At 39.9% G+C, this 132,524-nt stretch overlaps 2 protein-coding genes across 3 annotated transcripts in view; both read right to left on the reverse strand.

Moving 5' to 3' along the window:
- Nucleotides 1-23,059: 23,059 nt before the first annotated feature.
- On the reverse strand, nt 23,060-121,369 carry LOC130035620 (ABC-type organic anion transporter ABCA8-like). Of its 2 annotated transcripts, XM_056127436.1 has the most exons (39): nt 121,242-121,369; nt 110,374-110,475; nt 107,459-107,663; nt 102,832-102,996; nt 100,947-101,050; nt 99,587-99,813; nt 96,291-96,432; nt 95,485-95,670; nt 94,374-94,521; nt 87,591-87,756; nt 85,139-85,197; nt 83,664-83,774; nt 81,873-82,048; nt 80,856-80,975; nt 80,424-80,562; nt 78,587-78,677; nt 67,459-67,598; nt 62,566-62,685; nt 54,880-55,078; nt 52,126-52,292; nt 49,883-50,016; nt 46,970-47,107; nt 45,283-45,390; nt 42,108-42,281; nt 41,567-41,680; nt 38,408-38,527; nt 37,571-37,630; nt 36,735-36,826; nt 35,872-35,992; nt 35,121-35,238; nt 34,180-34,271; nt 31,581-31,741; nt 30,978-31,053; nt 30,812-30,906; nt 29,592-29,711; nt 29,247-29,387; nt 26,563-26,642; nt 25,168-25,223; nt 23,060-25,051 (listed from the first exon to the last, which is right to left on the reverse strand). In XM_056127436.1, exons 2-39 carry the CDS (start codon nt 110,467-110,469, stop codon nt 24,953-24,955), a joined length of 4,860 nt encoding a protein of 1,619 aa, XP_055983411.1. In that variant the 5' UTR covers nt 110,470-110,475; nt 121,242-121,369; the 3' UTR covers nt 23,060-24,952. The 2 variants fall into 2 exon arrangements, with proteins under 2 accessions (XP_055983411.1, XP_055983412.1); XM_056127437.1 differs by lacking the exons at nt 23,060-25,051; nt 25,168-25,223; nt 26,563-26,642; nt 29,592-29,711 and having other exon boundaries at nt 29,279-29,387.
- A 9,570-nt stretch (nt 121,370-130,939) lies between these two features.
- Nucleotides 130,940-132,524, reverse strand: part of ABCA9 (ATP binding cassette subfamily A member 9) — a 75,889-nt gene continuing 74,304 nt past the window's right edge. Inside the window, exons 37-38 of the mRNA XM_056127435.1 lie at nt 131,694-131,749; nt 130,940-131,546 (exon numbers count right to left, since the gene is read on the reverse strand). Of these exons, the coding sequence (XP_055983410.1) occupies nt 131,448-131,546; nt 131,694-131,749 (155 nt within the window). The 3' untranslated portion in view covers nt 130,940-131,447. The remainder of the gene's footprint in view (nt 131,547-131,693; nt 131,750-132,524) is intronic.

The following is a 132,524-nucleotide window of genomic DNA, read 5'->3' on the forward strand; positions in this document are numbered from 1 at the left end:
AAACTGTCTCTTTCTTTGATGGGCCAAAGCAAGAAGTCTATGGAAACTTGATCTGTATAAGATAAGGCCAGTCTCACTTGTGTGTGATCTGGGGTGAGAATTGATGAATGTCAAGAGAGCTGAAGAAAACAACTTGAATTAGTGAACAGAAAATTCAGTGAGAAGTTTCTGGAGGAATGGATGCCAGGAAGACTCAGTGAAAAGACCTAAAAACTGATTTTAAAGAACACTAACAAGGGGCCAGAGTGATAGCACAGTGGGGAGGGCATTTACCTTGAAAGCAGCCACAGGAGTTCAATCTCCTGATTCGATCTCTGGTATCCTATATGGTTCCCCAAGCACTGCCAGGATAATTTCTGAGTGCAGAGACAGGAGTAACCCCTGAGCACCGCTGGGTGTGACTCAAAAGGAAAAAAAAGACACTGATCATATCCTATGCAAAGTCATTTTTCATTTCACCTTGTTATAACCACAATCCTCCAGCTTCCTGAGTTCCGGTCTCTTTCCTGGGATATATGCTTGAGGCACAAAGATAAGCAAGTCACATTCAGGATCTCTGGGCCTCCTGGACCTCTGTTGAGTTACGTTGGAATTGCACAACTTTAGTGGAGCCAATTGATGTGGATTATTACTGAAAAAAAAATCATTATTTCTGTGTTTGTAAAAACATTAAATTATCAAATAAAGTAGTAGGGGACCCTACCATCAGAGGATGCTGATACCAGGAATATAGGTAACACCTTTCAGAATAGAGCAACTGAAAATGATCATTGATTTTCCTTAAGGCATATTCCAACCAACCTTAGTCATGTGGTCTGGGAATTCTAATATAGAATTGTAGACTACCTTTAATAACCTTCAAATTTTGTTCACATTTCCTGATTGTAGAACACAATTGGCCATATTTTCTGCATAATGAATAAATTCATGAAGGCTAAATTTATTTTATTTGTGTGTGTGTGTTTTAAACCATCACATTAAAAAAATTTTTTTAATGAATCACCGTGAGGAACAGTTACAGACTTACAAACTTTTGTGCTTACGTTCCTGTCATACAATGATTGAGTACCCATCCCTCCACCAGTGCCCATTCTCCACCACCAATGTTCCCAGTATCCCTCCCCCCCATCCCCCCTACTCCCACCCCAGATCTGTGGCAGGGCGTTCCCTTTTACTCTCTCTCTTTCTCTCTTTTATAGGGTGTTGTGGTTTGCAACACAGGTATTAAGTGGCTGTTATGTTTGGTCTATAATCTACTTTCAGCATACATCTTCCATCCCGAGTGTGTCCTTCAAGCATCTTTTACTTGGTGGTCCCTTCTCTGTCTGAGCTGTGAAGGCTAATTTTAAAATAAAAGGGGAAAATTGTTTTGTTCACCTTTCATGTTTAATGTGAATGAATATATATTTGGATTTGAAAGCATCCAGATTGTCAAGTTGTCAAGGAACATAGAGTTAGATATCCTACTTTGCTGCCACACTGAGAAGCAAACTATTAACAGGAGCTCTGACTGCTTCCAGGTTTGCAGCCAATGGTAGAGACTTTTCAACAGCTGCAGAAAGTCAAGGACTTAATATAAAACATTACAAGCACTTAAAGTGCTTTGAGTGTCCATGCTACTAAAGTTTCACATCAACAGGACATGAACAAAATTATGTTCTAATTCTGTACTATGAATCAAAGCAGATGTTAATATCTTTTCAAAGTGGTATAGACCTTGAGTTCAGTGACAAGGCAACAATGCTCTTGGTTGTTTATCAACTTAGTAATTCACTTCTTATAAAATGGAGGCAATATTTAACAGTGATTTTCTAATTCACTGACAGCCAAAGATTTTTGTGCATTTCATTTTCCTTCACCTAAGCAAAGGCTCATTTCAAATCTCAACTATAGCTGGGTTCAAATTTTAACAGAGAACATTCCTTGTGGCTGGCAGTCATTTGCCATGCAACAAAATATCAGATGATGTTAAGCTGGAGATTCAAAAGAGAAAGAATAATGAGAAAAGTAAGTAAAATTGGGATTTGATTTATTGCCTTGTAGTGACTGAGATGATATTGGGACGAATAGGTAAAAATCTAGAGTTAAAACCTAAGAATTAAAGAAATCTGGTAATAAAATTGTCAGTAATTGCCCTGAATATTTTTATCCCTAAGTTATTAGTACCAATGATATACCTGGGTTTAGGGTTTCCCATTCGCAGAGAGACCAGTTCCACATGTGAGAATGCAAAAGCAAAGGATCTTTATTGCTAGCTTGAGCTAGGGTCCAAGTCTCATCCAACACAGTGGAGTCTTGACAAGGACCCCGAGCCCTTATTACAGCAGGTTTTTATATCCTTAATCACATAAGCATAGTTAGCAGGCACTAATGGTTAGGCTTTGTGGGTTTTTCCAGTAACAGGCTACAGAACAGGACAATAGGACATGTCACTTACTGATTAATGTGAGCAGGTAAGGATGGGATGGGGGTCTTTCCAGTAACTAACCACAAACTTTTGGGGAAACAGGAACACTGGTCTTCGGGAAACAGAAACTTAGGCCTACTGCTTAAGTGCAACCGGTCATGGCTTCTTGTTCTGCCACACTTGTTCCAGCCCCTCACTAACATATTTGTTTGACTAGAAAACTTTTAAGTTTATTTTTAAAATTTACTTTGAGAATAATAAAATAGCATTTCATGAGCACGCATGTCATAAAAATCCATACTTTAATTCTATGTTATGGGAAGTTGAACAGAATAGAGGTAAGAGGAAGAAAGGTTCCCAGGGAAAACTGTCAGTGCCTTCTTTGCGTCTATAATTCACAAGACACACATTGTTGCTAACATCTATTGTGCTTTATTGGACGCCTCTTCTTTGCATTCGGCCGAGTTTCCTGAGGGCAGAGAATAAGTTTAATTTACCATTGTTTCCCCAGAATTTGGCATATTTTAGTGGGCCAATGAAAAAATTAATTGTATAACTATGGAACACTACTCAGCTATGAGAAAAGATTAAATTTCGCAATGTGTTGCCACTTGGATGGAACTGGAGGAAGCCATGGGAATTGAAATAAGTTGGAAGAGAAAAGATGAACCCCAGATGATCTTGCTCATGTGCAGACCATAAAGAAACAAAGCAAGGCATTAGAAAATCTCCAGTGGGAAAAAAAACCGTGACATTCAGCCAATAGAACTATGATTTGAAGACCTGAGGTTCCCTGGAGGAAGGAAGGAACCTTGGAATAGTGGTGGATCTTGGAATTCTGGTGGTATTAGCAGTACTGCAAGAATAAAATAATAATAATAATAATATTGGTAGTATTGTAAAAAAGTAAGATAAAAAAAATTAGTTGTATAAAAGAATGATGAGAAAGGTTAAACCACTGAGGAAGTAGAGACAATGATATAGGCGCCCATAAGACCAAGAGAAACATAGAGAAAGAGCCTAGATTTTATAGAATGACATACTTGTAAAAATTCTTTGATATGTTATAAAGAGTTTAAAATTATATTGTGATTTTTCTTCAGAAACTAAGGGTAGTTGATATTTATGTAATATCTACCAGTCAATATGACTTGGTTTGATGTCTTTCCCTATGCCTAGATTATTTAGATTTTCCTAAGACCTAAGATTTTATCTAGTACCTCAGCATCCATCTCAATGTATAGCAGAGAATACACAATAACTGTTCCTTCTCTGTCATTCTGGGCTCCCCATTTTTAAATTTGGAGACGTTTATGAAATGATTTAAGGTCAGGGAGATTTCACAGGGTGAGGGTGCATGTTTTCATACGCAAGACCCCCAATTTTTTTTCTTTTTGAGTCACATGCAGAGATGCTCAGGGTTAACTCTTGGCTCATACACTCAGCAATTACTCCTGGCGGTGTTGGGGGAATCAAACTACGGTCTTCCACGTGCAAGGCAAATGCCCTACCCATTATACTATTGTTCCAGCCCCAAGACCTCAATTTTATCCCCAAGTACTGGCCTTGCCACCAACAGGCTGGAAACAGTCTTCCAGAATTGAGTCAGGAGTAGCCTCTAGGTACTGCAGAGAGTATCACTAAGGCAAACAAACCAACGAGACAAGGAGAGACACAGCTGACTATGTGAGCCATTGAGGATGCCCAAGCCAGTGGTGCTAACAGGCAAGATTTAAGGCACCCACTGAGTTTTTAATTTCAACAACTGAGTCCTTAATTAGGGTTCCCTGAGCTCAGAGCCAGGAGTAAGCCCTGAGCACTGCCAGGTGTGACCCAAATACAAACAAACAAAAAGAAGCCTGACACTCACATATTTTCTTCATTTCACCGAAACCACCTACTTTGTGGATCAGAAATTAGAAACTGGCATTATCATTTACTTTTTTAATGAATTATTTAAAATTTGAGGGTTTTATTTTTATTTTTTTGCTTTTTGGGTCACACTCAGTGATGCACAGGAGTTACTCCCAGTTCATGCGCTCAGGAATTACTCCTGGCGGTGCTCAGGGGACCATATGGGATGCTGGGAATCGAACCTAGGTCAGTTGCGTGCAAGGCAAATGCCTTACCCACTGTGCTATTGCTCCAGCCCTAAAATTTGAGTATTTTATTCTTACAAATTAGCAATAATTTACAAGTGTGTAAGGTCCAGGAATGTTAAGTTGCATGTGAGTAGAGATTTTGTGTTATTTATGCAAATCATTTAAGCATATGTAGTAAATGTATAGTAAATAAATGTATGTTACCTCCAAAAAAAAAAGAGCTAGGATTGGTAACTAGTCAAGTCAATATGTCCAGATCAAGAAACTGTACCAGGAATTGCTTCCTCAGGGAAATCAAGGCTGGCACTTCCCATACAAAGCAAATCAACCCAATCTAAATGAATCAGACTCATCTTAAATGGAAGGAAAGAGAATCAGACTGAAGAGAGAGGAATGAATGACTAAGTTTAATGGTACCAGTGGGGAAAAACTGACTACAAATAAAACTGCTGATGGGGAGAACAGATGTGGCTTCATTGAACTAGTATTAAGTGAGGGGAAAAACTCATAGGAAGATGTATCCAGGACTGGTGTATTAAAAATACAGTTTTAGTGCCAATACCTTCACTTCAGTCATGTCCTTTTTTCTCAAACCATCCTAGTCATGCTGTATGAGTACTACTGGCCCAAATGGCCCAGGGTCTACCTTCCCTCCAACTCATCCTGTCATATGGTACCTCTTTGGGGCTCTACCTTGGCTACGTATGGAGCTTGCTTCACAACCCCCCCCCCCCCTCCACTTACCCCGCCACATTTCCATTACTTGTATTTATTAGTATCTCTGACCTGCATTGGGTTGAGGTGTTTGCCGTTTGCCTACCAAGTGTATTCTTGGTAGCTTGCATCACCCCTCCTCTTCCAGAAACTCTTCATGTTGTCTGATCAGCCAAGTGTCTCTCTCTCTCCTTTTCCCTCCAGTACTAATTCCATACTTGTTTCTCATATTTTTCATGAGATTGGAATGGATTGGAATGGGAGTTAAGGATGTACTCACCTTAAGACAGAATCTTCCATTTAAGAATGAGGTAGTCTACCACTGGAAAACCAAGACTGTACCTATTCCTGTTCTTTCCTCCTCACTCCTGTGAGATTTACTGGTTTCTAGAGCATCTTAGAACAGGCATGATGCTCAATAGACTTTGCCAATCAAATGACAGTTGGGCTTCTGAAGGAAAATAGCTGAAGTTGTATTATCCCTCAGATATTAGCCAAAGTTTTAATGTGAAAAAGGAGTTCCTCAGGCAGGGCTGGAGAGATAGTATAGGGGGTTAGACACTTGCCCTGCCTGGGACCAATCTGGGTTGTATCTCTCATAATGCCTCATATGACTCTCCACACAGCACCACAAGTGACCCCTGGGTACAGAGTCAGGAATTATCAGGACTGAGAGTGAAAGTTGGAATTACTCTGTACTAAAGTATCAAGAGCAAGCAAATGAAAAGAAAGTACTTTTCATTCCACCTTCCAAATGGTGCTCATGAGATCAGAGGGAAGGGAACCCTGTAGGCATCAACCTCCAGCTTGGATAATGGTTCAATGTTAGGACCTTGAGGATATGGTACTACATTGACCCTGTGCTGCTGGGGATTATGCAGGCTACTGTGGGACAACCAGCACTGCACCCAGAGATGCTCAGGGGACCATGTGGTGCTGGAGATGGAACCTGGGTTAGTTACATGCAAGGCATGAGCCTTAACCCCTATACTGTCCCTGTGGTCTACATAATTTACTATACTTTCTTTTTAAAAATTCACAAATCAAAAATCACAAATCATCCTGTTAATCGTCGATTGCCTCGAGCAGGCCCCAGTAACGTCTCTTTCATCCTAGCCTTGAGATTATATTCAAGGCTCTTTAGGAGAATTTAAAAATTATAAACTCTTATTTTTAAGAAAGTCCAAATTATTTGTTGTTCTTTCAGAATTTATCAAGGAAAAATAGTTTCATATATGAACTTACGAAAGCTTATGTTTCACTGAATTGCAATTCAATCACACTCATTTGCTAATGATAAAATGACTGAGTTTCCACTTAGATTAAGTTTTGTGCAAACAGTATTGTGAAGATGTGATCCCATTCATCTCTAATACTAAGCCAAAGCTAGTGAGATTTTAAATTCCCCTCTTGACCTTTCATAGCCTTAACGAATTATCTCAATTATAGATCATTCCGCGTCAAACCAAGTACTCATTATTTGGCTCGGAATGTATAGACACTGAAAGTGGGGCTTGAGACATGCTCCAAATCCCAACGGAAGGAAAATGTTGGAATCCAAGAAAAATGTTTCATGATTCTGGCATGTCTCAGTGTTGTTATTATCACAAGGTTGGAAAATTCCTGAGTCCCCACTGAGGACTAGAACAGCACAACAATACAATCGATATACAAGAAGTTGTTTACACCTCTACCATGCAGAAAGAGCCAACTAATCACTGAACTACTTTATCCATCATGCTGGAAACTATAGATTAATCTGAGGATTTAGTGAACTGATGTGATTTCATTTTTCCCTTATAATATATGTATGCACACACATATATGTTTTGTACATTATGTAGTTTAATGGGATAGGAAGAAAATCTTATGGACAATGTGAAATATTTTCACGGAGGCGCAGGAGGGATGGTACAGGGCTTAAGACACTTGACTGGCAGCAACCCATCCTGATTCAGTCTTTGGCATTATATTTGTTACCTTGAGCACCACCAGGGGTCCCTCCTGAGTAAAGGACCAGGATTAGGGGCTGAACACCACCAGATGTGGCCCTGAAAAGTAAATAAACTTGTATTTAAGGTAGAAAATAATTGAGAAGTTTTGAGAAAAAGTATGCAGGGGATCAAAGATGGATGAGGCACTAGCCTGGCATGTGACTGACCGGTTCCATCCTGGCAACCCTTAGCAACAGGAACACAAGAAAATCCTGTGATGAACTGAATGTTTTCTGTGTTTCATGGAGGGATTTTTCTTCTGTGTCAGACAACACTTAACAGCTGTAGATTTTCCAGATGTTCTCTCTCTGGAGCTTGGTCTTCTCCGACCTCATGTTCCTTCCCTAAGGAGTTATTCATTTGCATTCCCTGAAGACTAACTTGCTCAAAACAAGTCATTCCTCCTCCCACCCCAACCCTTGGGAAATCTTTCTTAACATAATTGAGCTTTTTCAGACACTTCATTATTGAGGGACTAATCAGACAGAAGCCAAGGAAACCAAGCTCTTGTAGCTCATTCAAGGAGAGACTCCAGCTTGAGTTTTTGAATCCAGAGGAAGTAAGCGATGATTGTTGGAGAGAGTAGAGATGGCCTTCATAGTGCCAGTGCTGGGCAGCCCATCAGTGGAGACAATACCAATAACTTAGATGCCATGATATGACTGATGACATCAACCATCTTGCAGTGTGAGAGTTAGCAATAGTTTCCTGTGCCTAGCTTCTGGTTAGTGACCAGTGTTTCTGGAGTTCCCCTGAATCTTTACAATGAAGCCTTGTAAGCCTTACAATAGATGCTCAATTTGACTTCTATTCTTTCAACCACAACATGACCCACAAAACCGTTATCTGAGGTATTGGCTTGTGTCGGGGACCTTTGATGAGTTTCTGGTAGTGGCACAAAGCTATAGATGTCCTTTCTATGGCTCATTATACATCCTAGTTGGCTTGTCTCAGCAGAAAGGGAATAGCAAGGATGTCAAAGATCTTGGTGTGATTTCTTTTCTATGCACTCTTGGTTAAAGGGCATTCAGAGGTCACGAGAAGTTTTGTCTGCTGAGCTTTGCTGGGGCTTGCTTCCATCCGAGAATGCTTCAGATTTAAATACTCCTGTTCTCAAGGGGAATACTTCCATGTCTGCCTCACTCCAGATTCTGTTCTGCCGGGGATCAAACACAATTCTCTGTGTTTCTATTGAAGTAATTTCGCAGTGGTCATCACCATTCTCACTTTACCCATAGCCCCTGCTTCTTAAGTAGTCTGATGTATAAGTGATAGTGTCCTTCATCTCCCACTGTCCCCAAACTACCTGAGAACTTATGTTGTGCTATAGCAGATGGCACAGGGTATCTTAGCCACTTTGCATTTTGGAGGTCAGACAATAAGAACAGAGATAATTCTCTGGACATGTTGAACGAATATGTTTTCCTCCACTGCTGCCTAAGCTGTGTGACATGAGGATTATAACTCTCAAATATCCTTTAGACTCCATGCAGTTGCCAGGGTATCCCGAGTTCCCACTGTGTATTCACGGGTATGAAGACCAGCACTGCACTGTCACTATCCTCCCATTGTTCATCGATTTGCTCGAGCGGGCAGTGTAATGTCTTCATTTTGAGACTTGTTGTTACTGTGTTTGGCATATTGAATATGTCACGGGTAGCTTGCAAGGCATTAAGAGTTTTTTTCTTGATTTTTCTGGGATTTTCTGACTTCTAGCATCTATTATATCTCTAGTTGTTCTGAATTGGTTTCTGCAGCTAGCAGGAGAGTTGTGAGACTTTTCAGTCAACCCCTAAAAGAATTCTTCACCTCCTTCACCAGAAATTCTGCAGGTTCCAGAGCCTGAGATTTGGGAAATGGGTGGGGATGGTTTGGGGTAGGAAAATCACACACTCACTACCGTTCTCAAAGGGACAGGGACACTTTTTCTTCTTCCTTCCTTCCTTCCTTCCTCCCTTCCTCCCTCCCTTCCTTCCTTCCTTCCTTCCTTCCTTCCTTCCTTCCTTCCTTCCTTCCTTCTATCTCTTTCTTTTAAGCAAAATAGATTTTTACTTCAAGATTTTGTTTTATTTTAATAAATTAGTTTATGGTAAGTTACCACATTCAGTATTTCAACACCAATCCCACCTCCATAACACATTCCCACCACCTTTAGTTACCCCCCCACCCTCCCACCGCCCACACACAACAAAACCTGTTATTGGAGTAGAGTATAAAATACCAGGGATTCTGAGATTTTGGATAGGGTGATATAACTTATATCTCTCTTGCGAGATTTATTTGTGAGTCTCTGGATCATGGCTAACTGTTAATGAGTTTAAAATGGCACTGGAGGTGGTTTGAGTGCATGGCCACCAGGCTCCGGGAAAACAGAGATGTGGGTGGAGATCGCCCATTCCCAACTCTGCAGAATCCTGGGGGTTCACAAAAATCCCATATCTGAGGTTTTCAGAGGATTCATTCTCATGCATGAGGGACTTGATTGGACCCTCTGGAGTTCATTGGACATTGGGGGACATTGGGTTCTGAAGGTTTTTGGCTTACCAGGTTCTGTTGAGATGGGCACATTGGACTCACCTGACCTCCTCCAGTTGTCCCTGGAGTGTCATCTGGGGTCATCTCTTGCAAAATAGTTTTAATTGAAAGGCATTTAGAGAGATGTGAGGGAGGAGGGGGAGAAGGGAGAGGGAGAGAGAGGAGAGAAAGAGAAAAGGAAAGAAAGAAGGAGAAAGAGAGGGAGAGGGAGAGAGAGAGGGATAAGGAGAGGGGGGATAGAGAAGGAGAGAGACAGGGAGAAAGGGGGAGAGAGAGGGGGAAGAGAGAGGGGGGAGGAGAGAGAGAGGGAGAGAGAGCGACAGAGAGAGAGGCATTTAAGAAAGAACATGGATTGAAAAAGTCCAGAGAACTTTTTCAAAAGGGAAATCTTCACAAAATATCCTTTGGGATTTTTTTTAACACTTTGTCCAGTTTTAGAATTGTGTTACCTATGAAGGCGAAGTACTAGTTTTATCCCCATCCCACCTTTCAGCTTGTCTTATTGAAGCTTCTCAGCCTGTGAAACAAGACAAATGATTTGGTTTGGGGTCACTCTCAGTGGTGCTCAGGGGTTACATCCAACTCGGTGCTCAGGGGCTGCTCCAGGTGGTGCTGGGCAGGGGCCATGCTGTGCCAGCGACTGACCCTGAACCTCCTGCAGTCTGAACATGTCCTCGGCCTGCTGAGCTCTCTCTAGCACAAGACAAATGAATTTTCATGTGATTTCAAGTTTTCCTGTAATAGTACTCATGCTTTTAACATGATTTTTTAAAACTTTTAGGTCACCATTATGGATTATTTTCCTTACTTCAAAGACAATTTTTCACATTTCCCCTTTTTATGTAGAATGTTCTAGACTGATCTCTCTCTCTCTCTCTCTCTCTCTCTCTCTCTGTCACGCACACACGCACACACCCCTTCTCTTTCACAGAGACCTATTTTTTTGCAGCTGTAATGTTCTCAACTGTTCAATATTGTGAAATTTGGCAGACCAGATCAGTTAATTCTGTTGAGATTTAACTGCAGTCATTTTTAACAATGACAAATTATCGTTTAATTTATCTTTTGAAATCATTTGCAAAAAAAATCATTTGCAGCAATTTGGTATCATTTACAGGGTCTAAAGTTTTTTGTTTTTTATTAAAAGTTTTAAATTTTTTGATTTTTGAACCATACCCAGCAGTGCTCAGAGCTCCATCCTGGATGTGTTCAGGGGATTATATGCTGTTCTGGGGATCAAACAAGGATGCCCATATGTGAAGCAAACTGTTGCTTGGGTCCTACGTGCTTAAGTCTTTCTGTGTTCTTTTTCTCTTCTCACTTGTGGGTTTTTTTTTGGTGGTAATGTTTTTATTTTATTTTTAACCTATATTCAGAGAGTCTGGGTTAACCCATCTCCAGAGTGTCCATTTGACCATATCCACATGATAACCAAGCTCACTGAGGTTTCTCGAGAGTTCAAGATGCCACTCTGTCTAACGTTCATTGATTTAAAGAAGGCCTTTGATTCTGTTGAGACTGAAGTGGTCATTGAAGCCCTAGTCAAACAGGGCATTCAAACTCATGATTCTCCATGAGCTGTATTATGTATTCACTACCAGGATCTCACCATTCTGCAAGGAAGTGACCATCCATGTCAAGAGAGGGGTTCAGCAGGGTGATACCATTTCACCAAAACTCTTCAATGCCACCCTTGAGAACATCATGCGATGAGTGGAATGGGAAGGAATGGAAGTGAAGATAGATGGTCGGCAACTGCACCACCTCCGCTTTGCTGATGACATCATTCTAATAACACCAAACATTAGCCAAGCAGCACAAATGCTGACCGACTTTGACTATGAGTGTGGAAAGGTTGAACTGCAGCTGAATCTCACAAAGACAATGTTTATGAGAAACAGACTCATTTCTGACGTTCCATTCGCTCTCAGAGATGGAACGACCATCTCTGAATGCAACAGTTAAGTGTACCTAGGTTGAGAGTCAACATGACGAATGACCTGGCACTGGAGTTGGACAGGAGGAAGAGAGCTGCTTGGAGTGCCTTCAAGAGCGTCAAAGAAATAGCTAAGAGGAAAAAGAACCTCTGGCTCTGGGCACATCTCTTCAATTCCACTGTTTTTCCTGCATTAACATATGCCTCAGAGACCTGGGCCCTACAAAAACAGGATGAGAACACTATTCGGGTCTCCCAAAGTGGAATCGAAAGAGCTATGCTTGGAGTATTACGCTTCACTCAAGTGAGAGAAAGAATCCAGAGTTCCGATTTCCGTTGATGATCAAGAATCAGGGAAACTGTCTTGTTTGCCACGGCATCGAAAATCAGATGGGCTGGACACATAATGTGATTTGGAGATGACTGCTGGACTAGAGCCATTACCGACTGGATTCCACGGGACATCAAAAGACTGCGTGGCTGCCCATGTACAAGATGGTCAGACTTCTTCATCAAGACACTGAGTTCTTCATGCTCCTGGAGCAAGCGACACCATTGGGCTGCACTAGCATGTGACAGGGACGAATGGAGATGTTGCTGGTGCCCACTCGAGCAAATCTATGAGTAACGGGATGTAAAGTGATCAAGTGATATGTTATCTCAACTCTTTTTATCAATATGAATTGAAAAAATAAATCAATCCTTTTATATATAATAAGCCACCCATTTTATATATATATAGACTCCTTATATAGTTAAGAAAGGGGAACATTTGTTTCATGGACAGTTAAGCTAAGGGAAAATATATGACTAAACACATCAATTTTTTTGCCTAGAAGATTTGGGGCATGTAGTTAAACAATCTAATTTTAAAAAAAAATTTTAAATATAATGTTTAAGATGTAATGTTTTAAATGTTTCGAATATAATGTTGGAGTACTGCTATTTATTCAGCCATTGATTAAGCTGATTAAGCGATTGATTAAGCCATTGATTAAGCTGATTGAATTGGGCATGAACTCCACATTACTTTACTTATTTATTTTTTATTAGTGAAACACCACGAGGTACAGTTGTAGACTTACAAACTTTCATGCTTGGGTTTCAGTTATACAATGATCAAGCACCCATCCCTCCACCAGTGCCCATTTTCCACCACCAATGATCCTAGTATCCCTCCCATCCCCACACCCCATGCCCCCCACCCCACCCCACCTCTGTGGCAGGGCATTCCCTTTTGCTCACTCTTTCCTTCAAGGTCTTGTAGTTTGCAATAGGGGTATTGAGTGGCCATTGTGTTCGGCCTATAGTCTACTTTCAGCACTCATTACTTTATTTTTTTTAAAATTCAGAATGTTAATTCTATTTTATTATTTTATAATGGGCTGGAGCCATAGCACAGCAGGTAGGGCATTTGTCTTGCACACGACTGACCTGACTGACCCAGGTTCGATTCCTCTGCCCCTCTTGGAGAGCCCAGTAAGCTACCAAGAGTATCTCGCCCACATGGCAAAGCCTGGCAAGCACCCGTGATGTATTTGATATGCCAAACACGGTAACAACAAGTCTCACAATGGAGATATTACTGGGCCCGCTCGAGCAAATCGATGAACAATGGGAGGACGGTGCTGAAGTGCTACAGTGTTACAGTGCTTTTATTTTTATTCCCCCTCCACCTTTTTTTGATTCGCCATGAGATACAGTTACAAAGTTTTCATGTTTGAGTTTTGGTCATACAATCTTCAAACACCCATCCCTTCACCAGTACGCATTTTCCACCACCAAAATCCCCAGTATTCCTTCCCCCTCCCCCAACCCTTTCCCTTTCTGTGTGGCAGACAATTTCCCTCATACTCTCTCTCTACTTTGGTTACATTCAATATTTCGACACCAGTCCTACCACCACTCAGACCTGCTGAAAAGGCAATGCCAGACGATTTGTTTTGTATTACTTGTTATGGATAGAATATAACGTCCAGGAAATTCTGTGTGGTTCTCTTCCAGGAGCTTTAGTTTATAGTCTCTGGGTCTTGGCCATTGATGAGATTACATGGCACTGGGGGCAGTTTGTGGGTGTGATTGCCAAGCTACTGGAAAGAATCTATTTTTATTTCTTTTTTATGCCTAAATTTTATTTTATTTTTATAGTTATTCACAATAATTCATTACATTTAATATCCAAACACCAATCCCACCACAATTGCATCTTCCCACCACCATATTTAGAATTTTTCCACCCCAAATCCCAAATTGTGACCCCCAAAGCAGAACAAAACAATTAATTTTGTGTTGCTAGTTATGAATAATTTGCTAAAAAATGGTTTAATAAAGTTTCCTTAGAGCAAAGTGTGTGAAAATTGTTGTATTTCATCCTGGAGCTATTAAGTCCTTATATATAAGAGATTACAAACACGTTTATTAAACCTAATGGAATGTTATGTGCTACTCTTGGTACATCAGTGATTTGGAATATGAGAGGTCATGTGGCTATGCACTCCAGGAATTATAAGGTAAAGGTAAAGGTAAAGGCCCTCCCATTGATCATACAGGTGGAGCGATAGCACAGCGGTAGGGCGTTTGCCTTACAAGCGGCCAACATGGCCGACCCGAGTTCGATTCCTCCACCCCTCTCGGAGAGCCCGGCAAGCTACCGAGAGTATTCGATATGCCAAACACAGTAACAAATTTATAAATAAAAAAGTATTATTTTGGGAGTGGTAATAATCAAAAGTAACTGATTTGTGGTTTTCAGTAGAGAAGAAAGAAAGCAATCACGATTTTCCCTTGAATTGGGATATTTTGTTATAGCACAAAATAATGTCAAATCAGTGTTCTCCTGTTTGACGATGGGTCCCATTTCACTTTTCCTCTCCCACCAAAGCTTACTCCCTCTTTTTTCTCTGTTCTTTGCCAATGCTTTTAATAATCCAAATAGAAAATTTGGATTTTCTAGAAAAAAAAACCCAGATGCTTATTAACCTTTCTGTGCCACAGAACTAAATTTCTTTACAACCCTCCTTATTTGAATATCAGATACACACAGCATAAAATGACAGGAATCTCTATTCACATAGAGATGAGCTATAGCCTTGTGTTTGTTTTGAAGAATCTCTGATATTCCAAATTCTTATTTACTGAAAACAAAGAAGATTATCATTCACAAAGGAATACACAGAGTTCACAGCTGGATGTGTCATTGCTTACACATATGAAACTGTGCCAAACAGCTGCAGTTTGTATTTGGTAACAAATCTAATCAAGGCTCACAATGAATGGCCACAAAACATAACCATGGCCATTATAATAAAAATGGTTCATTGGTCTGGTGTCAGGGCACAGGTCTGAAAACAATTGGTGGCGCTGGAAACTTGTTTTGGTTTCCCATTCCCAAACTCCCTCTCTCCCAATTCTCTAGGTAGTTAAAATAATTAGTGGCTCAAGAGGGAGAGCACATAATTTGATGGCCCTGAGTTATGTCTGCGGTTCTAATTTTGACACTTTGAGTGCCTCCAAATTCTCAGCCATATCAACACCAAAAATAATTATTTTTACAGGGTTTTGTGTGTGTGTTTTGTTTGCTTTTTTGTTTTGGCCTTCTACCAAGTGAAGTGGGAATAGCATTGGGTAATTTCAGGACTCCCTACTGCTCATCCAGCTTTTTACTATTCTCTTTGATGTCTTACTATAACACTACTCATCTTTTAGTACCCAAATTCAAGAAATCCTATCTTTGAAGTTTTCTCTGTCTCTAACTTGACACTAACCAGGATGAGACCAGAGTCAATTACTCTACTTTGTCACTTCTCTCTTTTTATGTAATTACATTTGCATTGCCTTTTTTCTATTCTATTTTCACTACAGACACATTAGAATCACTCTGGGGCTTTACAACTGTGCAGCTGTACATTCAAATTTCAGCTCTGCCAACTGTGACGATAGGTGAGTCAGTCACTTCAACTCAATTGCCTCACCTATAAAGTGATAACATGCATTCTTTTAAGATTGTAACCAGAGTGGCAGCATATATAAGAATCAATGAGTTCTCATCTTTTCCTTTCCTGATAATGTTCAAGTTATTTTGACATCTCTGCTACTGTTACATCCATGCTAGGGAGTAATGAGAACATTGTTATTGAAGAAACATTTTGTCCTCATTGCTTTTCTGATGACAAAGGATCAGCTTCAGTATTCTTAGAACCTGGAAAATACTCTCTCAACCCCCAAACCAAGACTTGAATCACTGAAGCAGAGGTTGAAATATTCTAGAAACTCTAGTTTAGGTCTCTTGTACTTTTGTCTTGTATATGAGGGTAGGAAAAGGAAATTCTGGAACTTATGAAAAGAAGATTCATTTTCCTTCCCTTCTTCAAACTGGGGCTCTTTCCTCATTAGGTAATAATAAAAGTTTTGTTACTCCCTCAGTCTTTCCACAGCTGCAGATTTCTCCTTGTGTGAAAGAGAGAGACAAAGGACATCTCTGGAGGATGTTGTTCCCAACATCTTAAAGTCATTGTATAATTTCTCAGCCCCTCCACATCTCTTGCTCAACATAATATAGTACTTGACCTCTTTTGATCTTGGAAGACTGCATGTTTTGTTTTTTAATTCTGGGAAAAATCTCCTCCCATAGTTCTAATGCAAAAAAGTCTTGGTAAATGTTTTACAAGTAGTGTGGGCTTTGAGAGTAGGAGAGAAACCAACATGGGGGCAGAAAACAGTCATTCAAAGCATGGAAACTGAAAGATGAAGCAGATTGAAATGGGGGAAGGAAACCATGTTTTCCTTTTCCTTTTTTTGATGCTGTACACTTGTTTGAAAAATAAATATATTGAAAACTATTAAACTATAAGAACAAAGTAGTTGTTACTTGAAGGAAAGATTTAGGGGTAAGAAATTATAACATAGTGTAATAGAGGTTAATTGTACAGTGATGGATGGCTCTGAGAATTTCAGGCATACAAAGTAGTATCTACAGATATTGATGTGTGGAATTATACATCCAAAAATCTATAAAAGAATATAAACAACAATGATCTGCTTTGTAACTCTGTAACTCACAGTGACTAAAAAAAATTAACAAAACCAAACAAAAACCAAAATAGCTCTTAACTGTGCACTAATAAATCTGTTCACAACCCCCCCCCAAAATATAAACCACTGTTACTAAAATTAAAAAAGATTGAAACATAATATTCTAGAGAATAAATAAAGTAGAGGTTCATTTCCAGGAATATTATTTCTAGAATCAATTTGCTTTATCAATTTATCAGTTTGATTTTTGGGGGATTATTTTTGCTTGTTTGGGTTTCTAAAGAAATGCTTAGGGCACCCATGGAGCTACTCTTGAAGATCCTTGGCCGATTTGACTGGAAGGATCAATGCTTGAACCCAGTGATGCTGCACTGATTGGCCTTGGGTTGCTGGGAGTCACAAGTGCCACATCTTCTAGTACTCAGGGGCCCAGGCCATGTGGGAGATTGAATTCAGGCTCTAAAAAGATTCAAGGCATACCCTAAGTCTTTGAGCTACTTTTCTGGTCCCTACTTTTATTAAGACAATCTTGGTTTACAGAACTGTCTATATTTAGGGGAAGAATTTCACACCTTTTCAAAATATATGTTACTACACCAAACCTGCCACCAAAGTATCAATATGTCTCCACCACAGTCTATGGGACAGTTTTTCTCTTAGGACACTTCGTCCCTCCTTCTACTCAGCTAATCTCGACTCTTCAGTCAGAGCCCAAGGGAAGATTCAACAACAAGAAACAAACAACCCATCAAAAACTGAGGACAAGAACAGAATGAACACTTCATCAAAGAAGGTATAGAGATGACCAATAAGCCTGTGAAGAAATGCTCCTAATCACTTATTTCTAGAAAAATACAAATCAAAATGATGAGTTCTCACCTACATCTGTGAGAATGGTCTAAATCAATAAGGCCAGGAGCTACAAGCGTGAATGAGGGTGCCGAGAAAAAGAACCCTGCTCATAGTTGGTGGGAATATAAATCTGTTTCAGTCTCCATGGGAAACAGCAGGAAAGCTTTACAAAATATTAAAAATAGATTGACCATATGATCCATCACATCCACTCTAAATATTCACCCAAAGAACAAAAAAAGTCCATCCAATTTCCATTTAATGTTCCCCTTTACTACAGCTTGTATAGTCTCTCCACCATCAGACAATAGGCTAACTAACAGAGGTAGATGACATTTTGGAGAATACAAGCAAAAAGCAAGAGAAGGAAGGACTAAGTATGGATTGACTATAGGACACAGAGTGATTATTCCTGTGAGTCTAAGTGACAATGACAGACAAGGACTGACTTTGTTATAGCTGGTGTGTGATTTTAGCTCCAAGTGTGCTCTTTGGCCTTTGAAAGGTGTAACTTTGCAGCAAGTCATCAAATACTATGTATTCAGGCTTCCTTTTTTTTCTTTTTGGCTATTTGGGTCACACCCAATGATGCACAGGGTTTACTCCTGGCTTTTGTACCCAGGAATTACTCCTGGCGGTGCTCGGGGGACCACATGGGATGCTGGAAATTGAACCTGGGTCAGTCGTGTGCAAGGCAAATGCCCTACCCGCTGTACTATCGCTCTACCCTCTCAGGTTTCCTTTTCTGTTAGATCATGTGAAATCAACACCAGTGGATGGTCCCACAGGAACCCACATGAAAACTTGGGCAGAAATTTTCTTGAAGAAGATCAGGTAAAACTGAAGATCTGGATTCACGGTCATCAGCTCATTTGTTCAAAGACCTGGTTGTCTATGAGTTCAAGGCTCTGTCTATAGACTGGTCCAAGTCTATGGACTAATTAGACTTGACCGTGGATTCTAGGACTGTGCTTGGTACAGCTTCCTACTGACATGCTAAATAACTTGAACTAGCTTGCATTACCTCTGTGGGTTTCAATGGGAAGTCTCCTATTAAACTAAGTATGCCTGTATACTGTATGCAGACACTTCAACCTGGGATCTTTGGGAAATGAAGTGAAAACAGGTCCATTTGCTATGACAGTTGAGAAGGGAGGGGAGAGTACCATGAAAGGCCTATAATAGCCACTCAGCATCTTGTTAATGCTTTTGTCCATTGGAGGTGTCAGGATAAAACCCAGAAGTGGGGACTGACCTATTTTGATTGTGGAGGAAACAAGGTCTGCTCAGAGGTGTGGGAGATCCAAGGTTGAGTTTAGCTCGAGCTTCTCATCCCTGAGTGCTACAGTGCTCGTGCATCTGCTGAGTGGAAGTTGATAGTCATTGAGCTCCCAGAACAGGGTGAATGCACAGATCTCACAAGACCTTGGGCCTGGGAAAGGATTTAAGGAAGGATGCTGAGTTTTCTGGACTGCTAACAATTGGGATTCCAAAGAGGAAAAAAGGATGTGCAAAGAACTGCCAGATGAAACTCAGAGAATTCTCTTCACTAATTTGGAAAGTTTTATTTTTTAACTACATGAACTATACCTCAGGGACCCAGGCCACTCGGGGCAACAAATAGACTTGGCTGCCATCGGGGCCACCTTAGGTGTGCTTGTGGTGGATGAGGATAACATGCAGTACTAGGATCAGCCTCAGGGCTTTGCATATGCTTGCCATGCGTGCTACTACTTGAGCAATTGCTATCTCCCTGGTTTTTAAAACACATGGTTATTTATTTATTATCTTATTTTTTGACCTGCTCCATTTCCGACCTGGGCCGGTTCACCCCTCCTTAGGCAACCTGGTGGTGCTCCGCTGCCGGAGGGTCATCATAGTGATGCCGAACTTAGTGCGGACACCCGATCGGCATAGCACACTATAGCCCAGAACTCCTGGACTCAAGCGATCCTCCGGTCTCAGCCTCCCGAGTAGCTGGGACTACAGGCGCACGCCACCACGCCCGGCTAGAGCCATAGCACAGCGGTAGGGCGTTTGCCTTGCATGCAGCCAACATGGCCGACCCGAGTTCGATTCCTCTGCCCCTCTCGGAGAGCCCGGCAAGCTACTGAGAGTATCTCGCCCGCACGGCAGAGCCTGGCAAGCTCCCCGTGACGTATTCGATATGCCAAACACAGTAACAACAAAGTCTCCAATGGAGATGTTACTGGGCCCGCTCGAGCAAATCGATGATCAACGGGAGGGCCTTTACCTTACCTTTACCTTATTTTTTGAATCACTGTGAGATACAGTTACAAAACTTTCATAATTGAGTTTCAGTCATACAATGATCAAACACCCATCCCTCCACCAGTGCACATTTCCAGTGCCAGAGATAACCCAGATCCGCAAGCAGACCGTGACTTGGAGCAGGTCTATTTAGAGAGGTGGGAGCGATAGCACAGCGGGTAGGGCATTCGCCTTACAAGCGGCCAACATGGCTGACCCGAGTTCGATTCCTCTGCCCCTCTCGGAGAGCCCGGCAAGCTACCGAGAGTATTCGATATGCCAGACACAGTAACAATAAAGTCTCCAATGGAGACGTTACTGGGCCCGCTCGAGCAAATCGACGATCAATGGGAGGGCCTCTCTAATGTCCCTAATATTCTCCTTATTCCCCCCTTCCCCTACCTCTATGGCAGACATTTTCCCCCATACTATCTCTCTATTTTTGGACATTATAGTTTATAGAAGGAAATATTTTTTTTACAGGGCTGGAGCGATAGCACAGCGGGTAGGGCATTCGCCTTACAAGCGGCCAACATGGCTGACCCGAGTTCGATTCCTCCGCCCCTCTCGGAGAGCCCGGCAAGCTACTGAGAGTATTTGATATGCCAGACACAGTAACAACAAAGTCACCAATGGAGACGTTACTGGGCCCGCTCGAGCAAATCGACGATCAACGGGAGGGCCTTTACCTTTACCCTTTACCTTTACAGATACGGAGAGGCTATCATGTTTGGTCCTTTATCTACTTTCAGCACACATCTCCCATCCTGAATGATCCCTCCAACCATCATTGATTTAGTGATTCCTTCTTTATCGCAGCTGTCTTCTCCAGCTCATGAGTGGACCAATCTGACCTGGCCCTTGTCTCTACTGTCCTTGGGTGTTAGTCTGAAAGTATGTTATTTCATATTACACAAATGAGTGCTGTCATTCTATGTCTGTCCCTCTCTTTATGACTCATTTCACTTAGCATGATACTCTTCATGTCCATCCACTTGGACATTTCATAACTTCATCTTTCCTAACAGCTGCATAGTATTCCATTGTGTAGATGTACCAGAGTTTCTTTAATCAGTCGTCTGTTCTCAGGCACTCGGGTTGTTTCCAGATTTGGGCTATTGCAAAACACGTGGTCTATTGTAGATCTTTAAAAAGGAGTTTGTTCTAGGAAATATTTCTACTTGTCACCTTTTAATTACTAAATTATCGTTTGGTGTCTTCTCTCTTTATGATTTGGTTGCACACTGATGGAAGCAGAAAGTAACGTTTTGGTTTTGTTTTGTTTGGGTGGCATACCTGGCAGTGCTCAGGGACAATTCCCAGCTTCACTCCTAGCATCACTCTCAGCAGTGCTCCGAGGGATATGCTGTGCTGAGAATGGTACATAGACCTCCCATACTCAAAGCATGCACTCCATGCTCTGTTGAGCTATTTTCCTGTGTTTTGTTATTTTGTTGTTATTCTAGATCTTATAATAATACACTTAAGAGCTAGTGTGTGGCGGGGGGGGTAGAGCGAAGTACAGTGGGTAGGGCATTTGCCTTGCATGCAGTTGACCCGGGTTCGATCCCCAGCATCCTATATTGTCCTCTGAGCACCACCAGGAGTAATTCCTGAGTAAAAATCCAGGAGTAACCCCTGAGCATCGCTGGATGTGGCCCCAAAGGCAAAATAAATAAATGAATAAATAAATAATTATAAACATAGTTAGTTGGGTGCCAGGGAGATAGCTCAAAGAGTGAATTTCTAAGTAATTCAAAGGAATTAATTTTCAGAGGTGTTGGCTTTTTCTCATAATAATTTGGTTTTAAGCACTTAAAAGAGTGGATTGGTGCATTCAGTCCACAGTGTGCTGCCAGCACAGTTGCTATGAATGGTTGGACGTACAATGTGCTAATGAAAATGTCATGAGCTACAGGGAATCCACTCGCTCTCTCATCACAGAATATCTTTAAACATCAGTTCAACTTTGTTGCAAAATAAGAACCATAGGGGCTAGAGAGATAGCTCAACAGGGAAGGCACTTGCCTTGCACACAATTAATTGACTTTAATCCAATCCCTGGCTTCACATATGAACCACTGAGCACTGCCAAGAGCTATTCCTGAGCACTACTGGGTTTGGTCCAACCCGTACCCTCCTGAAATAAGAACCATGATCTTACTTTGTCAAGTTTCTATAGACATTGGAAGTTAGAATAAATGTGTGAAATATTTATGGCACATATATGTTATATATTCAAAGGTCTAAGAGATTTATATAGTCTATTAATCTGAGACTTTTGGAATTACTTTTGAATTCAGATTCTTTGAGGCTTGGTTGTACACAGTGGTCAATTTTATGTAAAATATTTAATGTAAGTTTTAGACTTAGAATTTTTTTATGCTTCTCAGATATCAAAGACATAGAGAATAAAAATGATTCAAGCTATTAATCCAGTTTCTAGAATTTAGGTCATTAAACTTAAATGGAAAGTTTTCTTTAAGTGAGAAATTTTTACTGATGGATATTATAAGATTAGTATTTTGAAAATTAATAGGACAAAAATTTATGAGTTCAAAAGAAAGGGACATTTTGTAATTTGCAAGTATTAACTTACAGTCCTGTAAATCATATATTTAAAATGCCATGATTAAAAATTCCCCACATAAATAATTTCTATTCATTCCCACCATCAACTGATGATTCCAGAGATTTAAAAATAATACTTATTTCCAAATTATGAAAGAAATCTATAAAAGTCAAGGAAATTAATAATGTGGCAATAATCATAGGAAATTGCAGGACTGAACGTGACACCAGTTTATTTGACTTTTTTTGTATATTAAAATTTTTAAATTGAATCACCGTGAGATATAGTTACAAGGCTTTCAGGTCAGGTTTCAGTCATACAATGTTCTAACATCCATCCCTCCTCCAGTGCACATTTACCACCACCAATATCTTGAGTATCCCTCCTGTCAACCCCTCTCCCCCGCAGCCTGCCTCTATGGCAGGCATTTTTCTTCTTTGTCTATCCCTCCATATCTCCTTCTCTCTCTCTCTCTCTCTCTCTCTCTCTCTCTCTCTCTCTCTTTCTGATTTTGAATCCTTTATATCTACAGAAATGTCTAATTCTTTTTGGACTGCCGTTTAAAAGCTTAGCTTCATGTTTGACTTTCTAACCCAAAGACAAGGACCATCTTCAATGGCAAAAACCACCATTAACCAGAAATAATCACGAGGTACAATACAAATTTATTTAAGAAAAGTAAAAATTTAAATGCAAAATATATCAAATTTCAAAAATAATGTTATTGAAAATACATATTAGAGTTGAGTTTGTTTGATATGGCATTCATTGTAATGACTTTAACATTCACTGCCCAAGTTCTCTTCATGTTATAAAGATAGTGTTATCAAGAATGAAAGGTGTGAATTCTCATAAAAATGTATAAAAGCGATATAACCCTGGAATAATACAAAGCACTTAAGGAAAAACATATAAGTCAAGAGCCCCATATCCAGCAACCCTTTTAATATAGAATAAAATCATGTCACTTTCATAAACAGAAACTGAAACAATTTATTATGAACAGAACTACTCTAAAAAAGTTATTTTTTTCAGATTGAGGCATTGACTCATGAAAGTATATAGAAATATATGTAATATATTTATTTGTCAAAAATCATCAAATTATATACTTGAAACTTTGAATTATACTGTAAAAATTCATGCCAGGTGGTGGGTGGGGAGAAAGTTAAAAGTTCTGGAACACTTGCTTTGCACTGCTAGACACCAACTCCAATCCCAGACACTGATGTCCTTGTCTCCTTACCCCCACCGTCACCCAAAATGCCACCAAGTGTAGCCTTGATAGCCCCAGCACAGCTGACATCCGCATCATCTCTGGACCTTAGTACCATTCAGTATTACTTGGGAGTGGCCCCCAGGCCCCCTGAGATTGTAAGTGGGGAGATCTCCCCCCAATTACATTAAAAAATCCTTCTGCTAAAACCTAACAATGAGTTTTTCTAATTTTTAAAACAAAAAGAAAGGAATAAATGTCTACAGATTACATCAGCAAAAATATTGTTACCTTTAACCTCTATTTAACGTCTAAAGCATATTTGCATTGATCTCATTTTCAGGAATGGTTTTATAGATATTTTCAATGACAATTGTAGATATCACTCTTGGCTGTCTCTCAATGCCCTTGGTAGCATTAGAATAATCATTTTTTCATCCTTTACATTTTGAAGAAATTTGTACTGGTTATAGAATGTTGCACTTTTAATTGATGGTCTCCAAAGAGGCAATTGAGTATAACCAGCCTAATGGTTCTCAAATTTAGCATGCACCAGCCTCACCTGGAGAACTTATTGAATAGATTTTTGGGCTCCACGTATAGAACATAGGATTCAACAGTACTAAGATGAGTCTCTAGAATGGAATACACCAAGTTTGTCAGGTTGAGGGATTTACTCATGATCACAACTACGAGGTCAACCCAAACTTGTACTTACTAAGATTCTTCCTTCCAACATCTTTCTATATAACACAAAAGTTTGCTAGATATGTAAACTTCCCAAAGAAATGAGTTTTAAGCTTATTTTTATGGCTTTCATGGTTATTAACATAAAGACAAGGTGACCTCAAAATTAGAATTAATGTATAGTATACTTGGCAGGAAAGCTTAATACTTAGTGATAGTGCTACTGGTAGATATGTTATCAAATGTTTTCCTATAAGATATCCCAAATATTTCAAGGAAGTACAAGAAAATGCAGCACATTCAGATACTAAATGGTTGGCAAAGCAATACAATTGTAAGAGAGTAAAATATGTGAACTGTTTGGGTCGGGTTGGAAAACAGTGTTTTAAAGTTTTGATTTAAAAGATTTGTTTAGCATACTCAGAGCCCTAAACTCTCTTAGAAAATGAAATGCACTCATTCAGCATCATACAGAGAAAATAGGCTCAGGATGCCCCATGGAGATGGAGGCTTTGAGGAAGGGGCACTCTGTCTACACCTCCTTTCACCTTTCCTTGTCCTTGCCTGTCCTCAACCTCTCCACCCCATAGTCTGTACAGCCACAGACTTCAAAAGGACACAGGTTACAGAGAGTTTCAAAGTTCTTCCTTCGGGAGCAGTTTCCACCTCATGGAGGGGTGAATTTCCTCATCAAGGTCATTCAGTTCCTGCTCCTTGGAAAGCTCCAGGAACACCTGGAAGGGAAGAAATAGAGAGAGGGAGACGTCGCCTGCCTCTGCAGCTCCAAGTGTGCGCAACACAGTAGGAGTTTGCATTTCATGGGGTTGGTCAGTCACTCCAAGGAACTCACCTGCTCCAGGGTGGACTGTGAGAGGCTGTACTCCTCCAAGTCGAAGCTCTGCTTCACTGCATAGGGAAGGATGCACATTAGGGACTCAGGAAGTTTACAGAGGTGACTTAAAAAAAAACCCTCAAAATGGTTTAGCTCATTTGCAATCACTGTTCCCCGGGAGTGATCAGTTCAAACGCTTTCCTTAGGCTTGTGGTGGTAGTGGTAAGGAACGGTTGTGACAAGTTTCTCTGCAGAGGCTTGTTTCAAGGCGAGAACCGCTGAGAAAGCAGCCTTCCCTGCACCCGAAAGGTGTTTTGCACTTTTAGCCCAGGAAGTGGTAGGAGAAAGATACATTTTGGAAAGCAGATAATAGAGATGCTTGAGGAGCAGCTAGTCTCAGGGGCCAAAGAAATCATTGTGGCTTGTCCTAATTAGGTTTAAAATCCTTCTTGTTGACTAAGGAGATTGAGAAGAGGAGTTAGAACCCTGATAATACAGCCCCGTAGTCTGGATATATGACACCAAGCAAGTGTGTACCACCAAGCCAGACTGACCACAGTGACACTCATGGGTCACTCATGGTGCTAAAATAAAAGCAGGAATGCTCCACTCAAAGAATAAACAAGAGAAGAAGAGTCTTCTAGAATAAGGAGACATGATTCTTTTTTTTTTTTCTCTATTTGGGTTATACCCGGCTATGCACAGGAATTACTCCTGGCTCTGCACTCAGGAATTACTTCTGATGGTGCTCAGGGAACTGTATGGGATGCTGGAAATCAAACCCGGGTTGGCTGCGTGTAAGGCAAATGCCCTACCCGCTGTGCTATCACTCCAGTCCCAAGTCTATTCTTTCGGGCAGGTGATAAGCAAGCAAAAGTTTTCCCTGAGCAGTGAAAATGATGAATAGGGGGAGGGAACTCCTATGTGTCCAAGCCAGGAATGCCCGGGTGGTGATCACTTTTAAAATGCTGCAGACACGGGAAAATTTACTGCTTCACCAGGCATAAAGTCAGTTTTTTAAAACTGTATAATCCTTCAAAAGAAAATAATGCTCAAGTTCATATAAAAGTCACTTTAAAATATGTGTGCATTAATGATCCAGGGAAGAAAATATCCTCTTAAATAGATGTATATTAATGAATTTTGACTTAGATTGCACTGAGGTAAATATAGAAAATCCTGGGAGCAAATATGAAAATTACTCCCTATCACCTTCTATATCTTCTCCATCTTCTAGATTTGGAGATCCTGAAATTCAGTTTGAGATTTAAACTTTTGAGTTTAACACATGATGTCACATTCAATTTTTTTTATGTTGCAAAATTATTTGAGGAATTTGCGATGGTAGTTTTTGTTTGTTTTTGTGGGGCAACATCTTATTGTTGTGGGTCAACATAACTTAGTAGCTCTTACCTGTCTCTAATTTGAGGAAAGCTTGGGCCAAAGGCTTTACATCTTCCACGGGCAACTTATAGACCATCAGAGATGAATATCTGGGAGGGCGGAAGGGGAGAACAAGGGTTAACAGCTGGAGTTAGTTTCTTTGAATAATTTCTCTGTTCAGATCCTTGGTGGTAGATATGATTTCCAAGGAGTGAGTGGGGCAAACGACAAGAAGCAAAGATGAAATGCTTAACCCTGTGGCATAGGTAAATTGACTAGAGCTACCTCTGTAGGTTTTGTCAGAAAGAATGAGTTTAATTTAGGCTAAATAGAATGTTCCTCAGATAACTTGATTGAGAAATTTTGGTACATCTACACAATTGATTACAGCCACCAGGAGAAATGAAGTCATGAAATTCACATATAAAAGGACGAACATGGAGAGTATCATGCTGAGTGAAGTGAGTCAGAGGGAGAGGGACAGGCATAGAATGATTGGACTCATTTGTCGGATATAAAAAAAAGCTTAGCATGAGACTAATACCCAAAGACAGTAGAGACAAGGGCCAGGAGGACTGGTCCACAAGTAATGGTTGGGGTAGGGCAACTAGGATAGAGAAGGGACCACTATGATGAAGATAGTTGGAAATGATCACTCTGGACGAGGAGTGCTGAAAGTGGGTAAAGGGACAAATGCGATGACCTCTCAGTACATGCATTGCAAGCCAAGATGCCCTCAGAGGAGAGAGAGAGAGACAGAGAGAGAGAGAGAGAGAGAGAGAGAGACAGAGACAGAGACAGAGACAGAGACAGAGAGACAGAGAGAGAAAAAGTGCCTGCCATAGAGACAGGCTGGGGGGGGGGGGTGGCAGGAGGGAAACTGGGGACATTGGTGCATTGGTGGTGGGAAATGTACACTGGTGAATGGATGGATGATGGAACATTGTATGACTGAAACCCAATCATTAACAACTTTGTAACTGTGTATCTCACAGAGATTCAATTAAAAAAGAGCATTTCTGAAAAAGAGGAAGTTCAGAGAAAAACTTGGGGAAGGGGAGAGTAGGTTTTAGTTTAGTGTCCTGGGATCCTTGGACAGACAAGGAACAAGTACATGAAACATCAAGATTTGCCAAGTCATCTTCTGCCTTATTTTTCTGAGTTGTTTCTTGACTTTATCTTCTGACCATCCATTGACACGAGAGAGTTACTTAAAGTTTCCAGGATGGGTCTCAGAGTTTTCCTACTTCACTGCTCTCTCCTATCCTATAGAAACTGCTTTCCTAATGCCTTTGAGGATACAATTAGGAGACGTGGAAATTCCAGGAACCGTATCCCCAAAATGATCAGCAACAGTCATTTTCAGAAAATAATTTGTTTCAAATAAATCTTTGCCTTCTCACCACTGAACATCAGGAAGGGCTGAAAAGATAGTGCAAAGGATGGAGGTACGTGTTTTGCAAGTAGGTGGGACATTCAGGTTTGTTCTCCATACCACCTGGTCTCCTGAGCACTGCAGGGAGCAGCGCTCGAGCCCAGAGCTTTGAGTAGTTTCTGAGCACTGTCAAGTTGGTCCCACAACCAAAAATAAAATAAAATAACCAAAAGATTTAGATTTTATTTCATGAGATTATTTTATATAGTAAGGGACACTTATTATTCTTTTTTTTTCATTTTTTTTTTTTGCCTTTTGGGTCACACCTGGCGATGCACAGGGGTCACTCCTGGCTCTGCACTCAGGAATTACCCCTGGCAGTGGTTAGGGGACCATATGGGATGCTGGAAATTGAACCCGGGTCGGCTGTATGCAAGGTAAATGCCCTACCTGCTGTGCTATTGCTCCAGACCCATGGGACACTTATTATTCTTATTTGCTCGCTTCCTGTGTCCATAAAATGTTTCCATTCATTCAGGGGCTGCATACTTAGACCAAGTTATAGCATTACTGTGATGTTTGTTCTCCACCAAAGAAATCCGCTTTCTGGTCTTTCAGGCTCTGTTTTCTCCCCTAACTCCAAAATCATCTGTATTTTGCTATAAATTTTGCTTAAAATGACCCTAAAGTAACTATTAATTTTTAATGATAATTTTCACTAGAGTTGTGTTATGACCAGGCTTTATAGAAAATTAGAAATATTAGTAAATCTGAAATAAAATGATTGGCTTGCTTCTTAGTTCCATTTTGCTCTGCTATTTGATCTAACCCAGCACTCTTCATTCATTTTATGCCAACTGGAACCTTTCTTGCATACCAGTCCACATTGTGGCCAAGTTCTAACCAAGGTGGTAGACCAGAAGTTTGCAACCTTTTTCACACCTGTAGACTGGTGATTGAAGACCACTTATATCATCAATTTCCTATTCTTAAGAAATAATGTCACAGCTTAAGACCCTTATAAGGACCAGGGCTCACAATGTTTTCAGAAATCATTTAATTTTTTTCCCATTGAATTAGTGTCTCCTTATTTTGGAAAGTCTCAGTAAAGCCTCAGAATAAAGTAACCCAAGACCAAACTAGTCCTCAGCACACAGAAGGACCTCAACACATGCTACCACCCCTTTTATATCAACCTCCACTTCCTTAACTCATTTCCAGTTCCTTTCTTACTGGTTTCCTTATGGGGTACATATGGACGCTGGTGCACATACATCAATAAAGCAGACAGAAAAAAGCCTACTAGGTGTATCTGATCAAAACCTGCAACTATTTTTACCTTTCCTGCCGAGCAGCTTGGGGGAAAAGCCTCAGAATTTCTTCATGGAGTGTCTCTCCTTGTTCCGGGGTCCTTACCTTCATCTCTAGCAGGTAGTCCTTACCAAATTTGCTTTTCAGGTGTTGGATAGAACCGATACATCTAGAAGCAGGAGGGAGATGAGGTCAGATTGGGAAGGAGAAAAAGACCGAATAAAGATGCTGTTTGAGACTGTATTTCTTTTGAACCTCACTGGTGTCTGGAGGGGCGCTGGTTCTACCTGCTGGCAGGGACACGGCTCTGTCCACAGACAGCTCTTTCAGCTGGGCATTGGTGGGGGCATCATGGGCAGAGTGAGGCACCCACCTTATCCTTCCTGAAACCATGATTGCCACACGGTCACACACAGCCTCGGCCTCAGCCATGTAGTGGGTGGTCAGGAGGGCGCTCCTCTCCGTGTTCCTGATGGTCGCACGGATGGCCTCCCTAAATCGTCAAGGGAAAGCTTCAGGATTGGGATTGGGATTGGGATTGGGATTGAGCAGAAGCCCTGTAGTTTTTTTAGACATGTCAGAGAAGAGACTTCTTTCTTATTTTATTTCATCTTTTTGCTTTTTGGGTCACACCCAGCAATGCTCAGGGATTACTCCTGGCTCTGCACTCAGGAATTACTCCTGAAAGTGCTGGGGGACCATATGGGATGCTGGGAATAGAACTCTGGCTGGCCGTATGCATGGCAAAAGCCCTACCCGCTGTGCTATTAGCCCCTGGAAGAGATTTCTTTTTAACCAGTTGAGTAGGAATACTTAGTAAAGAGAGCAGAAGAGTGAGAATGTCACTGCCAGCAGGTGGGCAGAGGAGGGGCAGCCCAGGGAAGTCCAGAGCTGTGATCTGGTTTTAGGTCAGGGTTGTGGCTGAGGCTGGGGCTGGGGTTAGGGTCAGGGTTAGGGTCTGTATTGACAGAGAAGAGCTGAGCAGTGAGGTGTTTACAAACCATAAAGAAGGGAACCAGGGATGCAGAATTCAACAACCAAGTGCTTCGGATCGTTTAGGTAGAATATAAATTACACATCTGCATAGGGGACAATATCCAGAACTCTCTCTGATCACACCCTGGCAACTTCAGGAGAATTTCCATTCTGCAACAGAGGACTGGCCCCTTTGGAATTGTGGTCAGGGTCTGCTATGCTCCCTTACGCTTCTTGTTGAATTTTTTTCCAACTACAAACAGGGAATGTCAAAGAAACTGATTCACTTCAAGTGTGTGTGTGTGTGTGTGTGTGTGTGTGTGTGTGTGTGTGTGTAAAGTGTCAATTTTAATAATGCTCCTGGCCATGTTCCTTTCCTTTTTCCACATTAAATAACAAGGGTTACTCCTGGCTCTGCACTCAGAAATGACTCCTGGCGGTGCTGGGGGACCATATGGGATGCTGGGAATTGAACCCAGATTGACCACGTGCAAGGCAAATACCCTACCCCGCTGTGCTATCACTCCAGCCACTGTGGAACAATTCTTATAGGAGTCAACCAATTCACAAGTTCTCAGGAGATGTGCCAATTGGCCCTGTCTGGGCATTGCCCCTCACCATATTTGCAGCTGCCCCTCGGGGTCCATGCCTGTGGATGGCTCATCCAGAAGCATGACAGATGGGCTCCCCAGGATGCTCAGCACGAAACACAGCTGAAAGGAGAGGATAAGCATCAAGAACAGGTTTGGGGACTGCACAGAGGAGCCCTGAGCCCCACCCCTACCTTTCTCTTGATTCCCTCTGACAGGTTCTTCACAGGAAGCTTCAACTGATCCTGCAGCTTGAATGCATCCACCAACCTGAAGAACAATGAGGTAGTGAGTAGGGGGACAGGGTTCAGGAATCATGGGACATGCACTGATGAAAATGGGAAAATATCCAGTGGAAACTGCTTAGGAGCCTCTTCTGTGAGGGTCTACTCATGTTGTAATAAGTTTTTGCTCCTGAGAGTCACCAATGAACATCTTATCTTAGAGAGAGGGCAGTTCCCTCCTGGGAACCCATGGGATCAATCTTCTCCCAGGGTCTACACTACCTAAGTAGACCCTAAACTTCCTTTCCCCAGGTGGGGTGGAGATCTTTTTTTTTTTTTTTTTGCTTTTTGGACCACACCCAGCGATGCACAGAGGTTACTCCTGGCTCATGCACTCAGGAATTACTCCTGGCAGTGCTCAGGGGACCATATGGAGGCTGGGAGTCGAATCTGGGTCAACCACATGCAAGGCAAATGCCCTACCCGCTGTGATATCACTCCAGCCCCTGGGGGGAGTTCCTTGTGTTCACTTCTTCCCAGTGGAGACTGTGGAGACATGGGTGCTCCCCTTACTGTGGGATGGAGATGGCTGCATCTTTTTTGCTCAGCCCCTTCACTGCAGCAAACACCTCCAGGTGCTCCTTCACCGTCAGGTTGGGCCACAGCACGTTCTCCTGAGGACAGTACCCCAGGAACTCCAGGGGGGCCTCTCCACTGCCCCCTTTCAAAATCACCTGTGGAGAAAAGTTCTCTCTCAAAGCCTGCCTCTTGCTTCCATGTCGATTTTCAATGGATATCTTTTTCTCGCTATAAACCTAGAAGCCTTAGAAAAATGAGGACATGACTAAATATGGGCATTTGCACATTTTTGGCATTGGAGAGACAATGCTGGACTGTAAATATGTGAAAACAAGTCTTTGAGCAAACCCCATCAAAGATGAACATTCAATTGTGTCTTGCCATTGAAGCTGAGAATTCAATTGTCTTACAAATGTGGTGCTTTGCCATCAGGACCATTGCAGCCACAGTCATGTGCTGTCTTATTATTTGATTTTTCCTTCTTTAAACTCATGCACCAATGTCTTAAGTCTTGAGAATCACCAGTGTTGGCAATGCAGGACAGTCTGAAACATGGAGTTTTTATTCTTCTGAGTAAATGAGACACTCATAGAAGTAGACACATGGGTAAATATGGTTGGAGGTACTACCGTAATCATATGCAGAAGACCGTGTTGCAGAGTACCGGCAGAAGTCACTCTGGGGGATTAAAGAAAGCCTGTCTGCAGGGGGGGTTTGTTTCAGAAGATCCAGGGACAAGGGGTCTTCCATGGCAAAGGACAGAGAAAGTGGGGCTGGAGCGATAGCACAGTGGGTAGGGCGTTTGCCTAGCATGTGGCTGACCCGGGTTCGATTCCCAGAATCCCATATGGTCCCCTGAGCACTGCCAGGACAACAACAAAAATGGACAGAGAAAGGAATAAGAAACTGAACAAAGAGTTTGAAAAAGTCTGTGAAGGGATGACCCCTGAGGTATCTGAGACCCTGAGACAGAGGCTTAGACCCAAGGCCTGGAGCAGAATGAGCAAGGGAACAGGATACAGAGGTGGCAGAGGAACATAGAATTTTCTCCTCCTATCCCTACAGGATGAGCAGAGGTGGCACCTTCCATCCTGGAGCAGGAGAGGCTGTGGGCAGTAGAACTGGGAGAAGGACATTGTCCAAAGAGGTCAGTGGCTGACCTGATTAGAGATGATTTCAGAACACTCAGAGTCAGTTGACAATTCAGACCCATCTTATTTTAAAAATATTTTAGTCTGGGCCGGAGCGATAGTACAGCAGGTAGGGCATTTGCCTTGCTTGTAGCCGACCTGAGTTCAATTCCCGGTATCCCATATGCTCCCCCAAGAACTGCCAGGAGTAATTCCTGATTACAGATCCAGGAGTGATAGCACAGTGGGTAGGGCATTTGCCTTGCATGCGGCCGACCCGGGTTCGATTCCTTCATTCCTGTTGGAGAGCCTGGCTGGCAAACTACCAAGAGTAACTTGCCCTCTCAGCAGAGCCTGGCAAGCTCCCCGGGGTGTATTCAATATGTCAAAAATAGTAAGAACAAGTCTCATAATGGAGATATTACTGGTGCCCGCTTGAACAAATCGATGAACAATGGGAGGACAGTGCCACAGTGCTACAGAGCCAGAAGTAACCTCTGAGCATCGCTGGGTGTGACCCGAAAAGAAAAAAAAATTAGTCCATTATGTGAATAAATGGTTACTTTTCTCTCTACTGTGCTTCATGAGAAAGAGAACATAAATGTAGGGTCTAGCTAGCAGTTGAATTCGAGGGGGTCCAACTAAAGAGTCTACTTGGGGCAACTGGAGCCAATCTGGTGCCGAGTTCTGGGGACTGTGTGTCTGCTGTCTCCTTCTTTCTGTCCTGAGATATTTGTAAAGCTTGTTCCTAGCTGGTGGTTTCCAGCAGCTTGAACAGCATCCCTTTCCCATGATTATATTTCCACAGATTTTATTTCATTCTCCGTTTCCCTGGGACATACTTTCTAAAGCAGTTCTTAAAGTATTTTCTCTTCTGACACAGAATGTTGGAGGAAATGATTTCACCCCGTGTTGTCTCTTGGATGAATATGAGTTCTTTTTCTCTTCTCTTTGCCAGACCACTTTATTCAGCTTATTTGCTTTAAATTGCTTTCATAACTCTTTTTCTTAATGTCAAGTCAATCTGTGAAAAGCTCATCATAAAGAGTTTCATTGTTAAAAAACTATATCCCAGTCAGAAAGTATGTTGTGAAGGAGAAAGAATATGACTAAATAATAAATAATTTATTAAATTATTTTTAAGTCACAGCATGTAAATACAGGAAAGATAATACTCATTTCAAATTCATGTGTTTTCATAGTACTCATGAAATAGAGCTGGTACAACATCTTATTTTAATTTCTGATTTCATACTGGACACTCATTCTAGATCCATTGAAGGCATCTTCAACAATTAATTAGCATATATGTATTCATGGCATGATTTTTCACTGTGTTATTCGGCCACATTAACATTGCAATCATTTGATGATTGAACAGTATTTGTTGCTTACAAATTTTCACATCTTACAAATTTATTTGAGCACGCCTAAATAACACAATTTCCCAGTAATTTACTTACCTGTCCAGCAGTTGGGTTTGTATCTCCAGTTATCACGCTAATGGATGTACTTTTACCAGCTCCATTGTGTCCTAACAATCCCAAAACCTCACCTAAAAAAAATTCAGTTACATTTACCAATTCATTAGTTTTAATAGTAAAACTAAGAAAAAAAATAAAACCCACAAATTTTGCTCTGTGTAAAGCTCAGGACTACATGATTTATATTTTGTATCTCATTTAATTGTCTTGCCACCTTCCCGGGCTGGAGCGATAGCACAGCGGGTAGGGCGTTCGCCTTACACGCGGCCAACATGGCCGACGCGAGTTCGATTCCTCCTCCCCTCTCGGAGAGCCCGGCAAGCTACCGAGAGTATTCGATATGCCAGACACAGTAACAACAAAGTCTCCAATGGAGACGTTACTGGGCCCGCTCGAGCAAATCGACGATCAACGGGAGGGCCTTTACTTACTTTACTTTACTTTACTTACCACCTTCCCAGGAAGTTATTATAACCCTTTCTTACTAATAGGGGGGAGAAAGTCTGGGATGGGTTTCGCAAAGTTACCTGACTTTAGAATTCACATTGTCTACTCTCTGTAGGTTCAAAGTGATAGTGACACAAAATGAGGTCACCTACTCTCAGCTGGTTAGGCTTTTGGCCTGTGTTGATCTGTCCTCAGTTTTCTTGGAAACAGTGATGAGGAAATGAACTGTGTTAGGAAATGAACTGTGTCCCTTCAATAGCAGTTTCCTTGTTGCTTGGTTGCATTGTTTATTTTAATACAGTGCTTCTGGTTTTCCAGCTGATGTGACTAAACCCCTTGTTCATGTAGCAAACTATTTCCACTTAGAAATCCAGCCCCTAAGGGTCTTCCTGCTGATGGGTCTGTGTAGCAAGGAAGTGTTGATAACTTGTTAAGAATGACACTAGTCAAAGAGTGAACAAACAACAGCCCACCTTTTCTCACACAGAAAGAGACATTTCTTGCAGCCAGTTTCTTTTTGCTCTTGGAAAAACAATGCTTTCTCTTTCTGGCATACTCCTTTCGTAGACAGCTGGCGATAATGACTGGTTTCTATAAATGACAGGTAAATCAGATCTTAATGTTTTCCTTTTTTTTTTTTTAAAAAAAAAAACTCTGTCTTCCTCTCTGGGTTTACCTTACTGCCCATGCCAGCATCAAGAGAGACTTTTTCTTAGCTACGGATTTCCGGCCAGACTCCCATTCTAGAACTCACTTTTGGAGTTGTAGTACTGCCATTTCCTCTCCTACAAAGAGTTTCTTAGGAGCACGTGATTACCAACTACTCAAATTGATAATGAGTCATTTCTGCTTGCCAGAATCCCAGAGCAGAAGCAATACATCTTGAAGAAGCACTGAAACGCCCTCAAAAGAACAAAAGAGCCTGTGTGGACAAGAGTCTATCCACAACTTTGTACAGGACACTTTCTCCACGAAGCAATGGGTTTCTAAAATTCACTAGCTCTTTCTTGTCTTTTGCAAATTCAATTTCTAGGAAAGATACTGTGTGCACAGGTTGTTTAATTTCTCAGGCTGTGTCAATATAAAAAAGTTAACCATTAGTGCTGTGATCCTCAATTGTATGAATTAAAGAATCACAAAGTCATTTATCAATTAGACTTGCAAACCATCCACTTCAATGTGCACATATTGATATTTTGTTATATAAGTGATCGTATGTTTTACCTCCTCTAGGTCTGTGGAATTCAAGGCATTTACTGTTCTCACTCTTTCTCTCTGCACATCTTCATCCTCTCCCTCCGGCTCTTCTGGATTTGGACACCAATCACTGCTTCTTGGAGAAATTCTAGAGTCAAACCAACCATTAATGATTAATTTTGAGCCTTCATACTCGTATCAAGACTATTGCATTTTCTAAATCTTCTTGAGTAGTTGGGTAAATAATCAAGCATCCCATGTTACCCTCTGCTTGCTTCTTCCCATTGTATTTAGTGACCATTGCTTCTTAAAAATATTTCACTCTATTTATCTTTAGAAACATTTTTTTCAGTATCATGGGTCACATTAACTATATTTGAATTATTATTATATTTTCATAGGGAAAATGGGATAGGATATTTGAAGTTAGGATAGTCTCAGAAAATCTATCAGATGCTTGATTGTAGTATTTTTTCCTTCAACCCATAATCTTTTTAATTACTGTCTGATATGAATCCCCACCTGTCTCTCTTCCCCACCATGTAACTTTTTCTGATGCTCAACTTCACAATAGGATATAGAAGAGTCAATGGTTCAAGTTCGTTTTCTTCATTAGATCGTGTTGATCTCTGACTTAAGCACATATAATTCGGTTCCTATCCCAGTCTATATCAGCATAATCAATTTTTATTAATGAATTATCTTATGCGCCAAAATATTTTAAAATATGGATCATTGGAAGAGCCTTTAATGTGGCACTTTTTAAAAAAATCTCAGGGCTAGGAAGAAGGAGACGTTACTGGGGCCTGCTTGAGGCAATCGACAAACAACAGGATGGTCGTGATCGTGATGGATCATTGAAATACAAGAATACAATTAAATTTTCAAACCTAAATAAAGGATCCTTTCTCATTGGCTTCTTTCCAAATTTCCATTCCAGACATTGAAGAATGAACACAAAGATGATACAATGAAAGAAAGACTAGGAATAAAGAGAGATGTACAGTTAGAAACATGTTTTATTTCTTGCTTTAGGGCTAGACCCAATGGTGTTATAAAGTTGCCCCCAGTGGTTCTTGGGGGACCATCTCATGGATTCTCATGGGAAATAGGACCTCACACATACAAGACAAGTGTTCTATGACTGAGTTCAAAACAACTTTTTTTTTTAAACAACAGAAGCAGGCCCCAAAATGTAACTCATTGACATAATGCATGCTTTGTATGCATGAGGCTTTGAATTTGATACCCAACACAAAATAAAAACAAATAAAATAAGGACAAATAAAAACAAAATAAAAATGTCAAAGTAAATGAAAAACAACTGGACTGCTACAAAACTACTTTGATAAAGTAAAAAAAAATTTCCAATTATCTATTTGTTAGATTCTGAAGCTATCAAATTCACTTTAAATTTTTCTTGCAAAAGCATTAGAAACAATGTGGTTCTGTGAAATCATTACCTTATGAGACTTACTTTAATAATTGTGTAGTGTCTATAAATTTGGGAAGCATATTAGCTGGTCAGATTATCTTTATAAAAATATATACTCCATATTCTACAATTTTATTAAACTTGACATATCCATGGTATACAGATATCCTGTTATGCTTATAAATAGTTCATCATTATTTTCTATCTTAGTAACAATTATAACATATGTATAGGTACAGGTTGAGTATAGTAAAAGATGGAATAAGTTTTGTAGGAAGAGTGTGTTCTTACAAATAGGAAAATTGGAGAGGGCTCTGCTCTGCTTACATCAAAGATATCAGGGATGAAATGCTGTAAAAGAAAAGCAATGGTTAAATAGGAAGCATCTTTATTCTGAGTTATATTCATATACATGTGAAATGATGTACTGAACAGATCTGCTAACCTGTATCTTTATTTCACCATATCAGGTATTGTGCCAAAATGTGCAGAAAGTGACTGCCTCCCTCCCAATGTCTATGAACCCCTATACTTTTATTTAAAGCAACGGAATTGAGTGAATACCTCCTAGTGAGAACAGCCTGAGGCTCTTTGTAAGCTTACCACATGAAGGGGAAACCGAGGGTAATCTCACAGTCTCACACCTTCCCGTACCCATTATTCCTCCCCTACAGCCCCTTCTCTTTTTCTTTCCCATGAATGTATCTTTACACACAACTTGAGTCTGTCTTACTTTTGTAGAAGCATAGGTAGAAGACAGACAGTATTTTATTTATAGTATGCTTTCTAGAATGCTGAAATGCCAAGGATGAGGGATATTTTACTTGAATCCTTCTAAGTTTGAGTGTGCCAAGACAGAGTAGATTCTACAAAGATATCACAGGTGACTGTTTCCCAGAGCCATGACCTTTTCTCCCCACACATTTACATGGGTCAGACAAGTTTTCTGTTACAATTTTGTTGGAGGACATTGTCCTATTTGGAGAAATTCAACTGGAATTCACAAGGTTCCAATTGCCGGATGTCATTCAGACATTGATTATTAATAAGGAGACCTGAAGCCCTACACAAGACTTTCACAAATGACCATAAGTTCCAGGGCATGGGACAGGCAGTGGTATTACTTACATAATAGGACAGGAATAGGTAGCCAATTAAGGTGACCGGTGGTATGAAAAACGTGAGGCTGTACACTAGGGCATTTTCATTGTTTTGCGCTACAATTATAGCCGCAGAGAAGAGGGTGACCTAAAGAAAATACAAATATGTGTGCTCACCACTCTGAATAGCAATACACTGAAAAAGGCACATATAGGAGCTAATCCCGATTTTAACTACCACCTCGAAAACTAGCCTAAAATAACATGATCATCATGGACACTTTTTCTTAGTGACTTAGCTAAATTCCTTCAGCGTGGAGCATCATGAAGGATACATCACTGGATAAATCTGGCCTGTGATATGTAGAAAATTTTGATTCTACCAGATTCAGGAAAACTGGTATATGTTGGTTTTTAAGGAAAAAATTAGAATAAAATAAATATTCAACCAGCATCATTATGAGGCTCGTGGAAACTGATTTAAAAAGAAATAACAACAGTTATTTGGTTTTATTCAAATATCATGGTCTTATTGAACATCTTCAGGTATGATTTTGTTCTTAACAATGTTATAGGGGGAAAAAGCCTTTCAAGAAGATCATGTTATTCAAGGACCTATTACAGCATATTAGCAATAATAACAAGGAAAAAGTTAAATTGAGATGTAATATAAATAATAAAACAGTGAAAGAAGACTTCTGTTACTCTTCTAGCAGTGAAAGTGAGCAAACTGGAGTGATTGAGTAAAGATTATTATTATTAAAGTTTTAGATGTAGCAGAAGCTTTTAGGCTATTTTGTTTAAAAGATTGCAATGACTCCCCCAAACTACTTGCTCTTTTAATTGCTCTTACTACGAATCATTTTAATTTTTAAATTTATTTATTTATTTATTTATTTATTTTGCTTTCTGTGTCACGCCCGGCAATGCTCAGGAGTTACTCCTGGCTTTGTACTCAGGAATCACTCCTGGCGGTGCTCAGGGGACCATATGGGATGCTGGGAATTGAACCTGGGTCAGCTGCATGCAAGGCAAATGCCCACCCACTTTGCTATTGCTCCAGCCCCTGCAAATCATCTTTTAAAAAGTAAATTAGTTTATTTAAGGAATATGCAGAGAGTGAGCCACCCAGGGTACCCTATAAAGTAAATGGAAGGAATCATAGAATCTAAATTGGGATAAAGTTATCCTAGAGTGGGTTACGCCTACAAACCATTTTGATGGCTCTTCTTCAAAATATATCTCTGCTCTTATTTCTTTTCTTTATTAAAAACATCCATGTTTTCCCACAGCCACAGATGAAGTTGTTGAACTCACTTTCAAAGCCAGCAGGCACCCAACAATTTCTTTCTTCCTATATGGAACCAGAATGAAGTTTTCTTTCCCAATTCATACTACATTATCATCACTTCCAAGAATGAATCTGAAACTCTTGTCTCTTTCTTTAATCCATTCTTTCCTAGGTGCATCCATTTTTCTTCAGCTGTTGCGAATCTACTCCTTTTACCAAATGAATTGTCTGCCTTCATTTTCACAACTTAATCTTTCCCTTCTCTAGTTTTTACAACTGATTTTACTACTCAGTTGTAGTAAAATGAGTAGCAGACTTGGTACTAGACATTTCAGGATCAGTAGATCATTTTATTCTTACGATTCTATTTTAAGATTTAATTGTTGTTTTTGAGGCATACCCAGCAGTGCATAGGCTCTTGGCTTATAGATTCTCACTCTTGGCTCTGCACTGAGGAGTCACTCCTTCTGGAGCTCAAGGGGCCATGTGGGATGCTGGGAATCGAACCCAGGTTGGACATGTGCAAGGTCAGTGCGCTGCCTGCTGTGTTATCTCTCCAGCTCCTATTATTTTGTTCTAAAAAGTTACTGTCTATTTTTTATTTCAAAAAGTAGTTCACAATATTTGATTACATTTGATATTCAAACACCAATCCCACCACCATTAACCTTCCCACCACCATATTTCGGATCCCAAACCCCAATCCCTGCCCCAAAGCAGGACCGAAATAACATATTTTGTATTGTTTTCTATGAAAAACCACTGAAAATATTACAGAAAAATTTTTTTGGCGGAAAGAGTGTGAAGATTGCTGTATTTTCACAGGGGCAATTAAGCCCTTCTACAAGAGAAAGTGACTGTCTATTGATCTGTGTGACCTCCAACAGCTCTATAGGAATGAAAAATTACCTATTTTCCCTCCCTTCTCAGGTTTATTTTGTGACACATTCTTTGTTGGGGTCACCAAATGTTTGTTGAGTTACTTGTAGGCCTCCTGAAATAATAGGAAATTAGAATAGATACTTACAAATCTTTACTAATTTTGAACAATGCTACTTTACAAAATTAGAAGTCAGTAGAGTTTAAAAATATTTTAAAGTTTTATGAGTTGGAGAGATAGTACAGCAGGCATGGCACTTGCTTTGCACACAGCTGACCTGGGGGTGGTTCCTGACACTCCATATGGTCCTTGGAGCCCATTAGGAGTGTTTTTTGAGTCCAGTGTGGGAGTAAGCCCTGGACACCTCCAGGTTATGGCCCCAAAACAACAAGAAAGTTTTAAGTAGTAAAAGTATTTGTAATTGTTTCTAATTTCAAGAAGGTCTTTGAGCTTATTTCTTATGGGAGTATCCAGTATCTGAAGAATGTGGCTCAGAGGTAGAGCATTATGTACAGATGTACTGCATATGTACAGTTCTGAGTTCAATACAAGGAAGGAAAGAAGAAAAGGAGAGCTTCAGGTTTCCTTTATTAAAGAATTATGTTTCTGGGGCTGGAGCGATAGCACAGTGGGTAGGCATTTGCCTTGCATGCGGTCAACCCAGTTTCAATCTCCAGCATCCCATATGGTCCCCTGAGCACCACCAGGAGTAATTCCTGAGTGCAGAACCAGGAGTATCCTCTGTGCATCACCAAAAAAAAAAAAATTATGTTTCTTGGAACTCTTTGACTACTTAAAAAAGATAGAAGTGGAAATAAAAAAGATATATATTTAGGAAGGATTATATAAAGAGAAATAAAACATTTTTATTGTAACATAAATTAATTAATCTAGTACTTAATGCTCTAAGGTTTATTTCATCATTGTACATTGTACACATAATCAAATATTTAAAGGTTTAGTCCAACATTGTATACAATTTATGTAAAATAAAGTTTCACAAGAACCATACTCACAATAAAGAAACAAAATGACCAAAAACCACTGTTTTTTCTTCCCTTGCGAAAAATGAAGGAAATCCCATATGTGAGGAAGATAAGGGATGAGGAATAACCGATGGTACATATGATCTGAAACAAACAAGAATGTTCCATTTAAAGACAAAGGCAATCTAGGAGAATGCCTAAAATCAGCAATACTGTTATAAGAGTTTCATCACCATTTTTAATTGATAAGATATAGTAGCACTGTAGCACTGTCCTCCATCTGTTCATAGATTTGCTTGAGTGGGCACCAGTAATGTCTCCATTGTGAGACTTGTTGTTACTGATTTTGGCATGTTGAATATGCCACGGGGGAGCTTGCCAGGCTCTGCTGTGGGGGCGAGTTACTCTCGGTAGTTTGCCGGGCTCTCTGAGAGTGATGGAGGAATTGAACCTGGGTCAGCTGTGTGCAAGGCAAATGCCTTACCCGCTGAGCTATCACTCCAGCGATAAGATATAACTTCATAAAATTATGTTTTCCAGTGATATTTGTTCTATGAATATTTTCACTTACTTGCATAATGCTGTTGACAAATCTAAATGTGTCATCGTCGTAGTAAAAACCGAGGTCCATTAAGTACATAAAAAGGAACATGGAGAAATACATTGGAATATCCACCAGGGCCTGCCCGAACCAGTAAGCAGAAGGAAAGAGCCCCGAAATCCGCAGCTGGGATCGGATTTTGTTCTGATTAGGAAACAGCAAAGATACAGCATAGTATGTCAATTTTAGGTTTAAGAAATGTGAATCGTGCAATTAGTCAAATGAAATCTCCACTTATCAATTCTGTGTCATGACTACAATGGCTATCTGGACCAAGGGATATTGATAAATTAACTTCTTTTCTTTTAAAACTTATTTCAAGTGTATTCCTATGATTTTAAAAAAATAAATCACCATGAGGTACAGTTACAGACTTACAAATTTTCATGCTTACGTTTCAGTCCTACAATGATCAAGTACCCATCCCTCCACCAGTGCCCATTCTCTACCACCAATGTTCCCAGTATCCCTCCCCGTCCCCCTTCCCACCTCTGTGGCAGATGCATTCCCTTTTATTCTCTCTCCTTTAGGGTGTTGTGGTTTGCAATGCAGGTATTAAGTGGCCATCATGTTCGGTATAGTCTATTTTCAGCATGCATCTTCCATCCCGAGCGGGCCCTCCAAGCACCCTTTACTTGGTGGTCCCTTCTTGAAATTTTTTTCTTTGTAGGAGCCATATCCAGAATTCTCAGGGTAGGGGGCAAGGAGGTGCTGGGGTAAAAATCAGGTCTCAAACATATAAACATGTGCTATAGCACTTAAGCTTTATTCCTGGCCTGATAAATTTGCATCAAGAAAGAGTACCCATATTAAGTATAGAGTTCCATGAGGTTGGACAAACGTATATATTCCCAAACCACAATCCACACAGAGAGCATCTCCAACATGTTTCTCCATTTCCTACCGTTTTTTTTCCCCATCAGTAGTCCTTGTTGTTGGATAGAATAAATTATAGGTATGATTTATGCAACTATAGATTAGTTCTGCCTGAGAATTTTGTATACATGGAATAACTCAGTATCTGTTTGTGTGTTCATCTCATGCCCTCAGTGTAATGAAAGTGAGACTTATCCATGTTGATGTAGTTTTCAGTTGTTTATCTTTCGAATTGTGGAGTATGGCCAGTGTATAGCCATGACAACATTTGTTTATCAGTTCACAGCCTGCTGGACATTTAGGTTTTTTCAGGTCATTGACTTTGTGTATAAAACTTTTAAGAACATGAAGGTATAGGATGTTTTCTTTTACTTTGGGTAAATAACTTGAGAAATTGTTGGGTTTAACAGTATGTTTTTAGTTTAAGAAGTCGATATTCTTCAGGCAAAGTAATGATACAAATTTTCATTTCTGCAGACAGTGCATGAGAGCTCAGTATCTCCACATCCTCATAAATTCTTGCTGTTGCCCAATTTTTATGGGCTAGAGCATTAGCACAGTGGTAGGGCATTTGCCTTACAAGCAGCCAACATGACCGACCCGAGTTCAATTCCTCTGCCCCTCTTGGAGAGCCCGGCAAGCTACGGAGAGTATCTCGCCCACACGGCAGAGCCTGGCAAGCTACCCGTGACGTATTCGATATGCCAAAAACACAGTAACAACAAGTCTCATGATGGAGACGTTACTGGACCCGCTCGAGCAAAAATCGATGAACAATGGGAGGACCATGATTGATATAATTAATTTTTATCTTGTGTGTAAATGTTTCTTATTGGTGTTATTTTCCTGAGTCTCATGCTATGTCTTCATAGCTATGTCTTCTTTGTATTTTTTTTTAACCTGTAAACTGTTGGCAAAGAATCTATTCAAATATTCAGCCCGTTTTATTGTTTTTTGCTTTCTATTATTTTAAATGTTTGGTTTATAGCCTACATCTGGCATGATCAGGAGTTACTTCTGGCTCTGTACTCAGGAATTAGTTCTGGTAGTGCTTGGGGGACCATATGGGATGCTCAGGGATCAAACCCTGGTCTTCCACATTTAAGGCAAATGTCTTATCCTCTGTACTGTCTCTCTAGCCCCTCGGCCCATCTTTAAGAGCACACTACCTTTTATTAATGAGGTTTAAGAGTTTAATAAATATATATGTATTACAATGTTTTTCTCCCATCCTATAGATTTTCATCTTCTTATTGCTGCTCTACCAGAGCAATAAATTTTCAACTTAAATACAGTTCAAATGATCATTTTATATGGTACACACTTTTGTCTCAACTAAAAGTTATTTACCTACCCTAAGATAAATTATTCATTTCAAAATAATTTTGTGTATGATAAGAGGTTAGTGTTGATACAATTTTATGCCAATTTCAAGTTTTGATATTTTCTGTAGAGATTAATTTTACCCTATTTGATATTTCCTGCCAATTGTATTGAAAATCAATTAATGCTATGTGCATAGGTTCATATCTGATAGCATATATCATTTAATACACTTTTGTGATTGTCTTTAGCTAACACACCACATTCTTTTTATTATTATTATTTTATTATTATTGAATCACCGTGAGATAAAGTTACAAAATTGTTCATGATTGGGTTTCAGTCATTCAATGTTCTACAACCCCAGTGTGCATTTTCTACCACCAATGGTCACAGTTTCCCTTCTGCCCCACTGCCCCAGCCTGCCTCTATGGCAGATACTTTTTTTCTTTCTCTCTAGCACAACACATTCTTAATTGCTAAACTTTGTAATAAGCCTTGAATCAACTATAAGTGTTCCAACTTTTTTCTTTTTCAGTCATTTTGTGTATTCGCTTTCATATTTATGATAGCTTTATTCACTTACTTTAATAAAGCAAATAGTTTTTATAGACTGATATTTATTTAGGAAGAAGAGAGGGAAGAGAAAGAGAAATATGTATTTAAGAGAGACACAGGCATCTCCAGAGTGGAAAAAAAAGGAGAAAGATTTGTGTTCAAGGGAGAGCAGGGCTTGAGAGAGAAAATTCATTATAAACTTTAGAGCCCTTAAATATCATCTGATATTTCCATCTAGAGAACTACGTTTTAATGTAGAACCATAACTCTATTAGAACTATTCAAATAAATATATCATTAATTTAATGTATCTAAAGATACTGTGATTTATAGTACCCTCAGCTTCTAACAACCCACAGTAGTAAAAGTTTCAATTGTTTGTTTTTACCTTGTAATCATCAATGCTGCTCATGGCAATATAAGGAGCACAGCAGGATGCCAAAAGTAACCAGCACATTGTCTTTCCCACCATTTTATACGGAAACACCTGATCATCCTAATAATGTCAAGAATACAATAGGTAGAATGCATTTAATAGAATATACACATATAAAATAATTTGCATATCTAAAAATATTAAAAGGAGTTGCTGAAGTTAAAATTGAAAGTTAAAATGTTGGTCACACAGCTACAAGGTCAACTGGACCAGGTATGTGGTTCTGAGGTAGAGAATTTGCTTTGCATGCAAGAATCTTGCAAGGCTCTGGTCTCTATCATGACACTGCAAAACAAAATGAAACAAAACAAAACATACCCCCACACAAAAAAAAACAATAACAACAACAACAACAAGAAAAACAGCTAAGACTAATACAAGATTACTTGAGCTGATTGGCCTCAGACTCACTGTTGATAAAAACAGAATGTTTGCACAGCTGAAGTCCAAGGCAACTTGCTCTATTACTGCATCTATCCTCCCTCAGAAACTGGAAAAAATTTAAAAGGTGTTGCAGTGATAAATAACCATTGTATATATTTTAAAACTAATCAATAGTTGATCGATACTAAAACTTTATACTTGAATTATTTTTTTACTGATGGGAACTTGTCTTTTCCGAGCATACTCTGAGGTATGTTGTGAATAGGTAGCTGGTGACTGCTGTACCACATGCATGTATAACCATTAACTATATGTACTATCATAAAACCCAGGAGTTGATTGGGTGCTAAAAAAATGTGCTCAACTCTGACATTCATTTACGCCTTTAATGAATAAATCATTTATTGACTATCATGCTCAAGTTCCTATCCTAGGTACCAGAGATTATATAGTGTGAAAATTACATAATCCTATGTTAAAAGAACTTTCTTAGAAGGAGAAATAGTTTTGGAAATAATTCAAAAGGACTAATTACAAACTCTGATAGGTATTCTGTTTTCAAAATTTGAGGCACTACATATATATATTTCAGTCATCTGACCCCTGCTCTTTTTTATTTTTAAGTAGGATTGGAGTTGGAGAGATGGCTTGAAAGATTGGAGAGCAACTTTGCATGCAGGATTACAAGATTTTATCCCCAGCACTGCATGATCCCTTGAGCACCATTGGAGAAAGCTCCTAAGCATCAAGCCAGGCAACTAAATTATAACATAAAATATTTATATATAACTAAGCAAATGGTTTGTTTTACCTCATCAGTGAAAATGCTGGTTTGGTAAGTTTAGGGTAGATGCTTAATTTTGGCTAGAAGCTAGATTAATTTGAATAAATCAGTCTGCAATGCCAGACTGAATTTTTTCTCATCCTCAATTTTTTGGGGGTGTGGCTTGCATTTCTAAAAGTATACAATATACTTCATTATTATTTCCTTCCTATCCCTTTCCTTTTTTAATGTACTCTCAATCTGCGTGATTTTACTTTCATTGTCATATACAAAAAATATAGTTGTTTTACTTTGAGTTTTTAAGAAAAATTTGGAAAGCATATATTGATTTTCAAAGACCACAGAGTGCATGAATACAAAATGTGAATTTACTGTGCATGAGTTTACTCAATAAAAGTAATATTTCAACCCCTAACAGAGCTATCTGGGAGATTCCTAGTGGAGAAGAGTCCATTAGATTTTTAAACTTACCTCATAAAATGTGCTTCTGTCTGTTTGGATATGGTCTGATGAATTTGCCATTTGAAGTAGCCCATTACTGACAATATCCATAAGCACTGGGAAGCAGTTCAGTCTTTTGGTATTGCATGCTAATGAGAAGCTGTAATTCTAAAATATTAAAAACAGTATGAAAAATTTTCCCAACATACTATTCTTTAAAGAGATGAAGGTTCAATATTTTACTAAAAAATAATTTGTTTAAGAGGTCATAAAACAATAAAAACCCAATGTTTAGTCTACAATGTCCTGATTTTCAGGACATAGGACATCTGGCTGAAGACTTGAATCAACAGACTAGAGGTTACACAGGCCAGTGATAGAAGGTGATGGGTACTTTGATGGGTGGTGATAGTGGTGGGAGAGTAGCTTTGGACTTTAAGGCTTTAAGGCCACAAAGATTAGACAAGATTGTAGCCATGTTACAAGAACTGAAATTAAAAAGTACAGGAGGTGAGTTGCTTGTCATGCGTGCTCCTAACTCTGCTTTGATCCCTGGCAGCTCCAAGATTTAGCCAGGCCTATAGGATAACATTGGTTTGTAGTTTCTCCCTGGTAGCAGGGAGCTTAGGTCTGTTGGGTTACACCATTCACAATGCTCCCCAAACTCCCATTCCTTTGTTTTTATCTTTAACTTCTCTGTGCTCTTTTCCCCAACCGGTTAATCACCTATTTCCTCTAAGCAGTACCTGTGACTTGTAAAGTCAAATTCCTCAGAAATCTCGATTTGTATTTGTAAGTGAAATATTGCTTTTCTCCTTCCCTTATGTCCTTTTGCATAGTTTACTTTAGAGCAATGTTCTTTTTGTATAGACAAAGGAAGACAGTTAATGCCATGCTTTTGTAACTTGGGAGTTAATTAACTCTGAATAATATTGACTTCTGGGCATCTGTTTTCTTGACTTAAGCCTCAGTTGCCCTTAGTTCCTAGCATTCCAAAAGCAGGGTCCCGATGAGGGACTGGATAGTCCCAGGGCAAGCTGTGAGCTACCCTGGCATCGAAACAGGCCAGGCCAAGCACCATACAACTTAACCCTAAGTTAAGAGCATGGTCATGGACAAATTCTGTCATGATGCAAAGACTAACAACTGGATTAGGACTCTGCTAGGGTTAGGAAAGACTAATCTGGCCTGAGCACTGTAGTCTGGAATCTATAGCGAGATGTCCCCAGGAGAAACACCCTACAAGCTTCAATGTATCTCTTACTGTGTCCATACAAAATGACTAATATTAAGAAGTAGAATTAAGATTAAAGTTTAAATGGTTGTTGAACTAAGGAAAGGAGAAACACACCCCCAGATGGTATTTTGCCCTTGAATGGATCTCCTGACTGCAGGAGGCCTTTGTCTTTTCTTAGAAGAGCTTCCCTCAGAAGGAAGGGCTTTCATATGTTGATTGTTCTATCTCACCTGAGTATAGTTGCTACCTGGAATGGTTGGGGCTGTGCCCTAGACCACAGCTGTGAGAAGAAGCATGATGAGACTAGCATGAGGGACTGGAGGAAACAGAATGAGGGGCAGTGTGAGGCTGGAATGGGGAGCTGAGTGAGACTGGAACAGGCACATGGGGAGAATGGAATAAAAGGCAACTGATCATCAACCAGCCTGGCAGCCCTTTCCCTCCTTTATGTGTCTGTTGGTGGTGGCTACAGGGCCAGGTGGGGAAGCGGCTCATGGCCACGGAACTCATGTGGTGGGAAAGACACCACGCCATGCTCACTTATTTATTTTGTGAACACACACACAGGCCCATGGTGAGTCACTGAGCACAAATTTCCATCAGAGCAGTCCTGCACAGTTAGAAATGGGGGAAGATTTGTACTTTCCAGCAGGTCCAGAAATTAACCCGAGGAAAGGACATAGTAGCAGAGCCCTATTTTCAACCAATTATACTCTTGCTGCAGAATCTCTGGAGGATGCATTTCCAAGACATCCCAGGCCTTCTACCATAGGAATTGTTCTTTCCCACTGACCAATAGGCCTTGAAGACCACTGACCAATAGGCCTTAACACCAATAGGCTGTGTTATTATATACCATCACCACCTAATTATTTCTCTTGGCTACATTATTTTCTAAATCATGCTTATGTGAAGATGGGATCTACCTTCTTTGGATGACATGGCGGGTGTCTTTATTTGGATGGAAATTACTTTTAATTTTCCTCTATTAAACACTATACAAATATAGTGCCACACACATGAAAAACAAACCAAAAGACTTGAATCAAGTATTACTGCTGTTTGAGAACAAAGCAGCGATTCTGAATGATAAAAATCCTCGAAAGAAATGTGCATTTTTAAAAACTAAAATAGGGTCATGACTGTGGGTGTTTCATTATATATCTTTTTTTAAATAGTTACTGTTTTGGGCATGGTTTATGTTGATAGGGATTCATATATGAATTATTATTGGGGGGGGATTGTGTCACATTGGCCACACACACTTGAGCTGGGTTGTATATAGGGCTTTGAGCTCAGGGAATCATTTCTAGCTGTGATCATTTTCTGGATCATTTTCTGTGACCGAGATCTAACCCAAAAGGCAACTTATCCACAGTACTCTCTCCCCATAAACAAACTATTTACACAATGATGACTATAATTCACTAATAACAGGAATATTTGTTATTTTTAAACCACCCAATATTGAAGACCTTAATATCCTGGTATTATTTTGTTTTCCACCCTTTGGGAAAAGTTATTAAGTAAAGAGTTGATTTACAGAACTGAACTTATCTTGGGGGTGGGAGGGGCACTTGGGACATTGGTGAAGGGAAATAGGCACTCTAGTGGTGAGTTCTATATTAGAGCAGTGTAGCATAAAGCTTTCATTAACAATACTGTAAATCAATAAAAAGGGGAAGAATGAATAGAGACCAATGTACCTGTTCATTGCCAGATACTATGATGGCACCATTATATGACAGGTCATCTAGGCCATTTTTAGTTCCAAGTATATCCACTTCCAAATTTATGTTTTGTTGCTCCACAGAGTGAATAAAGTCATTAATGCTTGTCCCTAGATTAGAAATATTATACATTACAAAACTGATACAACTAAGAAGTACTTAACATGGATTATCAGGATATTTATCAAAATGATAGCAAGCTTGTTACTGTGAACTAAAAAACTAACCACTTCTCATGTGAGTATCTGTAATATGTTTGTTAATTTATAATTACTGTAAATGTGAAAGTATCTTTAAGTACCATATTGGAATTAATTTTTTTCTAGAATCTTATAATAAATGGTCAAAACCAGTAAATTTTAATGACACAGATAATTTCTAATCAACTAATTAATTACATGTCAAATTTCCTACGTTTCCTTTCACTGCTGCTAGATTATTCATAAAATTTCAAGCTATTTATTGATACAGGATAATAACTTGTTGAATAGTGATATGAAGTTTCATGAAGTTTCATGGATCTTCTCCCTAAGAAATCACTTGCAAAAAATCACTGAAAAAACCAATTTAGATAAAAAACTACTAAACCTGAAAAAATATTGGAAATCTTAAAAACACTGAAAAACTGTGGCATCTGAAGACTCTTCATTAACAGGACAGATGCAATGCTGAATGGGTAGAATCAATCAGGGATTCTCTTCCTTCCACTGAGAACAGCTCTATAGTGTTTTGGCACAAGGAACTGAAGAGGGTGATTGGATGGGTGGTGCTTCCACTCATGAGTGGTGTATGGACAGAGGAAGAGAACTCCATTTCTGTTTGGTTTTGAACTTGAACAAATATGGAGCTGGAGGAAATGAGAAGCTTTGGTAAATTGCACCTCCCAGGAAATTGCTTCATGTCTCACACTAGACACAAAAATCAACTAAAAATGTATCCTAAATGTAAGAACTGAAAGCTAAATGTTTACGGAGAAAATATAGGAGTACATCTTTGTGATCTGGAGTTAAACAAAAAATTACAAGGAAGATTCTTGGACTTAATGAAAATAAACTGTTACTGTGTTTGGCATATCGAACACGTCACGGAGAGCTTGCCAGGCTCTGCCGTGCGGGCGAGATACTCTCGGTAGCTTGCCGAGCTCTCCGAGAGGGGCTGAGGAATCGAACTCGGGTCGGCCATGTTGGCTGCGTGCAAGGCAAACGCCCTACCGCTGTGCTATCAGTCCAGCCTTTTAGTGAAAATAAAAACATCATCGTATAAAGGACACAGAAAGAAAATGAAAAGGCAGTGAATGAGAAAAAAACCTTGCAAAAGATTTACAATTGATTCTTGTTATTTATAATTTTATGTTCTATCAAGTCACCACAAACACTGCACTTACTAAGTGAGTAATGAATGAGTGCTCCTTTGGGAAACACAAATTAGATTCCTGAGTCTCTGGTCATGACAGTTTATTGCACCAGTTCATACATTGTCTTATTTTCTGCCACACTGTTTCTGCCACACTGACTTGACAAAACTGTGCTAGAATTCATTTCTAAATACAGTGAGTCTAGTGAGTTTAGAATTCATTTCTAAACAAAGTGAGTCTAATAAAGATTTTCTTGGTAAGGTACAGATCACAACCTTCTTGAACTGTGGGACACTAGGTACCATTTCAGTACAACATTGGTTACAACAAAAACCACCAAAAGAAAGTACAGAAATGTAAACAGTGCAGCAGTAAAGAAACCACAGAGAAGGTATCCTTCTACAATTTGGGGTCTGAAACAAGACAGAATATCACCTAACTCTGCCTCCTCTGATCATGCTGGCATTGGGATCTTGGTTTCTCTTCTCTGACCTTGTCTGTGCATATCATAAAAGGCTAAACTGCTAAAAAAAAGTTTTGTAATACAGTCTTATTCTGTATGCTGTCACCAGAGGACCCATTTTTACCCCTGTCAAATACTTTTATATTTCCTGCTCTGTATTGGGTATGTATTCCTCATCCCCAAGCCTCATAAATTGTATCTTAAAAAATATTGGTGTGTTTTTGGGTATCACCCAGTGGTGCCCGAGGTTTAATCTTGGCTCTGTGCTTAGGGATCACTCCAGGAATTGTTTTTAAAGCAATTAAAACTAGAGGAGCCAAAGCCTAGTATTTTTGCTTTCTTAGTAATGCTCTAGAGAGTGAATGTGCTTGGAAAAGGAGTATTCCCCACATTATTTATTACCTGTTTTATTGATGATCAGTAATGGAGTGAGAGGGTCATGTGGTTGCTGTCCAGATGCCAGGAAATATAAATGAGGAGAAAGTTCCCAGGTGTAACTGTTTTGGTTAATTTTCACCAAAATATATTCCAGAAGAAGAGGGAAAATTGCAACTCCTAGAATCAGCAGCCTATTCAGAAGAAAATTTTCAATGTGAACAGACTCATTTCCTTATCTGAGCATATCACAATGCCCAGAAGTAAAGAAATTGTGAAAAATGGGGCCAGAGCATGTAAGGCAGGTAGGGCACTTGCATTCCATGTGGCCAACACAAATTTGATCCCTGGTACCCCATTTGGTCCTCTGACCTTCCCCAGCAGATATGCCTGAGCACAGAGTCATCCTGAGGACTACTGAATATGGCCCCCAAACAAAAACCGAACCAACAACAAAATACAACAAAGAAATTGTGGAGGCTAAACACACAGCTCTCGGAGCCTTTCTTGCTTTTCTTACCCATCATTTAGAGATGACATAAGTAGATTTCACTCATTGCTTAGATTTCTTGTTGTTCTCTGAGATTAGATACTCCAAACAGTTTAATGGGATTTGTGTCCTTTCACTCTGTTCAGATTTCTCTTCTCTTGTGGCTTCCAGTAGGATATCCTTGTCCCTGCCTTTCTACTAGCTAACTCGCCAGTCCTTTACTATCCACTATTACACTATCCACTAATCTATCCATTAATCCTTAGTTCTTACTAACAGCATGATTAATTTGCACTTCAGGTTTCAACTTTCAATGATATTCTTTGTTCTTGACTTGATGTTGAACACTTTTACTATAGTTTTCCCTCAACACTTCTCTCTGTTTCCAGATCTTATTTTACATACAATATTATGCCTTGTCTGAGCTCCTGATAGATGAAAATCATCTTTTCAGACTCTTTAACATAGTACTGCCAGCTTAATATATATATTTTTAATTTTATTGAATTGCCGTGTTGGAGCGAATTACCAGGAGTGAATTACCAGGGCTAGAATGATAGCACAGCAGTAGGGCATTTGCCTTGCACACGGCTAACTTGGTCGACCTCCGCCCCTCTCAGAGATCCCGGCAAGCTACCGAGAGTATCTCACGTGCATGCATCCCAAAGCCAGGCAAGCTATCTGTGACGTATTGGATATGCCAAACACAGTAACAAGTCTCACAATGGAGATGTTACTGGTCCGGGCTGGAGAAAATTGATGAACAACAGGAGGACAGTGCTATTGAATTACTGTGAGATAGTTACAAGCTTTCATGTTTGGGTTCACTGTATCACTGTATCACTGTCATTTCAATTGTTCATTGATTTGCTTGAGCAGGCGCCTGTAACGTCTCCATTCATCCCAGCGCTGAGATTTTAGCAGCCTCTCCTTACTTATCCTTCCCAACGGTGCCATATTGGAGGCTCTTTCAGGGTCAGGGGAATGAGACCCGTTATTGTTACTGTTTTTGACATATCGAATATGCCACAGGGAGCTTGCCAGGATCTACCATGTGGATGAGATACTCTCGGTAGCTTGCCAGACTCTCTGAGAGGCATGTTTGGGTTACAATCTCACAGTGATCAAACACCCATCCCTCCACCAGTGCACATTTCCCACCACCAATATCCCCGGTATACCCCCTTTTCCCAACCTCCCCTTCCTCCATGACAGACAATATTCCCCATACTCTCTCTCTACTTTTGGCATTATGATTTGCAAAATAGATACTGAGAGGTTATCATGTTTGGCCCATTATCTACTTTTAGCACACATCTCCCATCCCGACCGATTCCTCCAACCATCACTGACTTAGTGATCCCTTTTCTATTCCAGCAGCCTTCTCCCCTCTGCTCATGAGGCAGGCTTCCAGCTATGGAGCAATATTTCTGGCCCATGTATCTACTGTCCTTAGGTGTCAACCTCATGTTATGTTTTTCTATATTACACAAATGAGTGCAGTCCTTCTATGTCTGTCCCTCTCTTTCTGACTCATTTCACTTAGCATGATACTCTTCATGTCTATCCATTTATCTGCCATCTTAATCTTAAAGATGATTCTTACCTCATGCTATTTTTTTGTCAAAAATAGGAAGCCTCACTTCTTATATATTTAATAAACCTGTATTGATTTTCTATTATGGATGAAAACCTCCCATCTCTTTGGTGCTTCACCAAAGTATAGAAAAGGCACTTATTGAAAATTAAAGTACTGTGGACATAAGGGTGTCTGTGAGAAGCAATATGTTTCCAGGAGCAATGACAGTGGCTATTACTGTGGGCTGTGGGCATGGAGAGTGAACTACTATTGCTTAAGAGATTGAGGGTAGTCATGATATCTAGCTAAGAGCAAGAATTATATAATGAATGCTATAACAACTAGGAAAGAGTTCATCTTGTATGCAAAACCAAGCAATACAATTGCAATGCAATTGCCCCATTTAGAATCCCAAATAGGAAAAAGAAATTGGATCCTGGGGAGGTAAGTTCAACATCCCACTGTTTCTGTCATCTTTCTGTAGTAGAAAAATTTTGAAGTACTATTGCATGAAACTTGCATTACTTAAATTTTGTCCCTGGGATATTATAAAGTTAACCAGATATTCTGCTATAAGTAACTACTAGGACATTTACTAGCCTGTAGAGTATATTCATTTCTATACCTGCAGACATTTTTTTCTTATTTTTATACCTTAGATTAATCTTGAACACGTTTACTAAAGAAAATTGCATGACCCTCAGATACTCACAGTGATAGAAGATTTTTACATTCATGCTTTATCTTTAGGAAGCGAACCCTTGCAATTGCGTAGACTTGCTGAGTCCAGAGGGCCATGCCACTTTTCATCCTTCTCATCTTATTCAGTGAAGAGAGAACTTGTGCCATCTCTGTAAGACTTTCTGTGTTAGTAGCTTGTTCTGATTGCACATCTCCCAAAACAACCATCTCTATGGAGCATAAAATAAGAAATTTTTTAACAATCCACTCCAGGTGTGCTAAATAAAGCCAACTACAAGAGTTTATTTTATGAGGGATATTGTGATTAGAGACTTTAGGTTAAGACCATCGACTCCATTTTTGATAGTTGCCATGAACTAGAAGAACTTTTGTGTGCTAGAAAGAAAAACTGTCCACCTAAGGTAAGAGCAGAAAAGTAGGGGGGGCTGGAGAGATAGCACAGCGGGTAGGGCATTTGCCTTTCACGCAGCTGACCCAGGTTCGATTCCCAGCATCCCATACAGTCCCCTGAGCACCATCAGGAGTAATTCCTGAGTGCAGAGCCAGGAGTAACCCCTGTGCATTGCTGGGTGTGACCCAAAAAAGCAAAAAAAAAAAAAGTAGAAAAGCAAACTTAAACAATCTGGATAGTGATTATATATTATTGATTACGTTACTTATTATATAATCATACAAAATAGCATAGCAGGTAGAGCGTTTGCCTTGCACACAGCCAACCAGGCTGACCTGAGTTTGATTCCTCCATCCCTCTCAGAGAGCTCGGCAAGCTACTGAGAGTATCTCGCCGCATGGCAAAGCCTGGCAAGCTACCCGTGATGTATTTGCTATGCCAAACACAGTAACAATAAATCTCACAATGGAGACGTTACTGGGCCTGCTCTAGCAAATCGATGAACAATGGGAGGACAGATAGAGCTACATACATACATCCTTTGGGCTGGAGCAATAGCACAGCAGGTAAGGCATTTGCCTTGCATGCGGCCAACATGGCTGACCCTGGTTTGATTCCTCTGCCCCTCTCGGAGATCCCAGAAGGCTACTGAGAGTATATTGCCCGCACGACAAAGCCTGGCAAGCTACCAATGATGTATTCAATATGCCAAAAACAGTAACAACAAGTGAGACGTTAGTAGTGCCTGCTCGAGCAAATCGATGAACAACAGGAGGACAGTGACAGTGACAGCGACACAATTATTGGGCTGGAGCAATAGCACAGTCAGTAAGGTGTTTGCCTTGCACGTGACTGACATGGCCCACCCAGGTTCGATTTTTCTGCCCCTCTCAGAGAGCCCGGCAAGCTGCCGAGAGTATCTTGCCTGCACGGCAAAGCCTGGCAAGCTGCCCGTGATATATTCAATATAAGCAGTCTCACAATTTGTTGTGAGACATTACTGGTGCCCACTTGAGCAAATCGATGAACAATGGGAGGGCAGTGCAGTGCAGTGCTACACAATTATTATAGTGTCTAGCTGTTTTAAAAAATTGGTGAAGGGAATGCTTATCTTTGATGTTCATCTTCTAAGCTTGAATGATAAGCTACAAACTGACAGGTTACAAACTTGGAATTGACATGAATATGTCACTGGAGGAATATGATATGTATTCACACTACTTGAGGATACATCCTTTTATTTTCTGTAACCACTGGATATTGTCTATTATACAAAAATAAAACAAATCTAACACTAAAATTCAAAAAACATACAACCATTAACAGACAGGCTTTACCATGGACAGGAAAACACAGCAGTCCAGTTATCAATCACTGTCACTGTCCTCCTGTTGTTCATCGATTTGCTTGAGCGGGCCCAGTAACGTCTCCATTATGACAATTGTTACTGTATTTGGCATATTGAATACGTCACGAGTAGCTTGCCAGGCTCTGTCATGTGGGCGAGATACTCTTGGAAGCTTGCCGGGCTCTCTGAGAGGGGTGGAGGAATCGAACTCAGGTCGGCCATGTTGGCCGCTTGCAAGGCAAACGCCCTACCCGCTGTGCTATCACTCCAGCCCCAGTTATCAATCAAGATATACATATCTTAACAAGAGATAGTTGTCAAGAGTATATTAAAAGAATAACTTAGGGATTATAAAGAAGGAGTTGGCATTCAGATTAAAGACTTATATAGTGATATGAAAGCTGTAATAACTGACTAGACTCATTTAATGAAAAAGCTACAAAATGAGTTTACAGTAATCAACCAAATTATTCCCCAGAGTAGATGCTATGCTTGGCAGCAGAATTTAACACCATAGCCTGGAGACAGGAAGAAAAATCTAGGAGATATCTACACTAAGATGCATAGGGTATTTACTTTTTTTTTTCTTTTTCTTTTTTTATTAGTGAAAAACCATGAGGTACAGTTATAGGCTTACAAATTTTGTGCTTGGGTTTCAGTTATACAATGATCAAGTGCCCATCCCTCCACCAGTGCCCGTCATCCATCCCCACGGGTCCCAGCATCCCCCCCATCTCCCCCCCCCCCCCCCCGTCCCATCCTGCCTCTGTGGCAGGGTATTCCCCCTTGTTCTCTCTCTCTTCTTTTGGGTACTGTGTTTTGCAAGAGAGGCTTTGAGTGGCAATCATGTTTGGTCTATTGACTACTTTTAGCATGCTTCTCCCACCCTGGGAGGGCCCTCACAACACCCTTCATTTGGTACTCTCTTCTCTATCTGAGCTTCCTTTTCAACTAGAGCCTGTGGCTGGCCTTCCATTCATGGAGCAAAATTACTGGTACTAATCTCAGCCATTCCTGGGTGTTAATCTCCCTTTTTGTTGCTTTATGTTCCCCAGATGAATGCAATCTTTCTGTGTCTATCCCGCTCTTTCTGACTCATTTCGCTTAACATGATACTTTCCATGTAGTACCACTTGTATGTAAATTTCATAACTTCATCTTTTCTAACAGCTACATAGTACTCCATTGTGTAAATGTACCAAAGTTTCTTTAACCAGTCATCTGCTCTTGGGCATTCAGGTTTTTTCCAGATTCTGGCTATCGTAAAGAGTGCTGCAATGAACAAACAATTGCAGATGTCACTTCGACTATACCTTTTTGCCTCTCTGGGATATATTCCCAGGAGTGCTATAGCTGGGTCAAATGGCAGATCAAATTCTAATTTTTTGAGAGTCGTCCATACTGTTTTCCAAAAGGGTTGGACCAGCCGGCATTCCCACCAGCAGTGAAGGAGGGTCTCTTTCTCGCCACATCCGCGCCAGCATTGGTTGCTTTTGTTCTTGTGGATGTGGGCCAGTCTCTGTGGTGTGAAATGATATCTCATTGTGGTTTTGATCTGCATCTCTCTGATGATTAGTGATGTAGAGCATTTTCTCATGTGCCTTTTTGCCCTTCGAATTTCTTCTTTGCGAAAGTTTCTGTTCATTTCCTCACCCCATTTTTTGATGGGGTTGGGTGATTTCTTCTTGTGGAGTTTAACCAGTACCTTGTATATCCTTGATATCAACCCCTTGTCGGATGTGTACTTGGTGAATATCCTTTCCCATTCTGTAGGCTGTCTTTGTATTTTGGTCAATGTTTCTTTTGAGGTGCAGAAGCTTCTTAGTTTAAAATAGTCCCATTTGTCTATCTCTGTTTTCACTTGCTCGGCCAGTGGCGTGACATCTTTGAAGATACCATTAGCTTCAATATCATGGAGAGTTTTGCCGACTTTGTCTTCAATAAACATTATGGATTCTGGTCTAATGTTGAGGTCATAAATCCATTTTGATCTTACTTTTGTGCATGGTGTTAGGCAGAGATCTGAGCCCACTTTAAAACGCTACTTCAGGAAATAAAAGAGGACACGAGGAAATGGAAAAATATCCCCTGTTCATGGATGGGGAGAATCAACATCATCAAGATGACAATACTTCCCAAAGCACTGTACAAATTCAATGCAATCCCTATAAGGATACCCATGACATTCTTCAAAGAAATGGAGCAAACACTCCTGAAATTTATATGGAACAATAAGCCCCCACAAATAGCTAAAGCAATTCTTGGGAAAAAGAAAATGGGAGGAATCAACCTCCCTAACTTCAAACTCTACTACAAGGCAGTAATAATTAAAACAGCATGGTACTGGAACAAAAGCAGAGCTGCAGACCAATGGAACAGAGTTGAATATACTGACATTTCCTCCCAAACATATAATCATCTAATTTTTGATAAGGGGGCAAGAAAAGTGAAATGGAGCAGGGAAAGCCTCTTCAATAAACTGTGCTGGCAAAATTGGACGGCTACATGCAAAATAGAGTATTTACTTTTGCGAGACATCATCTGGTGGTATGGAAAATCCTCCGTTGTAAAAGAAGTCTACCAAGAGCTGATCATTTGACCAGTGAGCAAAGAGAGCTATAATCTGAGTAGACTAATTCTTGTCTGGATACAATATATTGACGTATTTAACTTGTGTAAGCTGGTAAGTTGGTGAGTTATCCAAAGCATGGTAGTTCATGAACAAAAGTGAAAAGAAAGAATAACTTTCTAGTTGTAAAAAGTAACTCCCTGGAACTGAAGAGATAGTGCAGAGTTTAAGGCAATTGCCTTACATGCAGCCAACCACGGTTCAATTACTGGCACCAGATATGATCTTCTGAGCACAGCCAGAACTGACATCAGATCACAGAGCCAGGAGTATGCCTTGAGTACCATTGGTTTGTGATCCAAAACCAGAATGATAACAATAATACCCTAAGCCCAAATAAAAAATGCTTTACTGAAAACCAGTTATCTATCATTTTTTTTGAGAAATTTGGCAATGGAACCATACAATGCTTCCTAGAATTTTACCCAAAATAGAATAAGAAGTCAGAGTCAAGGATCTGTCAGAGTCTCCCTTCAAAATTTATGACTGTGGTAAACGGAAGCAAATAAGACTGTATAAAATCCCCTGATAGTTGCCAAATTCAAATTAGATTAAGGTTTAGTCATCCACATAAACAGGCTTTTAGAATAAGTTATGCCATTATCTCATCTTTGTTTTCTTATTAAAAGATTTGGTTTAATATCGAACTTATGTGCAGCTCATCCACATATACAACAAAAAGCGTGACACTTATGAAGAAGCAAAGAAATATATCCCTTAGGAAATAGGATAAAAATCAGTTTCTGATGATTATTAGTCATTTGGTTCAAATGTTGGAATGATATTCCCCTACATATTGAAAAGCATATCTATTAAGTTAGACTTATACGATGTACATATAGAGTTCTACATAAATGTGCACTCCAATTTTCACTTTTTCATTTATTTTTGTTTTGGGGCCATCCCTGGCAGTGCTCAGACTTTTTGTTCTAAACTCTGGGATTAATCCTAATGGGACTCAATGGACCATATGTGATGCTGGGGATTAAACTCAGATAGACCATGTGTGAGGTAAGTGCTTTGCCCATTGTTCTATCTCTGCGGTATCAATAATGTTTAGAAATAATAGAAAAATTGGGGCTGGAGAGATAGGACAGAGGGTAGGGCATTTGCCTTGCACATGGCCGACCCAAGTTCAATTCTCAGCATCCCATATGGTCCCCTGAGCACCGCCAGGAGTAACTACTGAATGCAGAGCCAGGAATAACCCCTGTGCATTTCCGGGTGTGACCTTCCCCCCCACCCTCAAAAAAAAGCAAAAAAAAAAAAAAGAAATAATAGAAAAATAAGGAAGTTTCCATGCAGAGATAATCTGCCTCCAGTAATCAAAGAATATAAGAACTGCTAATGTCTTGAGACAAAAGGTAAATTATTAAGGATATGGGATGATAATGGGAAAATATAATCAAAAATTTAAATATCTTTTTCTTCTATATGTATATATGTAAAAATCACTAAAAAGGGCCGAACAGATATCATCTGATGAAAGAATCAATGAATATGACAAAAGAAAATTTGCATTATTATTTATTTTTGTGTGTGCCTTTATTTATTTATTTATTTATTTATTCATTTTTAACTGAATCACTGTGAGATACACAGTTACAAAGTTGTTCATGATTGGGTTTCAGTCAGACAACATCCCAACACCCTTCCCTTCACCAGTGTATGTTTCCTACCACCAATGTCCCTAGGAATTATTATTTCTAAAGAACAGAAGCAAGAAAGAATTGTGAAACACTATCAAGCATGCTAGCATGTATTGTCATGTACAATAATGTAATTTCCAAAAGAGCACAAAGCAAAAAAGTTTAGAAAGCATAATGCAACAAATAATGGAATTAAAAAGAACCAATATTTTGATGAAAGATACTCTACTATGAAATACACAAGGAAATTAACACCCAATGACATTATGGTCTTTGGCTCTTAAAACTGTCTAAATATGGAGACAGCTCTGAAAGCAGAGAGAAAAGGACCTCCCTACTCAAGAGACTCTCATTAAAATATAAAACTGACTTCTCAGAAACCATGGTGATCAACAGACAGAAAGATGAATTTGTACATAGAAAAATGAATTCACAGTATTTGAAGAGACAGATTTGGAATAAGATAGCTTTTTCTTTTTGTCTGTAACTATTTTTGAAAAATAAAATGGGGACAATTAACATTGTATGAAAGAAAATAAGCTGTCTCTAATAACAGTCAGGAGGGTTAACAAATGTGACAAGGGATATGTATGGTTTATATATGTTCCTTATATAATATTATTATATCCCATATATAATGCTTTACACTCAGCTCCTGGGAGAGAACAAGACAGAGTCTCCTACCCTATGCCTGACTGTCTCCACCAGGGCCCAACAGCTGGAGACCACCGAGGCCCAACCAAGGCCTTGCTGGGAGCACTCTCCACACACTTGGATGAGCCTCACGCATAAAAGAACTGACAGAGGAACCCAGGTGTGTGGGACCCGGGGCTGAGATCTCCAAGCCTGTACAGTTTGGGACTGGACCTGCCAGTAACTAGACAGTTACACCCACCGACTGCCGTGTAACTCCAACAACGGCCAGGATCCAGAGATCATCACACTCAGCTCCTGGGAGAGAACAAGACAGAGTCTCCTACCCTATGCCTGACTGTCTCCACCAGGGCCCAACAGCTGGAGACCACCGAGGCCCAACCAAGACCTTGCTGGGAGCACTCTCCACACACTTGGATGAGCCTCACGCATAAAAGAACTGACAGAGGAACCCAGGTGTGTGGGACCCGGGGCTGAGATCTCCAAGCCTGTACAGTTTGGGACTGGACCTGCCAGTAACTAGACAGTTACACCCACCAACTGCCGTGTAACTCCAACAACGGCCAGGATCCAGAGATTATCACACTCAGCTCCCGGAAGCGGCATTCGCGGCCGCGCGACATCTTATCATCTCATTCCTAATTCGGTCAAACTGGCAGGCTACCAAATGTAACATGCCACACGGCAGAGTCTGGCAAACTCCCCGTGGTATACCCAATATGCCAAATACCAGTAACAATGATGGGTCTCATTCTCCTAACCCTGAAAAAGCCTTGAATATGGCACTTTAAAAAAAAAAAATCTCAGGGCTAGGACGAAGAAGACGTTACTGGCACCTGCTCGAGGCAATCGACGAACAACAGGGTGGTCGTGATCGTCGTGATATGATTGTCTGAGATCAACCTCAATCATAAGACACCCCATTTTGCAATCACACCCTTGTAAGTGTCTTTTTATAAAATATATTGCACTAGATATTGCAATTATATTTACATGATGTTTTAAATTTTATGCATTTTCTTTACCTGATTCATCAATAACTGATTTTCCTTCTAGTTTCAGGAACACTTCAGTCAAACTTCTCATGGAAACATCGTAATTCTCAATTCCCAGGTCAGAACAGCTGTCAAGATTCTTATAAAGTTCTAAGAAACACATACATAGTTATGAATTACACCAACAAAAGTCAGAAAGTAACTTGGATAACTTGACTTTTTCAAACAAAAGAACACATAAATATAAAAATATGAAATATATGTGATTTATATATGCTATATGCCAGATTTTTATTTTATTTTTACTTATTTATTTATTGCTTTTTGGATCACACCTGGCTATGCACAGGGATTATTCCTGGCCCTGCACTCAGGAATTACCTCTGGTGGTGCTTGGGGGACCACATGGGATGCTGGACATCAAAGCCGGGTCAGCCGCATGCAAGGCAAACGCCCTACCCGCGGTGCTGTAACTCTAGTCCCTATGTCAGATTTTTAAATGAACACATTAGCAATTTATAAATGTAAATATTAATTTTCAATGTCAATATCATCATTTTCTGGTTGGGGGCCACGTTCTGCAGATGTCATGTGCTACTCCTAAGTCCATGTGTGGAATTGATTGCAGATTTCCTGTATGCAAAAAATGGCTTACATCACTGAGATATCTCTCTGACCCATTAGACTATTTTGCATTGTTTGTTTCAATCACGAACTTCCTACTTATTGGGACCATACCTGGTGGTGCTCAGGACAACCAAGGCTATACTAAGAATGTTCAAGAGGTGATGGGACATGAAGGATTGATTTGCAGGTCTTGCACATTTTAAACATGTGCTGTACCACTACTCTATTTCCCAAGCCCTCCAAACTTCTTTTGATGAAAGAATTTATCTGTATTTATATTACAATTTCATTTTTGAGTGCTAGAGAGTTAGTAGAGGAGGTAAGACACTTGTCTTGCATGCAGCTAACCCTAATTTGATCCCTAGCTCCATGTATGGTTCCCTGAGTCCCACCAAGAGTGACCTCTGAGTATAAAACTTAGAATACGTCCTGAGAATTAGTGGGCATGACCCCAAATCAAAAATTAATTAAATTAAAGTAAACTTTTAATAAACTTTAAAAAATAAACTTTTACCTTTTATATGACTGCCTTTGGGCTGGAGCGATAGCACAGCAGTAGGGCGTTTGCCTTACAAGCGACCAACATGGCCGACTCGAGTTCGATTCCTCCGCCCCTCTCGGAGAGCCTGGCAAGCTACCGAGAGTATCTCGCCCACACGGCAGAGCCTGGCAAGCTCCCCGTGAAGTATTCGATATGCCAAACACAGTAACAACAAGTCTCATGATGGAGACGTTACTGGGCCCGCTCGAGCAAATTGATGAACAACGAGAGGACCGTGACTGCCTTTAAATTTTAATTAATAGTACAATGTAATATTTTTCAACATTAAGTACTATTATCAATTTAAATAGTTTTCAGAAATCAGAAACAAATGGGACTCATTTGTGTTTTCATCTACAAGAGAGAAACTTAATTTACTTTTGTATTTGGGCCACACCCAAAAACAAAAAAGCGGCTTTGAGCTCAGAGGTTACTCCTTTTTGTCCTCAGGGCAATTGCACTGCAGGGATCAAACCCAGTGCTCTTCCACGTTAAGCAGGCCCTCCATCTCTCTCAGACATCTTCCCACCACAGAAGTAATTTATTTTTTAGGAATTAACTGGGTTTCTCAAAAGTAAGTTCTTAAAGAATTGACTGGATTCCATAGAACCTTCTTTAAGCCTTCTTTAAGAAGCACATAAAATATAGATAGTTTTTATTCTGCTTCTGACTATTGACAATACTCAAAATATTTCCCGGGCAATGAGGAATTAGCTTCACATTTTCTTAAAATAGTAATTGTGACAATTCCTTTATAATTCCTTTATAATTCTGTACATAGGACTCCATTCGTTCATTTAATTATTTACACTGTTTCAATTTTCATCTATTTCAAATTAGGCTAAACATTCATGTGCATGTAACATGTTTCCGTATCTTTAGATTAAATGCTTAGTAGTGCAGATGTTAGGATTAGTGTTGTAGGTTTAATACTTATTTGCGGTTTGGGGCCCATACCTTATCCTGTTCAGGAGTTATTTCTGGTTCTGTGCTCAGGATGATCCCTGGTGGTGTTCAGGAACCATATTCAGTTCCAGGGGATTAGAACTGGGGTTGGCAAGCACTTGTAAGGCAAGCACCCTGCACTATATTTCTGAGCTAGATTTAGTTTTGAACTGTAAAACATTCTCCAAAGGTTTGCATCATTTTATAGTCCCAACAGTAACTATGAGTGTCTATTTCTTTACATATTAATTAGAATTTGATATTTTCCATATGTTAAAAATAATGTTAATATCAATGAAAAGTAATTCCATAAGTTTATATGGTTAGTAGTCATTAAACATTGACACAAAACAAAAAATTATGAGCTCTTTTGATAAGTCAGTAATGAAATTTGAGTGGTTTTAATGTGCATTTCCCTGAAGGCATAGGATGGTAGCATCTTTTGATTTGCTTGGCATTTGAATTTCTCCTTTAGTTTTTACTATTTTTATCTCTTTTTTTCTAAATATTTTTATCTCTTTTTTTGTTCATTTCAATTGTCTGCCTGTTATAGATGAGTTTTAGAGTTCACTATATAACATACATACCAATAATTTTTGAGATATAAAGCCTGAAAACACTTTGTCAGCATGTAGCTTATTTTTATTGCCTATTTAACAGGTTTTGAATATGGTAACGTGCAATCCATCTTTTTATTTTGTTTTATTTTGGGGCCACACCTGGCAATGCTCAAGGGTTATGTCTGGTTTTTCACTTAAGAATTACTACTGGTGGTGCTTGGGGGACCATATGGGATGGTGGGGATTGAACCCAGGTTGGTTACATGCAAGCCAAGAACCCTATGTGCTATATTTCTCTGGTACCCTAATCATTTTTTTTTCATGGAGTATGCATTTGGTGTCAAATCTAAGAACTCCTCTCTAGTTATAGATCTTTAATATTTTTGAACAGAATTTTAGTTATCCATTTTATACTTGTGGGCCTTTTTTTTATACTTAAGTACGTTACTCATCTTAAGCTAATTTCTGCACAAGATATGAGATATAGGGAAAAGTAGACAGTGGATATGTTTAATCTTACAGCTCCACCCATCTCAGTACCATTTATTTAAAGTTTATTGCTCCTCCATTGAATTGTTATTCTGCTTTGTCAAAACTCAGGTATATTTGCATGGGTCTATTTCTGGATAATTTACTCTAGTTTTATTTTCTATGTGTCCAACACTTCTTATATTAAATGGATCTGATTATTATGGATAACATAATACCATAGTTCAACCCAGAATGGTCAAAGCAAAAACAACCCCCCCTTAAGCCCTCAAATTTTTGCCCGGGGAACCAAATAGTTGATTAAGACTCTTATACTTTCTGACTAGTCTGATTGGTGGGGGTCATCTCCTGTACAAGGTCAGTCTGTAAAGACTAGGAAAGGTGATGTACAGACATAAAAACAGATTCATGGAAAGAGAAAAATCAAAGGTATGTCACACAAAGGAACTAGACTAAACTCCAAAATGAGCACCAATGACAGGAAGCTCTATGGTTTATCTGTTGGAGAATTCAAAGTAGCTGTCATAAAGCAATCTTTCATATATCAACTTGAAAAACTGAAAGTTATCGCAAGAGTCATATCCAGGGAAAGAACAAGCACACCATGAGGTTGTTTATCCTGATGTTTAACTGATGTTTAATCTAGAGGTTTCCAGTCACTTGTGTTCAAGCCCAATTATAACCACAAGGGAATGAAGGATTAAAGAGTTCCTTAAAATGCTCATACATTATCATGCAAATATATTATGAAACTGGCAGAGGGACAAAGCCACGCGGGTTCCGGGGCCGAGATCTCCAAGCCTACTCAGATTGGAGTCGAGCATCCTCCACCCACATCCTCCAAATTCCAGTCACACCCACCACCTGGCCCCCTGGCACCGTGTAATCCCATCAACGACCAAGACTCAGAGACTATAAAATCCAGCTCCCGGACGAGACCAATGCAGTCTCCTGCCCCCGCTCCTGACTTTTCCTCGCCGGGGCCCCTTGGAGGGGAGAGGGTTGAGCTTTCCTCCCCGCCCCGACCAGGGCTCCAGCAGCTGAAGACCTCCAGGACCAGCCACCACCATGCTGAGGCCACTCTCCGCACACATGAAGGTACTGGCAGAGGGACAAAGCCACGTGGGTTCCGGGGCCAAGATCTCCAAGCCTACTCGGATTGGAGTCGAGCATCGTCCACCCAGATCCTCCAAATTCCAGCAGGCGGGGGTCACACCCACCACCTGCCCCCCTGGCGCCGTGTAATCCCATCAACGGCCAAGACTCAGAGACTATAAAATCCAGCTCCCGGAACCGCGTGGCCACATTTGTGGCCGTGCGATATCTTATCAGGACATCTTTTTATGACATCTTATTATCTCATTCCTACTTTGGACAAACTTGCAGGCTATCGAATGTAGCCTGCCCACAGGGTAGAGTCTGGCAAACTCCCCGTGGCGTACCAAATATGCAAAATACCAGTAACAATGATGGGTCTCATTCTCCTAAAGAGCCTTGAATATAATCTCAGGGCTAGGATGAAAGAGACGTTACTGGGGCCTGCTCGAGGCAATCGACGAATAACAGGATGATGAAATGAAATGAAAAATTATGATACTGTGCTATTTTATATTATAGATAAAATGATTCAGATATTAGACTATTTTTGTCTTACTTCAGATTACTAAACATGTTATAAATTTTTCTCAATAAATTGTAACAAAATAATTATTATTATTAATAGTACTCATATATTCATTACTTGGTATGTCAGTACATTACCTGGAAATCTATTTGTTCTTTCCAAGGGCAATGTATAGACAAGTTTTCCTTCACTTTTTGATGATAGTTTGGCATCAGGAATGTGTTGTTTAACAAGTGATGTAATTTTTGCTGGAGAGGACATTTCATTCAACTGCAAACTGTTAAAAAATAAGATCGATGCTATTAAACATGTATGTAATAAAATGAAAACAATCACTAGTTTCTATATGATGAGCGGCCAACATGGCCGACCCGAGTTCGATTCCTCCGCCCCTCTCGGAGAGCCCGGCAAGCTACCGAGAGTATTCGATATGCCAGACACAGTAACAACAAAGTCTCCAATGGAGACGTTACTGAGCCCGCTCGAGCAAATATGATGAAACATCAGTTAAAATCTATTATAGGAAATACATCATTTGTGGAGCCTGAGCACTAGACAGTGGGTAGGGCACGTGCCTTTATGTAGTTGACCTATATTCAGTCGCCTGTGTCTCATATAGTCACACAAGCATGGCAGGAGTGATCTCTATCAGAGCCAGGATTAAGGACTTCTATGTGTGCCTACTTTCTCCCAAAAGAAATAGGTCTTCTAAACATAAAACAAAAAAAATCAGATGTGGAAATGTGGTTGGGAAAAGTGAAAAGAAAATAAGTTAACCAGATTCATTTGAAATTTACTGGTCAAGTTGTTTAAGGAAAGTACCCAGAGAAAATTGATATTGTTTAATTTCTTAAGGGGATAACAGATATAGAGCAGAAATACAACAAAGATTAGAACTACCAAGACAGAAAAGCTGAAGATTTTTCAAAGGGAGTGTAAGTTAGTAAGATTGGAATAATGAACTTTACATTTGTTTGTTTGTTTGTTTTAGGCCACACATGATGGTGCTCAAGACTTAACTCCTGGCACTGGAGTACCATATGGGGTGCTGGGATAGAAGCAAGAAGGGTTGCACGTAAGGAAAGTGCCTTAACCCCTCTATTGTCTCTCTGGTCCTAGACAAAGGCCAAAAATTAAAAAATTAAAGCAGATTTAGTTGTGCAGTTTAGTCATCCAATGCAACAATTAAAGTTCTTAGTTTATGACAAAAATATCCTATGTGTTAAGTGTACAATGGTAAATAAAAAATGCATTGCTTTGCCTTTGTGAAGTAGGTTGTTAATGGAAAAATGGAAGGAAACAAGTAAACAATCAGATAATAAAATAAGTATGAATAGTAAGAAGTGCCATAAAGACAACAGAGTGAAAAATACAAATTAATTATGAATTAATATGGCTTTTGCTTGGTAGAATTACCCAACTTTTCTATTTTTATGGTACTTATGCTAACATTTTGACTAAAGAGTTGGTACCATGGGGAAAATCAATCTATCTGCCGAAAAGCACCATGTAAATTTTTTCCTATGTAGAAAAATGAGCAAAAATATTCATCAAGGTGATAAGCTATACAGTACATAAAATATCAGCAGTTATTTGATTTTGAAATGTGGTTTTGCTGTTTGAAAGGCACTCTTTTACTTGTCTAAAGAGTTTCCCTATAAGAAAATGGAATGGTGAATCCTAACATTGAGATTTTTCCTAAGAATTGAGTAATAGTGATCTTTGTCCCTAGCAAGTTCATAGGTAATGGTGACTGTTTTATCTGATCAGACGCCAAGATCAAAACTATTCCCTTTAGTCATAAAGTACCTTTCACCATAGAAGAAATATGTGCCCTTATTTTTTCTTCTAGAATCAGTGAAATCCACTGTGAGAATGAGGCAAGAAGTATTATATCATAGTTGATCTCAGAGATGATAATATCCACTAACAGAAAAAAAATCAAGAAGTTTTATTTGGCGACTTCTGAGAGCTGATGTTGGACTCTAAAAAGGCCTGAATGAGCCCTGCATGGGCCTTTCCTTAAAAGCATCGAGCCCCGAGACAGCCGGTTTTCAACCCCTGAGCCGCGTGGGACGGGCACAGAGGCCCAGCTCTGGGCAACAAAGCTGAACGGCTCCAATTCCAAACAGGAGACATTCCCAACTCCTCGCCCAGTGCCAGGGACTTTTTCCGGAGCCGCGGCCGCTGACGCGGCCGCGAAATATTTTCCCACTACATATGCCATAGGAACCATAAGCTAACTTCTTAGATGGAAACTTCTCTATTTTAGCTCAGCCACTAGAAATACAGTTGCCAATAACTCATAAGCCTATCTTAACTCACACTGCATATCAAGCAGAATAGTAACACTGAACGTGAAGGACTAAACCACACCTCTCACAATGGTAAAGCAACGCAAAAGCCCACCAAACATTCATATTGAAGAGTCTAGCCCAGATGACACCAACAGTACTGTAGTGTTAGACAACCTCTCTGACAAGGAATTCAGAAGGGAGCTACTTAGCATGCTTAGGGAATTAAAAGAAACAATGGAAAGCAATGCCAATAGAAGACAAGAGGATCTGAAGGCAGAAATGAGGAAAATGCAATCAGAAATGTCAGACCTGAAAAATCTCGTAGGCGAATTGAAAAGCTCAGTGGAAGGCCTCAGCAGCAGAGTAACAGCGGCTGAGAACAGAATCAGTGAGCTCGAAGATGAAGTTCAGAGACTCTCCCGAAAAGAGCAGAAAATGGAAAAGAGACTCACAATTCGGGAACAGATGGCAAGAGAAGATCGTGATGAAGCCAAGAGGGGTAACATAAGAATTATTGGAGTCCCAGAGGGACAGGAAGAAAACCTCGATGAAGAAGAAACTGTCAAAGACATCATTGCTACAACATTTCCAGAGCTGAAGAAAACTTGTGACCACATTCAGGAGGCCCGAAGGGTACCAGCTAGAAGAAATCCGAATAAAAATACCCCAAGACACATTCTGATCAAAATGACCAAAACCTTAGACAGAGACAAAATTCTGAAAGCAGCAAGATCGAAGAAAGAAATCTCTTACAAAGGAGCATCCTTAAAATTCACAGCTGATTTTTCTGATGAAACCCTCATGGCCCGAAAACAGTGGTGGGACATAGTAAAAAAACTCAATGAAATAAATGCCTCCCCCAAAATACTTTTCCCAGCAAGACTCTCATTCATAATAGAAGGAACAACACACAGTTTCACAGACAAACAACAGCTCAGGAACTTCATAGACTCAAAACCATGGTTACAAGAACAACTAAATGGGCTACTTTAAGGCAAGAAAGGCCCCTCAAATACACCCAATTTTAACATAACAATGGGACAAAATCCCATAACAATAATCTCTCTCAATGTCAATGGGCTAAACGCACCAATTAAAAGACATAGAGTGGCAGGATGGATTAGAAAATTGAACCCAACATTCTGCTGCCTGCAAGAAACGCATCTCAATAGTCAAAGCAAACACAGACTCGTCAAAGGCTGGAAAACAATCCTACAGGCAAACAGCTCCCATAAAAAAGCTGGGGTAGCCATCCTTATATCAGACCACATTGATTTCAGAGTGAGGAAGGTCATAAGAGACAGTGAAGGCCATTACTTATTGATCAGAGGATCTGTACAACAGGAAGAACTTACAATAATAAATGTATATGCACCTAATGAGAGACCAGCAAAGTACTTAAAACAACTACTCATAGATTTGGAAAAAGACATCAATAGCAACACAATACTAGTGGGAGACTTCAACACTGCTTTGTCACCTCTTGATAGATCAACCAGACTCAAGCTTAGCAAGGACATACTTCATTTGAGGGAAACAATGGAAGAAAGGGACTTAGTAGATATATACAGGACACTTCATCCACAAAAAGCTGAATACACATTCTTCTCAAGCGTACATGGAACATTCTCCAAGATAGACCACATGCTGAGCCACAAAACATGCCTCCATAAAATTAAGAAGGTAGAGATTGTATCAACAATCTTCTCAGACCATAATGCGCTGAAATTAGAAGTAAATCACACACAAAAACAGAAAACTAAATCAAACACCTGGAAATTAAACAGTGCACTATTGAACAACGAGTGGATTAGACAGGAAATCAAAGAGGAAATCAAAAGATTCCTAGAAACGAATGAAAATGAGAACACGAGTTACCAAAACTTATGGGACACAGCAAAGGCTGTGTTAAGAGGAAAGTTTATAGCTCTACAAGCATTCCTCAGGAAGGAGGAGCGAGCACACATAAGTAACCTAACCTCACAGCTTAAGAGCTTGGAGAAGGACCAAAAAAAGGAGCACAACCCGAACAGGAGAAAGGAAATAATAAAACTCAGAGCAGAGATTAACGAGATGGAAACCCAAAAAACAATCCGAAAGATCAATGAAACCAAGAGCTGGTTCTTCGAGAAAATTAACAAGATTGATAAGCCTCTAGCAAAACTCACAAAGAAAGGGAGAGAGAAAACCCTAATAAACCGAATCAGAAATGAAAAGGGGGTCATTACAACAGAAACCACAGAAATTCAGAGGATCCTCAGGGAGTACTTTGAGAAGCTTTATGCCACGGAACATCAAAACCTCGAGGAAATGGATAAATTCCTAGACTCCTACAGACTCCCAAGGCTGAACCAAGAAGACCTGGAATACCTGAACAGACCTATCACCATCAAGGAAATTGAAATGGTAATAAAAAGTCTCCCCAAGCACAAAAGTCCTGGCCCGGATGGATTCACTAGTGAATTCTTCCAAATCTTTAAAGAGGACTTACTCCCAATACTCTTTAAGCTTTTCCACGAAATTGAAATATCAAAAACACTTCCAAACAGTTTCTACGAAGCAAATATCACACTGATACCAAAAGCAGACAGAGATACCACAAAGAAAGAGAATTACAGGCCGATATCCCTGATGAACACAGATGCAAAGATCCTCAACAAACTACTAGCAAATAGAATCCAACTACTCATCAAAAAGATCATACACCATGACCAAGTAGGATTCATCCCAGGGATGCAAGGATGGTTCAACATTCGGAAATCAATCAACATAATCCACCATATCAACAAAAGAAAAGATAAAAAGCATATGATCATATCAATAGATGCAGAGAAAGCATTTGATAAGATCCAGCACCCCTTTATGATGAAAACCCTAGCCAAAATGGGTATAGAGGGGACCTTCCTCAACATAATTAAAGCCATCTACCACAAGCCTACAGCAAACATCATCCTCAATGGGGAAAAACTGAGAGCCTTCCCTCTAAGATCAGGGACGAGACAGGGATGCCCACTCTCTCCACTGCTGTTCAATATAGTACTGGAAGTACTTGCAATAGCGATTAGGCAGGAAAAAGATATTAAGGGCATTCAGGTAGGAAAGGAAGAAATCAAGCTCTCACTATTCGCAGATGATATGATACTCTACTTAGAGAACCCAATAACTTCCACCAAAAAACTCTTAGAAACAATAGACTCGTATAGTAAAGTTGCAGGTTATAAAATCAATACCCAAAAGTCCATGGCTTTCCTATACGCAAACAGTGAGAGAGAAGAAAGCAACATGAAAAAAACAATCCCATTCACAATTGTGCCCCAGAAAATCAAGTACCTAGGAATCAGCTTAACTAAGGAAGTAAAGGACCTGTACAAAGAAAACTACAAAACGCTACTTCAGGAAATAAAAGAGGACATGAGGAAATGGAAAGATATCCCCTGCTCATGGGTCGGGAGACTTAACATTGTCAAAATGGCAATACTACCGAAAGCATTGTATAAATTCAATGCAATCCCTATAAGGATACCCATGACATTCTTCAAAGAAATGGAGCAAACACTCTTGAAATTTATATGGAACAATAAGCCCCCACGAATAGCTAAAGCAATTCTTGGGAAAAAGAAAATGGGAGGAATCAACCTCCCGAACTTCAAACTGTACTACAAAGCAGTAATAATTAAAACAGCATGGTACTGGAACAAAGGCAGAACTGCAGACCAATGGAACAGGGTTGAATACACTGACATCTCTCCTCAATCATATGCTCATCTAATCTTTGATAAAGGTGCAAGTAATGTGAAGTGGAGTAAGGAAAGCCTCTTTAATAAATTGTGTTGGCATCACTGGACGGCTACATGCAAAAAAATAGGCTCAGAACTCTGCCTAACACCATGTACAAAAGTAAGATCAAAATGGATTAAAGACCTCAACATCAGACCCGAAACCATAAGGTACATTGAAGATAAAGTTGGCAAAACCCTCCATGACATTGAAGCTAATGGTATCTTCAAAGATGCCACGCCACTGGCCGAGCAAGTGAAAACAGAGATAGATAAATGGGACTATCTTAAACTAAGAAGCTTCTGCACCTCCAAAGAAACAGTGACCAAAATACAAAGACAGTCTACAGAATGGGAAAGGATATTCACCGAATACACATCTGACAAGGGGTTGATATCCAGGATATACAAAATACTGGTTAAACTCCACAAGAAGAAAACATCCAACCCCATCCAAAAATGGGGCAATGAAATGAACAGAAACTTTCTCAAAGAAGAAATCCGAATGGCAAAAAAGCACATGAGAAAATGCTCTACATCATTAATCATCAGGGAGATGCAGATCAAAACCACAATGAGATACCATCTCACACCTCAGAGACTGGCCCACATTCAAAAGAACAAAAGCAACCGATGCTGGCGTGGATGTGGCGAGAAAGGGACACTCCTTCACTGTTGGTGGGAATGTCCACTGGTTCAGCCCTTCTGGAAAACAGTATGGACGATTCTCAAAAAATTAGAAATTGAGCTCCCATTTGACCCAGCAATACCACTCCTGGGAATATATCCCAGAGAGGCAAAAATGTATAGTCGAAGTGACATCTGCACTTGTTTGTTCATTGCAGCCCTCTTTACAATAGCCAGAAACTGGAAGAAACCTGAATGCCCAAGAACAGATGACTGGTTAAAGAAACTTTGGTACATCTACACAATGGAGTACTATGTAGCTCTTAGAAAAGATGAAGTCATGAAATTTACATACAAGTGGTACAATATGGAAAGTATCATGCTAAGCGAAATGAGTCAGAAAGAGAGGGATAGACATAGAAAGATTGCATTCATCTGGGGGATATAAAGTAACAAAGTATGAGATTAATACCCAAGAATAGCTGAGATCAGCACCAGGAGGATTACTCCATAACTTAGAGGCCAGCCGGGTATCCTAGAGGAAAGGGCTATTCAGATAGAGAAGGGAGCACCAAATAAAGGATGTTTGGAGGATCCTCCCAGGAGGGGAGATGCATGTCGAAAGTAGACTATGGACTGAACATGTTTGCCACTCAATGCCTCTTTTGCAGACCACAACACCCAAAAGGAGAGAGAGAACACAGGGGATTGCCCTGCCACAGAGACGGGGGGATGGGGGGATGGGGGTGGGAGGGATATTATCCATGGTGGTGGAAAATGGGCACTGGTGGAGGGATGGGTATCTGATCATTGTATAATTGAAACCAAAGCACAAAAAATTGTAAATCTACAACTTTAAAAAAAATAAAATAAAATAAAGGTGAAAAAAAAAAAGACAAAAAAAAATTAATAAATGTCAACAGACCGATACCAAAAAAAAAAAAAAAAAAAAAAAAAAGCATCAAGGCTGTTTGGCGACCGTTTCCCAGACCAGGGTGAGAAACTTCTCCTCTTTGCCTCTCTCTCTCTCTCTCTCTCTCTCACTAATTTCATAAATAAAACTATTTTACTTATTTCTTTAAAAAATGTCAAAGGTCATCACACTTTTCATAAGTGTGTAGAAACTCTGGGATGTTTGTAGCATAGAAGCAGCCAAAGTAAAAATCTAAACAAATGGGACTGGCTGGTTTCATTCAAACTTATATAAACAGGAAGTGGGTTGGATTTGGCTCAGAGTCCTAAATTAGCTTACCCTGATTTAAAACAAGTGAGGCAATTTCACAAGTCACTCTCTAGGGGTGCATGAGGAGACCAGTGAATTGAGCAAGCAACATGGATAACACTTCATGGTCAGAAAAAACACTTGATAGTACCATGTAATATTCATCTGACATCTCATTTTTTTCTCTACAATGTTTACTTGCAAGTAGCAACTATTTCTTCCATCTTATAATAAAATATTATATGTAATATAAATGACTTGAGTGAAGAGTTTGTAGATGACAGACAATAGGCATATTGGGCGATAGTTGCCAATGTCATGGATGTCTCCCTTCTTGTATAGTAGTATAGTCTTGCTGGTTTTCCATTGGGAGGGAACCTTGCATTCAGACAGGTAGCGTGTGAAGAGCCGAGCCAGTGTATTGATGAGTACTGATGGTAAGTTCTTCAGGTGTTCAGGTCTGATCTTGTCTGGGCCAGGTGCTCTTTGTTTCTTTACCGACGATATGGCGTGTTGGATTTCGGAAGGGAGAACATTGGGAATGACATATCCGTCCTGCGGAATTTGGTATGTGGGCAAATGGACGTGGCTATTAAAGAGATCTGAGTAGAAGTCATGGATAATCTTCTCCATTGCCCTTCTGGAAGATATGATAGATCCATCAGGATGTCGGAGGGCAGTCATCTTGGTCTTGTAGTTGGTGAAGGAAAGGCAGGCAGTATGAATGCTTTTCCCGGCTTCTGCCGCATCTACTAGCACTGCTGCTCTCCTGTCTTTGAGATCATCCTTGATCGCTTCTCTGCATTGTTTTGTCAGCTCGGATGTTCGCTTGTGGTTGCCTGAGGCATGTACCAAGCCACGTTGGCGAATAAGTTCAAGAGTGTTTGAAGAAAGGCTTTTTTTGTGGTTATCTCTCTCTTGGCATTCCTTGCACAACCATGGAGGTGCTGAATCATTCGATCATATTCCTCATCAATGTTGTCAATGACGGCATCTTCCCATGATGTTGCAACAGAGCCAAAGAGATTGGCACAACACTAGATAAAGGACAACCATGTGAACAAACTGGGTTCCGAAAAGGATTCAGCACCATCGACCATATCCACACGATAACTAAGCTCATTGAGGTTTCTCAGGAGTTCAAGATGCCGCTCTGTCTAACGTTCATTGATTTAAAGAAGGCCTTTGATTCTGTTGAGATGGAAGCGGTCATAGAAGCCCTAGCCAATCAGAGCATACAAACTCAATACATCAGGATCCTCCATGAGCTGTATTACGGATTCACTACCAGGATCTCACCATTCTACAAAGAAGTAATCATCCATGTCAAGAGAGGGGTTCGGCAGGGTGATACCATTTCACAAAAATTCTTCAGTGTCACCCTCGAGAACATCATGCGATGACTGGAATGGGAAGGAATGGGAGCGAAGATAGATGGTCGGCAACTACACCACCTCCGCTTTGCTGATGACATTGTTCTAATAACACCAAACATCAACCAAGCGGCACAAATGCTGACCAACTTCAACCATGGGGGTGGAAAGATCGGATTACAACTGAATCTCACAAAGACAATGTTCATGAGAAACAGTCTTGTTCCTGATGTTCCATTCACTCTCAATGGAACCATCATCTCCGAATGCAACAGTTATATATACCTAGGTCGAGAAATCAACATGATGAATGACCTGGCACCTGAGTTATGCAGGAGGAAGAGAGTGGCTTGGAATGCCTTCAAGAGCGTTGAAGAAATAACTAAGAGGACAAAGAACCTCCAGCTCTGAGCACATCTCTTTGATTCCACTGATCTTCCTGCATTAACATATGCCTCAGAGACCTGGGCCCTACGAAAACAGGATGAGAACGCTATATGGGTCTCTCAAAGAGGAATCAAAAGAGCTATGCTTGGAGTATCACGCTTCACTTAAATGAGAGACAGAATCCAGAGTTCCAATCTCCATCAACGCTCAAGAATCAGGGACGCTGTCTCATTTTCCAAGGCATCAAAAATCAGATGGGCTGGACATGTAATGAGGTTTATAGATGACCGCTGGACTAGAGCCATTACTGACTGGATTCCATGGGATGTCAAAAGATCGTGTGGACGCCCATCTACAAGATGGTCAGACTTCTTTGTCAAGACCCTGAATGATTGGTTTGAGGCTCTGCATATTCCTAGAACAAACAGATGCCATTGGGCTACGCTAGCACGCAACAGGGATGAAAGGAGACATTACTGGCACCCGCTCGAGTAAATCCACGAGTAATGAGGTATCAAGTGATCAAGTGATGTAATATAAATATTACTCTCATTTTATAGAAATCTGACTTTCAGGGAGTTCAATTAATTTATCCTTTTTATTAAATCACCATGAGATACAATTACAAGGTTTTCATGTTCAATTAATTTCTAAGAAGAGAGTTAAAATGCATTTAACAATTTTAGTAAAGAAGAGTGAACAATACCCAGAATTGAATATGATTAAAATTGGCATAACTAGCACTTGAAATATTTGAGCATTTGAATATGTAAAAATTTTTTTCAAGAAACCTTCAATAAATAACCATTAGGCCATAATAAGGCATGACCAAGAAACAATGTTTATTCTTTTAAATTTTTTTCTTTTCAATAATGAAGATGAAATTCAGGGTTTCATATATGCAAGTCATGCACTCTATTATTGAACCATATCCACAATGCTTCAATATTTCATTCTAATTAGAGAGCATTGGCCTGGTAAGAGCAAATGGTTTGTTATTTGTAGAGTGAAAGTGACAATATTTCCTCCCTCCAAAAAATAAAACGGAAGATCAAAAAATAATAATGCTAATTATCTCATTTATAAATCACTCAATAAATGACAACTAGAATCTGCGATGTTTCAGAATAACAGAAAAACTAAATTGAAGATGAGAAGGAGAAAAAGAACAAGAAAGAAGAGAAGGGGTAGGAGTAGAAGAATGAAATATACTTGGTAAATTAGGCTAATACTGTTAGTGAGAAAAAATGAGGGTGTGAAGTCTGAGGTATCCATTGACTATATAAATACACACCTTCCTTAACAGAGTATTGCAAATATATTTCCTATCACCTTTAATTATCCTTTCTTGCTACCTCCCATATTTTCAGACTCAAAAATCTACCAAGCATCATCTTTCAGATATACCTATTAAGTAATCTCCATATCTTTGTGTACATATATTCAGAGTGTGTATGTGTATACCGGAATGTACTAATGTTAAGATGTAGTAATAAAATATTTTCTCAAATGTTAAGATCCTTCATGCTTCATTCCTTATGCTAGCTTTTCCTCACTTCCCCCATCTCCTGAAGTGACTGTACCTTAAGTGATATCCAATCCCCCATTTTTTTTTCAGAAACAGAGAAGAGCCTGCACACTTCAACCTTCCTTTGGAGAGGAAGACTTTTCTATCTGAAAAGGAAGAAGCAAATTCATTAGGAATCTGTTCACTCTTCCTCAAGAAAAAAGTCATTGTCTGCATGATTCAAGTCAGATTCGGGAGTTTCTCTATTTTCATAAGCACTGTTTTTGAGTTTATAAGCACACTTTAAAGAAGACGTTTTTATTTACCTTATTTATTAATTTACCTTTTTTGTTTTGGGATGCTCCCTCCCTCAACCCCTGCGCGCGCACACACACACACACACACACACACACACACACATACATGCTTGCATACATACCAGCAATTCTCAGGGTCTATTCCTGGCTCTGTGCTCATTTGTTTATTTTTATTGAGATTCCATTCTTTTTCTTTTTCTTTTTGGGTCACACCCGGCGATGCACAGGGGTTACTCCCGGCTCATGCACTCAGGAATTACTCCTGGCGGTGCTCAGGGGACCATATGGGATGCTGGGAATTGAACCTGGGTTGAATGTGTGCAAGGCAAGCGCCCTAACCACTGTGCTATCACTCCAGCCCCGAGATTTCATTCTTTACAATACTATTAATAATGGTTTCTTATGCACATAATTCAACACCACACCCATAACCAGAGTCAGGGGTTACTCTTGAATAATGCTCAGAGAACCATATGTAAGGTTAGGGATCAAACCAAGGTTGGCTACACACAAGGAAAATGCCTTACCTCTTGGCTTTCTCTCCAGTCCAATGTTTAATCATATTGGTCTACTGTTTTGATACCCAACAAACCAATGAAGGTAAGTTTTTGTGGTTGCATTTTATTTATTTATTTACATTTTAAAAATTTTATTGAATCACCGTGAGATTTAGTTACAAGATTTCATGCTTGAGTTACAATCACACAGTGATTAAACACCCATCCTTTCAACAGTGCACATTCCCTACCACCAATCCCCCCAGTATACACCCCCTTTCCCACCTTCCCATCACCTCCATGGCAGACAATATTCCCTATACTCCTCTCTACTTGTGGGCATTATGGTTTGCAATACAGAAACTGAGAAGTTATCAGGTTATCATGGTCCTTTATCTACTTTCAGCACACATCTCCCACCCCAACAGATCCCTCCAACCATCATTTTCTTTAGTGATCCCTTCTCTATTCCAGCTGCCTTCTCCCACTGCTCCCTATACCCCCCGCTCATGAGGTAGGCTTCAAACTATGGGGCAATCTTCCTGGTCCTTGTGTCTACTGTCCTTGGATGTCAGTCTCATGTTATGTTATTTTATACTCCACAAATGAGTGCAGTCCTTCTATATCTGTACCTCTCTTTCTGACTCATTTCACTTAGCATGATACTCTCCATGTCTATCCACTTATATGCAAATTTCATGATTTCATCTCTCCTAACAGCTGCATAGTACTCCACTGTGTAGATGTACCAAAGTTTTTTTTATGTGGTTGCATTTTACAAGATGAAGAACGACCACATTATGTTTTAATGGACCAAACATCAAAATAATTTCAATATTTCAAAACTATTTATCTCATTTTGAGTAAAAGAATTGTTCTCTTAGCATACAGACTCTCATTTACTCTATCCCAAGTGGGTTTTTCCTGAGGTGTTTCCTCTGTGTAATGGAATGATACAAAACTCTGGAGATATATGGAGATTGTTGGGAACAAGACACTTTTTCTGCTGTTGAATCATCATTCATGGTTTTGATCACCAGATAGGTGAGCAGATCACAGAAGTCCTCATGTTACTACATGAAAGAAAGATGGCAATTACCTGCCAGGATATCAGCCTCATCCATGAACTGTGTACTGAAGACAACTACATGGTCTGTTTTCCTCTCCCTCAAGAAGTTCCAAACTTGGTGTCTTGAAAAGGGATCCAGTCCAGCAGTTGGTTCATCCAGTAGAAAGATCTACAAAGGAAGAATATATATATGGGTTTTTCACTAAAATGCATATATATGAACAATAAAATGCATATATGGACTCACTGTATTATTAATATTGAAAAGGATATTATAATATTGTGGTTTGAATGACTTACATTTAAAATACTATAATGGCTTTTTTTCTTTCAATTTTCAGTGAGGCACCATGTTTAAAATACTGTTAATAATATTTTATCATAGATACCTTTGCAAACAAAAAGGCTGACTTAAAGGTTATTTACATTTTTGAACTTATCCTTAAGTTTAGTCTGGCTTACCTGAGGATCTCCTAAAATGGCAATTCCAAAGGTTAGTTTTCTTTTCTGTCCACCACTTAAATTTTTAGCAAGGACGTTCTGAATATTTTTCATTTCCAACTGCAGCATAACTCTTTGTATCTAACCAAAAGACAACATTTATGTCATAAAACAAGATTTATTTGTCATTTTTCACTTATAAAACAAGATTGGTAAATTGGTGAAAAGACAGACTCTTTGAATGCTGCTTACATTAAGTAGCTGCTAATATTAAGTTACTTATAGCAAAGCAGGTAGGGCAGTTGCCTTGCATGCAGCCGACCCAGGTTCGATTCCTCCGCCCCTCTCAGAGAGCCCGGCAAGCTACCTAGAGTATCTTGCCAGCATGGCAAAGCCTGGCAAGCTACCTGTGACGTATCCGATATGCCAAACACAGTAACAACAAGTCTCACTATGGAGACGTTACTGGGCCCACTCGAGCAAATTGATGAACAATGGGAGGACAGTGACAGTGACAGTGACTTATTTGAACATCAATTACTACATGTATGAAATGGAAATAAAAATAGTATCTATATCAGGGATTTATTGTGAGGACAAAAAGCGTTTTTATATTTAAAGTTAAAAATAATGTTTGGCACAGTGAGTAGGGCGTTTGCCTTGCATGTGGCCGACCTGGGTTTGATTTTTCCATCCCCCTCGGAGTGCCCGGCAAGCTATCGAGAGTATCTCGCCCGCATGGCAAAGCCTGGCAAGCTACTGTGATGTATTCGATATGCCAAAAACAATAACAACGAGTCTCACAATTTGTTGTGAGACATTACTGATGTCTGCTCGAGCAAAACAATGAACAATGGGAGGACAGTGCTACAGTGCTACAATGCAAATTATACATAGATGTGAGATAAATAAATTAGATTTTGTTCAATAGTTATACAATAATTTACATAAATATAATTCAATACGGGCATAAAGACTCAATTCAAACAGAGTTAACAATCTCATTCGACTAATACATTAATTTTAACATATTTGTACCTCTTGCTCTACATCATGGGGTGGAATCCCTTTGATTTTTGCAAACAGTCTGAGATTTTCCCTCACTGTGAGGAAGTCAAATTGCACATTGGATTGTGGACAAACACCAATGAGCTTGCTGACAGCTCCCAAGCCATTTGTTTCTGAAACCTTGTCATTATAGATGGTTACAGAACCTGCAACAATTAAGGTCAGGATAGCACTTACATGAATATCTTTCTAAATAACGAAAATTTCTAAATTACATTTTAGTTACAGGCTTTCAGTGTTTTTTTTCCCCTCCTCCTCCTCCTCTTCTTCCTCCTCCTCTCTTCTATCCTTCTTCCTTCTTCTTTCACACTAGACTGTACTTAGGGCTTACTCCCTGTTCTGCTTATAATGGACTTCACTCTTATACTTAAATTTGAGCTAGGCTGTCTGTCCTCCACTGATCTCCCAATCACTTTTTTAAAATTTAGACACTGATTTAATTAATGTGTCTATATAGTTTTAGGCATGCAATGTTTCAACACTAATTTCATCACCAGTGTCAACTTCCCTCATTCAACGTTCCTGGCTTCTCTCCCACTCCTCAGCCTGCCGCCCCCCACCCCCAAGCAGGCATTTAAGTTTATTCCTGTGGTTTGGGCCCCATGTTGAATGGTTCTGTGGTTTAGATGCACACACATATATCTCACATCTATCCCACTGGTGTGTTCAATCACCTCAACCCTTACCCCATTTACCCAATATCCATCACTTCTTATTACCCCTCTGTTTCACCTTTCTGAAAGACTTATATTAGTATTCTGCTTTTGGTAAGTGAAATAAAGTCCAAGAATTTTCACTTTGCAGACAAAAAGAAAAATGAACATGAAAATAGTGTTTAGTATTTGTTTTGCATCAACTGTTCTAGATGCAGTCATAAACTGAGCAGTGAGGGTGACACCACCAAGATCTTTCCCTGGGAACATTAGTTTCTCTGCACAGGTGGCATATTTATCAGGCCCTTCCTGCCTTTGCTATATGTTAGTTTTATTTTAGGTCTTAGGTGTTAGTTTATAAGATATGGTGAATTGTGTAGGGGCATCCAGGAAGATGTAAAAAATTTTTTCCTATAAATTAAAGGTGTTTTTTTAAACAGCTAATGAAATATTGATAGGAATACTCCAGTTGCAGATAGTGGAAGAAATGTATATGACTTTATCTATAAGTTATTCAATTTTGGAATTACAAAATTAAAGTAATTTCTGAGAATGTGAAATAAACAGAGCTGAAAGGGGAATCTACTCTGGTTTTATTTCTCTTTTGGGTGCTGAGGTGGTGGAATTATGGATGATAAATGGATGAAAATCCCAGACTGACTTGCAGGGAGTGTTCCTAAGTGAAGTCTCAGACTTGTGAATGAGGGTACACTCACCATTCAGCCCCATTCCAGGTTACATTGACTGTTTCATAGTTCAGACAGGAAAATCCATAGTCACTGAACCCACAGAACACAATCAGCTAACCAACCCACAGAACCATAAAAAAAGAGAGAAAGCGTTTTAATTTTAAGCTGTTGATTTTGGAAATGTTTATCACGCACCAAAAGCTAATGGATATAAGTGTGATCACCAAATGGTAACAAATGACTGTAAAAATACTTATCATAAAATAGTTGATTTTCAAATATCACACAGATTATATTGTTATATACCACAATACTATAAATTAATTCCAACTTGCCCTTATTTAGGATTTAAGGAGAAGAAAATTTTATTACTAGCTGGTGCAATTGTCAATCTGACTTTGGGGAGAAGCATATGTTACCTTTGGTGGGAATAGATAACCCACTAAGAATGTTGAGCAGAGTTGATTTCCCAGCTCCACTGTGCCCAAGTATTGCAGTGATTTGGCCTTCATATATGTCAAATACAAGACCTAGGGAGAGAAAGAGAATAGGAAGGAAGAATAGGAGAAATGAAGGAAACGAGGTGAGGTAGTAGGAGGGAGAGCAAAACCACAGGAAAATTTTCTTTTGGAAGCATCTTCTCAGTTTTCATGTTATAACCAGCAGTGCTCAGAGGTCACTCAGGGGTCCATGTGTGGGAGTCGGGGATTTGAACCGGGATAAAGTCAAGCACCTTAATTTCTGTACTATTTCTCCTGCACCATAATATTCCTACTTATACTTTAATTTTCTTTCCTGTTTAGAAAATTTTAGTTGCTTACTTTAAAGAAACAATGTGTGTCTTTTACTCTGATTCGTTGATGCTGTTTGGTATATTGTAGGTGGATATTAATATTTTTTGATCAAAATAGGTCTAAAGTTTAATTAATTTTTATGAAGGCAGAAAGTCCTTTGAGACAAATGACATTTTTGTTATATGAAAGAAAAATAAATATATAATAAATATGTAGCTACAACAGCTTTAGTATTGCAGAAGAAAAAGTTGAATTTGTAGAAAACAATCCTTAGCGTATCTTTGGACTAGTTCAGTCTTAACAGTTTATCTTTCTTTTTTAGGTGCTTTTTCTTTTACTTTTTTCAAGTGAGGGAGGGGTTGGGCCATACCCAGCGGTCCTCAGGGGGTATTACTGGCTCTTTGCTCAGAAATTACTCTTGGTGGTACTTAGGGGACCATACGGGATGCCGGGGATTGAATACAGGTCAGCCACGGACAAGGCAAGTGCTCTACTCATTGTGCTATCACTCCAGTCCCCATAGTATACATTTAAAATGCATATAATTTTGAAATGTTCCTAATCTTTCCCAACTTTCATGCTATAGAAATAATGTGTTTGGGGCTGGAGTGATAGTACAGCGGGAAGGGTGTTTGCCTTGTATGCGGCTGACCTGAGTTCAATCCCTGGCATCCTATATGATCCCCCAAACACTACCAGGAGTAATTCCTGAGTGAAGAACCAGGAGTAACCCCTGAGCATTGCTGGATGTGGCCCCAAAAGTCAAAAAAAGGTATTTGGAGTAAAATTTTATTATAGGGTTATTATAAATTTCAGATTACCAACTCTGACATGGCATAGGAAATTGCTTAATAGTTAATGGGGCCAGAGTGATAACACAGTGAGTAGGGAGCTTGCCTTGCACCAAACTGGCCTGGCTTTGATACTCAACTTTCCATATGGTCCCCTGAGCATTGCCAGGGTGATTCTTAAAATCAGAACCAGGAGTAAGCCCTAAGCATCACAGAGTGTGGCCCAAAAAACAAAAACAAAACAAACCCGGAAAAGTAGTTGAATTAAAGTTAGAAAATCAACATCAATACAATAATTATTTCCTTTACCTTTCAGAGCTTCTATTTTGTTAGGTTTTCCTTTATATTCTTTTGTAACATTTCTAATTCTGAAAGAAAAGGAAATATTTCAAGATGTGAGGAATTTGATTCACATTATAAGTCTGTTTTTTGTTGAAAGTCTTGAGTTAACTTTATCTTTAGGGTATAAAAAGATATCTTTAGGAATTTTATCTTTAACCCATCTTTAGGGAATTTTACACTCAAGTAGTCAGGTTTGCATGAGAGAATTAGAAAACTGTTTTTCAGCCCTGGCTGAAAAATATTGCTATCTGAGGTGTTCATAAACTTTGTCTAAACTTGAAACTAAATGATAGGATACAAAAGAGTGGGTGGGTGAGTGAACTCATCTCTGAAGTGAAACTCATCTCTGAATTACTAAGCCAAGGAATCCAGATTAAGGGATAATATGGACATTCACTAAATTTCTTTAAGTGAAGTGAAATCGTTTTATTTAAAGAAATTGAGAGGTGAAGTGAAAGATGTATATGTGTTTAAGAGAGAACACACCTTTCTTCAGAAGAGAAAAAATCAAGTGTACACATATTAGATTGAGATGTCAAACAATCTTCAGGGTAGAGAACCTGCCTCAGAGGGCATCCAATATGAAAATATCATTGTGAGTGAAAGTTGGAAAAAGCTTTAGTTTATGGAGCGATAGCACAGCGGTAGGGCGTTTGCCTTGCACGCAGCCAGCATGGCCGATTCAAGTTCGATTCCTCCGCCCCTCTCAGAGAGCCCGGCAAACTACCAAGAGTATCTCGCCCACATGGCAGAGCCTGGCAAGCTCCCCGTGACGTATTCGATATGCCAGACACAATAACAACAAAGTCTCCAATGGAGACGTTACTGGGCCCGCTTGAGCAAATCGATGATCAACGGGAGGGCCTTTACTTTTTTACTTTACTTTAGGTCAAGATCTCCAAAGGTTAATTAAGAGATGCAAGAGGAGAATTTGGAGTGCTATTGAGTTGTGTTGAAAGATAAATAAAATATTCCATCTTGCATACTTATTAGTTTATGTTAAATATTTAATAAGCATATATATATGATGTTGATAAGATGATGATGGCAACATAAAATAATGAAATTATAATTTATTGGGCTATTATTGGAGATGTGGTGAACTAGGGGTATTTATTATCTGTTTTATTCTACCAAATAAATGGTATCAAATTTATTTTGTTTGTCTTGTTGTTATTCATCAAACAATTTTGCATCCATTCATATTGAAATATTTAGTTTGATTTTTGTCATCCATGTCTTTATTATACTTTCCCATCATTCTATAGCACTTATAATTGAATGGACTGCTAAATAGAGAGAAGAAAAATAAAAAGCAAAACATTGTGCATCAAACAAAGCCATTGATTTTCTCCAAGCTGCTCTGCTGGAGTTTAAACCATTTAAGTCACAATAAATAAAAATATGGAAGATAAATACAGGACATTTTCAAGTAAAATAGAAAAAGGACTTAAACTCAGTAGGCTGACAAAATCTGAGACAGGTTTCAGAAGACAGGGAGGTGTGGCTCACTGGATGGGAGGTAAGATTTGAACAGTCAAGCAACTTGAGGACTTTCATTCGACATTCTTATTTGGTAAAATCAGCTGCAGCACCAAATAAAATGCATATTTGTTTTCCCACAGACGAAGACATGCATGAGTCTAAAATGTACATGTTTCTTATTTCCCATTGCATCAGTCTCTATTCTTTATTTCACATTTTTAATCTCCTTTGACAGGCAATAAATAGAAGAGAAATATACATTGAGATAATAGGGGGAATATATGAAGTAGGAAAAGAATATATATAGTATGAGGACACAAGATAGAGACCAAGTGGCATAGGCTAAGGATGCTAATGATGGAGAGGAAGAAGGATATAAAAGACTGAGAATCTATGCAGGGTTTGGTTGAATTCTCTTCCTCCCTCCCTCCCTCCCTCCTTCCCTCCCTCCCTCCCTCCCTCTCTCCCTCCCTCCCTCCCTCCCTCCCTCCCTCCCTCCCTCCCTCCCTCCCTCCCTCCTTCCTTCCTTCCTTCCTTCCTTCCTTCCTTCCATCCTTCCTTCCTTCCTTCCTTACTTATCTAAATTTGTAGCTAGGGCTGGAACTATAGTACAGCAGGTAGGGCATATGCCTTGCACGTGGCCAACCCAGGTTCAATCCCCGGGATTTCATATGGTTCCCCAAGCACCATCAGGAGTAATTCGTGAGTGCAGAGTCAGGAGTAGCCCCTGGACATTGCTGGGTATGAACCAAAAAGAAAAATAAAACAATACATGCATTTGTATCTATCGTAAATGACAGCAGCATAAGATACAAAAGCAAGATGAATTTTTTTAAAACCTAAAGTGGGAAGTGATGGATACAGCATGGATAAAGCTCGATAGAGCCATTAGCTTTTCAATTTTTGGACTGTATTCCATTGTCATCTTTATTACCTGATGGCTTCTTTTCCATTAAATTCTGGAGACATAGGTTCAAAAGAGTCATTGGAGAAAGGCTCTGAATCTATTTCATCTTCAAGGACCACATGCTCAGCCTTCTGTTGTGACCAAAATGAGGATTTCAGGAAAAACAGTGGAGGGTATCGATGTCCAAATTCATCTAGATGGCCAGAAGACAAATATTGGGTCAACCTTTTCTAAGAGAGACCATCACTCTGATGCCCTATAACCCTTGCCAAAGAGACTGAATCCATGCTGACATAACCTAGTTTTGATATATAACTTAATAAGGAAAAATAGTCACTGACACTTCACTACTGTAATTACCATTTCTTATAAGAAACAATAAAACTGTGATTTTAAACAATTGTATGGAACTGGGTGACATTAGGATAAGTGAAATATATCAGAAGGAGGATAAATGCTGATCTCACTTATCTATGTTATATTGAATGATGGGACAAAGGAATGCAGATTATCAGATGGGGAATACCTAGATTACCCAGGACTCTAGATTATAGAAATGAGGACAGGGAAGGGGAAAAAATCAAGGGGAAGTAAGAAGAGAAAGGAGGTAATAAGAAAGGGGTCAGGACCTCAGAACATCAGTGGTGTTCAAACCATGTTATGCTGGGGATTGAACCAGGGAAAAACACAAGCAAAGCAAGTGCTTTACCATGTGCTATTTCTCCAGCTCTGAGAAGATATTAAAAAATGTAGATTTCTTGCTCCCAGTACCAAGGAATTTTATCAGATCCATCAGGGTTAGTATTTTTGAAAGCTTCCCTTGTGGTTTTGATGTATTACCAGAGCTTACCAGCCGCTACCCAGCTGCTGCCACACTCCAGGCCACTTTTCAGACTGCTCGGGCCAAGCCTCACGCATGAGTGAAACCCCACAGAACCAAGTAAAGCAGAACATTGTGACCTTGGACTCCAGACTCAATGGGACCCGGAAACAAAGATCCTCTGCCTGCTTCCACCAATCTCCAGCGACCCAGGGATCACACCCAGAAGACCCACCATGCCTGAGCCAGATAAATATCTCATCAGCCGACCTCCGCTACCTACACTACCCAGCCGCTGCCATGCTCCAGGCCACTTTCTGGAATGCACAGCCACGAAGTGTCATAAGACACTACCCATTTTTCATTATTACCGTATCATATTTGTTGGGGTTCAAATATAGTTTGAACCATAGGAACACCTGCAAGGGCGATTAGAGGCCACCCTAAAAGCCTCTATCCCTCTCAGAGAACCTGACAAGCTACTGAGAGTATCTTGCCCTCACAGCAGAGCCTGGTAAGCTATCCATGGCATATTCGATATGCCAGAAACAGTAAATACGATGGGTCTCATTCCCCTGACCCTGAAAGAGCCGCCAATACAGCAGCGTTAAGAAGAATGAGGAAGGAGAGGCTGATAAAATCTCAGGGCTGAACTAGGCTGCCAAAACAAAGAAGGACTAAAATGACTGTCTGTCCTTTCAACACATGTACGATGGCATTGGAAGCATCCATAGAGGATCTGATGGTGCAAGCGCGGAAGATCAAGTATGACATTATTGGTCTGACCGAGACAAGAAAGCATTGATCACATCACGCCATTTTTGACACTGGAGAAGAACTGTTTCTCAGAACATGCGACAAAAGAGGCATCGGTGGTGTCGGTGTCCTTGTCAACATGAACTTAGACATGAGCACTGATTCATTCAAATGTCTAACAACCCGAATCAGATGATTATACTTGACTAGATGTGGCTCACTGCTGGCAGTTTCTATCTTTGTTGTCTACACACCAACATTCAATTATGATGGAGAAATTGAGGAGTTCTACATGGAGCTGGAGTTCTATAAAGAAGAGCACACCTTCTATAAGATCATTGTTGGTGATTTCAATGCCAAGATAGGACCAAGAAGATAGGCCAAAGAACTCCACATCAGGTCCCATGGCCTAGAATGGAAAGAACAGGGTGAGAGACTGTCTGAGTTCATCATGTTGACCAAGACCATCCATCATAACTCACAGTTCCAGAAGGCCAAATCAAAATGTTGGACATGGGAGTCTCCCAGTGGGCAGTTAGACAATGAAATTGACCACATCATATGCAATTGACAGATTTGCCTGACAGATGTTGCTGTTGTTCCAAAATTCCAAACGGGATCGAACCACCATCTCTTTCATGAAAAATTCTACTTCATGGAGCAGAGAGAAAGGGCTGCATAGTTTAAGAAGAGAACTCCCAGAGTGACCATCAACTGGAAGCTCTTTGGCACTATTGTGGCAACATGGGAAGATGCAATCGTTGATGACATTGACAAAGAATACGATCAACTGGTTCAGCACTTCCATGATTGTGCGAGGAAGACCGAGAGAGAGAAAGCCACAAAAAGATGCCTGTCTTCAAAAACTCTCTAGCTCATTTGCTAACGTGGCTGGATGTGAGCCTCTGGCAACCATAAGCAAACATCCAAGCTTGCAAAGCAGTGCAGAAAAGTGATGAAAGAAGACCTCAAATAGAGCAGCAGTGCTGGCCAATGCAGCAAAAGCCAGGAAAAGCATTCGCAACTCCTGCCTGCCCTTCGCCAACTACAAGACCAAATTGACTGCTCTCCGATGTCCTGATGGATCTATCACATCTTCCAGAAGGAAATGGAGAAGATTATCCATGACTTCTACTCAGACCTCTTCGATAGACACGTCCACCTGCCCACATATCAAATTCTGCAGGATGGATATGTTGTTCCCAACATTCTCCTTTCCGAAATCTGACACACCATTTCATTGGTAAAGAAATGAACAGCACCTGGCCCAGACATGGTCAGACCTGAATACCTGAAGAATCTGCTCTCAGTACTCATCAATACACTGACTTGGCTCCTCACATGCCACCTGTCTGAATGCAAGGTTCCGTCCCAATGGAAAACCAGTAGGACCATTTTACTATACAGAAAAGGGGGCATCCACGACATTGGCAACTATCGCCCGATCTGCCTGTTGTCCATTGTCTATAAGCTGTTCAATCAAGTCATTCTGAATAGGATTGGCAGAATACTAGATGAAGGACAACGATGTGAGCAAGCCGGATTCTGAAAAGGATTCAGCATGATTGACCATATCCACATGGTAACCAAGCTCATTGCAGTTTCTCTGGAGTTCAAGATGTCTAATGTTCATTGATTTAAAGAAGGCCTTTGATTCTGTTGAGACAGAAGTGGTCATTGAAGCCCTAGCTGAACAGGGCATTCAAACTCGATACATCAGGATCCTCCATGGGCTGTATTACAGATTCACTACCAGGATCTCACCATTCTACAAGGAAATGATCATCAACGTCAAGAGAGGGGTTTGGCAGGGTGATACCATTTCACCAAAACTCTTCAGTGCCACCCTCGAGAATGTCATGTGATGACCGGAATGGGAAGGAATGGGAGTGAAGATAGACGGCCTGCAACTACACCACCTCTGCTTTGCTGATGACATTGTTCTAATGACACCAAACATTAGCCACGCGGCACAAATGCTGGTCGACTTCGACAGTGAGTGTGGAAAGGTTGGACTCCAGCTGAATCTCACGAAGACAATGTTTCTGAGAAACAGACTCCTTCCTGATGTTCCATTCTCTCTCAACAAAATGAACATCTCCAAATGAGGCAGTTATGTGTACCTAGGTCGAGAACTCAACACTACGTATGACCTGGCACCTGAGTTGTGCCCTCCAGCTCCAGGCACATCTCTTCGACTCCACCATTCTTCCTGAATTAACATATACCTCAGAGACCTGGGCCCTATGAAAACAGAATGTGAATGCTATTCGGGTCTCCCAAATAGGAATCAAAAGAGCTGGAGAATCACGCTTCACTCAAAGAGAGAAGGAATGCAGAGTTCTGACCTCTGTTGATGATCAAGAGTCAGGGACGCTGTCTCATTTGCCAAAGAGTCGAAAATCAGATGGGCTGGACACGTAATGCGATTTGGAGATGACCGCTGGACTAGAGCCATTACCAACTGGATTCCAAGGGATGTCAAAAAATTGCATGGCTACCCACCTACAAGATTGTCAGACTTCTTCTTCAAGACCCTGAACGAATGGTTTGAGGCGCTTCATGTTCCTGGAGTGAGCAGACGCCATGGGTCTACACTAGCACATGACAGGGACGAATGGAGATGTTACTGGTGCACGCTCGAGCAAATTGTTGAGCAACAGAATGTCAAGTGATCAAGTGACCAGGGCTTAAACTCTGAGCTTCATAGTTGAGACAAAGATAGCAGCAAATTCAATGAATGAGCACTGACCAGACCTGTGCTTAGCTACTAGTTTTTAAAAACATTTCCTAAAAGAGAAACAAACTAAAATACTTTGGAGTGAAAAAATAAACCAAAATTAGTGATTTTGTAAACAAATTTCAGACTTTTATTCTGACCAGTCGAATAGCAAGAAAGATGGCATTGTTATCTTTCAGTCAAGATTGCAGGGCCATAAGCACTGGAGGGGTGGCAGCTCTCAGCCCTCTGAACAGCCAATGGGCCACAACATTTCTGCGTGAGTGAACATGGGTGCCCCTTGGGTATTCTGGCTCAGGAAGAGCACCATTAAACAAAACTGACTGGTTGCCTGCCACAGAGCACCAGCCAGGAGGGGGATAAGTTAGGATGTTGGTTGCATGACTGCCAGATGGTGGATGTTCCACAGCTTTGGGTGCTATGGGCCAAAGCAAAGTTTTAAGGGGTCTAAACAGGGCTCTTTAGGCCCAACTAGGCACCACTGTGAAGTGTAGGTGTTGAAGTTCCGGAATTGAGGAGGCGCTCAGCATCCCCACCATGGGGCCCGGGCTATTTGAAGCTGGCTGGGTGGCCCTGCCACCATTTCTTCCCTAGACCAGCCTGCACAGCCTGCAGCATCTTATTTATTTATTTATTTACTTGTTTTATTAGTGAAATACCATGAGTTACAGTTGTAGATTAACAAACTTTTGTGCTTGGGTTTCAGTTATACAATGATCAAGTACTCATCTCTCCACCAGTGCCCATTCTCCACCACCCCTCCCACACCCCCATCCTCTTCCCCCCTCCATCCCACCCCACCTCTGTGGCAGGGCATTCCCTTTTTCTCTCTCTTTCCTTTAGGGTGTTGTAGTTTGCAATAGAGGTATTGAGTAGCCATTTTGTTTGGTCTATAGTCTACTTTCAGCACGCATCTCACATCCCAAACAAGTCCTCCAAACATTTTCTACTTGGTGTTCCCTTCTCTATCTAAACTGCCTTTCCCCCCAGCATGTGCTGCTGGTTTCTACGCCATGGAGTAGAATTCCTGGTACTTATCTCAACTATTCTTGGGTGTTTGACTCCCATTCTGTTACTTTATATTCCCCAGATTAGTGCAGTCTTTCCATGTCTGCTCCTCTCCTTCTGGCTCATTTCACTTAGCATGGTACTTTCCATGTAGAACCACTTCTTTGTAAATTTTATGACTTCATCTTTTCTAACAGTGGCCGCAGATTCTTATGGAGGAAAACCTCCCTGAGTGCCAACTGTCTGGAGACTAAAGATGGGGGTGTGTGCCCCCGGTCAGGCTCTGCTGGACTGATGGCTGCAGATTTCCCAGAGTGCCCAAGTTGCATACTGTAGCAGCCCTATACTGGGTTCCGACTCTTGCCTGGTCCACTGCTGCTGTCACTAGTGGAGCCAGGGGCCGCAGTGCTGCTGGCAGATCAACCTGGACCCACAGGTCGAGTGCATCAGTAGCCTGATGTTGTCCTTGGGCATACTGATGCCCCCAAATCACTGCTGTGTCTCTGGCCAGACTCCAGCAACTCAGAACCAAGTTTCTGGAGATATTAAACTGCCAGAAGTTAGGTATGTGGGAGCCACACTCAGAAACCACCTCTTGCTCAGTCATACAAGCTCATTTATCAGCCATGCTTCAGAGACCCATAAATAAGTCTCGAAAGAGATCAGAAGCTGCAATTAATTTCAGACCTATGCAAGACTGTACAAACAGGATACATACATCACAGGGGTTTGGGGTCAGCCTGCTGCCCACTGAAGCAGAGTTCCCCTGTCAGCCGCTTGCTCCCACAATCCAAAATCACCACCATACCCTAGGATGTACTCCACTGTTTCGAGACAGACCTCACAGAAATATTAAACCTGCTGAAAATTCAAATATGCAGGTTTTGTGACTGAAATCTTCAGTCTCTCTTGGGGTCGAGATATGCTACCTTCTCACACCTCCCTGCACATCCGGAAGTCCTAGCAGTCATATACACAATCCAAAGCTGCCACCCAGTTGCAAACCATAGTGCACAGAGAGAGAGAGAGAGAGAGAGAGAGAGAGAGAGAGAGAGAGAGAGAGAGAGAGAGAGAGAGAAGAAAGAGAAAGGTACCAGCCACAGAGACAGATTGGGGGATGAGAAGAGGGGGTGGGAGGAAACTGAGGACATTGGTGGTGGGAAATATACACTGGTAGAGGGATGGGTGTTGGAATATTGTATGACTGAAACCAAATCATAAATAGCTTTGTGATGGTCTATTTCATGATTCAATTTTTTAAAAAGTAGAAAGAAAGAAATGGAGAACTAATTTGGTCATAGATAACCAACCTTTTCCACTTCATTCCTTTTGATGCACAAGATATATAATATATATAAAATATATATATTATATAATAAAAAATGATATATATAAAAGTAGTTCTTAAATAATACCCAAGTTAAGAAATTAGTTTTAGCAAATACATTTTTAAATGACAATTTTCTTTAACTATATCACTACTCACTTGGCAAAATTTTTTCAAAATACATCGTCAGTACCAGATAGAGGAAAATGTCAAAAATCAACATGAAATCTGTTGCTATTATTAGATGTGAAGTGTCCGGTGGATCAGGAAACACATTAGAATTCAAGTCATAGTCCAAGTGCAAAAGCTGAAAGTCAAAAAGCAATGATTAAAGGAAGTTAGGTTTATAATAAATTTTAAATGGCATTAGCATTAAAATGAGAGACTGCTTCCTTTACGTTTCTCAAACCCGTTAGAAGGCATGGACACATGATCTATTTATGATGCAATTTAGTAGCTGCTATAATTTTTTAAAAATAAGGTAAAAAAAAACAGGGGCTTCCAGAAGATGTAGAAAAGAAGAAGACATCTGAATTTAACCTTGCATTAATTTTTATCAATATTTACCAATTTTGACCAACAGGAAAAAGTTGGGAGACTCCTTGAAATAGCTAAATGATAAAGAATTTCTGTTCCAGTGAAACAAAATAAACAAAAAATACTGCCAGTATTCAAGTTAATAAATATTTTATAATTTATAATATTTACTTTTGTTGAACACTATATAATGGCTATGGAATGATTGGCAATACCATGTATTTGGATATATAAGAGCCTGGCTTCAATATGAGAATCAGATAAAGAGAAAAGACAGGAACAGCAGTGCAATTAACTAATTAGTATGTTTTCAAGGTTTTTTAATTTCCAATTTTCTTTCACCTTAGAGCTTTGCAACCATATGGATTCTTCAATGACTAAGCCAAAATTTGAGCTGAAATTGTTATTTAGAATTAGATTGTCACATCAAACCCATATTGAATTCACAGTCAAAGGGGAAAAAATTACAATGTCTCTAAAGAATTATATATTGATCCTCTACTGAACTAAGTAGTTCATTTTGTTAAGATAAATGCTTCCAGAGCTTGGTAAAGTTAATTTTCTCAACTTCATAACATACTTCACCAGCATATTAAACCTTATAAGAACCTTTTAAGAACATCTTAGTAATAAAATCTTGCATGTTGAGCATGGAACTCAAAACAGACTAGTGAACTCCAGAGAGGAAAGTTGTTTCAGAAAATCTGCCAATAATTCCTGAGATTGCTCTTACCTGTGCCATTCCAAGGGTGAAGGCAAAGGGGCTAAGTAAACTTAAAATCCACTCCAGTGCTGCAGGAAGATGTCTGTACAATGCCGTGAATCCCAGCGTCCCACAAAAGACAGTGAGAAGGAATACAACAAGGGCTGTGAGGAAAGATTTCTTCACCAACACGCTCATTAGAAAAGACAGAGCTATCTAAAAGGAGAGACGATTTTATTAGTTTATGTTCCTCTATGAACTCCTATTAACATTAAAAAACAGGGGATATACTATATAGCACTGTCTAGCATCCTGTTGTTCATCAATTTGCTGGAGCAGGCACCAGTAATGTCTCTATTCATCCCTGTCACATGCTAGTGTAGCCCAATGGTGTCTAATCGCTCCAGGAACACGAAGTGAGACTTATTGTTACTGTTTATGGCATATTGAGTACGCCATGGGTAGCTTGCCAGGCTCTGCCGTGCGGGTGGGATACTCTTGGTAGCTTGCCGGGATAGCAGAGAGGGATGGAGAAATCGAACCCAGGTCGGCCAAGTGCAAGGCAACGCTCTACCCACTATGCTAATTAATTAATTAAGATAGCACAATGGGTACCATATAGTAATTATTATTTTTATAGGAAATACAAAACAGGCTCTTTAAACTATACAACATATTGTTATTCCAAAACACTGAAAATCAAAGGGCACTAGTCTATATATTTCCTCTCGTAAATAGGACAGAAAAGAAAAGGAACATGTAGGATAGTACCCCAGTTGAAAACTGACACTCGATTCTTAGAGTTGGATGGGAAGAAGTTTTATTCACCAACTCACCAAAGACAATCCATAGAGGAAAAAGTGAATGAAGACCACCAGGAAGCCAGTCAGTATGACAAATTGGACAGATTTGATTAGAAGTGCTATCAAAAGGGCCATTATGAAGATGAAACCAGCGTAGAGCAATCCCCAGGAGTACCTAAAGAAGAAAAACAACAGTACTTAAATATTTTGTGTTCAATTGACTTTGATGCCCTAGAATTAATGTTATCTCAATTTGTTCATTTATTCATTCAGTAGTTATGTATGGATGTTTAATATATACATCTATAGAAATATATTTATATGTATACATATATGAATAATTTTTAGTATTTGGGAATATTATTTTCCTAAAATTAGCTCCAAAATGTACACACACAGAGGCTGATATATTTTAGTTCAAATATTGTTTCTATTGTTTTTTTCTTCTGCTAACTTCAGGCATACTCCGTAATGCCTTCTAAATCTATAGGACTTTGAATGATAGGAATAATAACTATGGTGAGAACTCAGTAAGGTTGAGCCTATATAGAACTCTGTGCTTGTTCGCAGTAACTTCTTAGTTATGATAAGGGATTATAGAAACTAGCAAAATTCTTAGAATTTCAAATCCCTTTCTCTATCAACAAGATATATATAAAGAGTAAAGTTACGTGCAATTCCTGAAGAAAATTGTCTTGTTCTAGACACACATCTGGAAGTAGAGATTGAATGAGAGAGAGAGAGAGTACAAATTACGGATGAACATAAAATGGAGAGGGTAGAACATAAAAGCACAAAAAGACAGAGGGTGGAAATCTGATACATGATGCTCAATCAAAACTGCTGTGTCACTGAATCCACAAGAAAATGTTATTCAGTCGATCAGCTCATAGTCAAACTTGGTATCTTTGATTAACACATGAAGCTCGTTGGGTTTCTGGGGCAGAGTCAAACCCACTGATGACTGCCTACCTAAGTCCAGTGGGGCCCTATAAGGGCTTGAAAATAGCAAAGGGGTTTGTGTCCAAATCAAAAGAACATGAAAAGGCAACACTAGTCTTAAAGTCTTTGATGATAGAGCCCTGATCGGCCATTCAATCCATCCACTCTATGGAGTTTGGCATTGATAGACATTTCTAATTTGAAGCCCAATCACCCAAAATGAAATAAACTTGAGTTCGCAGTCGTTCTTTTGGCAAGTACAAGCACAAATTGTCTTGCAGTGATTCTTTGAAACTGGTGAAAGGGTTTCAGTGGAGATCTGAAAAGCAGAACTTGAGGGAATCTAATGAACCTTTTCAAACCCAACATAGATATACCTACGGTAGTAGAAACTCTACCCCCTGGTCAACTTTTAGTGTTGTTTATGCATAATAGTCAGGCATGTGGGGACACACATGAATTACTCCATATGTCTGCAGCAAAGGCCTATCTCAACACCACAACTTGGTGAAACAGAGCTACTCATAAAATAACAGTAGTACACCATGGGTTTCTATTCTAATTGACTGAACTTTAGTTATACTTTTGGAGCCTTGACACCTCTCTCCATGACCCCCTATTGCAAGGAATAAAAAAGAAGGCTTTTTGAATGGTAGTGACGGAGTATTTGTATGCACAATCACAAGTTACCAACCAGGCTGACTAGACTGTGACATAGTATATTAGGTGACAGATTCCATTAATAGTTGTCCCTGGATCATAGCCCAGACTGTTAGACCTCAGAACTACAAAAGTTTTAGGGCACTAGCTCATAAATCCACAGAAGTCACCCACACCCCCATAAACCCAGAAGTCAAGGGAACAAGACAATTTGGTGAATGTGAACCATGACTTGCTCCTCAAATCAGTTTATGCTTGGAATTACATTCCTATTCCTATCCATCAAGTGGTACCAGAAATAATAAAAAACAAATAAAAAAGGGAATTCAGCTGCATCGAATAATGGGAACAATAACCTAGAGATATCTTCATCTACATATCTACATCTGAACTGTTAAAACTGCTCAATGAAGATTTCAAAGTAACAATTTTTATGATGTTTAATAGAAAGGAAGCAATAAAGGAATATTTCATTTAGAAGTTTGAAGAGAAGTTGATGGGAAAGATGAATAAAACTCATGCAGGCAGAAATGAGAGCTAAGTGAGTTGCTAATCTAAATAACTCGGTAACAGGGCCTAAAAGTAGGAAGGAAAAGGTCAATATTTGTATCAGTGATATTGAGGGCAAAGTCTGTGACATCATCAATAAAGAAGAGGAAATGATTTTAGAAATAAATAAGTAAATCACACCTAAGGGATTTATGGAATAATATCAAGAGGAGCAACTTGCACATCACAAGCATTCCAGAAAGAGAAGAAAAAGGGAAAGGGGAAGAATTACTTGTAGAAGAAACAATAGTTGAGAACTTACCCAACCTGACAAGAGAGACATGTGCACTGATTCAAGAAACACAAAGAGCTCCAGGGTAAATAATTCTCAAGAGAAGAGCACAAGGGCACATTGTAATCAAAATATGGGGAGAGAGAGAGAGAGAGAGAGAGAGAGAGAGAGAGAGAGAGAGAGAGGAGAAAGAAACTCCTAAAAGAAGAAAGGAAAAAGTACAAGAGACTGCTCATGAGACTCACATCACATTTCTTGCATGAAACTGTACATGCAAGAAGAGAATGCACTATATTTTCAAACCATAATGCACAAAAATAGAGGAAGGCTGGGAGTGGGGTTGGGGTTTTAGGGGATAGTGGGAGGGAAATGGAGGACATTGGTGGTGGGAAATGTACACTGATAGAGGTTGTTGATCATTGTATGACTGAAACCTAATCATGAACAACTTTGTAATGGTCTATCTCACAGATATTCAGTAAATTTTTTTAAAAGGTAACGTAGAATTCATGCAAATTTCATTTGGCTTAATCAGTGGCTGAATAAATTGCAGTATTCCTATGCTAAAATATCCACTATATATGCTCTACAATCTCATAAAAGCTCTTGATCCTTGACCTCATTTTAACCCTATTAGCTCCCTCCTGATTTGAAATCCACTTCTCTTTAGCTTAGATATCAATCCGCCATTTCTACCATGTTCTTACCAGTAGATTTCATTTCACCTCCATCCCCCATTATCTTTTAGAACTAAACCTGATGTTTCTTTTGCCAGGGCAGTACAGTAACCTTCAATGTTAACCTAGTCTAGTATGACATCTAATATCCCATTCAGAGAAAGAGAAACAAGGTAGGAAACCTTTCAGCTTCCATAATGATGATTTGAAAAAAAAATCTGTTTCCCTAAAATTCCCACATGTATTTATTTATGCTGCACTTGACTTACCAGAAAGCTGAATCTTGAAGACCCATCATCGTCATGAAGCCCTTCAACTTTTTTCTCTCTCTCGCAACATTCTGAGAAACATAGTAGGTGAATGGGGAAAAGCAAATAATGCATAAGAAAATGAAAATATCAGTCATGATTCCGTCTTGACTAATGAAGGAGTGTAGCTTCATGGTTTTCCCAGTGATAGACATCAGTTGCTCCATCACTGAGTGATTTGTTGTGATCTGTAGAAAGACAAAAATGAATGTGTTGGTAAAATTATCATTTTACAAACAAAGGTTTATCTGATCTGATGTTACTCTATTTACTTAAATCTTCTGGTAGATTTGGAGTTAATTTTTGACCAGTTCTCAATATATATGTTTTAGTATCTTGCTGCCTAACATGCCCCCCAAAATCTGCTTCATATGCCTTTATGCCCTTCTATGCTTAGCCACCCCTTATCTTAAGCTTCAGGTTTTGGTTTTGTTTTGGTCTTTAATCAACTTTTTATTGAGTTAACATAGATTTGCAATGCTTTAAATATTTATATGCTTTAGGGAAACAGTGGTACTATACCTACTATACCACACCTGCCACCAAAATTTCAATATCCCTCTTCCAAATTCTATTGGAAGATAGATTCCACCCTTTCAGTGCATTTCCTTGGTAATCTCAACTTCATGGACAACATCTATGGATTTTTTTAAATGTTAGTCATATTCTGGTCTCTTGTTAAGTTTAAGTTCTACTTATTTTTTTTAAAATTTACTTTGCTTTTAGGTCAACCCCTGATTGTGTACAGGGCTTACTCCTGGCTCTGTGCTCAGAGCTCACTCCTGGCATGGTTTGGGAGACCATAGAGGGTGCCAAGCATTGAACCCAGGTAGGCTGAATGCAGGGCAAATGTACTACCTGCTATACGATTGCTTTGGCCCCTCAGGTTTAAGTTTTACATGTCACTGGATATGGGAGGAAAACCTAATGAAACTCAAGGCTCTATGCTTTGCTGAGTTATCTTTCTGGACCTTAAGCATCATGCCATTTAGGAATTGTTCTGTAGCATTCTAGACTGAGAAAGTTTGTTTGTTTTCTTCCTGGGATTTTATGACTCTACAATAGCTCACTTTTTGTATTCTAATAATTTTCTTTTCATGTATCTGACACTCTGATAAGAATGAATCCTCAGAGGAGAACATTTATCTTCTGTTTTCTAGTTCCCCAGAGTAAAAAGCAACTTACATGAACTTTGTTGTAAAGAAACCAGTAAGTGAAAAATAAGGGTCTACAATTCAGATTTCTTCCATGAAACATATGCTGTCTTTAATGTTGTTGATTTGCATCGAACATGAGTTTGCACAGGTGATTTCATACTAACCTCTATTATAGCAGCATTAATTGCAGCTTGAAGAGATATAAAGCCTTTATTCCAGAATTCTGAAACTCCACAATCAACAGATTCAACAGTCTTATAACAATGAGCTTTAATAAAAGAAGAAAAACACAACTCTCATGGGTTATTCCAGTCTGATGACAGCAAACTTAATTTTATAATGTTCCAAAGTTCCAAATGTTCTTATTTTGACTGAAAGACTATGAAAACACTACTAAAGAAAAATTCTAATAATGGTTCTCAAAGCTTGATTGGCAAAAACTTCTGGGGAAAATCCTACATGAAATAATCTTGCATGGTGCAACTTTATTACACTGCCCTCTTCACCAATTAAAAATTTTGTTAAGCACTCCCCCCTTCTTATTTTGAAAACAACATATTTTTAAGTTTTCAAAGAATTATCAGCAAATTAGATGGATGAAGAAATAGTGGAAGCTTGGGTGAAATAACTTGTGTTTAAATTACATCTATCAGAAGACCCCTTTGTGTGTGTGGAGAAACATACTTAAAGTCTACTAGCATATTTATAGAATTTTATTTGTGTCTTTTAAATTAAGTTTTATTGCTTGTTTGGGAACCACACCTGGTGATGCTCAGAATCAAACCTAAACCTCCTGATCGCAAAATCTGTCTTTAGTTCATTAAACCATCTTTCTGGTTCCTTAAATTTTATTCTTTTTTCACAATAGTGATCTTATTGCTCAGAGTTTTTCCCACCCAAATAAATTATCAGCTGCTATTATCTATTTATTACTAGTCATAGCATTGTTTATAAACGATGCATTTTGGGTTGGAGAGATATTACAGAGGGTAGGGTGCTTGTCTTGCATGCAGGTGACTCGAGTTTGATCCATGGCACCCTAGGTGGCCCCCATCAAGCATCACTAGAAGTAATTTCTGAGTTCAGAACCAGGAGTAACCCCTGAGTTTCACCAGGTGTGACACCCCCTAATTTTTTTATGTATTTACCAAATTTTAAATTCCACTGGGAAAGATGCTTTGTTTGTTTTTCTGACTCTTATTTTGGATATCTTGTCTTCTCATATCTGTAAATTGATATTCAGAGATATTTTATCTTGTGACTTGTGTTGGGGTACCCATTCTTTTTTTCTGGACAGTAATAATCTCTGTTGATGGATACCTCATTGTCTGATCAAGCCTGGATCACTTTACATTTACAACTGGGGTTTTCCAGCCAAGGCAGAGGAGATGTTAGAGCCCCCAAACTCAAGAAATAAGGATGAGAACTACAAGTTCTCAAAGGGCAACATTCCTTTTGTTATCCAGAGGCCAGGACACAACAATCAAATTTTCTTTAATTCTTTGATGAGAAGGGAATATTTTCTTGTCTAATTTTTCCACTGAATATATAGCTTCTCCAGAGTACATTTTAACACAGAAATCTTATCTTATACAAGCCCAGAACCTTCTCCCCTGCTTTCACATAACTGTGAAAACCCAAACCCTAAGTAACTGAAATTGGAAAAATCATACAGCATTACTAATAATTTATTCTGATTTGGTGCTCTTTTCTTTTGAATCCTGGGGAACTTTTCTTATTTTATACTACGCTCACACAAACATTTAAAGGAAAGTTTGTTTTTATTTTATTCATAGATTTTATTTTCCTTTAAAAGTAGTATAGGGCAATTTACATGTGTATGCATATATGGTGCATGTATGTGTATATAAATATTTATATTGATAGCCAGACTTAATGACTATTTGACATAGTATGTACCCCAAGTAAACATATATGTTGAAATGTGTTCATTGACCTGTTGACAACATATTGTTATAGAACTTTTTTAATTTGCTGTATTACCATCTATTTCCATAGCTTTTGATAAAATTGAAATAGTAGAATTACCTGTATGGTCACTGTGTTCCTTCTTTGTGGGAATTCTGTAGCCTACTAAAAATTTCAGGTGATAATGAAATGTGTTAGTAAATATGACTCTTATTACTTCTTTCATATGAGCTTCTGAGAATTCTTCAATACTTTCTTCATTAGGATGTCCCAAGATTTTATTATCTGCCACCACAAGAAGAAAAAATACTTGTTAGCAAAGTATCAGGAAACCAAATTCAGAATGCCATATCCAATTGCTTTAACTAGAATTTCTTGTGTAAATAAAATGAAATTAAGAAGTAACTGAGTAAATCAGGTGGGTAAAGATTGAGGGAGACATTTCTAAAGTACCAGCTAGATACTATCAGAAGAAATATGTTGAATAATTTTATTGTCATACTATAATTATTGAAGAAATTTTAATAATAGATAGAATATCATGCAGATTAAATTATTTTACATAGACTTTGCATTATAATAAATTTACAATGGTAGTAAAAAGTGTATATTTGGTTAGTTTATTTTTGTTTATTAACCCTAGCAATGCTCAGGGGTTACCCTGGCTCTGCACTCAGGAATTACTTCTGGTGGAGCTTACCCAGATCAAACCCAGGTCTATACTGCCAGGGATAGAACCCAGGTCAGCTGCATGCAAGGCAAATGGCCTACCCACTGTACTATTGCTCTGGTCCCCAAAGTGGATATATTTAAATCAAAATTAGATGCTGATTATATCAGGTAGAAATAAGTGTATCACTTCACTTTCATTAACCATCTTGAGGCTGGTTGATATGTAAAATCAGAATGAAAGATTTAAAAATTAACAATGTTGACATCACTAAAATCATCCCTCTTTTCTTCAGATAGTATGCTTAATGACACATAGATGCTCTGTTATGACTGAAAGGATGAAAATGAATACAAGAAATAGGGTGGTAGTGGAATAGGAAGACAGCACGCATTTTGATAACATTATATTTTGTGTTCTAGAAACTAACCAGTAAGTCTGAGTGTTCATAAGTGAATTACTTCACTCTTAGTGTCCATTCCCATATGTGTAAAATAAACTTAATATCTACCATGAAGAGTAGAATTATTAATAGAGTGCAGAAAAATGAGGTGAACATTTAAATTGCAGACTATTACTCTACTGAGCAATAGCACAGCAGTAGGGCGTTTGCCTTGCACGCAGTCAACATGGCCGACCCGAGTTCAATTTCTCCACCCCTCTTGGAGAGCCCGGCAAGCTGCCGAGAGTATCTCACCCGCATGGCAGAGCCTGGCAAGCTCCCCGTGACGTATTCGATATGCCAAGCACAGTAACAACAAAGTCTCCAATGGAGACGTTACTGGGCCCGCTCAAGCAAATCGATGATCAACGGGAGGGCCTTTACCTTACCTTACCTAACTCTACTTACAATAAAATATATTAAATGTAATGTGATAACATTAATGATTATGATCATTGCAACTGTCTTGCTTATAAAAAATAATTTGCTTCTGGCAATGATGAACACAATTCAAAATCTTTTCACACAGGAGCCATTTAATGAACACTAAGGTCACAATTGCATGTGGTTTAAAAATCAGGAAATTTTGATGCACATATTTGTGGCATTGTCATGTGCAGGAGGACATCTGTGAAACAGAGACATAGCAACATGTTGCAGGATAGAGTGGGAGACTGGACTCCAGGTGCACAGCTGAGACCAGTTTATGATCTTAAATAAGATGGATTCAGTGTTCGCAGGCCAAATGCATGGTGCAGAGTTACTGTTCAGATAAGGGAGGATGTGATGATGCGAGGATTGGTGAGATACTATGGGACAGCAAGATTGGAATGGTTTAGTTTATTTCCGTGGTCCTGGGAGTATACAAATTAAAATGAACAGGAAGGAAGAGTCTAACCTATTCTGGGACTGTGATGACAAAGATTCCAAATAGCCCAGTGCCAAGTGCAGGCAACAAGAAAGGGTGGGCATTTAGGCACTGAATTAATGTACGGGATCAGAATTCTAGCACAATTAATGATTTTCTGGGCTGGAGTGAAATTATGCACAAAAGACAGTGAAGAGAAAAAGCATGGCATAGGCTTTTAGTGACTAGATGAGTGAAAGCCTTAGTTTCCCTTTAAGGTGGGGAATTATGGTACTGAATATTAATATCCAGTATTTTCTAAATCCCTTATATTTTTCTATACTAAGATAATGCCACAAAATCCAGGTTACTTATAATATATTAATTTTATTGCACAGCTTAAAAATTATATTGGATTATACAATCTCTTATTGATGGACATTCAATTTACTGAGAGATAATTGACATGTACACACAGTATATGTTTAAGGTATATAGTGTAATGATTTGACTTACGTGTATCATAAAAGCTTAGTTCATATGATTATGTCCTAAAGATACAAGGAAAAGAAAGAAAAAACCTTTTGTCCTTTTCTTTTTTATTAGTGAAACACCATGAGGTACAGTTGTAGATTTACAAATTTTTGTGCTTGGATCTCGGTCATACCACGATCAAATACCCATCCCTCTACCAGTGCCCATTTTCCACCACCAGGATAATATCCCCCCCCATCCCCCCATCCCCCCATCCCTCCCTGCCACTGTGGCAGGGCATTCCCTTTTGTTCTCTCTCTCCTTTTGGGTGTTGTGATCAGCAAAAGAGGCATTGAGTGGCTAACATGTTCGGTCCAGTCTACTTTCAACCTGCATCTCCCCTCCTGGGAGGATCCTCCAAACACCCTCCACTTGGTGTTCCCCTTTCTATCTGAATTGTCCTTTCCCCTAGAATACCCGGCTGGCCTCTAAGTTATGGAGTAATTCTCCTGGTGTTGCTCTCAGCTATTCTTGGTCTGAGAACTTTTAAAATTAGAATCTCTTAACAGTTTTCAAATTCATCATCTACCTGTATTAGCTTAGTCATAAGGCTGTACATTACCTTCCTAGTATGTATGTATTTTATTACTTGAAGTTTATAATTTTCACTACTTTCTTCTTATTGTATTTTGACAACTTTCTTGCAATCCCACCCACCTCCCTCACCCATCCTTATAAAATGTGGAATTTCATGGCATTTCAGTATCTTCACAAAGTTGCACAAATTCCAAAACACTCTTAAATTATAGCTCAACCTACGTTCATGAGGTTCTTTTCACAGATTCCCCCTTTGACACATTTATTCATACTTGTCAAAAGCAATTGCTATGAACTGTTTTATAATTCATTTAGGATTCTGCCTCTTTTCTGCTCACATCATGGGACCTAGTTCTCATGATGACAGGGAACCATAGCCAGTGGGCAAGGACAATGCTCCACCCTCTCTCCACTCAGATTACTTGTTAATGAAAAAAAAAAAGTCAAAGCAGTCTTTTTGCTCCATTGGGTGAAATTTCTGAATTTTTTTATTTGCTTGGGGGAGCATTGGGCCACACCCGTGATGCTTAGGGGTTACTCCCAGCTCTGCAATCAGAAATTACTCCTGGCAGCCTTGGAGGACCCTGTGGGACACCAGGGATTAAACATGGGTTGGCTGCCTGCAAGGCAAGCACCCTACTTGCTGTGCTATCACTCTAACCCACCTGGATCATTTCCTGCTATTTTGAAGCCTATACTTCTTTCCCTGAAGTTGTTTCTGAAACTCGTTCAAATCTACAGATAATGATATGGGGGAGATTCGTGAGGGGAAAGCCAGCCTGTGAATGATGTGAGTTCACAATACTACAAATCTGATAAGTGAAGGCTTATTCTTTTCTTTATTGTTGATATCTCTAGCTAGACATGTATTCTGGATGATATTTTTCTTCAACTAGACAAGGACAAGTTGAACTGGCATTCTCTCACTCTTGACTGAAACAGTAATGAAAAATACAGTTCTTGCTAATCTTATTTTAATAGAGTCCTAATGAGACTCAGAGTTGATTGCAACAGTCCAGAACGACTTTCAGCCACATAATCTCTGATGCCATGTCCTATTCTCTTGCCTCTCTCTAGTGTGCTTTCCCTCTAAATTTAGAAAATAGTTACAGCAGTGATCTTGATTGCAGCAACAATTTTCTTATTTTCATAAGTACTTATCAGTACCTTAACATTGAAGGGTGAAAATTTGAATCCTAGAATACTTGTTGATGGAAACTTCAGATATTGTAAGACTTCTGAGTAATAGAGGGTGAAGATTAAAATGCTCTAGTAAAATTCAGAGAAGAATTTTTCTGTAATAATCACACCATATTAAAGCTTGTCTATTTCTAGTAATAATGTTTTCACTGTACATGTCAACAACCCTGAATGTATCTTTCTGCTTTCACAGACAGATTCTGACATTATATCTTGTACTTTCTCAAGCTCATGAAAGACCAGCAGATTTCTTTGTTGAGGAATTGCAAAGAGACAATACTTTGCTTGGTGAGAAACACTCAAACATCAAAAATACATCAGTTTTGACACAGCTGAAATGATGGCTTTTTAGTTACAACAAAGAAAAAGTATATTTACATCTCATCTCACATAATCTAGAAATAGGGGCAACGGGTGTAGTTTATCAAGTGAAATGTCATTCAAATGCATTTCCTGCACTCAAAAAACAAACAACAATTGACATCAGAATTTCCTTTTAGGATGCTAGAAGACTCACCTTTCATGAATGAAGCTGAAGCTACTTTGTCCATTATCTGTTGTGTTGTATTGGTGACAGGTGTATATGCAATAGTAAGTGTAGAGTCTCTAAATGAGTCTACCCGTCCCAGGTCCAAGACAGGCAGTGAAGAAAAATCCTCAATAAAATGGCTCATGCTGTGTATGTATATACAAAATAGAAGAAGTAATGCGTTCAACCATTCCTACACAGTCCAAGAGAAGGAATGACCATAAGTATTATTTCAAATTAGTTACCCACAATCATTTGTCTATACAGTTTGTCTCCTTTATTTTTCTAAATTTCAATTTAAATAAATAGTAAGAACTGTCTCAAATATGAAAAGAACAAAATGCAGCTATGAGTCATTCCAATGAGATATTCAAATGTATTGACTTATGATACCAGCCTGAAACAGTGGTTTTCACCATTTTTTATAATAATTATGTTTACTATATCAATAGTCGCACATCAGTATTGACTTATGTAATGCTACATGATTGAGGAATATCACAAAAAAAACCCCAACTTTTTTACTGACCAGCAGGAGATTTCTGCAGTCTAATGCCAAACGACAGATGGGAAGTTAAAAACCACTGGTTTGGGGCTGGGTACAGTAGGTGGAGTTCTTGCCTTGCATATGGCTGACCTAGCTTCAATTCCTGGCATCTCATATGGTCCCCTGAGCACCATCAGGAGTAAGTTTTGAGAGCAGAGAAGACAGGAGTTAGCCCTGGTTGTGTCCTAATAAACACACAGGGAGGAAGGAAGGAAGGAAGGAAGGAAGGAAGGAAGGAAGGAAGGAAGGAAGGGAGGGAGGGAGGGAGGGAGGGAGGGAGGGAGGGAGGGAGGAGGGAAGGAGGGGGGGAGGGAGGGAGGGGGGGAGGGAGGGAAGGAGGGAACGAGATGGGAGGACGGAAGGAGGGAACGAGATGGGAGGACGGAAGGAAGGAAGGAAGGAAGGAAGGAAGGAAGGAAGGAAGGAAGGAAGGAAGGAAGGAAGGATTGAAGAACAACTCCAAGCTTGCATTCATCATAAAACCCTGAGAAGCAGCAGTGACAAGCTGTAGATTATCTACTGGTATTCCAATGTGGATACACACATGTTGCCCTTTGATTCTGCTGAAAGTTTAAGTGTGACAAGAGAAAGTTTCAAGGTATTGCTCACTCTGTACATACATATTGGTTACATTCCAAGATTCCAATATTGGAAACTCAACAGAATGCAGGGTGTTTGAAAAATGCTCTTAGTTATCAATATTGACTGCTTGCAAACTTCCAAAAGGAAATTGTTATATTTCCTCAGTGTATGAGCATAGGAGAGAAAATCAGTATAAACACCCAATAAAAATTCTAATTCTGTTAAAATGTTATATATCTATATCTGGTTCCTTTTCTTCATTTTTTTTTCTTTTTGGGTCACACCTTACAATGCACAGGGGTTAATTACTCCTGGCTCTGCACTCAGGAATTACTCCTGGCAGTGCTCACGGGACCATATGGGATGCTGGGAATTGAGCCCAGGTCAGCCAGGTGCAAGTCAAACACCCTACCTGCTGTGCCATTGCTCCAGCCCCACTGTATCTATTTTAAGTAGATATCATAGCTTAACCAGAATTTGATAAAAAGCAAAGCTTTGTTTGTTTGTTTTGGGGCCACACCCAATTGGTGCTTTGGGTCTTTTCCTTGTTCTGTGTTCTGGGATCACTCCTGGCTGTAGTTAGAAGACCATATAGGGAACGGAAATTGAACTGGAGTTAGCCACTTGCAAGGCAAGTGCCCTACTTGCTGTGCTAATGCTCTGACCCCCCCACAAGGTACCATGGCTTACCCAGGATTTTTGTTATATGCTACCATTATAAGAGCAAATGATAACTTTCTTCATAGCACTGATATTTTCGAGATTTTTTTTGTTTGCTTTTAGTTTTCACTATTTTTGAGGGTATATTAAAAATTTTAGGCTGGAATGATAGCACAGAGAGTAGGGCAGTTGTCTTGCATGCGGCCAACCCAGGTTCAATTCCTATGTCCCTCTCAGAAAGCCCAGCAAGCTACTGAGAGTATCCTCCCTGCTCGGCAGAGCCTGGCAAGCTCCCCGTGGAGTATTCAATATGCCAAAAACAGTAACAACAAGTCTCACAATGGAGATATTACTAGTGCCAACTCAAGGAAATCAATGAATGACGGGAGGACAGAGCTACAGTGCTATATTAGTATTTTTATTTTATTTTGTTCTGTTGGGCCATACCCAGTGCTTACTCCTGACCCTGCCCTCAGGAATTCTTTCTGGCAGAGCTCGGGGCCCCATATGGGGTGCCAAGATCTAACTCGGGTAAGTTGTGTGCAAGGCTAGCACATGACCTTCACTATCTCTCTGGTCTGATAATTGCTCATTTTTAAAAAATCACATTTGTTTTATTTATTCATTTTTATGAGTTTGGGAGCACATCTGTCTCTTGCACTCAGGAATCACTTCTAGCAGTGCCCAGGGGTCTATGTGTGGTGCCAGGGATAAGACCTGGCTGAACAACGTGTAAAGCAAGTGTATTACTGCCCTGGACCCCACCACCACCCTAAAAATGTCATATTAAAAAGAGAAAATATCTATTACTTGTTTCTGTAGGTCCTATACCTTATCTTCAGAAAATTGGTATCTCAATCAGAGTATCTATGAGTGAGAATATTGATTAAAAAGTGTCACTATTAAGACATGTATAAGATCAGTTTTAGTGCTTTCAGACGTTAAAAGAGATGCATTTAGATGTATTTTTAGTATGAGGAATAAATTCATTCATTGTGTAAAGGTGTGGCATCTCAATTTTTGGGGGGAGACATAAACATTATAAGTCTAGGTTCCGACCAAGAAAAATACACTTTCCTCCAAAAAACAGAGTGACACTGATGCTAAATCATACCATCAAATGTTCTCTTTTCATCCTCCAGATTTTAAGAAGATTCTTGCATAATAAAGCCCAAGTTTGTCGACACATACTTATCTCTTTTTTGTTCATTTTCTCCTGATGAATTAGAAAGAAAACAAGACAAGTAAACATATAGGTCTTAATGGGAAGGAAAATTTCTGCAAACAACAAAAGTAATGTGGTAAATGTTCTGCTCCAAAAAATGTGCTTAGAATCTGCATCCCAATGTTGGTTTTTATTTTTCCTTGACTTCTCCTTTTTTGCCCCACTTTCAACCTCCATCTTTTTGTTTGCTATAATTCTGCACTCTGAATATTCTTTTTCCGCACACTAAGTCAATTTATTCTTTTGTTTTTGTTTGTTTGGGTCACGCCCAGCAAAGCACAGGGGTTACTCCTGGCTCTGCATTCAGGAATTACTCCTGGTGGTCCTTGGGGATCGTTTGAGATGCTGGGAATTGAACCTGGGTCAGCTACGTGCAAGGTAAATGCCCTAACCGCTGTGCTATCATTCTATTTCCACTAAGTCTATTTAGCACAGCAGTAGAGCATTTGCCTTACAAGCGGCCAACATGGCCGACCCGAGTTCGATTCCTCCGCCCCTCTCGGACAGCCTGACAAGCTACTGAGAGTATCTTACCCACATGGCAAAGCCTGGCAAGCTACCCATGACGTATTCGATATGCCAAACACAGTAACAACAAATCTCATGATGGAGACGTTACTAGGACTGCTCGAGCAAATCGATGAACAACAGGAAGACCGTGACCGTGATATATATAGTTTCAGCTTTATACTCCGGAGCCTTTATACATCATACAAAATAAACGTGGGCCCTTGACATCTTTCTCTTTGCCATATGGCGTGATGCAGAAACTTTGTCAGCTGAGAGAACTGGAGGAAGACAACAGGAAGAAGAGGGTTTCTGTCCTGTTATCGGAGTAGTTCATTCCCAGGGTTCCTAGAGAATGTCTTTTTTCTCCACTACTCAGTGTCCTGCACTGCAAGGTATCTAAACGGTGATGGTTTTCAATGTGCTTTCTCTAACTCTGAATTCTGAAGCTATAGTGTCTCTGAGAGCCTCTAACTGTTACTATCACTCCCCCAGAGTTTGATTGCTTTGTAAGGGTGGAACTGACGTCATGACAGGTGGCAGAAATGAGAAAAATCAGGTAGGCCTCAGGTTCAGTTCCTGGAACTAAAAACATTTTCAGTTTCCCAGCAATGAAACAATGTGTAACTAGCCAATCTGAACTCATCTGGCAAGTTCTTGGGCCCAGCAAGTGGGTTCAGTCAATCAAAATGCCCTAGAAATTGTCTTTTGTTAACCGTAAAGGATGAGTAGTTTAACTGTTACTGGAAACTATTTTTTAATTGTTGTGTGACCACTGTTACCATAGTGCTTTTTTTTTTTAGCGTTTTTTTGGGGGCCACACCCGGGCAATGCTCAGTGGTTACTCTGGCTCTGCACTCAGGAATTCCTCCTGGCGGTGCTCAGGGGACCATCTAGGATGCTAGGAATTGAACCCGGGTCAGCCACGTGCAGGGCAAATGCCCTACCTGTTGTACTATCGCTCCAGCCCCACCATAGTGCTTTCTTAACTTTGAAATCTATATAAACTGCCTGCTACTTGGAGTCGGGTCGCTATCAAGAGACCACTCTATGAGTGAGATAGCTGACCCCAGTTAACTGGAATAAAACTCCTTTTGCTTTTGCATTGTTTTGTGTGAGCTTCTGTCCAGGTACAACAACTTCAACCCTCCTACACAAAGATAGTGTGTTCTAGTCCTTATGTCCCGTGCCCAACATTCAGGCTTTCCTTGGTTTCAGTGGAAGTGAAATCCAGACTAAATCCAGACTCGTCCCTTTTTGACATCCTACATCCCCAATCCAAGTTTGTCCCTCTGTCAGTCTTAGGATGTCTTAGGAAATCTGAGAATGTCTTAGCTTTAGGATGTCTGAGGATTTCTCAGTTCATCTTTATAGTTATCCTCTTACATCTACTTGAACATTCTCCTAACTGAATTCAACAATTCATTATTGTTTTTACTTTCCTTCTTGCATCCAAACCAATGCACTCATGCACTTACCTTAGCTTCAATAAATATCTCCTTGGATACCTAAAATATCTCTATAATATTTAGTTAAAATCATGAGTGAAAGATACATTTTAGTGGTTCATCTAGACCAATTTAATGAGATCTTTTTTACTTCAAGCAGAAGTCATTACACTTTGTGCTAAATCATGTTCTGAGAAGACAAATGCATGTTCTTTCAGCAGTAGAAAAACACCTCATTTTTGGAAGAAGGAGTTTGGGCCACACCTGGTAGTACTCAGGGGCTGTTCCTGTTCTGCACTCATGGGTCACTTGCTACGGTGTTAGGGGACATATTCAGTGTGCTGAATGAAGGCTGGCTGTAGGTAAGACAACCCCCGGTATGATGCGTCCAGTCCTAAAAACTCTTACTGGGCTATCACAACCCCTACCCCCACCCCAAGATCTCCAATAGACACACAGAGAGCTCAGAAAACAGGTTGCTAAGTAAGCCCACACCAAAGGAAGAACACTGAAATCAGACCACACAGTGGGGTATGAGACTGAAAATCAAAACTGGATATCTTCAAAGTCTACTACTATGAGGGAACAAAACAATGCACCCTTGCTCTAAAGAAAATGAAAAAAATAATCTTTCCATTGATGCAAGTGAGGCAGAAGTGGCAGCAGTGGGTCTCTATGTTTGTTCGTGATTCCCAGGATATTTAATATTTTCATTCTTTTCTTCAATATCTATATTGAATAATAAAGATAATCATACTTAGAGTTGGGAAGTAGAAAAGTTTATTGGAAAGTTGAAGAGAAATAAAAAGGAACTCACCAAGTGGGGAAGAACAGCATAGGACTAAGTTAACTGATGGATAACATTGGTTTGCACTCCCATTCCTCTGTGTTAATCTTTAACTTCTCCTCTGTGCTCTGCTTCCCCTGTCTGTTAATCACTATATCCCCAAATCAGACCATGTAACTTGTAAAGTCAGATTCTTTTAAGGACTCTAGATTTTGTATATGCAGGTGAAACATTGCTTTCTCTTTCCTTTATGTCCTTTGTATAGTTTACTTTAGAGCAATGTCCTTTTTGTATAGACACAGGGAGATAGTTAATGCTATGCTTTTGTAACTTGGGAGTTAATTGACTCTGAATAATATTTACTCTTGGGCATCTGTCATATTTACTCAACTTAAGCCTCTGTTTCCCTTAGTTCCTAACACCCAAAAGGAGGGTTTCTACGAGGGACTTTGATGGACCCAGGACAAGCTGTAAGCTACCCTGGCATCGAAAAGGGACAGGCAAAATGCCATAAAGGCGTGGTTATGGACAAAGTCTGTCATGACCCAAAAAGAAGTAACTGGATAAAGACCCTGCTGGAGTTAGGAGGGACATATCTGACCTGAGAACTGTAGCCTGGGATATATAGTGAAGTGTCCCCAGGAGAGCCACCCTTTAAGCTTAATGTGTCTCTTACTGTGTCCATATAAAATGATTAAAAATATTAGTAAGAAGTAATTTAAGATCACTATTTAAATAAATTTGGACTAAAGAAAGGAGAAATACACCCCTAAGATGGAATTCTGCCCTTGGGCAGATCTTGCAGGATCAGATTTTGTCCTAGAAGAAATTTCCCCTGAGGGAAGGACTTTACATCTGTTGATTATATAACCACACCTATGTATAATTGCTACCCCCAACCCTTGATGATTTCTCGATAACTAACACCATGAGACTCGTATGAGGGAGAGAGTGTGAGACTGAAATGGGGAGAAGAGTGAGACTAAAATCGGATGGAAATTAGACTGATTACCAACCAACCTGGCACCAGTTTTCTCCTTTGTTCACTTGGTCACTGTTGGTTGTCTCAGGTAGGGACACTCCAGGACACTAAACACATGTGGTGAGCGCCCCCACACTTTTTGAATTCACAGTTAACGGTAGTTCTTCTAGTGAGATTTTTATAGGAAAACTGGGTCATTGTATTAGAGAAATGCAGGGAATTTGCATTTTGCATTTGGGCTGGATTGAGTCTTCTTTGTCCATCTGCCCCAGCTATTGTCCATTATCTTAGTCTTCCTGTGAGCTGAAGCTCATGATCATGATCACGATAATCCTGTTGTTCATCCATTTCCTCAAGCAGGCACCAGTAACATTTCCTTCGTCCTAGCCCTTGAGATTTTAGAAAGTGCCAAATTCAAGGCTCTTTCAGGGTCAGGAGAATGAGACCCATCATTGTTACTGGTTTTTGGCATATTGAGTACGCCACGGGGAGTTTGCCAGACTGCTGAGGACAGGTTGTTTTCGTAGCCTGCTGGGTTTTCCAGAACCAGCAGAGGAACACAGGCGGATCCCAGGGCTGAGATCTCCAAGCAGCTGGCAAGGGTAAATGGAAGCTTCCTCTTCCACCATGAAAACGTCCAATTCTTCCAGTTACCTCAACTTACATATGCCTGCTTGAGACAATAGCTATCCAGGTTCCAGTTTGCTGAGCAAAGGTACATCTGCAGACCCTCTTAGGAGTGTGTCTGGGAAGCTTCTTATAGGTGTTTTCAAAACATTACAGTTTACTGATCCTGATTTTAAAAAAAATAGCACACAAGGCTCAACCTATAACAACATGTTAGTAATCTCTTATACAAGAGTTTAATAATAAAGTTTAATAATAAAGTTTAATAATAAAGATCTGGATGATTTAAAGCACACAATTTAAAAGATTGACTATACAGGTATAGAAGAACCAAAAAGGCAAGGATATTGAATTAAACCAGTGTTTCTCAACCTTTTTCCAAGCAAGGTCCCCATAAGACCTTGTCTCCTTCCTAAGTTTCCCTTGCCCTACTTTGGGCCCCCTTGGATGGTCTCTAGGATGAGATACAACAATCTTCACATACTTTCCTCTAAGGAAAAATTTCTGGATCATTTTTAGTGCATTATTCATTTCAAGGCCGACCAGGCCGACCCGAGTTTGATTCCTCTGCCCCTCTTGGAGAGCCCAGCAAGCTACCGAGAGTATCTTGCCTGCATGGCAAAGCCTGGCAAGCTCCCCATGACATATTACATATGCCAAACACAGTAACAACAAGTCTCACAATGTTACTGGGCCCGCTCAAGCAAAATGGATGAACACCAAGAGGACAGTGATAGTGACAGTGATTCATACCAAGCAACACAAAAGAAATTATTTAGAATCTGCCTTTGGGGCGGGCTTGAGTGGTGGTGGGAAAATAGAACTAAGGATGGTGGGAATGTGTAATGGTGGTGGGATTGATGCTGGATAATTGAATATAATAAATTATTGTGAAAAACTCTATAAAAATTAAAATTAAAAAACCAAATCAAACCAAACAAAAAATTTCAATTTAAACAGTCATAGACCCAGCTGCCATGATGTGACTCAGAATTGCCTTTTGGATCTTCTACAATTGCCATGGTTCTTTAGTTTTAGGAACTTTGAATCTCTGAATTGTGACTTAATCGTGTAGCATAGAAAGCTTTGAGAAGATAGTGTTTGTTGTTGTTTTAATTCTCTGAGATATTCTTAGTAGTATAGAATATTTTGGTCTCTGGAAGTATGCCTGTGTGCTTTAAATAAATGAGTGTTTCTAACTGGGGGATCATATGGGCCACTTTGAGTCTGTAGGATACCCAGGGGGTTCACCAGTGAAAAATCATATAAACAAGGAAGAGGAAATTACAACATGAGACAAGGGGGCCCAAAGTAGGACAAGGGAAACTTAGGAAGGAGACAAGGTCTTATGGGGACCTTGCTTGGAAAAAGGTTGAGAAACACTGGTTTAATTCAATATCCTTGCCTTTTCGGTTCTTTTATACCTGTATAGTCAATCTTTTAAATTGTGTGCTTTAAATCATCCAGGTCTTTTCTACTGTTATGTTCACTAGATCTACTGCTTCATAATAGAATTCTATTTAAATTTTTTATTCCCATAATAGGTTTGCCATTTTTATTGTACATCTGTTAGTTTTCAGTTGGTTGGGTGGATAAAGCCTCACTCTCTGGCTTTTGTTTTAAGGGTAGATTGCTTTAATACCTAGTAATAGCATAGAGATATAGAATTTTTTTGATCACCATATGCCATTGAAATTTTATGTCTATTTTAGTTTTTTGTTGAATTTTTAATTGTCTGGTTAATGTATAGAAGACCCACAGTTGCTTTGTTTATAAGAATACAAAGTGATAGATTCCATATATTTAAAAAATATTAAATCCTTTTATTGGTCTGCTGGTCACTCCTAGGGATTCTTCGTCAACCAGGTCACAGTGTGTGAGAACTCGAGGATGTGATACTCTTTGGGTCCTCTTAAAAGAGGATAACTCAGTTTCCCCTTGCCAGCAGTTCCGTTTGTCCCCCATTGACCCGCAACAGTCTGTCTTATGTTTTAAACAATTCTGTAATTCTCCCAAACCAAATATTCTGTTCCAGAGCTTAGGCTCACTAGGGAGAAGATAATGGGCAATACTAAGGCAAAAGGCTGTACTACTCTGTATGATCCTTGAGTTCTCCTCAACATTCCTGTCAATCCATCAGAAATGCCAAAAGCTCAATTTTCATTTAAATGGGCTTTCCCAACCCCCTTATCTTCAACTTCCCTAAATTCTCTGAAATTTTCTTGTACTCAGTGACACAAAGACCCAGTTTTCCTGTAAACACCCTGCACCTCCAAAAATGAGTCAGAGTTAACACAGTCCTATGTTAAGTTCCTCCCTACGTGGAACTTTAAGGCGTTCTTTTTCCTCTCTCTTTTACTTTCCAGTAAACTTATATTCTTTTTAACTCTTGAGTCTGATTATTTTTATTACTCAGTACTTTCATTCTTGAAAATATTGAAGAACCTGGAAACTGTGGAGCAACATAGAGGCCACTGTCATAGGTCCTACGTTATGATGTAGCTGGAGATTATGTAGCCTCCAACCCCTAAGATTGTTCAGGCTCTCAGGACCTTGCAGGTGCTCAGGGGTTCACCAGGGTTGCACCCAACAATACTTGGGTGATCATGTCATGTCAGAGATCAAATTGGGGTTGGCCACATGCAAGATCAACATATTAACTGCTATACTAGCTCTCTGACCCAATATATTTTTAATTGGTCACAGCCAGAGACAATCTGGTGGTTGGGAATCACTTCTTTCTTTCCCTCTCCCTTCCTCAAAACTTCCAAATAAAATCTGGTTTTTGTTTGTTTGTTTGTTTGTTGTTGTTGATATTATTACTTCACTGCTTGTCTCCTCCTGAAATCTTTTCTGTGAGAAAGGTGAAGGACTCAAAAGAAAAGTCAGATCCATGACTGACTTTCCTTTTCTACCAAGAGCAATTTCCTCGCTCCAGCCTGAGCGCAAGGATCCCCAAGAAATCGGGTGTTGGGGAGCGACTCCCATGCCGTGCAGAATAAGTGGACATCAGGTGCAGCTTGACTAGTGGGGCTGGCGGAAGTTAAGGCCCGTGCAGCATGAAGCTCATCACAAGTTTCATCAGTCCTAGACTTCCCAGTCATTCCCAGAATGGCAGAGATGGAACAGGAGAACGTGGTAGATCCCCTTCTCAAGACTTCTGTCTCTCTCCTCTCCATTTCACATTAGTCAGCTGGGCACTCCACCGGTAACAACCATATACTTGCACGCTATTGAATTGATCAAATTTTCTTTCTCCCTATCCATGGGGAGGTTGTGATATATCGACGTTTATGTTAAAGGGTGTTGAGGGAAGTTAACGGTGGATATTTCACTTGAATTAGCCTTGGATCAGTTTGAGGAAGAAGTAGAATAGAGGTGCTTTGACTTGTGTGAAGGCTAATGCAGTCTGAAAACATATGTAGACTATACCTAACAATGTCTGCAGAGAGAAATCTAATCCTTTCACAGATACTGTGCCAGCAGCATAGAGCAGGAGCACAATAGATAACCATTGGTAAAGGGAGAGTCAGTTTTAGCATATTTCCCCCGGAGCAATGAGATTGCGTAGGAGGGGCTGAAAGAGGAGGTGATGGGAGGAGAGAATGAGAAAGAGAATTTGGAAAAATCTCTTTTTTTTTTTTGCATCAGGGACCCCCAAATATCTTTCCTAAGGAAATATATACCTGCATAATAATAGCACTGGTTGGCATTGCCCTAATCCATAATACTCCAAATATGCTCCAGAGAGTCTTCTGAAAACCAGATGACTCAAGTGCTCTCCAATAGGTCTCTATGAAGGAGGAAGTAGTGCAATATAGCTGAATTAGAACAAGTATAGAAATTCAGGAGCAGTCCTGAGTTTTCTAGGAAGCATGCCAGGGTCAGGACTGGGAAGAATAGGTCAGAGCTTTAGACCATGAAGACAGAACCCTGCAGGCTGCCAGTTGGCTCTTGCCACTATAGTCTTGGGACAAATGGTTTCTTCCCTCTGTATGTAGGATGGACTAGCTGGAAAGCTAGTCCATCTTCATTGCCAGTGGTGATAGCACAGCAGGTAGGGCACTTGGCTTGCACATAGTCTACCTAAGTTGGATTCCTCTGCCCCTCTCAGAGAGATCAGTAAGCTACCGAGAGTATCCTGCCCGCACAGCAGAGCCTGGCGAGCTCCCCATGGCGTACTCTATATGCCCAAAACAGTAACAACAAGTCTCACAATGGAGACGTTATTGGTGTCTGCTTGAGCAAATCGATGAACAACTGGAGGACAGTGCGACAGTGCTATTCCCTAAATGACAAGGAGTGGTTGCATCCTCTGCTAGAAGTTTTCCTCCTACTAGCTCATTCTGCAGGATGATGTTGAAGACCATGCTTCCCCCCAGCCCCAATTTTATATAGGCACTGTGGTTTACAATATTGATAAGGACAGGGTTTCATGAAAAAAAAAAAAAAAGGAATTCCAATGGGAATGTTGACTGGTTCAGATATTTTTGGGAAAATATATGGACATGTCTCAAAAACACAAACAAAGAAACAAACAAAACCCCAAAAACCCCACAACCCTCCCTTACCACCACCCCCCCAAAAACCCCTAGAAATTGATCTTCCACAAGACTGCTATTTCTGGGACACTAGTGATAGCAGAGCAGGTAGGGCGTTTGCCTTGCACTTGGCCGACCTGAATTCAATCCCCAGAACCCCATGTGGTACCAAACACTGCTCAGGAGTAATTTCTGAGTGCAGAGCCAGGAGTAACCCCTAAGCATCGCCAGGTATAACCCAAAAAGCCAAAACAAGACAGAAGAAAACAAAACTCCCAAAGGAAAAAAAATAGACCATGCTATTTCCTAGAAATTAAACTCAGGTAAGATGTGCTGGGCTCAATTCCAATGAGAGACGGAACCAAGGCTGAAGCAGAGAGCAATGCCATAATATATGCAGGGTAGTAATAATGAGGCAGGGCAGGAAATCTAGGTTGAAAAAGATTGAGCAAACTGGACAGGCAGCCCATGGAATGGGATTTAGAGAGGCAGGATAGAAAATCTCTTCCAGTGAAGAGAGAACTGCCTGATGGTTAGGAAAAGCACTTTTTATTTCACAAGGGGTTCTCAGGAATAATGTCTCCCCAAAGCTTGGGTGCCCACTTACTCCTCTCACAGGTTTACATGGCTATCCTATGTAAGGTGGGAAACTGAACAAAGGAAGGCAGAAATGTGAATTACAAGCCTCGGGGATTCGTTGTATCTTCCTAGCAAACAAATCTCTAGCACTCTAGGGTTTCCAGCACAGAAGGGGCTAAAGGTGGCAGTTAATTCTCAGAATCAAAGGAAAGTAAGCTATAGGCCTTTAGGATTTAGGGTTAACTGCAGGGAGTTAGGCAACTAGAGGGAACTGGGGACTTATAGGGGTTTGAGGTGGCAGAGAGTTAGACAGGGAATACAGAAACAGATACTATAGTATTGGTTAAAAAAAATAAAAACGAGTTACACATTTTGAAATAGGTTACACGTTTTGATCTAATTCAAGTTTTCCACAAGATTCAGGTTTTTCACATTTCCCTTACACATTTTTCCCCTATCTGGGGGTTGATGTGTATTCTCAGATGAGAGGTTGTTGGTGGTTCCTCATTCAGGGAATCAGGTAAGAGCTCTGTGGGCAGAGCTGTGCAAATTGTTAACTTTCAATTTGCATATGTTCTGTGTTCATAGCAGATAGGTTCAATTTGGAACTACTCAGATTTTTCACTGCTAATGTGATGATTACCTCAGAACAAAATGCTTCTACAACAAAAGTTGTAGAAGCTCAAAAGTTCTGGATACTGCAAGTTAAGTGCATTAGGAATAGTAATGTGTTTAGGAATAGCTGCATAGTTCACCATCTGACTCAAAACTTGGTGTGCACAGAGTGAAATATTTTGCAATGCATCTTACATTTTCACAATTCTGACAGCCTAGAGGTTCCAATAGACTGTTTCTGCAATGCTTTGGGCAAATAATCTCAAAGTCTGAAGAACAGTTTCTCCAAAATGCGCCCTCATTATTATGCAATACAGGTTAATAATTATAACTTCAAAAAAACATTCCAGGTTTGTAAATCCATCATCAACAGCTGTAGTCCCACACATATTTTTTTTGCAAATTTTATAGCTTTTTTTCCAACCCTACCCTCAAACCATTAATAGTGGCACACTTTGAATAAACATATTTTACTTCAGTGCATACATCTCTGTAATATGAAATGTCAGATATTTAAGCAGCGAAATAGTTCATTAATTTTCAAAAGGATTTCTCCACTGTTAACATTCCACTCCTACAGCCATATTCAGTGACAGGAATCACAGAAATAATAAACAGAAAGCCTCCAAGCAAACGCATGAAACATGAAACTCAACAGCAAACAAACTTACGGCTGAGAAATTTGAAATGAGAGGTCCAGAAGAGCAGTGTATTCACTCCTTATTTATCATCTCCTTACTTAGGAGCAAGCAAGTCACAGTTTCCTCTGGTTACTACCACACCTCAGGGAATTGCTCTAACTTTGACATCTGTGAAAAGTTCCTGTGAGTACTGCTTCCAGTGAAGAAATTATGATCTCAATTCTGTTGGCTCTGCCAAACCTCATGGTCACGTGATCACTCTGGCTTGTTTCTCCACTGACAACCCCAGCCATACCCTGAAGTGCCGTGACTTTTACACTCGATTGTTTGGTTGTACCTATCATATTATAAAAAGCAATCTGACAGAGGAAATTTGATATTCATAATTATGCACGAACCAACATGCCATCATGTCCAAGGTGATTGTGACTGATAGCAAAATTGAAAGCATTGTCCTTTAAGCCAGGAAATCAAAGAATTGATTGATTTCTTTTTTTTAAATGATTTTATTGTTAACTTTTATTATTTATTTATTTTTGCGTTTTGGGTCACACCTGATGATGCTCAGGGATTACTCCTGGCTTTGCACTCAGGAATTACTCCTAATGCTCAGGGGACCATATGGGATGCCAGGAATTACTCCTGATGTTCAGGGGATCATATGAGATGCCAGGAATTGAACCTGGCAGACGCCCTCCCTGCTGTACTATTGCTCCGGCCCCAGTGATTGATTTCTTTTTAATCCAAGAAAATCCTTTCTTTCTATACAGAGATCTAGACTGCCTGACTCGGCACAAAACTGGGCAAATCAGAATTTTTTTTCTTCTCTTGGTCACCTTCCTTCAGTTCAGAATATTTTTCTGATTTTCCTTGTCACTTAACCTTTGACCTGAGAGTTATTTAGAAAGATGTTTATATTCCTAAATTTGAAGCTTTTCCTGTATCTTTTTGTTACTAATTTATTTCTTAGCACTGTAGCACTGTCTCCTTGTTGTTCATTACTGGTACTCGAGAGGGTACCAGTAATGTCTCCGTTGTGAGACTTGTTGTTACTATTTTTGGTATATAAAATACGCCATGGGGAGCTTGCTGGGCTCTGCCATGCGGGTGGGATACTCTCAGTAGCTTGCCGGGCTCTCCAAGAGGGACGAAGGAATCAAATCCAGGTCGGCCACCCTACCCTCTGTGCTGTCACTCCAGCCCAATTTATTTATTTCTTAGGATTAGAAAATATGTTTTATATGTGAAATTTATAAGACTTGTCTCTCATGACTCATGAATTCAGGAATTGCTCCTGGCTCATGAATTCAGGAATTACTCCTGGTTGTGGTCGGGGGACCATATGGGATGCTAAGACTCGAACCGACCCAAACCCGGATCAGCTGCATGCAAGGCAAACGCCCTATCCACTGTGCTTTCACTCCAGCCCCTGAAAACGATTTTTATGCATTCAAAGTTTTAATTCATTTTGATTTTTGTGACCTGCAGTTTTTTTTTCTTTTTCTGTTCTTTTTTTTTAAAAAAAAAAAAACACCCAAGAATGGCCAAGACGAGTACCAGGAATTTTGCTCCATGGCTTGGAGGCCAGCTACACATGCTAGAGGAAAAAGGAGCTCAGATAGAGAAGGGAGCACCAAATAAAGGGTGTTGGGAGGATCCTCCCAGCATGGGAGAGGCATGCTGAAAGTAGACTATAGACCAAACATGATTGGCACTCAATTCCAATGCCAATGTAAAACACAACATCCAATAGGAGAGAGAGAACAAGAGGGAATGCCCTGCTACAGAGGCAGGGTGGGATTGGGGGGATGGGGGGTGGGAGGGATACTGGGATCTGTGGTGGTGGGAAATGGGCACTGGTGGAGGGATGGGTATTTGATCATTGTATAATGGAAATATTGAAATATAATAATAAAATATAATAATTGAAATATCATTGAAATATTGAAATATAATAATATAACAATTGAAATATAATTGAAATATTTGTATAATCTTATTCTTACTTTGGACAAACTGGCAGGCTACCAAATGTAACCTGCCCACACGGCAGAGTCTTTCAAACTCCCCTTGGTGTACCAATATGCCAAATACCAGTAACAATGATGGGCGTCATTCTCCTAATCCTGAAAGAGGCTTGAATATGGCACTTATTAAAAAAATCTCAGGGCTAGGACGAAGGAGACATTACTGGGGCCTGCTCGAGGCAATTGATGAACAATAGGATGGTCGTGATCGTGATAGTGAAGACTTGTCTCATTATTCAGAAGATAATCATTTTTGTGCACATTTTTTTTGTACTTGAGAGTAGGTGGTTCTGGTGTTACAAAGCAATGTACAGTATGCAAGTATATATGAAATCTTATTGGTTGATAGTATTTTTCAGTTTTCCAATATTGGGGCCAATTTTCTGTATACTAGTCCTATTGGTTGAGGGAGGAGTACTGAGGATTTTGATCTTCCCTTTTAGATCTATTAGGCACAGTCTCCTATGATGTAAAGAGCTGTGTTAGATTCATAGTGATCTAAAGATTGATGTCTTCTTGGTAAATAACCTTTTTGGGGGATGTGTGTGTGGAGGGGGAAGTGGGGTAATTCTCATTCATGGGCTGAGTTTATCATAGAATTGAAAGATGCCAGAGCATTTTCTTGTGTTTGAGAAAATAAAACATGTTTCCATAATATAGATTTCATGCTTTCTGAACTTGCAAAAAGGGAAGAAAATGGGGCTTATAGGACTTCTATATACAGTAGATTATGTTCGCAAATATTCTGCACAGCAGCAGGAATCTTTGGTTGGGAGAAAGAAAGGTTTGAAAAAGAAAGCAAGAGAAAGTTATAGAAATGGATGCCTACACTTTCTAGGGAGAAATATACTCATGGATATCTTCCCCCAAACTGTTGCTGCTTGCCCTAGTAGAAATGAACACCCTTTGTGTTGACCAAAAGATACCCCGGAGGCATTTAGAGCTCCAGGAAGAGCCCACAGAACTGAAATTAAACCACTAGCAACACTAGGCTAGTTTTAGCTGTAGGGCCAAAGTGGAGAGAAGAACAAATGACCTACAATTCAGAAAGCTGGGATCCTTAGTTTAATCCAAGAGTGGAAAAGTGTGTCAAAGTGGGCATGGGTGCTATCCACAGGATTTAGAGAAGTCGTCTCGATCCAAGAGATGGACCTATTTTCCTTAGGAGAGGTAAAAAACAATTCAAGATATCACTGAGCAGTAAAAAGAAAAACAGTACAAGAAAAGAACACCCACTAGCAGAGTTCATGGTCTAGAATGATAGGAAAATAAGCAAATACATATATGCTTGGAGGGAACAAAATAGGACACTTAGCTGTAAAGTGCAAAGAAAGCAATAACAACAACAACAACAAAATAATAAGCTCTTACAACACCTTGTAGGTCCAGCCTCTTGTCAGCATCCTTGTGTATAGCTTTGACCACTGGAGTATCAGCAATAGTAACACAATTTCACAAGAAATCATTTAAATTAGATGAGAAGGTTGTGCTTTCCGTTGTCTAGTGTGGTTTTAGTGCAGATAAAGTTATTTCCCCATCAAGAGGAAGATTTACTTTCATTGGAAACTAACCCTAGACAAGGTCAGCCTGCATGTAAATATGAGATAGCATTATTTCTGAGCATGTGGAATTCTTCCGATCAAGGGTAAGGAAACTTGGAGAAAAATCTTGAGCCAAAACTAACAGCTACTGCATCTGACCCTTTCTAACTCCTAATAAAGACTTATTGCTTGTTCCTATTTTGTCTTTCTTCTGATAAGAGACATTTATTCTTATCTGTATGCTTTTTACTTAGACAGTTGGCAATAATGACTGGCTTTTGTGAAAAATAAGAAAATCATACCAAGGAATTATTTTAATTTTTAAAATTATACATTTTTTCAATTTTAAAACTATACTTTTTTTAAAAGAATAGTTAATAATTTTTCTTTTTGCTTGTTTGGGATGACATCCAGAGATGCACAGGGGTTACTCCTGACTCTGTACTCAGAAATCCTGGCAGTGCTCAAGGGAACCATATGGGATGCTGAGGATTTAACTCGAGTTGGTCACATGCAAGGCAAACACCCTACCCACAGTTCTATGACTCGATCCTCCAAGATTAGTTAATTATGAGAAAAAATATCTCTCTTTGGGATGGAGACTTGGATATGTTTTCTTTCTGTATTAAAATCCCAAGAAAAATAAAATAAAATAAAAGTGCCTGCCACAAAGGAAGACTGGTGGGTGGGAGGGAAACTGGGGACATTGGTGAAGAGATTTGACACCAGCAAAGAACATGGCATACTTAAAACCTAATCACAATTAAGTTTGTAATTCATGGTGACTAAATAAAATGTTTTGAAAAATACATTTAATAAAATTAAAAAATAAAAGCCCATGATCTGCTCCTCTCTCTTCTCCATCACTGAATATTTGGGAGAATCAAAAGGTTAGGGATTGCAGTGAGTGATTGTACTCTGAGTTGGATGGTCCACTAGAGGAAAATAGTTGAGCATGTTTGAATAAGAGAAAGTGGAGATCAAATGAAAATTTAATATTACATAGCCTTGGGTATAGTAAGTTTAAAAGTCAGACCAGAATGGATAGCCTCCTATGTATTCTTCCAGATAGGGGCTGTTTGCTATGCTTGCCACCATATGCTATACATTTAGGCTGTACCATTCAAGGTGTGGTTGAAAAAGTGCTGAAGAAAGTGAGGGTGCTTTAGAAGTCTTCAGAGCAATTTAGCATTTCTTCCACCTCTATTATTCTGCAGATCAGATGTGAAATATATAGTGGAATGGAATGATAAGCATTTTCCAGGTATTGTTAGTCTGGTGAGTTCTAGTGATATTTGTTGAAATGGGGAGATGAGGATTCCCGGGAAGGGCGGTTCTGTGAATCGAGGGGTTCAGAACTCTACATGCACTTGTGGGTGCATGTGGAAAAACCCATGAGGATTTCCAAGGGGACCACAGATGAAAATTACATAAATGCGGGGATCGTGATATAAAACTAGGAGGCCAACCAGTAGGGCAAGAGTCAGAGGAAGGAAACTAAGTAGGTAGGGGGCAGCAATCAGAAAAGGGTTGGGAGATACTGTTCTAGAAGATGGAGCAATATCTAAAATTTGCAAAAAAGTGATGATAATGCCACTTCCACTTTTTATGGTTTGTGGATGTGATGTTCATGCAGTTTGCATATGGGCAAGTGGGCAAGAAACAAAGTGGCAGTGGTGGGGGGTGGAGGGTGACAGTGCAGAAAGGGAGAATTAGGTAGGTTGAAACTCTTGTACTCAGGACGAGGGGGTATAGCTGTAGGCCAACAACCTCTTCAGAAGCTGCAATCACACTGCCTGATTTCTTTTTCCCAGAGTGGCTGGGTAAGAGGTAGGTACAATTCTTAAATTTGGTGTGTGTATTAGTCTGGTTTCTCCAAAGAAACAGACTTGTAGGAGGAAAATATGGATGAGAGATAGCTAGATGGCCAAAACATGGGTGATAGAAAAACATGATTTAAGAAGTTCTTCAGGACAAAATAGAGAGAGAGAGAGAGAGAGAGAGAGACAGAGACAGAGACAGAGACAGAGACAGAGACAGAGACAGACAGAGAGACACAGAGAGAGAGAGAGTCAGAGAGAGAGAGAGTCTACCATAGAGATAGATTGGGGGAGGAGAGGGTCTGGGGGCATTGGTGGTGAAAAATGTACACTGATGAAGTGACAAGGGTTGGAAAATTGTATGACTGAAATCCAATCTTGAACAACTTTGCAATGGTGTATCTCATGGTGATTCAACTAAAACAAATATTAAAAAATAAAAGTTCTTCAGAAATATTTGGGACTTAGTATACGGGAATCTAATCTGCTATTGCATAATACAAAGAAAATATAAAGATTACTTTGGGGGTATAAAGTCTAGAAACTCATTTGCTTATCTCTAGGTCTCATTTCTGAGAAAACTGCACATTTCATTCTGATTTTTACCACATATCTGCATATGGTTGAGTTGTTTTCCTGCTTTGAATTTTTCCACTAATATTGCCTTCTGGAGTGAGATTATGGTAAAAATTCTCTTGGCCTGAATTTCAGAATTCTTTTAGATGTGATAACTTTTGGACAAATTGCTTTTTTGTTGACCTCGAGCAAGTTCTGTGACAGAGAAGTCCCATATGCACTTGTTTGAACAGCTGTAACATCTAACAGAGAGTATCGATCGAATAGAACAAACCTATTTGTGAATGTCCTCTTATCTGCCTCAGAAGAATGTGGATGGTTTTAAACTATAAAACCCTAAGTTGAGCTTATCAGAGAGAAGTCATTTATCTCAGTTCAATTGACGAATTTTTGGACGAGTTGAGTCAGGCCAGCTAATCAGGTTTTGGATATTTGCAAATTCTTAAATCTTTGTGACTTCTCATTTCATGCCTTCTTCCCCTATTTTCTTTATCTCAAGAAATAATAACACTATCTCCAACTTGCTCAAGATAAAAATTCAGAAAATTTTGACTAGCCTTTTGTTCAACCCCATGCACCCTTCCAATACTTAGTCAATCAGCAAGGTTTACCTCTCAATTAACTTTATTTCCAAAATGTATCAGTAGTTATCTGGTAACTACCTGGACCCTGGAAACGGGGAATTGTTTCTCTAGTCAGGGACATAGATGCACTAGACTCGTGTGTACAGTATGGCCGAGAAAAAGCCACCCACCCGGGTCATAGACTCATAGTCCTATGACAAAGCTTATTAGGAAAAACAATGGTTAAATAGAGACTGAGGGAATGTACCACCATATTCTAATACTCTAAGGAGCAGATGGTGAAGGGAGGTAAGGTATTGTTATGACTAGGAAGAAGCTGCTAAGACAGACGCAGGGTTGAGGTATTGCTGACACCTAAAGATGTTTTTTCCCACGTCTCACGTCATTGGCTGTTGGCAATCAAGGCCAGTCCATCCGTGTTAGTCTTAGAGAATGTCAGGTATTCCTGGCAACAGCCTGGTTTCCAGAGAAGTTGGGACTGGGGGCACTCCCTACAGGCTCAGCGACCTCTAGTGGTCAAAGAGAGAACTCCAACATATATCCCAATGTCTTTTTTCATTCCCATGTCTTATTCTCCTCCCAGCCTTTATAAATCCTCAATTAGTATTATACAAGCCTCTGGATAAATTCACCCAGTGCCTACCATTGTTACCATTCTATTATACAATCAGAGGCAAGTGTTAGCTTGATTCTTTCTTTTTCTTTTGTTTGAGAGGGGGAAGGGAAGGGTTGAGGTGCTCCCCTGCTGAACTCAGGGGTTCAGGGGTTTTTATTGCAGTAACACCCTAACAACTGCCAGAGCAGGTTGGAGAAGTCCTACAAAACCCGCTTTGCAACAGCATACAGGGTTCATTATTCACCTTGGAAAATGTCCCACATCTCAACCTGAGGATGTATACTCTGGCTTTTTCCCCTTGAAAGAACTCCGTGTTCTCTCTATTTCTCTCTCCTCACCTTTCTCTAAGTAAAAAGACTTCACTTCACACACACCCATATACATACAAAATGAGACATTTAGCTTTTGATTTTTTTTTTTTTGCTTTCCTTTTTGGGTCACACCAGGCAATGCATGGGAGTTACTCCTGGCTTTGCACTCAGGAATTACTTCTGGTGGTTCTCGGGGGACCATATGGGATGCTGTGAATCAAGCCCAGGTTGGCCGCATGCAAGGCAAATGCTCTACCGGCTGTACCATCACTGTCATTGTCAGCCTCTCCCTCTGTCTCAGCTCCCAAGAAATACCAGTTTGCTTCCTGTCTATTAAAATAAGCAGAAATGACCCCCTTCCCGCCCAAAGCCCCCACCCCAGTAGAGGACATGGACCACACCCAGGTCATCAGAGTCATAGTTTAATGCTCATTTTAAATGCAGTTTCCAGAATGGAGCAATGGTACTGTGGTTAAGGTGCTTGCCTTGCACACTGTCAACCTGGGTTTGATCCCCTGCACCCCATATGGTCCCCTGAGCCTCCCAGAAGTGATTCCTGAGTGCAGAGCCAAGAGTAAGCCCTGACAGCCTCTGGGTATGAGTTCAGCAGGGGAGTACCTCAACCCTTTCCCTCCCCCCCAAAATAAAGAAAAAGAAAGAATGAGTCAAGCTAACACTTGCCTCTGATTGTATATAGAATGATAACAGTGGTAGGCACAGGGTGAATTTATCCAGGTAAAAGGTAAAGGCAGGTAAAGGCCCTCCCGTTGATCGTCGATTTGCTTGAGCGGGCCCAGTAACGTCTCCATTGGAGACTTTGTTACTGTGTCTGGCATATCAAATACTCTCGGTAGCTTGCCGGGCTCTCCGAGAGGGGCGGAGGAATCGAACTCGGGTCGGCCATGTTGGCCGCTTGTAAGGCGAACGCCCTACCCACTGTGCTATCGCTCCAGCCCTTTATTTATCCAGAGGCTTGTATAATACTAATTGTGGGTTTATAAGGGCTGGGAGGTGAGTGAGATATGGGAATGAAAACAAAACAAAAAGTTTCCATACTTGCTGACTGAGAAATGTTTTGATAAAGTTTTGAGTTTAAAGTTTTGATAAAGTTTTGATAAAGTTTTGAGTTTAAAGAAGGGTCACTGGGGCAGCAGAAGGAAGTTTTAGAAGGTTTCATCCTGTGTAAAGGCTGAGCCTTATGCACAACTGTAATTTGCACAACTGTAACAGCGATTTTGCCTGTTGCCAGGGATAAGGGTGGTCGTTTGCAAAGCAAACTCTCATAGTCAGCATGTTTGTTTTATTTGAGCTCTTGTGTCTTGCACAGACAATGATGGAGAAGGACCAATGGTTACACTCCATTCTACTATATATTGGGGTGGGAGTGCTCGGAAGACTTAGTGTTGGGTCCACTAACAATTCTTGGCAAACTGGGTCAGAGATTCAATGCAAGAGCCCAAGGGTACCCTGTTTCTCGGGCCCTGCTGTGCCAGAACTTACCCAAGGTCACTCTGGAAATGCTTGGGGGTTTCCAAGCATTGAGTGATGCTTGAGGGATCATGTGTAACAGGAATCAAGTGCCAGGATTGGAATATGCCATGTTTGTCTCCTACTATCTTCCTGCCATAGTGGCTCATTTTTTAAAAGTACATGACTTGGGCCCTCCTCCCAAGGTCTCATATGAATATTCTCATATGTTAACAGTTGTATTCTGTTTTCATAAACGTGGAAGACAGAAGAAGTAGAGTTGAAGTCAAGTCTTTCACACAGTTCCTTCTGATCTGATTAGCTAGTGCAGTGCAGAGAGTACTGACCTCTATTTCTCTTCCTATTAAGATACTGATACCACCAGATTTGGGGTCACATATATCCTCATTGAACTCTAGTGATCTTCTTAAGGGCCCAGTTTCCAAATCCAATTACGTTAGAATTCGGGATTTCATTATTCACATTAAGAGGTCAGGGTAACATAATTCAGTTCATATGTCCAAGCAATAATAATAGTAGCAACAACAACAACAAAATAAACTAAATAAGAGTGTACAAATGTGTTGATTTTAAGGTGTTTATAGTTAATGTGCTTAATAACACTTCCCCTTCCACTGTCCAGATCTCTGTATGTTAGGTCCTAACATAGGTGAAAGAAGAAGCTAAGATCTATAAAGTTTTAGAGTCGTGCATGAAGAGGATTTATGCATGTCTCATTCAATAATATCAGAACCACATTTCAAAATTGCATGCAAATTTAATTTTCATCAATTTGACCATTCAAATTCTTACTAAAGTTCTTTATTTCACAGGTTTCCTTTATAGTCACAACAAATAAAACACAGACTCTACAGTCTAAGATCTAAAACATGACAGAAAAGGAAAATTAGTAAATCACAAAAAAAGCAAAGGCTGCCTTGCTGTATAATCAATTGATTGCTTTTTCCTCTAAAGTCAGTGGTATATTTGACTTTGTACTTTACCTAATCTAAAAGGTAATAAAATATTCAACCTTCTGAGGAAAGACAATAAACAAACTTGTCTCATCCTTGAAACATAACCAGTCCTATAATAAATGCATTGTTTGTGGACCACTGCAGGACAGAGGGGACTGGCTTGCTGGGATGAGGCTACCTGACCTCACCATTACTCTCATTTCCTTTCCTCCTTAGCCCGACTCTCTGATAACAAGAAAATAATGGTGTCAGTTTCACTAGTATTTTGTTCCCTATCTCAGTATTTTGTATACTCATGAGTATAGAGAAACACAGCTTCAAAGCTCTTCCTGGGGAAGCAGTTTCCATCTCACGGAGGGGTGAAGTTCCTCATCAAAGTCATCCAGTTCCTGCTCCTTGGAAAGCTCCAGGAATACCTAGAAAGGGACAGAGAGAGAGAGAGAGAGAGAGAGAGAGAGAGAGAGAGAGAGAGGTCACTTCACTTGCCTCTGGCCTTCATGTGTGTGCAACACATCAGCTGTGTGCATTTCATGGAGGCTGCCCGTACACTCCGAGGGACCCACCTGCTCCAGAGTGGACTGTGAGAGGCTGTACTCCTCCAGGTTGAAGCTCTGTTTCACTGTTTTGGGAGAGGCACATTAGGGTTTATTCTGTATTCAGGGTGTTTTGTTGACTCATGACTCTAAAGTCTATGCAAAACAGATCTTAAATATTACAACTAAGGTAATCAATATTCTTGGACTAAACATGGAGGGGTGCATATTAACCATGGAGTCCTATAATAGAGTGAAAATGATCTCCCATTATCTTAGAACTTGGGCATGTAGATGTCCTGACTGGAAACCAACAGATGAGGCAGAAGAGCATCTCTGCAGAAGAGGGAAGTGGAGGGAAGGGAAGGGAGGGGAAGGGAGAGGAAGGGAAGGGAAGGGAAGGGTTTCCTCTGTGTTGAAATTTCCCCTGAGCCCACCTACATCCAACTTCATGCTTCTCTCCCCTGCTCTCTGCTCCAGGGAACAACTTACAAAACTTTTCCTGGTGAGTCCCAGCAGTGAAAAGCTCATGGGGAGGGATAAAAGAGAGGGGGAGATCAAATCCTTTGTTTAATTAATTGATTGATTGATTGATTGATTTTTGGGTCACACTTCGTGTTGCTCAGGGGTTACTCTTAGCTCTGCACTCAGGAATTACTCAGGAATGGCGCTTGGAGGACCATATGGAATGTTGGGAATGGAACCCAGGTTGGCCATGTGCAAGGCAAATGCCCTCCTATACCACTTTACTATTGCTTCCCCCCCCCCCCGCCCCAACACACACACAGCCTTTATTCTTTAATCCTTGGTGATCATTGATTCAGGCTCACTCTATTGGTTCCCAAGGCTAGAATCATTTCT

The sequence above is a fragment of the Sorex fumeus genome, unplaced genomic scaffold (genome assembly GCF_029834395.1).
Source record: "Sorex fumeus unplaced genomic scaffold, SorFum_2.1 ptg000063l, whole genome shotgun sequence".
In the NCBI taxonomy this organism is placed as follows: Eukaryota; Metazoa; Chordata; class Mammalia; order Eulipotyphla; family Soricidae; genus Sorex; species Sorex fumeus.

Coding starts and splice junctions, on each gene's coding strand:
- LOC130035620 (XM_056127436.1), bottom strand. CDS start 110,469: ATGAACAAAAAAGAGATAAGTATGTGTCGACAAACTTGGGCTTTATTA. Junction 52,293..54,879: donor TGTAAAAATCTTCTATCACT/GTGAGTATCTGA, acceptor TCTTCTGAATAG/GCTGCTGATTCTAGGAGTTG. Junction 50,017..52,125: donor ACTGATCATCAATAAAACAG/GTAATAAATAAT, acceptor TTTCTAATCTAG/GGACAAGCATTAATGACTTT.